Here is a 140566-nt window from a genome sequence, read left to right as displayed (position 1 = left end):
CTTCGATCATGTGACTGGAAGGTTCTACAAACTGCCCACAGCATCTATTGTGCGCCAGCCTGACCCATCACCTCCCACATACATAACTCGGACAGACCACTTCTAAACCCCCATTAACAGCGGACAAAGTCGAGTCAAAGTGCCATGATAATTGCGCTGAAATCGAGCGTTGTCTCGATGGTGTGACTCAGGCAAACATTTCCCACCTATTTGGTCAAAACCCCCGCTGACTCAGCCCTCTAACTGATAAGAAGAAGCGATCTATGGAAAACGATACCGAAAATAAACATCAATCAGAACCTAATGGGTTTTCATTCTCTCGATCGTTTCGTTTCGACTCGATTCGATTTATTCAATGGCATTCCCTTCGGCGCTTATGTACAGAAGCTGGGGCAAACAGAAAAACAGAAACAACTAAAAGTAATCATAAGTTTAGGCTTAACGCTATAACAATAGAACTAAGGTGCTTGGCCAAATAAATAATTACAATTCAATAAAGCAACAACAGAAGCGGGGAAGAGCTAACGCAATCATAATGCTAACTAGGGCTTACGTCTGTACAGGCTGGCTACAAAACATACGATCGTAATATATACACACAAAGCTTCATTAACCAGTTCTTGCGAAGCCACCAAACTGCGCCCGGGTCGATCTGCTCCATCGCCTACAGCTAACGTCTAAATCTCTGGCGAGCGATCGCAGCGATGCGCTCGTCGTCTAATCAGTGTCTCTAAACTAATCTAGGTCCGCCTGCCTGTCCTGCCGCGTCCAGGAGGAGCGCCTTCCTTACAGCTTTAAGTCTAGACTTACGTAGTGACTTAGGTTCAGCTAATAATACTACTACCAGACGCTAGACGCTGAGTTGGTTGCTCACAAGTACAAGATAACAAACTTAATTAGTAGGTGCTACGACACCAGCAGTCGCTGCTTGGCTCCCGTGCAGATCAGCGTGTCCCCCGTGGATCCCCCGGCGGTGGTGGCCACTGCGGGCTCTAACGTGGGTGCGGGCTGGGGCGCCAGTGGGGCGTTGGCAGCATCGGAGGCGGGGTTGTTCAGCTCGTAGGCCACTCCGCCCCAGTGGAGCTTGTAGGTGCGGGCGCGCCAACGGATCGCCGGATTCCAGAGCGCGTGCAGGAACAGATAGGGTCCAGTTAGCTCCCTGAACAGCCAGCCGACGACGAACTCGAACTTGTGGAACGGCATCGAGCCGTGCTGAACGATGGATAGCAGCAGCCAGTCGGACAGAAACCAGCAGAGCACGTGCACCAGATAGAACACCAGCGGGTCCCAGCTGAACAGCACCGAGGCTGACCAGGCGGCTATGGCGCCGAGGATCATGCACTCTGATAGCGGCTCTAGCAGAATGGTGGTGGGCACCATGGCCACGCGCAGCTTGGCCCAGCGGATGAGCCGCGCCTGGAAGCTGCCGATGTCGCAGAGGCCGCTGTTCTGCAGCGCCGGCTGGTTGGAGATACGCATCTTCCAGCCCAGCCGCGTCACGCTGCGGGCAATGAAGAAGTCCTCTGCCAGGTAGCAGCCAAAGGCCCTTAGGCCGCCCAACTGGTCGATGACCGCCTTGCGCAACAGACACGACATGCCCGTGTGGCAGTTGATGCCCAGCACGTCCGCGGACAGGTAGATCCTGCTCTGCACCGTGCCGAAGAAGACCTTCTCGAAGGTGGCCGCAAACCCGTCCCTGTCGCTGGTGAAGGGCATTTGGTGCACCAGAGCGTGCTTCTCCGACATGTTCTGCACCATGTCCAGTAGCGTGTCGTCCTTCATCTTGATGCCGCTGTCCGAGATCATGACAAAGTCGTACTTGGCGGCCATGTAGCCGGGATGGATGTTGTTGATCTTGGGGTTGACGCCCACGTCGGAGCCGCCGACGAAGAGGGTGGCGTCCACCAGCGGGTACTTGGCCAGCAGTCGCTCCACCAGCTGGATGGCCGGGTCCTCCTTGTCCTCGACGCAGAAGAGCAGCTCGTAGAGCGGGTAGTCCATGGCGAAGAAGGTCTCCAGGTTGTGCTGCAGGTTGGGGTCGACGCCCATGAGGGGCTTGAGGATGGAGACGCCCGGCAGGGGCTGGGCCTCCGTGGGCAGCTTGCAGGACTTCTTGTGCAGCTTGTAGCGGCCGTAGCAGATGGCTATCACGTGGACCATCCAGGTGCCGAACCAGAAGACCATGAAGAATGCCGCGAAGCCATAAAGCGGCAGCGGTAGGTGTGCCATCTCTGCGGGTGTGTGTGTGAGAGTAGGGGTGTTTGGGTGGGGTGCTCCCCAGTCCGTTCGTGTGCGTGTGTGTGTGCGGTGACTCCGAATCCGAATCCAAGTCCAAGTCCCCGTTCGTGTGCCTGTGTGTGAGTCGCGCTGGGTGGGTGGGCGTTGCTATTCACGATGGCATTTGCTGCGGTTGCTCTGCGGTTTTGCTTGCCAGACTGCCGGACTGCCAGATCGGATCGAAGGGATCAATCGCGTCGCAATCACTGGTCGGCCGTGGTGCCTCGCGCTTGGAACATTTTTAACATTTCGCGACGCGTTCGTTGGTTTGGACTGATTTGGACTGCTAGTGTGGCCAGCGTAGCGCCTCGAATGCGGAAGTGGAAAGGGGCTAGAAAAGGCCGTGGGGTGGCGCGCTGCGCAACACTGTTCACAGTCAGCTGCTTGCCAATTTAGATCGTTATTGTGTAAAAAACTGTATGATAATTGTAGTTAATTACAATAATAATTGCAACATATATTGTACAAATTAAAATGTACAAATAAATGGAATTAGTATGGAATCAAGACTCCAACGATTGTCGGCTAAATTCCATAATTTGTTTTATCTGGCCTTACTTAACTTCTCGAAGTTCGGTGAACTCGAATTTATGAATATTCATTTTTTAACAGTATTCAAGTCATCGTTTATGTTTATGTATTAATCTTTCCATAAATAATTATTAATTATGATTGACTCAAAAAATGTCCATTCGGGAAACTCATCGTGACTAATATTAATTTTTTTATAGCTTATATTTTATTCAGCAGATATCGAAATGGCATAGCAAGCTTGGAAAGGCTGAAATTATATATTATCCAATTGTCTGATAGAAGCGGGTCAGTCAAATATCAACACTGGTTGACCAAGCCATTATTATTTGGGTATTTTCTAATAAAATGTTTATAATAAAATTATGGCTAATTAATACCATTTGTAAAAAGACAAAATGAAAATAAATATAAAATGAGTAATAAAAAAAACATTAAAATATCTTGTCCTTTAAATAATTCCCTAATACATTACCCCATAAACATCAAAACGCAAATTCACAAACACCCGCGCATAAGCGCAGCATGTCGCACGGTAACCAACACTGCGCACTGGAGCTTTGAAAAATCAGTCAGAAAAGGTAAATTTCCCTATAATGCAGCAGTAAACGCACAAAACTCACACAAAAATAGCAAAACAATGGAATCCTCGTCGAAGGAGCCCTCCTCGGAGGCCGACCAGCCGGAGGAGGAGCATCCAGTCAAGTCAGATTCGAGCTCGCAACCCATCAAAATATCGCGTCTCCTGCGAACGGAGTTCGATGCCAAATACCAAATTGTGAACCTGCAGACGCCTCTGAATGCCTTCATGTCGGGCCACTACAAGCAGAGCTTCGCCTTCCACACCCTTAGGAGTCGCCTGCCCGTGGTCCTGACCAACGTGATAGACACCCTGACGCGGGACAAAACGGAGCTAGTGGCTCAATTCGGTAAGCCAATCCCGACCAGCGTTTCTGGGCACCTCTAATTACCTTTTTGCTTCCAGCCTCCAATGAATTCGCACAGGCTGCCCGCGAGGAGCTAAAGATCATCATTGGGTTGATCTCCCGGCTGAAGTACGAGCTGCAGACGGACAAACCGTTCCACAACTTCACGGGAGAGGGTAGGTTACCAGATTCCATCAATTCCATCATCCTTCACACTATAAATACCTCCCTATCCCCAGAACCCGATCGAGAACTGTGGAACAACTTCATCAGCCACCTGCCCGATGGAGAGCGCTCCTTCTATAGGGCCAGCTCCCTTCACGCCGAGTGCTATCTGCACCGTAAACTCCAATCCTTCCTGGAGAACAGCATCTTCCTCAAGTCCTACGATTTCTTTGCCAAGGTCAAGGAACATGCCTTGACCGACAACATGGATGATGTCCTGGCCCTGACCAAGTACACTCGCCGATCGGAGAACAGCCTGGAGGTTTTCGACGAGCTGCTGCGGATCAACATGTGGAGCAACTGCAACGATGTGGCCAGCGATACGGAGATAGTCAAGCAAACCAACCGCCAGGTGCTGGAGAATGTGGCGGCCCCCGATGAGCATGTTCTCGTTAACCAGGCGGCGGAGATCTGGAGGTGCCTGGACAATCAAAAGCCCAAGAAGCAGAAGCAGGTGGACTTTATCCTGGACAATGCAGGCTATGAGCTGTTCAGCGACTTCATCCTGGCGGAGTTCATGATCGAGAAGGGTCTGGCCACCAAGGTGCGCTTCCACGTGAAGGCCCACCCCTGGTTCGTCACCGATGTCACGGAGCGGGACTTCAAGTGGACGCTGGAGTACCTGAGTCAGCATGCCGACTACATCATAAGTCTGATAGGAAAGAAGTTCCTGCAATTCCTCGACGAGGGAAAGTTCGAGCTGGCGCCAATCTCACATTTTTGGACATCGCCACATGCTTTTTACAGGTGCGAGTTGCAGACATTGTGGGTTTTTCAATATAACTCATGTTTCCCTTTACTTACAGCATGCCTCACACGGATCCAGAATTATATAGTTCCCTGCAGTCGTCCAAGCTGGTGGTTTTCAAGGGTGAGCTCAACTATCGCAAGTTGCTGCAAGACGTTTGCTGGGACACCACCCAAGAGATGAGCACCTGCCTCCGGGGCTTCCTGCCCAGCAATATTTGTGTGCTGCGAAGGGTCAAGAGCGAGGTCATCTCCGGCCTGGCCGAAGGGGTTGGTCAGGCGCTGAGCAGACAGGATCCACGCTGGATGGTGTCGGGCAGCTATGGGGTCATCCAGTTTGTGGACGGATCGCGGGAATTTGGATACTGACTTTGTAAAGGCTGGACAGTTTAAATTATTGGTAATAAATAGTCGTTACATATCTAGAAACCAAAGAGAGAAGTTCTATAAATAAAAACGTAGATATTGAATTTAACTAACCCTAATGTCGGCTAACCTAACTAAAAATTCTACCGCATTAATTATTGTAACATTAATAGATTTTCTACTTTTCCTATAAAATAATAAACCTTATAACTTATTTTGGTACCCTATTATAATTATTATTTTTTAAGTTTGTAAGGGCTGAAAGTTTAAATTTAAACCAACTATCGCCTGGGGAAGTATCGCTAGCATTTCGCATGGCCCCCAAAGCGGCCACACTACGCGCCACAATATTATCACGTTATAAACTTTCCGCTACAGTTCATTTCCATTCCAAAAACATATTCGACTGGAGCAATAACAGAGTCCCAAGAGATGGCTGCCGATCCGGATTTTGACGCCAAGAATGGAATTGTGGATGGACCAACCCCGCCGCACTCGGAACTGGCGGCACTCTATAAGCAGTGAGTAGGGCTAAATATAGCGCCTAGTATAGATGTTGTCTATATGGGCCGAGCATATGTAACAAATGCGCGGACTTATCTTCACCCACACGCCAGAGTCGTGGGATGGACTTGTTATAATTTCAATTTTGACCAATTACAGGAGCTTTGCCTACTACACTTTTCGTGTGCGCCTGCCCTCGACCTTGGCCACCATCGCGGATTCCCTGGTCAAGGACAAGAACGATCTGCTGGCCACATACGGTGATGCAGCCGCCGATATTGAACAAGCTACAAAGGATGTCAGGCAGCTGAGGGAGGACATCCTGAGGAACGGTCCTCTGTTGCCCTTTGAGGGGCAGGGTGAGTATCTACGCTCTTCTTGGAGGGCTCCTCCGTATAAATATATGCAATTTCATAGTTTAACATAAATTAAGTTTTGACTCAACTATATTTCATTGTTTTTCGAAAAATGATATAGGGTTAGTAACAGCTAGATGCGAGTCATTTTAAAAGCACGTAAATCAAGTAAAATTTCATTAGCAAATCTCTTAAAAATGTCCATTAAATATAACTACATACTTATTTCATGACTCAAGTTATATCTCATTTGTTTTAGACTTAAAAAAAATAATTAAAAATAAAAAAGAGGAACTATTTTAAAATGAAAATACCAAATATAACTAAAAACGATATATGTCTAGGCTAGTTGATAATCCTAACTGGATTACAGATGTAGTTCAACCGTAATGTATCTCCAAATGATAATGAAAACGAATCCGTTCCTTTCAGATCCCGACACTCAGCTGTGGAATGCATTCCTGGAGAAACTGCCCGAGGACAAGAGGAGCTACTTCTCCGTCTGCTGGCTCTACGCTGAGTGCTACATGTATCGCAAGATCTCGTCCATTTTCCGGGCCACATCCCATTTGGCTGCCCACGACTACTTCAGCCAGCAGAAGCAGACGGCTGCAAAGCTGAGCGTGGACGCCATGCTGGCGGTGGCCACGGCGACCCGGAACAATGAGCGAAACTCGGACACCTTCCGGCAGCTGATCAAGCTGAACCTGTGGGGCAACCGCTGCGACCTTTCCATCACCTCCGGCAAACAGGTCAAGCCCACTGGCAATGCCTTCGAACAGGTCACGGATCTGGAGGAGAAGCTGCTGATTGACGGCACCGCCGAGGTGTGGAAGGCCCTCGACGGAGCCTCAGGCGATGGCATTGTGGACATCATCTTCGACAACGCCGGATACGAGCTGTACACGGATCTCATCCTGGCCGAATACATCATCGACAAGGGTCTGGCGGCCAAGGTGCGCCTGAATCCCAAGGCCATTCCCTGGTTCATATCGGACGTGATGGAGCACGACTACCACTGGACGCTGAAGTTCCTGGCCGATCATCCGGACCCGGTGCTTAGTGAGGTAGGCAAAAAGTGGCAGCGTTTCACGACGGAGGGAAAGTTCGAGCTCGCACCGCTGGAGCACTTTTGGACGAGTCCCTACGAGTTCTATCGCATGCCGGAAGTGAATCCGTCGCTCTACAACCGCCTGAAGGAGGCGCAGTTGGTGATCTTCAAGGGTGACCTCAACTACCGCAAGTTGCTAGGGGACTTCTCCTGGGACAGCACGGAGTCCTTCGAAACCTGCTTAAGGGGTGGGTCTATCTGGTTTTTAAGTCTTGCAATTATTTGTATATTCCATGTCCTTTTCCAGGCTTTCGTCCTTCTAATCTCTGCACTCTGCGCACAGTTAAAGCTGATCTAATCTGCGGACTGGGCGAAGGTGTGGCGGAGCAACTGTTTGCCAAGGACAAGGAGTGGATGCTGACCGGTGAATACGGCGTCATTCAGTTTGCCAGCAAGTAGAGGAAGAATTATGGACCAGGATACGCAAATAGTTGAATTGTTTTAGTCTTTATTACTACATAGCTTGATTGTTGATACATAGAGTGGGTTATCCAAGAGGCGGAAAGTAATAGGATGCTCTAAAGAGTAACTACAAATGTATAGTGATGTATTATATTTTGAAAATTTAATTATAGGACGCTATAACAAAATTTTTCTTAGTCAAGCATCACCAAGAAAAGTACTTCGTTTTTGTACATACCAATTTTAAAACCATACTATCTCATTCCGTCTCTATGGATTCCCGCTCTATTAAGCCTTTTGCATTGTTATAAAAGCACAGACACTCACACTTATAAACGTCAGTTGCCCAGCGGGCGACTAAAAATTATAAAAATCTCAATTCGGAATTGAAAATTCTTACTGGCACAGGCTTATGAGGTTTCCAAATTCTCAGTTTCATCCAAAATGCCGAGTGAGGCCAGTAGTCACACCGAAGTGACAGATGCCACTATTGCGGACAATGAGGCGACCATCGAGCAGATGAAGGAACTCAAGTTCAACGAAAAGAATCTGATCATTTACACTCCGCCAGGAGTTAATGAAGAGCTATCCGCCAGATTTCTGAGCAGCTTCGCCTTTGTCACCTTCAAGCGAAGATCCCCAGGACTTTTAAAGGATTTGATCACTTTTCTGCAGGAGCGGGAGCCGGAAATTATTAAAGAGTGCGGAGACTATGCCCACTTCGATTTGAAGCGAACCATCTGGAGTCTGGAACTGCTGCGCGGAGAGATGATCAACAACGATGAGTTCCAGGTATTCCGGGTCAAGGCCCCGGACACCGAGAGTTGGAACAAGTTTCTGATGAATCTCAGCGAGGACAGGAGGCAATGGTTCTCCGCCGTTTGGATGCACGCCGAGTGCTACATGTACCGCCGCATCTGGTCGATCTTCCAGCGCTCAGAGACCCTCGTAAACTACGATTACTTCGGTGACCAAAAGATGTCGGCCGCCAGGAGAGTGACGCCCCAGATGAAGGACGTCCTGGAGGCCACCAGGAAGCTGGCCCGGAGCAAAGAGAACTTTCAGCAGCTGCTTAAACTATCCGCCTGGGGCAATCGCTATGACCTGTCCATGACAGACGCGGGTCCGAGTGCCAAGATATTCCGTCAGATTTCTAAATACGACAAGGATCTCCTGGCCGATCAGTCGTCGGATATATGGAAGGATCTCACGGAGGCCTGTGACCCCGTCTACGTGGACATCGTGTGTGATAATGCGGGCTTTGAGCTCTTTGCGGATCTTCTGCTGGCTGAATATATCATAGAATCGGGCTTGGCTCGACGAGTGCGGTTCCATGTGAAGGCCATTCCCTGGTTTATCTCAGACGTCACCCATCAGGACTTCCTCTGGCTGCTTGGCTACTTCCGCAAACATTGTATTCCTGAATTCAGGGCATTTGGCAAGAGGATTCAGGGCTACCTCCGCGATCGTTCGTTCATCCTGTGCGACAAGAGCTACTTCTGGACAAGTGGTCACGACTGCAGCCAGATGAAGCGGGTTCAGCCCTGTCTGTATGTCTACATCAGCGAGGCAGCCCTGGTGATCTTCAAAGGCGACCTCAACTACCGGAAACTTCTCGGCGACATCAACTACATCTCCACTGCCAAGTTTTCCGATTGCCTGCGGGGCTTTCAGCCAACCAGCGTCTGTGCCCTGCGGGTCATTAAATCGGATATCTACTGTGGGCTGCCCGTTTGCACGGTGGACTGGCTTACAGAGGACAATCCGGACTGGATGATCTCAGGCGAGAAGGCCGTCATTCAAGTGGCCATCAAGCACCGACTGTCAAGCGATTTCCTTGTTTGACCTCCAAAAAATATAAAACAGTTTAGTTTTGAATAACGCAATTAACAGCACACATATAGACAACATGTAGCCATTGTCGTTTTATTAATTTATCTCCTAAATGGTAGGCGGTGTAAGTCGTTAAAATAAGTATTGCAATCCGTAGTATAGACTACAACTAAACATTATCAAGTAAGTATGAGTGGTAGAAAAATATGTATGCTCTAAGACCATTTGTATAGCTATTTATATATTTATATGTATGCATGATCGCTGCGATGCTTCGAATAGTTCAAGTCTTATCAATTGCCGTTACAAGAAAATAAGGACAAATTTTAGGGGAAGAAAAAAAACAATTTACAATTTCATGCAATTTCTCATTAGATTTCAGTTTACACATCTTAGTAGCAATCATCTTTCTCCTTGCGTTTAGTATCATTAATTAAACGAAGTCCACTAAACACTAAATGGATATTCTGCGTTTCGTTTGGAGGGATTGCTGGCCGCTGGAGCTCACAACACGCAGTTGGGATTGAGCTGCTGATATGGCGTCAGATCTTTGGTGATCGAGAAGAGCGCTCCGTCGCGCACCATCTTGCACATGAGGGCGCCCAGGTTCTTGGCGTCGTCTATTCCCGAGTGGGCCCTGCCCTCGAAGGCCAGTCCCACGTGGGTCAGCGCATCGGTGAAGTTGCACGGCCGGTACTTGTACCACTCCCTATAGACGGCCCGCACGTCGATCCACTGGTTGAAGTAGGCCGCCTTGCGCATCCGCTTGCGGGAGCACTCCTTCGCCAGGCACATGCCAAAGTCCCAGTCGGTCCAGGTGACGAAGGCGCAGTTGCCCAGCAAGTTTGACTTGTTCATCTTCGGCAAGGTGAGATTGCGGGCGCGCAGCTCCTTGCGCAGCCACTCGTGGAACATCATCAGCGCCGTCTGGAGCGGAACTCCACTGTCCACGGTCTTCTGCTGGATGCCCGTCAGCTCTGTGCAGTAGCTACTCAGGCGCGGCGACTCGATGGGCAGGATATACTTGTGGAACTCGGCCTCGATCTTGCCCGTCTTTAGGTTAACCAGCACGGCTGGGAATTCTGGAAACGATATAAGAATACAATTAGTATTTTGTAACTTATGACGGAAATTGGGCTTATCAATCAAATGTAAATCGAGGAATCCGTCTTATTAGCTCACCAATGATCTCCGCCTCTCGCCATTGTGGTGGAGCCTGTTTCTCCCAGCAGGTTGCCTCAAAATCCACTGCAATTACGTATGTGTAGGGCTGCATGGCCAATTGCTTGGACTTGTTCTTTTTGGTTTTTAAGGGTACTGTGGACTCTGTGATTTCGGCTTCGTTGAACGAATCCTCGGGGTCATTAGCTCGATGATCTGGGCGACCTCCTTCCACGTAGATAGTATCGATCAGGCCCAGTTGTCTGCAAACCAACAGTAATTATGAAATATAAGCGTTAGTTCACGGTTGTTAGACGTATTTTTGTAAGTATTTTTTGTATATAATTTTTGATGGGAATTTTGTAGAAAATAGGTATGTTATTTTCAGAGCTACTTCTCCAGCTGACCTCAGCATATGAACAAACCAGATTGAAGTTATCTACAGCTACGACTACGAAATAGTTTTAGTGAAAAAAAGCGAGAAAAACCTAACCTCCTCCCTGATATATTTTCAGTGACTTGATTTCTATTGCTGTTTGCCGTAGCAAACAATCATGGGCTTGTTGTGCCACAAAAGGCCATTGGTTTCGGCGAGGGCCTGGGCTATGACCTCCGGTTCGTTGGGCCTGAGGAAAGTAACGAACGCCTGCCCCTTCATGCGACCCTGTTGCATGACCTTGATGTCCAAATGCTCAGGGGCAGTGTACTTGGCGTAGAGTTCCCTCAGCTGCTGGTCGGCCACGCTCTTGTCCAGGTTCTTAATATACAACTTGTTGCTTGGCTCGCCCGTTTTATAATTTTTATAGACAGGCAGGGCTTGGAGTTCGCTGCTGGATAGCCGCCCTTCTGGCTTGGAGGTGGCTTGAGCTTTTAGCCTTAGGGATTCTGGCAGTTTCAGTTCGATCTTGGGTGCATCAAAGGTGGGTTTTTGGATGTCCTGCTTGGGATTGGAGGTACTAGCTTGCTGGGCAGCCTGCTGCAGCATTTGACGGGTTCTCTTGAGGATCTTGGCATGGATTTTCTCGCTGGAAGCTGGTGCTGATAGCACTCGCTGCCTCTTGGCCCTCTTTTGCTCCTCATCCTCGCTCTCCAACTCGCTTTCCGATTCACTGGCCATCACCTCCGTTTGAGTGCCCACACTTTGGTGATGGTTCTGGACCATCAAGCCACTCGAACGCTTCTCAAAAGGTGGCTCCAGATTCATGCGGTTCATCAGGTGCAGAACTTGGTTATAGAACCGCGGGTTTGTCTGCAGATGCTCACCGATCCTGGCTAGAATATCCCCGTTGATGGGTGGATAGCTATAGCTGAGATATGGCGGCGGCGGCTGTGTGAAATCGGACTGACTATTGCAGGCATACAGCCTGCGAACGTACTTGTCGATTCCCGGATCCTGGTATCCAGCTCCAGCTGCAGCTCCCTGTGTCTGGGTGCACTTGCTGGCATTGGGGTCATCTGGGTCTGCATTGGGACGGGGTCCAAACTTGCTGACGTAGAGCGGTTTGTCCAGCATATCGCTGAGACCTTGAAGCTGCATCAAGGCTATTTCCGCGTCCCTGGGATCCTTGTACTCGATGAGCACCCTCTTCCGTCCGTAGGTGTTCAGCGACCGCGGCAGGACGAACTTGCACTCCTGCAGCAGCTGCGACAGCTCGTCCAGGGTGCAGGGCATCCGCCTCATGAGCAGCTTGCAGCTTGGCACACTCATTCTTCACAGAATTTCACAACTTTCAGTTTTTCGCAACTTCTAATAGCGCATGCGGGTGTGGGTGGCTTGAAATAGTGATGTACGAAAACATAGGTAGATAGGCGATAACTTTCGATGATTTCCCGCGCTTTTTATCGATGTCAATCGATGAATGTATCGGTTGTTCAAAGTTTAAACAGGTTACATATATACCTTTTGCATATACTGCTTCGAAAGTTTTTAAGACTTTTTTTGTAAAACATTTTTAATTTGTTATTTTGAAATTCAATAAAATACGCTTTTTAAAATTTAAAAATGGGTTTATTTTTGCAAAAATTACAAGGTTCAAGAGTATAGGGAATTAATACCGATCTCTAAGGCGACCGCGTTGCCAATCGGAGTACCGCTTGGCGGGATTTTCAAATGCAGTTACAGTTGCATGAGATTTTTGTTTGGTCGATAAAATCAGGTTGCATAAAGGCAAAAGCCGACGACTTTTACTTTCACTAATTGCACCGGCTAGCTCACTATCAGATTGCCATGTTTCTATTTTTGTCTACAGACAAAAGTTTAACAAAAACATTTTTATTTTAAAACATAATAAGATAACATCTGTACAAAAAACAAATGCTAGCCCAAGGATTTAAGAAACCTTACATTATATTTAAAAAAAAATAACATTTTAGAAGAAAATTAATTTTGAATAATATTATTATTTATTATTATATATATAATTTTTTTAATCTATTAATACAATACAGTACAGTATAACAGTAAAATAAACCGAAGAAAGTTGGAGTTACAGGAGTTCAACTGTGCGTCAAAAAAGATATCAGTCTGCCGTGGGGACTAAGTATTCAAAGACAAATAACCGAATCGCGTGCCATCGCCGGATAATCATACGACCTCTGCACTATACTATACATTTAAATGCATTAACTCCCCGTTGGGCTTTCTCGGCTGATTAGATCACTTTATACGGAGAGACTCTCAATTCGATTAGACTAATTTATCTATTTTCCAAAAGCCAAACGGCAGCCTCCGGAGTCAATGCACTTTTGGCGCACGCTCTGCGCACTTAATCAAATTGAATTACATATGAAAAATGCCTGACATGATCTGCTTTTTGATATATGGCACACACAAAGTGGTTATAAAAAGATCAGCACACACTCTCAAACGGCAGATTGCATAAAATTTGCAATGATTAAATGGGGGGAGGCGAAATGCAGGCGGGCAGAGTCGCACTTTCGCTTTTTACTGGCTTTTTGGGGGCGGCGGTGGACCGACCGGCCATATGCGGAAGTCCACTTTCGCACAAACAATACGAAATTGGATGAATGAACTCTGCGTCTCTCTGGCAGCCTGCACGGCACAAAAAAATAATAAAAAACAAAAAGGAAAAGCACTTTTAAATTCACTTTTACTTGCGCCAATTGAAACGAGTCCGCGCTGTCGGCTTTGCATTCTAAGTGACTTTAATGGGTTAAGCTATATTTAGAAAATTGCAACAAATTGCAAAGTGGGCGGAATGCCAGTGGAGCACAGCAATTTGCATGCGGAAAAGAGGTTAACTGGAGGAAGGATCAATTGCAAATAGAAATCGACCGAAGCAGGATTGGACAACAAGGATGGATTTGGTACTTCATTTTAGAAAAAGTCAAGAGCTAGGAAGTTTATAGGAAAACTGGTAACTCTACGGATAATAAAACAATATGTGCATTAAAGTCTTGGGATAGTACTAAAGGTTTTTAAAAGTTTTAATTGCTGATATTGAAAAAACAATATTTTTTATGTTCGTCATAAATTTAAATATGTCAATATTATAAAGAATGCTTTTTAAAATTTTTAATTTTTTTTTTAAATTGGTTTTTGGATTGTTTTGGCTTTGACTTTTATTACAAAACGTTAAGAGTTTTATTTATGAGAAGCTTAATTTTAATTAATGAGTGGCTTCCAAACTAATTTGCATTTTTACACTTATCAGAATAACAACCTCTTAGGTAACCTAGTTTATAGTTCAGTTTAGTACAGTATAGTCTCCACGCCCACTGGCTGTTTCACTTGAAAGAATCCTGAGTCAGCAACAGGTTTCCCAATTGGTCACCACCTCACCGAATTGTGCGCCAAGTGATGACAAGCCCCTTTTTACACATTCCATTAATTGGCCAACGAAAATGGCAGTAAAGTGCAATGTTCTTTGTCGCCGAACAATGTAGCTGTTATAATGACAAATCACACTACTGAAAGGCACTATTAATTAGCTACATAGTTCCCGAGGCCCGAACGGCAGTTAGCCGATTTGTAGGAACTATAATGAATTGGCCAAATGAGGAGCGTGCCCTGGCACAATGGAACCCACAAAACAATATTACAATTGCCTATAAATAGACCGGGGGCTTATGAATACATTGTACATATTGAGAGGAAATTTAGAAAAATGGGTAAATAAAAAAACAAGTAGCGCAATTTTCAAATGCAATTTAAATCAATTAAATTTCTTTATCCATGCAAACTGCTGCTGACATTTGTAGAAATAAGTACTGAGCCAAAACAAATAAAGCTGATAGATAATTGTACCAATATTTTGCGCTGCAGTTTAGGTTTTAGGGTTTGCATAGATCGGAACCCTTAATTTAAGAGATAAATTAATTTTAAAAATATTAACTAAGTTACAAGTATTGACCTAATCAATTTTGAATTGCCCTTTAACATTTGTTCTTGGTTTTAGGTATGTAGATAATGTTTTAACTTTCTTTTAGATTGGATTACATTTTTACAGATTTTTTAACCATCTAAAATGAAACCTTCTAGGGATTTGTTTATCGCCACAGATGATATATAGCATTTATAAAGAGTAAATATTATGTTTTTAGAGGAAATCGAGGAACACCTCTTGCATTTAAAAAATTGTAGAGGATGGCAATTGACATCCCCTTGAGATTGCTAATTGCCACTTGCCACTTGAATGTAGGGGTATTTATTTACGGATGATTACCGTCAAGGTCCTGAAGATGAGACGATTGACATGACTTGAGGCTGGGCCTATTTCAATTGATAGAAATTAGCCAGTATTTAAGGTTGAGAGGGGAGAATGCAGGGGGTTTTCCGCTGGATCAAATTATATATATTTATTGCGCATACGCCCAGCGTGCCGCGTGCATAAAAATTTATAAAGTCGGAGCCGGGCCAAAAATGTATGACGACCTTCTCCATGGAGGCTAGCCCCCGAACGACCCAATCTCTGGGGCTTCCCTCGGCCCCCCAAGTTCCAGACTGCACTCGTTTTGAGTATAATATTGAATATTGCAGTTGCAGTATACCCTTGATTCGGTTTTCGACCAGAATCACAGTCGTGGTGGTGGCGACGTGGTCGGAATGCAGTCGTATCGGTAGTATCGGTATGGGTACCCTATATAGGTATCCGTGAGTTTCGTGTGCGCCATGCTCTTGACTTTGGATAAGTTTGGTGAAAACTGCTTTCAGCCGGATTTCCCGCACTCTGTAGCCATCAGAAAACCAGACCCAGATTGCCAGCCAATGTCTGGGCATCGAATTGCGCTAAACGTTCATTGGTCAACTCTCCCCCGAGTTTGGAATCTTCTAGAGAAAATACTCTAGGATCGGCTGAGAAGGTCGATCTATCATGTTCTTTATTTCAGAAGAAATCACACGATACTTCGGCTAGAGTATACGCCATTTTCGTTGGGACTTCTCTGCACCCAATTGCTATATTTGATCTTTAATTTGTGCGCAGCAAACTTAGTGGTGTGTGTTTGCGTTTGATTCAATTGTTCGAAATTAGAGTCTATAAACTGACCAACAATAATAAATTTATTTGATTTCTGCTCCGTGCAAACGGGTTTTCACTGTTTCGGCATGCTTCCAATTGAGAAAGTTCCCACAGCTTTATTTACGACTTTTATAAAACTGACTGTAGGAGGCGTATCCGATTTTAGCCATTATGGTGTGGAAACTATAAATAATTTCAGTACTTGATAACAGAGTGTCGTTGTCGACGATTTGGGATCTTGATTTACGGGTATTTAATTGGAGAGGGGTTTTTAAATAAAGTTACAAACAAATTCGGGTATTTAAATGGAGTGGATGTTACATCGAAGCTTATGGTGTGATGTCTAGATATATATAGCATTTTTAAAGCATCCATAATTTTATAATATGGTATAAGTACTAATAACAGTCTATCATTTTCAACGCTCAAGGATCTTGAATTACGATTTTTTAATTGGTGTGAGGTTTTTATAAAATGGAATTTAAGGTATTGAACAACCCATATTTTTATAGATCTTTCAAGGGCGATGCACTTATCGGAGCTTGTACTGTTTTTTAAAGTGTTCACAAACATTACAATGTAATAAACTAAGGAAAAGAGGGTTGGGCGTGTTTGCTTGTTGGTTTTCCAAACAGGTTAGTGTGGGAATGAAAACTAGAATCCGAGCCAAGTGTGACAAGCTACGAAGTTGCGCAACTTTGTAATCGCCTATGGGGATTACTACATTTACTCACGAGTGGATGGCCAAGACCTCCCATTGATCGATCAGGTGCATCTTGGCCAAGACAGAGGAAGATCTATCCTATCTACCGACGATCTTTTGAAGACAACATACGACTTTTCTGCAGGGGAATGACAATTCGAACTGACACCGATACGACTATTTGGATTTATGGTTAGCAAACGTATAAAGCACAGATCTTGATTGGAAGCTTTTATTTCATCGCTGTTATTGCCGGCTTGAACGTTTCCATTTATAGAATACTACGCATTTCAATTAATAAAATAGTCATAATTAAATTAAAGAGTCGCCAGCACGAGTCGTATAACAATAAGGTCTCCCAGCAGCCCGAGATTACCGACATACGTGCATAGGTATGTAGACACGATCCATATGCAGGGTGGTGGTATTTACATAGTAACTCGAGACCATGTCGTCATATAGATTACCCGCTTTATCAATGCAGCCTCCCGTTTTACTTTTATTACATTTTCATTGTGGCCCACAAAAGTTTCCATTGCACATCTCTATAGTATATAGTATACCTATATAGTATAATGTATATATGCTTGTTTTTCATATGTGCGATGTGCAAATTGAACTAGCAGGTCAGGCGAGGACATATTGGGGCCATCGGGTTGAGATACAGTCGCATTCTTTGTGGATGCAATCTGCTGCACTTCTACAGCTTCCACTGGGGACTGTCATCCGTCAACTGACTAGAGAGATCTTGGGAGTGGGGAGTGGGGAGCCCGTGTTCCGTTCCAATTACACTCAATTACTAGAGTCCCTCCTATAGGAACTGCGATCTCAATTGCTCAAAGGCTGTAAAGTTATTTTTGGACCCCTGAGTGGAATTGTCAGGGGATGAGTCAGGCTATGGTAAACTATGGTAAATTCATTAGAAATCAGGTACAAATAATCTCTCAACTGCAGAATGAACCGCCCTGAACCAGCTCCAAACCAATTCGAAACCGAATGACTCGGGGATTTCGCCATTAATCCATGCCGTAATCTAAATTGCATGTGGCACTATATATATGGCATGTAGGATAGTCCCGATTTCTGATGTTTGATTCCTGAACACGCGGCCAATCAGTCAGCGGGTCATCAATCAACTGATCGCACATTTAACGCCTGTACGCCGCTTGATTAATTTAATCATGTGTGATTTGCGATTGTTTACTTTGCAAGCGTAAACAAAGTAAGCAGCATAAAAAAATATACACCCAATCGAACTCAGTGATGAATGGATAAGTACGACGTTGGAAATTCGATTCCCGGATAGATAGTGCTTGTTGTTTTAGTAGTTGTAGGTGTTTGAAAAGGCAACAAACGAAATTGAGAAGGTAAATAAATAGATTGTTAAACAATAGGAGATTATCCTTATATCAGAATTAATTGAATATAATTATTGTATGACATGTTACTGCTAGTAACTTGCTTATTATTATGCAGTTCAACTGCTTCTTAGATAATTATTATCTTTAGCTAGTGATTATATTTGTTTACGAATACGTATTGGTTCTTACCAGTTACAAAACTGGTATTTTTATTGATCTTGCCAAATAAATGTGTAATTCAGAGCAAGGATGTTTATTTTGATATATTTTAATTATTATATAAATTTTGTATGTTGTTAATGATAAATAAAAGAATTTATTTTAAGATCATAAAAAAAATTATTAAGTTAAACAAAGATAAATTATTTATATCTTAGAGGAGTTTGTTGTTGTTTTCGATCCTGTAGCTGTCAATATTATTGCTGATTTATAGAGTTACACGGCATCGTTCTTATCACAATATTGTAAATTGTTTATGATAATAAAATATAGCTTAAGATCATAAAAATAATATATAGGGGAGTTTTCTTTGTTGTCTTCGATCCTAAAGCAATATTATCAATATATTTCTAGAGTTCTTGAGAACTTCTAGCTATATGTTAAGTGCGTTTCAGGGGCGATAAAGTGCATTGACCAACATCAATATCAACATCTCAGCGCTGGGTAAATAAATATTTGCCTTAAAGTTATTACACGGCCTCAAGCGCTTTGCTGTTGACCAAGCGGCAACAAAAAGGCCAGGGCCGGATTTTCCAGAACTCGGCGGAAAACGAAAATGACAAATGGGGTCAGTTCGGGTCAGCCTGTCAGGATGACGACGCAGGCGAAGGAAAATCAATTTTTCGGGGAAGCCCCCTTTTTCAGGTGGCAACTCCGCCCCTGGCTGGCTAAATAGCGGTTTGTTAAGTGGTAAAGCAAAGAGCGAAAAGGGGACCGAGTGTTTTAACGGAAAAGTTTCCTATATTTAGGTGATATTATCAGAGGACTCACCTTGCCAGTCTTATCAAGGCCATTTTTGTTGCTCGATGCGAGTCGATTCCTCCGATTCTTCGTAATTGACTTTTATTTTTGGCAGGACCACTGTTATTATTTATTTCCTCTTGGTTTTTGTTTTTGCTGTTTTGGCAGTGCAAGTAACGGTAACTAGGCGAAGGGGCTCTTTTGTTGTCTGCTCACTCACACACACACGCGACTACGAGACGCACACACACACACGCACACAGGGACAGTTATTTCAGCCGGCACAACAACAAAGCTGCGCTTTTTCGATATTTCCTCAGTGGTTTTTTAGCCGATTTACTATTTATTTAGCTCGTTTGTTTACATTTTCCCACACGCACAGCAGGTATCTTCTCTTGATTCTTTTGTACAACTTTGCAGCCCAGCGCATTTGTGGTAAATAGGTGTTGCAATCGGCAGTTGCAATATAGTCGCAACGTCAACCGGTCAATAAAGTTGCACTTTTGATATCCGCATCGTTTGCGCGCTGGCAGCCTGCTTGTAGAGTAGTTCACTGTGCTCCTCGATCGCGGTCCGCATTTATTATTCGGTTTTAACTCGCTCGAAGCCCGTTCACAAGTGCAGCGGCATTAAATCGGCGAAATATATATGACATATGGGTATTTACATATATATATGAGGCGACCAGCTGTTGCAGCCGAGGCGCAAACCATCAGCTGGCCACCCAAAACGCCAACCATCAAGGTTCCCTTTTTATCCGCAGTAGCGCTTTACGCCATTGAATCATTTGGGGTATTCCTTAAACGGTTGACTTTTGAATTTAGATACCTCACCTTAACAATCAATTAGTAGAACAAAACAGGTGTTTTTACCTCTTATACACACAAACCATTAGTAGATAGCATTATTCATTCAATGTAACCAAAGTTTCTAGATTTAAAGGGCTCTAAGCAATATTGCCGAACAAAATGCTTTCAGTTTTAATATTGTTATTATGCTTAAGCAATTTTTATCTTAAATATAATTGTTAAACTTAAACTTCGAGTATAAAAAGAATCTGTTCTGTCGATCAGAATTATAAAATACAAATTTGAAATTGTAAAATTCTGCAAACCACGCTTGTCACTTAACTGAAAAGAATTGTATTGGTATCCAAATGACAAATTTGTCTCATGAAACATATATAAAAAGATTTAAATTCGACAAGAAAAAAAATCCCTGACACTTGACACGTATTATATTTTATTTTAAATAGAATTTATTTGCCAAAATGTGGGAGCAGCTGGCGCAATATCGCAATCACTTCCTGCAGCACGAGATTAAGGATGTGCTGAAACCGACTTCGATCAACAGCCAGCAGAACAAGGGTAAATAAAAGAGTTTGGTCTGAACATCGGCATTACCGAAATTTATTTTAGAGTGGGCTCTGGACATGGAGAAACGCAATATCTGCAAGTGTGTCCCGTACTGCTGCACTTCCACCTCCACTCACCTGGAGGATCGGGCTCAATTGGCCTACGGATGGTTTGCACTGCCCAAATTGCTGAAGGAACTGGATAGTGACGTTCGCCTGACCCACTGGAAGGCAGTCGTCTCGTTGACCGAGTTTCTTCTTAACCCTCTGAATGCCCAGAGGGCCATTACTGAAATGGACATTGTGAGAAAGTGGGTAAGTAACTCGGGGAACTATCGCCAATCTATTAAGTTTTCCTTTTTAACAGGTTGAAAAATGCCTTTATGCGTATGAGATTAAAGCTTCACAAGGAGGAACATCGGGAGGGGGAGATGTATCTGAAGATTTATAGTAATTTGAGGGTTCTTTAAATGTGTTAGGGCAATATTAAACTTCCTTGGTTTTGAACACAGACATACTCTCCCGGAATTTCGATGGAGCTGAGAATATTGCCAACCGCAAGTGTCTGAGGATCGAGTTTTATAAAATAATTCATAATCAAGAGAACATTAAAGATGATCTAGCTTCAGAGATTCTGCGTAACTTGACAGGAAAACCAAAAGGTAAACCATTTGTTAATAAAATCCTTTTTACCAATCAAATCAGTGCTTGAAATCAAGCAATATGTTTATAGATTTCGAGATCGCAATACTTTTCATAGGGACAACATTTTTTAAAGATTTCAGATTAAGAATTTGATATGCTCATAACTATAATCATCATAATTATCATAATTATAAGCCAATTTATTTTTGCAGTTTCCATTTAATCACTGCCATATATTTTGTACCCTCTTTTCCATGAAGAATTTTGATTTCTTATTATTTTTAAAATATCCCTTTAGTTCTGGGAATTATCCTGGAGGATCCCGAGAACTTTTCAGCCCTGGCTGGTATTTTCAAACAGGATCCCTGCCGCCCGCACTATCCCCAACACTTGTGGCACCATCTGTGTCATCTTCTCGAAGTGGCACCCGAGCAGGGAATCGAACTGGGTTTCTTCGAGCTGCTCCACTCGAGGATCCTGAACCGCCTGTCCAACTTTTGGGACATGGCCACCAAGGCGTTTGCCCTGCTTCTCTGCTGTGTAGAGGGTCAGCGGAGATTCGATGCGGTGGACGGGGTGAAGCTCCTGTACGATGTATTTGCCCAAGCCGACGAAAACCCAAGGAAGTTGCTGCCCCGCCAGAAGGTGGAGAACTGGGAATATACGGTTTTGGCTCTACTAAATGGCCTACACAGCAAACGGGCCTTGTGGCGCAGCAGGGAGTTCACCCAACTGCCGTGCTACGTGGGTCGCCTCATGGAGTCCACGGTGGACAATCCCCGCCTGCAACTCTACTGCCTCAAGGTGTTCCGCGAACTGGGCGTAATGCCCTGCATCAAACGCTATATCATAGGCAACTGGTTGGAGGACATCTGCAAGTTGTTCTGCCTGGATGCGGAGGCGGAATGCGCCAGGGATTCCTTGGTCGACTGGCTGCGTCGGGATATAGCCGATAGCAGCTAACTACCCATAGTATTTACTTTCGTTTCAATCTGATGTTTGCCACCCCGAAACATCGCATTTCCCCGCTTTCGAACCGCTCAGATAAAACCGTTTCAAAAACCACCCCTCAAGTTGTCCCAAAAAGAGAAACCGGTTAAATTTAGGGGTAAACCCGGTTTAAAGAGCACACAATTGAAGAGAGCTTTCTTAACTACCGTCAGCTGTTATCTTCGGTTGCAAAATAATGCAAATTGTGGTAAAAATTTAACACCTCTTAGGTCTATGGTATGTAAATTACTCAAAAATTATGTTTAATGTTGATAAAATCCAAAATTAAAATCGTTTTTCTGCGCACAAAGTCTGGTCACTTGTAAAAACAGAGGGTTTATTGATGTTATTGGCTATTTATGGATGGATGGATAAATGCAGAGTGTGAATTGTCAAGCAGAAGGCAGGAAACTTTTCCAATTTCCGATGGACAATAATGAGCAGTGGCATCGCCAGGATGCCAGGACACAAGGATGCAGTGCTGGCAGGACGACCACCGCAAAAATAACAACAAAAGTGGAAAAGTAACAACCACTGACCAGAGTTGCCACAGTAACCACAGTTTGCGGTTCCTGCCAAGCCTTCAGTGCGCTGTTTTTTTCACATCTACATATTTTAATATCTATCCCTTCATATATATGAAGCCATTTTTTCCGTATTATTTTTCTGCGGTGACAAACTTGGCACCGAGTTGCAGTTCCTTTTTTAATTTATTTGGATTGGCTTGGGCTGGGTTGGAGTCGGGATAGGGATTTTCTTGTCCCAGGCCCACATTTCGCATTCAATCGCCAAGTTTTGTGCCTTGTCATCGGTGGGATTCTTCTTGGTAGCAATTTTCCAAAGTCCCTGCTGCCCGAGACTCTTTTGTGAACTTTTTAATTACCGCTGCGAGTTTGCCTTGTTTTCTTTTCGGACTTTTCTTTTTCCCTTCGTTTTTTTTGCTCTCAGCTTCCCCATTTTTCAAGTTGTTTATGAAATATTTTATGGAAATTATGCAAAACTTGTTTACCAGACTTCATATTCAGCACTCGCCACTCTCCATCAGCCATTTCGCCATTTGGCGCCTTCAAACAAAGTTCCTCACTTTTTGCCACTCAAATTAATTGCATAACAAATTGTGTTGATGAAGTGCAAGAATGCCGGAGTACATACAACTAAAATGTTCTTGGCCATGGGACCATTGAGTAGGGGTTTGTTTCCTGGTTAATATACTTTATTTGATGCCACGGCCCTCAACAAGTTGTACAGTGCAGCACACTTTCGGGAAGAGTTCATAAACAAATAAGGATAAACACGAATTTGAAAAGGGCTTAAATCATTTTGAATGGAGAACGGGCTATCATTAATATTAAATAAATATATGTCTAAAACATATATTTTTCATTTAAGTCATACTTAATTAAAAATACTAAATGAAAATGAATAAATTATGATACTTTATTAAATGAAAAGAATATATTTCTAATAAAGATCTCATATGACACTACATTATTATAGTAAACTATGATGGTATACCATGATATTTGCTTCTGAAATAAAATACTGACTGCGAGACTCCAGAACTGGTTCCCTTTTGCCTTTTCATAAGAGAGCAGCCCTAATTGGTGAACATCAGAAGGCCATTATGGGAGCATTGCCCACCTAACGATGGCCATTACCACGGGGGATACCTTCAGGGGAACCTCCAGTCGAGGGCTCCATTTCATCGATGGCCCTGTTCCGCTCGCTTCGCCTGAGCAACCGTTACATCAGCAGGCACGTTCTCCTCCTGCTGCGTTTTTACCTGGCGCAGTTCTATTACCTGGGATTGATGCGACTGCGCTACGAGGAGTCCCGAAACGAGATGCGTTTGACCTACTGGAGTGTCACCGTGTCCCGGATGATTGGCCTGTGGTGCGCCTTCTTCTTCAGCCTGGCCCTACTGGACCCCTATCCCCTGATGCTCCATATCCAGCTGCTGGGATTCATCTGCTGTCTGTTAATCCAGCCGAGGAGAGTCGTGGAGGAGCGAACAAGGCTGATGAATCAAGTCCTGCGACTTTCACCGCGACTCTATCGATATTGCCGACAAAAGTTGCACTTGTCCTGGGCCTTGGTGCTCCAGTTGCTGATCAAGTTACTTACCTTCCGGATGTTCTACGAGAATCTTCTGGGACCCAGGGACACCAGCTGGAAACTGCTCTTCATTGTTTTCTTCGTGGTGCCCGTTTCTCTGGCCATTTGGGCAATGGATGTCACTTCACATCTGATTGGCATTGTCCTCGCCCTCCTTCTCAATTCCTTTGAGCTGGTTAATGTAGAAATGGCAACCATCGATGAGAGGCTTTGTCTAGAGATCCTGCGATCGAATTTTGGAGCAATACGAAGGCTGCAGAGACGCCAGATCTTCCTGCAGCGATTGCACCGATCCTATGTTCAGGTGACTCAGGAAACGATCGACTGTCTGAGCACCCAGTTGGTTTTGATCCTTCTCTACAACCTGAGCACCATCTACACCTTTTCGAGTGGAGAGTGGCGATGGATCCTCCAGATGGGGGTCATCGTCAACAATCTCAGGTCACTCCTGCACACCCTCGATGATCTGGTGGCCATCACTAAAGCTCCTCAGAACACCTCCTGGATGCACTTGTCTCAGCTGCTTCAGTTCGAGAAGGTCCTGGCCAGCCAGGATGGCTGGAACTTAAGGAATTCAGATGTAGAATCCAGGATACCGATAGTTTTGGTCAGGACATACGGCGCTGTTGCCTCCAACGAAGTCCTCTGGTCCTCGGATTGGTTTCTCCCAACAGACGACTCCTGTTTCGCATCGCCTTTGCCTTCTGCACCCTTTTGCATCTTCACTACATGCTGAAGAAATCGGCCTTAGTAGCCGAGAAGGAAATCTTGATCAGTATCGAAATCAATCTAAAGCCTAAACATTAGATTGCTTATAAAAAAGATGTTAGTAAGGATGGGCAGACTAAAGGGTTAAGGAAGAGTTTCTGTTACAAGTATCCAGTAACTCATTAGGATTAGGATAAGGGTGAAATATTTTCTTTCATGATTAATGAACCCCCAGGGCTCTTGTTTATTAAACCAACGAAAGTTGCTCCTCGCGAGGACACTTAACCCCGTGAACTGCGTAGTTCTCCGCCAAGAAATGCCCATTTCTCACACGCTTTGATTAACTTTGTGCAGGATGTCTTGGGTCGGCTTTAAGACATTTATCATCTATTTATTGCACTCCAAATACTATTTGTTCGATGTAACACGCACTTTACAAGCTCCAGTTTGCTCCACGGGTGCTGGAGGGTCTTCTGCCGAACTGGCGGGTAATTTTAAATAATTTATGCATTCGCCCCTGCCGTAACATGCACAAAAATAACAAGGGATGCTTCCTTATTTCCCGGCCACCCCGCAGTGAGCTGCTCCCTGATATATGTAATTGCATGGCTGGCCGAGCACTTGAGGTGCCGGGTTCGGGTCCCGGGCTCCTCGAGCCCCCTGCGATCCTCACACATGCCCATCCTTCCTTCCTTCCGCTCTGTTTTCGCCTTTCTCCGTCGCCAGGATGTGGGGATGCGATCCATAAATCATTTTTAAAACATTACCTCAGCGAATGCGACTACGTAGAAGTATTTTATGTATACAATTTTGCACCTTCTAAGGCGGCACAAGATTTATAGGAAAGTGGCTCCGGGGACTTGCAAACATTATACTCTCCAGGACTGTCACACGAAGGTTGATTAAATTTTTCAGCCACTTCAATTTATGGCCTCTAATGCTCTTTATTTCTTTTACTTTCTTTTGCCAAATAAACATTGAAAATCAATTAAACTTTTATGCACACAAAGGCAGAGAAGAGCAGTGAAACAAAAAAGGTTGCTGTGGCCATTTTAATTGAATTTAGTGGGGTGATAAAATAAAACATTTTATTGGAGCTTTGACGCTGATTCAAGTTTAAAGTTTTGATTGTTTAGGGAGAACTTCAACTTCTTATCCGATATCTTTTATCTGCTTTGGGTTCCTTGGGGTCCTCATTCACAGCAAAAGACAATAGAGTGTGACAAGTGGCGGAGAAAGGGGAAAAGTTTCCCTTCGCACTTGTTGTTATTCAAGGAATTTACACTCTGCCGAAAAGCCAATAATTTGCCTTAGTCCAGCTTTGAACATAATGTAAGTTATGCCAGCCACGAAATTAGGCCGCTGGCAACGAGGAAAGCGGATAAATATATACGTATACAATATAGGGGGAATTTCTGGAAGGAGCTGAGAATAAGGGAGCTAAGCCATGGGCAAAAGGCCTTTGTATAAATCTCTTTAATTTATTAGATTTCATTAGACATTTTGGCGTTGAGTCTGGCCGCGGGTGGTGCCAGAATTCGGTGGTTCCACCGCCGTTTTTGTATTAACAAGCTCGAAACATGACTTTCCCTTGTGCCGCCATAAAAAGTAATAATGTGGCCGTAAAAGCGTTAGCCAAGGGGCAAGAAAAGGGCGAAGATAAAAGGCCAACGTAATGAAGGTGGCTGGCCAACGAAAGTGTAGCATACTTTTCTGGGCTTGCCTTTGCTTTTTGGTTTCATCAAATCAAAGTTAGTTTTTAAGAGAGAGAATATATGAATTAAAATATATAAGTTTATTTTTATAGAAACTCAATATATTTTACTAAAAATATTATCATTTTTTTACTTTTATAAAAAGTACAGACGATTTAATAGTTCATTTAAATATTCAAAATTATTAATATAAATACAGAAAATTAAAAGAATTCGTCTAGAATAACACATTTATTTTATTTATATGCATGAAAGTATGTGTATAATAATTAAGCTTACATTTGCCTTTATTCATAAAAAAATATTAGAATATTTTATGACAATGATGTCTGTTCATAAAACATAAAAAGCAGTGCCGGACAAAATCGAGCTGTTCCAAAAATTAAACCCCAAATTTAAATACAATTTAACGATATGGGCCAGGGCCCATATCTTTGGCAGTTACGCCACGCACATGCATGTATAATTTAGGATCACTCCAAATAAATTACACACTCAACGATGTCATGCCCACACACACACTTTCTGAGAGTCGGAGAAAGGGCACGGAGAAAGGAGAAAGGCAACAACGTTGTAATCAACAAAATTACACTAAAATACAAAGCAAAAAAAAGGGGGAGAAATAAATTTGACACGAATGCGTCGACGAGGATGACACAAAAGCGGCACCTACCAAAGAACCCCTTCCAATCTGCCCCCAAACCCCAGTTTCCCACCGACTCCTGCCCCCTTTTCACCCGTTTTTTACCTACCCCCTTTTCTCCATGAAAGCCAAAGTAAAAATGGCACAACGCTCGAAGCCAAACAATGTAAAAGTTGCTGCCAGGACATGACGAGGCGAGCAAGTGGCATGCTCCTGTAGGTGTGCAACTGAGCCAGTGCACTGAGAAAAATACTGAAATTGTGCAAGCGCACTGCACAGTAAGAAAAAAAAAATAGTTTATAAATGCCATTAAACTAAAATATTAAAAGATTCTTCAAATGGGAATTATTTGGATTTAGTATCATATTGTTAAAAACAGTTGGAACTATTTGATTTTACAGAATAAGAAAGAACTTATATGTTTAAACGAATAAAAATACTTTTTAAAGGTAGTTCTTTTTAAACGCTTTTAACCAATAAATATTTATTAATGTTATGGTAATGTAAGATATATTTTCGGTTTCATAAAAAGTGTTCATTATTTTTACTAAAAGGGGTGAAATTACTTTCATCCCAAAAGGCAAGATTAGTTTTATTTTAAATAAATTACTTTAAAGAGTAAAGACCCTCTATTTAAACAACAATATAGGTTACATATTTATTAAAACAGACAATTCCGAATAATAAATTTTGTAAGGTCGTATTATATGTTTGCTTAAAATAAATAAATTGCTGATATAATAAAAACCTTTTTTTGTTTTTTTTTTATTCAAGGAAAATAAGGCCCTGTATGTGGACGAGAGTGTTTGCCTGCGTGGGTGTGAGTGAGTGTGTGTCATGTGCGACACTTTGTAACATATTTTTTCTCATTTGTTTTCTCGCGCGTCTGTCTGCGTGTGAGTGTGTGCCTCTTTTTCGGCGTCACTCGTCATGGTCTCCCACCCTCTCCTCTCCTTCCCTCATTTCTTCTCTCTTCCCCTTAATGTCACTTCACCTGTGTGAGTGTGTGCTTGTGTGTTGCGTGACAAAAACAACTTGGTACACACACAGCGAGGCCCACTTACACATACATGTGACCTACCGCCCACCACCCCCGCGTATCAATCAGTTAAAAATATTTTACGCTGCCAAAGGTTGCCAAAAAAAGAAGAAGAACCACCCCCCAAGGGGTGGCCCACCTTTGTTGTTGCTGTAATTTTTATGGCTACATTTATAACATTTATTTTGTATTTTTACGAGCTGAATTGTCTTTTGTTGCTTTATTATTATGTCTCACTTCGGCTTTTTATGAGAGTTTTCCTGCTCCCAAACAACAAAAATAAACAGGACAGAAAGGAAAACCTTTCCCAAGTGTAACCGAAATCCAAATTGCCACGCAGGGTAATGACATTATAAGTGTGCCCCTGAGGGGGGAGGGAAAAGGGGTTTAGAACACCTCTAAAAACCATAATTTGGTAATAACTTTCTTCACCTGCCGCAGGGAGCACTTTAATCGCAAGTTTTTAATGAGAGTTCTTTTAAAGATTTTTTAATTGGATTGCAACTTTTCGGGTTTTAAAAGTATGTAATTTCTTAAATGGCGAATTAGGTTTGTAATATTTTCTGTTACAATAAATTGTATTTAAGATGTAGAACTTATTAAAATAAATCTATTAAAATTAAAACATACAATATTATGTTAATATAATCTTTATAACTGATACATATTTGGAAAATACTTCTCTTTTATATACTATACTTTGGTAAGTTTTAAGAAACAGATTAACTATGCGATCTTAAGTGAATAACTTCCATCCTGCAATCCTGCAGTATCAAAGATTAAAAAAATCTGCATTTCTTGTCACTATAAAGTACTGGATTTTCTATTCCAACGATGCACTTTGCAGTATCTAATTTCTCGCTATAACAGCATTGTTCAAGCTCGCTTAGACAATGGTTGTCCAGCACTTGGAGTTCTTCACTTATCCGGTTTTATTTCTTCACACCCCTCCCCGGGCACTTTAGAAAATGAACCAAGCCCTGAAAAAACCCCCAACAAAGCAAGGCATTTTTAATAACTTTTGAACAATGGAATGCTTTGTTTTCACTTTGATTAAAATATTTTTTCATTGCTCGTATATAGTATGCACAATATGTATGGCATAGATAAAATGGGGAGTGGGCAGCGATGGGGAACCGAATCTAGTTATAAAACAAATTATGCATTATTAAAAACACAAGAGACCAGGGAAGGGAATGGGAATGGGTGGAAGGGAATGGAAGGGACGAGGAACGTAATGCAATGGCAGTCGGAAGAAATGGAGAAGAATCACGAGACCAGAGGAACTGACAATGAAGCCGCAAAAACTTGGCACAACCTACAGGAAAAAAGAATATATAAAATATATAGACAAAAAAACCATGGAACCTAGAGCGGAATGTTAAATTTTATAAATAGAGCATAGAACAACAGAGAGTTGGGGGGAAAAGGAGGCAGCAGAGATTGAAGTGCCAGCAAATTTATGGAATACGAACATTTCCTATTTTTCCCATTTTCCTCTCCACTTTTTTGTTGATTTACTTTTGCTCTGCGCAAATTGAATCAAATGCAATGGAAAAGGGGGCGATAAAAGCAAGGGCGGGGAAGGGGGGCTGGCGAAAGCCTGTCAAGGATTTGGTTGCCGAGCTGAAAGGCAAACGAAGTTTTGTTCCTGCGACAATTTGTCGTCTAGTTCCTGCAGCCAAAGCTAAAGCTGAAAGCTGAATCTGATTCTGATTCTGATTCTCAGTCTGAACCTGACAAGATGCGAATATTTTATTATATATAGGTGGGGCCAGGCCAACTGACAATGAGCACAGCAAACACAAACAGAGCAGGGAATCCGAATCAGAATCAGTGAATGTCAAGCATACTTTAATAAGTTTAGTTAACAGAAAGTCAACTAAAAAAGGACAGCTGAGAAAGGCAGAGAATGGAAACAGGAAGCGGATGAGGGAATCTCCAAAGTGAATAGATGGGTAACTAAGTCAACTGAAAGGCGAATAAAAAATGTTTAACACCGTGCATAAGCAATGAAATGGGTTGAAATGATAAGGGAAAAATTGTGTTAAAAAGATTATTAACATTAAATGTTGAATGTTTGGTTTAATATCTGTGTAATGTTAGCATAGTGAACACTTTAAAATAAATAATTTCTTTCAGATTTGTTTTTTTGCATCAGAACCTTTTTTAAACATATACTTTCTTGTATTTAAAGATATATTACTCTTAGAATTTTGTATTATATATGCAGAAATATAATAAGGGGACTACAATTTACTAACCAGAGATTTCAATTTGTACATTGATTAAAATAAACATTTTTGCGTTTTCAGAATCTCCCAAAATGATTTCATTTTTCTTTTGTGACAGGTGGTGTTCCTAATTTTCCGCAATTGTTTCGTAGTTGTAAGGCCCGTATAAAACCCGTAAATACACATACGAACACGAGCTTTTATAAAACAATTCCCCGTCCATTCAACCGAGCAAACAAAAACCTGTAACGATATGGATGCGGCATTTAAATGTTAATTCCCGTTTAGCGTTGCACGCGTCGTATACGTAATATCGGGCAAACTGATTTTTAGTTGTGTCCTGGTGCAGTTGATGCACCACCCACCCATCCATATACACTCTTACATATATACAAACACTCTGCTGACCGACCACATTTTGAAGCGAGTTGATTTTGCAGTTCATTCAGCATGTTGACCAAAATTGGCGCGGTTTTAATGTCCTTCCCCTCAGTGTTTCCCTCACCCCGCACCCTTTGATATGAAATAAGTTTAGCTGCTATTTTGGCTATTTTCTTTCTTCTTCATTTGGCAATTTTCGCTTTAGTCCAGGGCCCAGAATGCAGAATCCACAGAGCTCGAAACAATGTGCGGACTATTAGCCAAAATGTTAAATGACACGTTGAGCGGTGTGTGGGTGGGTTGGTAACTGGGAACAGGGAACTGGGAACTAGTTTAGTTTTCGGGTTTTGTTAGTACATGATTGGGGTTTTAACTGTTTCGGGGGATTGCTGTGGGCGCTTAGCTGGTAAATAAAACACGGTACAGTTGTGCTCGGCAAAACAGTCAATTAATTTTAAAGGATTTCATGAACAGCACGGAGGAGGGAGAGTCGCAATCTGCTGCACATGCCCCAAATCATTCGCTTTCCCAATCAGATCAGAAATCCGCCAGGAATTCCTTTTCAATCTCTCGCCCAGAAATTAAATAGAATTTATCATGGCTCCGCCGCTGCAGCGTCTCCGAGGAGATGCAGCTGCTGGAGGTCCTGGCTGCAGGACCTCGCCTGCAACCGGGGCCCAAATGGATTATTAAATTTTCATGCTTCAGCTTGGCTGATAATCCGGCGAAACAAACGAAAATTGAAGTGCAACTGGCAGCACCAGGAGCAGGAAAATAGAAATGGAAGGATTCCGGCGAAGAAAAGGGTCGACTCCCCAGCCAATCTCCAGCACATGTCCCCGGGGACAACAGATTTGCTGCTTATAATGATCTGTATCTGTGTCTCACTTTGTAGGTACACTCGGACTCGGGCAGTCTTTGAAAGTGAAAAGGAAATGGTATGAAAAAATATACTTTTATCAAAGACCAAGTACAAATTAGAAGGAAATGGAATTGTATCTTGGTTGAAAAGGGTTGTAACACACAATAAATTGGGAAAAATAAGTAAATACCTGATTTTATTTTTAGGTTTTTTAAAGTATCCAAGAAAAAATGGTTTTTTTTTTGGTTCAAAGAAAGTTATATATCTTAAAAATGATTTTCCTTTGAAAGAATAAATAACAAAAATTCATAAGAACTAACATTTGATTTCAAATGAAAAGGATGAAGATTATTTGTTTTTCTTGGCTTAAAAGGTAAAGTCAATAATTGGTTTAAAATAATACAAAGAACATTATTATTATGAGTGAATTATAAGAAACTAATAACAAGGTTCAGAGGTTCAAGTTTTCATATTTCTGTATGCGTTCTTAATATTATTTTAGCCTTTGAACATATATTTATCAACTATTTACCAAAAAATTTAATAATAGTTATGAAAGGATTTTGATAAAACATCATAGAGCTTAAAATCTTCAGCTGTTTCGGAATATTTTTTCTGAATGCATGTGTATATATTGCCCATTTACTTGTGTGCCGGGCGACAATCCCTGCAAGGATTGCAACTCATTTGAGCCCAGCTCACGGGGCATGTTGCCAAGGCTCTGGTGCTCTGGTGTAAATTTCAATTTGACTGCCATGGCGAGACTCGCCGCATAAATCATACTTAGTGTCCTGGATGCCGTTCTGTTTCTCTGGCTGTTGCTGCTGCTACTGCTGCTGTTTATCCTTTATCCTGACTGCTGGCTGCTAGCTCATTTGTTGGCAACAGTTTTTGGCCTTTTGCATTGTGTGTTCATTGCATTTCTCGTTTAGTCACGCGCCAAAGTCAAAGTTTTCCCATTTCCCCCGATGAATTATGCAGCCCGGGCTGAAGGTGTTGCTCCGCTCATAAGCTTGCCGTTTTATTTTCATCTCCGCCGTTAAACGATGATTGATGACGATGGCAATTGCGATTGCCACTGCTATTGCCCGGCAAAAAGTACACGGCGATAACTTAATTGCTTTATATGGAATGTAACCCAAGAGCCGAAGCTTGGGATACTGTCATTGTCGTATCCATATCGGTGACCCGAGTTAAGAAGGGGTCACAGGTCACAGCATCCCCCACCCCATCATTCGAAGCTGGATTTGAAGTGTCCTCAGTCTTACTTCTGGTCATGGGTGCCAGGGTGTTGACCATGGCCATTAACAGCAGCCAAATGATGTTGCCCGGGGCAATTGGCCATTAGCCGGGCGATTTTTCCTATCTCGGCAGCATGTGGCAATTAAAGAATGAGCACATGAAAAGGGGCGCCATATAGAAGGTTATCCCCAGCTTATGAGATGTAAAGATGGAATTACGTTTGGTAAATACGTGCATATAGAGTAAACTTTGATAAAGAAATACTTCTATGCTGCATCAAACAGTCGATTTTCCCGTAAATTCTTAATAATACTTACTTAATACCAAAGATTACTATAATTATACAATTTTCTTTGAATTGATAATTTATTATATTTTTAGACCAATATTAAGTTACAATTTTATGGAAAGGATTACCTTTATAATATATTTTCGTCAATTACTAATAAAACTTTATTATAGTGAGTAGATAATTTTAGAAAAAGTATTGGAAGCTTAAATATCACACTGTGTACAATGTACAGTGTTCATGTTCTTGAACTGACTCGTTTAGTATATCCTCAAAATAAAAAACAATAAATTTCCCAATGCACCTTCCCATATTTGGTAAAACAATCCTGTTTTCGACTCCACAAGTAGACGGGACTCAAGACCCAGCTGTTCCCCGTTCCTTGAGCTCTTCTCTCTTTTTCGCTGGGAAAATTAAGTAAGTGAGACAATAGAAAAGCAGCTTATATAATATATGTGGACGTGGGGCACAGTGGGTTTTATTCCGCGCCTTGGTTTTTCCCGCGCTGCGACTAGAACAGCTGGTAGCTGTTACTAAGGCCACTTAAACGGTGCCATGTTTTTGCCTGGTGCTCCGTCTCTTTCTCAAGCCCTCTCCCCGTCTCCCTCTAAGCTTTCTTCTCACACTTTTGTCGTCTGGAGTGGTGAATTATACTAGCATTTTTAGCAAACGTTTAGATGCTTTTAATAGCCTCCACACACATTATAGGGCATAAAGAGACCGCCCGTCTCTTTCTCGCCACCTCTCTCTGTCTCTTTCTTAATTTCTTCGTTTGTCTCTTTCCCTCTGACTCTGTTTTTATTGTTCTTTCTCTCTTTCTGCTTTGTGGTCCAGACATTTCTTTAATTATCCAATTACAATGGCACAAACGAGATAGGCCAAAATAAAAGTAAGGATGCTGTCAACTTCTTAGTTTCTCCACTACTCTTAGGTTTTTCCTCCGCTTTTCTTCTCGTTACTATTTTTTTTGTTTAAGTTTCCACTTTGGGTTATCCTCTTGGATTTTTATGAGCTTATTTAGTCTAGCTATTTGCGCCACTTGCACCTCAAGTGTTTTCAATTTCTTGGTCCCGAATTCCTTGGGTTTTTGCTAATTATTATCAGCTAACGGGGAAGCTAAGATACTTTCAATAACTGCTAAGTCAGGGGACTTTCCCATAGAAGAAGGAGAAATTCCAGTGTTTTGAGGCTAATCAAAACCGAATTAGTTTTGTAAAATCATCATCACCAGCGGGCTTAGGGATGGGATGGTATCCCGGGTCTGGGTGTCCCGACAGCTCGTTAAATCCTTACGCCATTCCCTGCTCTCCGGCGCAGAGGAGATCCGGCCAGACGAGAATTTAATGCCGTAAATTGACTGCGTGAAATGAGGTTAATGCTCAATAATGCATGCGAGTAAATGCAGAAAGCCGACTGAGCTCGCTTCTGCAACTCCGGCTGCAGTGGCTCCTCCTGCTCCTCCTGCTCCTCCCGATCCCCCACATCCTGTCGTCCTCTGATCCTTTGACGGCCCTCGCAGTTGTTGTTTTCGTCCTTGTTCTCGGGTTATCGATGCATTGACACAAATGCTTGCCCGCACATACATACTTGAATACATACGAACCAGCACGAATCGGGAAAAAAGTGCTCTGGCGCTCAGGATTTTTGCACCAATAACTTTTGCCTTATGACAAGCCACATGAGCATAGTGGTTCTGGACTTATTGGTAAGCCATTTAATTTATAATAATAGGACTTAAAGATACATATGTATTTTATAAAAAATAAATTAGATTTTAAAATATTAAGAGTAATATTATTATATATTAACATTTTAAATTGAAAAGTCATACTAAAAATTCCATTTGATTCTTGTTCTTGAAGAAATTAGCAACACTTACATTTATAATTTAAATGTTGGGAGAAGTACTATCAAATATATTATTTCCTATTAATAAATACCACAACTGTGGTGCAGTGGTTATCTCCTAGATTGCTTTTATCTATTTTATTCTTATTTTTATTAAATAATTATATTACTTGTAAAATACCCTCATCATATTCCAGCCTATTCAATCCCACAGTCCACAGCAGCAATCGCGTCTGAAAGCTGCAAGGTAAACCAAAGAGAAAATCATTAATAAAGCAGCTTAAAATTGCATTAACACTGCAAATTTATACATATACACATCCGTATAGATTGAGCTCGTTTCAGACCAAAGAGATTTAAAAGTGGAGAAGTTAACCAATTGGTAGGGTCAGGGGGAGACAGACCGAGTGGCAGACGAGCGAATGAGGACACGGACTACTTTTCGAAGGGCAGGCATTAGTGCCCCGGACATAATGTCCTGCAAATTGTAGACATTTTTCAATTTAATGAGGTGCTTTACTCGAAATTTCTCACATGCATAAGGCAAAAAAAAGAAGGGGAGGCTGGGCTAAGTGCATCATTGAAACGGCAGCGTCCGTCTGCCAGGGCCATTAAAATGGTAAATTGTGGCCTGGAAATTGCATCATTCTTTCTGGTCAAAAGGAAGGGATTGGTCCTTTGGCCGAGCAGCGGGGCAATGGCACAGCCAACCCGACTAACTAACTGGGTAACTAACATGGCACATTACTCATACGCCGCGTGCTCAATGGCTGCCGACTGTCTGTGGACTGCAGCTCCAGTACATCATTATCCGCTCGCTTATCGCTCCTCCTCCGCTGGATTTCCCACTCCAATCCTGGCCAGCTATCCTAGCCCAGCCAGGGGCATCTTATCCACAGGCTCGTCAACGTCAAGTGCCTGGCACTCGGTGTCTTTGGTGAATTCTGCCTGCTAAAGAGGATATCACACGAGGACTCACTGTCTGTGGCTGTGTTTGTGTCTGTGGCTGTGTTTGTGTCTGTGTCTGCACTGAATCCTCGCATGTGTCAAGCGACTGCTAAAAGTCAGCCGCACCGAGTGAGGCCGAAAAGTAGGCAAACCTTTTTGAGCGGCAACTACAGTCAAAGGTCCAATTAGTAAAAGTCGAAGGCACATGATTTGAATAGCATTTCAGTTAAAGGTCTAAACGAGATCGTAAAAAGAACTCAGTAATATCTAACAAAAGGTTTGCCTTTATAAAGATTAAAAACCTTTTCAGTAAATGGTCTGAGTTATTTGAGTCAAGATACAAAATTGAAGGAACTCCTTAATATTTTCAGATAACTTTGTCTTTTTATCGATATTTTAAAAACCTATTAACAATATTTTATAAATATATTTCTAAATTCTAAATTTCTAAAACACAATAAATAATATGAATTAAAAAAAGAACAAAAGTTTGTTTTACAAATGATATATTCCTATCTTGATAATATGTGGGATTTATTAATATGTTGTAAGGAACTTGACGATGCTGAACAATAATAAAGTAGTGTGTATCATAAAGCTGATGTAAATGCCCCCTGTTTATATATTTTGTACGTGCACAATTATTAAAGATTATAAAACTCTTCAATTCAACTGTTACTCCAGAAATATGATTTAAAAAATATTTATTTTATTTTTAGTTATTTTTTGACATATAGAAGGTTATTTGTAAATTCCCCTTAATACAAAATGAGCTTTTAATTTTTCTACCATTAAAACTTTTAGTAAGCTTTATTAACAAATTGTATCCTAACTTTAAAATTATACTAGAGCTTAAGTGTAATAACCAAATATTATACTTGAGCACTCATAATATTTCGTAATAATTTGCAATATACTATGTTAAATGCAGAATTCGCATCTAAAATAGTTCCCCTTTCGGAGGTCATACTGTAGCCCCTGGCAGCAGGCGTGAAGTGTTAAAAGTGATGGAGGATCAAGGAGTGGAGGGGCGATAGCTATGTCTATGTCTCACTAAATCTTTGTGGAATTTATTTTGCCAGCTATTTTCAGTGATTTACTGTTTGCACACACACGCGGCCCGGGCTCATCTTTCAGTTCGTAGTCGCATCCGTAGTCGTATTCTGCACTCCAAACAAACTTCAAGCTGGGGCCACACCACTCGACAAAGTGTTAATGAGCGCCCACAGACACCCGCACACACTTCAATATATTTCGCCCTGGTGGCTTTCATTATACGTGTTATTTCGCAGCCGGGCCTCAGTGCGTATGCGTAATTTTTGTCACTTATGTAGTTTGCAGTTTGACAACGAAGCCGAATCCCCCGAAAACACCGAATCCCCCGACTCTGCCCATGTGTCAAGTGTTTGCAGCAGATTTTAATTTCGGCCACTTGATGTCTGGCTGGCCCCTGCAGCGTTTGCCCACCACGTTTGAAATGTGTGCGAAATAAAAAACAAGAACGGAAAATACGGAAGAAATTAAATTAAAATTTTAATTAAAACAAGCTCCTGTCTCCGGAATCTTCTGCCCATCCCGAGCACTCAGCGAAAACAGCTTAAAGCCCCGGGCCAATTTAATGAGTGCCGAGTGTGGCCTGGAGATATTTTCCTGGGGCCTTCAGCGAGCTGCGGGAATGCGGCTCGATTGACAACTTTACGAGCTCTCCTTGGTGTTTACCCAAGTTAAAGGATGGTCATTGTGCCGCAAGTGCAGGTCATCCACTTTATAACAGTTGTTCTGAGATGGGGCAGCTTATTAAAGTGCTTTGAGATTTTAATTCCTTGTCAAGAAATCTAATAAGTGTACTAATTAAAATTTCTTGAAGAGATGATACGGTATTGTACGATGCTATTACACTACTAATATTACTTATGTAACATATATTTTCGGATAAAAATTAATAAATTGATTGCAACAAATCTTGAAGTGTCTTAAAATTATTATGGTTTGGTCCATAAAATTGCTCATCCTTAAGATAGAGCTTTATATTTCCCAGTAAACGATTTTTATCATCGCTTAATAATTTAAACTAACTGGCAAGGAGAGAATTTTCCTTATTAAACAATCTTTATAGTACAAAATGTTTTGCAAAACCAATTTGATTGCGGTCTGGCGCCCTGCTGGAGATGCCACCTCCAAGGTCCTTGCTTTCCCACCCGGCCAAGTTGTCGGCCTCAGCATCATAATCATCACCACCATCACTGCCATCAGCTAATGACCCTGGAAAACGGCCAAAACAAACGATAACCGAGGCGAGCCCAGCAGGGAACTGGGGCTTGGCTGGTAAGTAACGAGGATTAGAGGCGGCTTCCAGCAATTTTCAACGTCGTAAATAATATTTCAATATATTTATATTTGCCCCCCGCCCGTTGAGCGCTTAATTGTGTTAAGATGACAATGGCTGCACTGGTCAGCTTAAAGATTGTGTCTATATTGTGGCTGCGAAGTCATGTTGCACGTTTCATTAGGATTAAGTCGTTCTGACGGCAACTTTCCGATGCACCTTTATAAGTCCGCACAATGCAATCCAAGGAGGTGGAGAGGAAAATCATAATTGAATTGATTTCTTTCATTCAGCGTTCTTTTTGTTTTCACCCCCTTTCGATGCGCTTAGCAGATTTTCTCACTCTGCTCTCCATTTACGTCCTTTGTTTTCGCTTGCCAATTTTTGCTGGCCAGCGAAATGAAAATTGAAAATTGAATATTTCCGGCGACACAATGGGATGGCCACAACAAAAGCGGCGGCAGCAACAGCAGCTGAAAGCAGTTCTGCTGACCAAACCACACAACCTTTGCCCTCCTTTCCAAAATACCCCCTAACTTCATCCCCTTTTCCCAAACTCAAGCTGCGATTTCTGCTTTTTGCGAATCGAAAATTGCATTGCTGAGGTAAAAATGGCGAGCTGCTTTGCAGGAGGGATCAGAAAATATGACAGCCAGCGGAAACGGAAATAAGCCAAGCGCCTTTGGCTGCTTCAGATTTCGAGGGACGGTTGAAAGCTGTTCGACTTGAGTCCCCAGTGAGGCGATTGAGTACGAATCCACGGAATTGGTATTCAGAATAGAAAAGAAGAGGAGTTTTGGGAGGATAACAGGTGAAATATATACTTATAAAAGTTGCGGTCAAATAAAAACCACTTAACTTATGTTTTCAGAAATCAAGTTTTATAGGCTTTTACAGAGAAATTTAATAATAATTATGCAGAAAAAACGGAGGGATAGAATTGGAAAAAAAATCAAATTTTAATTACTTAAGTATCAAAGAAAATATAATTTACATTATTCGAAAAATTATCCTTATGTGAAATTGGTGTTCAGAATAGGACAAGAAGTGAGTTTTGTAGGAATAACAGAGGGCTGTTAAAATTAAAATCACATTCCATTTTTTAGGCAATGATAACGTAATAAAATTTGGAAAAATTTCTTTTATATTAAGTTAAATTATCTGGGAATTGATTCTCAAATTAAGCCCGATTAAAGTTATACGACACTTGAATCTGAAATTAAACGTAATTAAAGTTTGAGTGTGCACAAATTAAATCCAAATTAAATCAGAGTTCAGCGGCCAATAAATTTGATTCCATTTTCATTCTACCCCTTTCCTCTTTATCGAGCATTTTGATTTTTTTATTAAACATATATTAATTTTTATCTTTTTTTTAGTTAAATAATCGTTTTTCAAAAAATAAAACCCACCAGAACTTTCAAGACTAAACTTTTAATTAAACTACCAAATTTGAAAAGAAACCCATCCTAATCCATTATTTTTTAGGGATGCATAATGTAATTTCGCTGGCAAATACTCTTATATGCATATAGATCATACAGAGCAGCGCATCCTAAGTACCCATATCGAGAAGAGCGAAGGGGATTATCCCACTTTGGCCACAATTTAATTACATTTGCCGCACAAGGGAACCCCTCAAAGCTCCCGCAGTGCATTAGAGACCGCTGGGGCATTGAATTAAACTGACATTAAAATAGATTCCGAATGGGAGCGGAGAAAAAATGCAAAAACCTCTGAACCTCTGAAGTGGGTGGCGCTGAGTGGAACGGGTGGTTCCCGGGGTCGTGCATTAAATCCACCGCAGAAAACAATGCACAAATCCTATTTGAGCGCCGCTCGCAATTAAATACATTCTGCATGGGCGGTGCAAAGGGGGTACAAATGGGCTGGTGGGCTTCAAAGTTGCCAGTGGTTTTTAGGTTGCCCGAGTGGCAGAACACACACATGGGTCCCGGGGAGAGCCACTACAGCCGGAAGTACACAAATCGCATAAAACCCAAAGGAGCACAAGGCCCGAACTGAGAGTTGGGTCCCAAAAAAGAGTGACATAAAAAGTAAACAGCGTCGACACTGATTCAAAAATGTATTCAAAATGCGCTCCAAAAACAGGAGCGAAAGTGGGTGGCTGTGGAGGGGGATAAAGGATTTTTTCCAGCGGAACACAAAACCCTAGATGGCCCAAAATGGTACCATAAAACCCTGCTCCCTCTCTTTCACTCACTCTTTTAAGCCGCATTACAAGTGCAGGAAGCTCTCTGAATCGGGATTACGAGTAGCCAAAATGCAGCTGGGTCCACGGTTCGTGGCCAAAAATATAAAACAAAAATAAAAGGAGGTATGGGGTCAGGGGGTGGTCCCCAGTGCGGTTCAGGGGTCAACAGCGAGTAAACAAGCGACTTTGCGGCGCTTTTTCCCTGTTATCGAGAGCTTCCATTTGAATGTTTTTTGTTCTTGTTTTCGGCAAATTTATGCCAAGTGTCTGATAATTGAAACGGTCAAGGGGCAAAAGATAATGCCAAAATGGAAACAAAGGGTGGTAGGGATATACGAACGGGGAAAGAACTGTAGAAGCAAATGGAGTGAAAAGTCTTAGCCAAAGCATTGAAGTGCTGAAGGGAGCATTGAAGTTATGCAAACTGCTTTATCTTAGTAGAGAAATAAAAATTAAAGCTTGACCTATATTAAAAGATAGTTTACAAAACTTATGGATTCGCGTTTAAAACATTTGTCCTGCCCTCATATTTTTGAAACTTTTTAAGAAGAGGAAGATAAATTTGAATAAAGATAATTTTGCTATTAATATTTTATAATTACTTTAAAAAGCATAAACATTTTTATAGGTATATAAGCTTGATTATTATTATTTATAACAAAAAATTACTGAAATTCTCATAGGCATTGCCTTATCCGTTGTATTTCTAAAAGGCTTGAATTTTCTTTTGAGCATTACAGTTGCTAGAAAAACTTTTGTTTGAACGTAGTCGAACATTTTAAAAAATTCCACAATAATAGAGAAATCCCGATGTCCCGCCGTTCAATGAGTGTGTTAAACAGCGGAAAGGAGTCTGCCAAGAGCAGCATGGACAAGGACGAGAAGAACCGACTAGCCCACCTGGACGCCATCATCACCCAGCTGAAGACCCAGACCCTCGGTAACCGGAGGGCGGGTAACTTGACCGAGGCCACCCTAGCCTACATATGCAGCACGTGTCGGGAGCTGTTTCTGACCCAGCCGATGCTCCTGGAACTCAGTGCTCCGGTGAAGATCTGCGGGGATCTGCACGGTCAGTTCAAGGACCTCCTGAGGATCTTTCAGCAATGCGGGATACCGCCGGCTTCCAACTACCTGTTTCTCGGGGATTACGTGGATCGGGGTCTGCACTCGATAGAAACCCTGGCCCTGCTGCTGACGTACAAGCTCCGCTATCCGGAGACCTTCTTTTTGCTGCGCGGAAACCACGAATCGGCGGATGTCAATAGGGTCTATGGGTTTTTCGACGAGTGCAAGCGAAGGTATAGCATTAAGTTGTGGAGGTGCTTTGTGGACTGCTACGACTGCATGCCAGTGGCTGCCATTGTGGCGGATAGGATCTTCTGTGTTCATGGAGGCTTAAGTCCAGATCTCAATAATCTGGACGATATACGGCGTCTCCATCGACCTACTGAAGTGCCTAGTGATGGTTTACTATGCGATCTCCTCTGGTCGGATCCGGATGAGACCACTGGCACCTGGGCGGCCAACGATCGCGGAGTTAGCTATACCTTTGGATCTGGAATAGTGGAGGGCTTCCTGCTGCAGCACAAGTTCAACCTGATCGTCCGCGCCCACCAGGTGGTGGAGGATGGCTACGAGTTCTTCGCAGATCGCCAGTTGGTCACCATCTTCTCGGCCCCCAACTACTGCAACATCTTCGACAACAGCGGAGCCGTCCTCGTGGTGGACAACAACCTGGTCTGCCACTTCGTCATCATCCGGCCGAGACCTGGGATCCGGCCCACGGGATTCGAGTCCGACAGTGGATCCAGTGGTCCCGTCGGACCTCCACCCTCGGCCAAGGAAAAGAAGGTGTAAGATAACAGCTTGCTTGAGAGGTTAAAATAATAAAATGTATATAAAATAATAATAAAATAAATGATCAATATAATGTTGTTCTTTAATTTTTGCATTAAAAAAATAAATCAGTGTTTCATATACACCTCAAAAGTATTTCCGAACTTAATAAATTTTCACCTCTTTCAATTTATTTAAGAGTTCAATGGCTTGGCGTTTCTGTTAATAGGTTCACAAAAGGCTGGTGTGCTATAGACCCATTTTTTATTTAATTTAATTTAAGCAATGTAAATACTAGTAGCGAAGTAATCTTTTAATATGTTTCATCCACGTTTCCCTGTTTCCACAAAATAAATATGAAATATTAAAAAACCTTGGCGTTTAATTAATAGAATCCATTAATTAAAAGCCATATTTCTCTTTTCTTTGTTTGGGTTGGAATCAATAAAGTGGCTCGCAATTGTGGCTTAATCGAAGGACAATTGAAGGTCACCGCAGCCGTGAAGCCGGCAAAGAAATATGTAATAAATCTTCATTTAAATTTAATTAAAATTGCCAATGACCGAGAGGGTGGTGGATACAAAAGCGGGGTGGAAATGGGACACAAATCTGGCGCCGAGACGAGAGGAGGGGGGCTAAGGAGACCCAGGGGGTCAGAGGTTAACTGCTTGGCAGGTGAGTGAGGTGGCGGCGGCGGCTTCTGTTTGACTTTGCAAAATGTCTACCTGGCCACACTTTATGCCAGGGAAAATAATTCCATGCGCAAATATTTGAATGCGGCCGACGGGAGAGTCTTTCTGCCCGGGGCGGAGGTCTCCTTCTGTAAACCCGCAGGCGAAACCCATTTTGTTTACAAAAACCAAGCTTCGTAATTTATACATTCATGTGTGTAAACATAAACAAAGGTTTTCCAAGGCAAGGAAAACCGCCGGCAGGTGAAAGGCGGTTGGGGGGGGTAGGTAAAGAAAATAACTTTAATAATCTGGGCAAACACAAATAATTACACAGCTTGCGTGTGTGTGTGTAGAAAAACAAGCAACTGTCTGCATAAATATTTATTATGTGTTCAATTGCAATGGCCAAAGGCATTGGCAAATGAGGGTGGCGTATACGTGATTTCTGATGCGCAGCCGGCACATAAATCACATAGTTGCGGCCGCCTGCGGCCATTTTGAATTGTAATTAATTTGTAATTTTTTGCGCATATTTATCGAACAGTTGTATCCCATTTAAATCAATTGTGTAACGAATTTGTTAAATATTTTATGGTCGGCGTAAATTATGAATTACAAATGTAGCCCCGAAAAGTATGCAACAGCCGCTGGAATTCCTTTGATATTGATAGGCTTTCCATTCCGATTAAATATTGATCAAAGGGAAGCCGCACCTCTTCACACTTTTCAGATTTCCACACTTCCCCTATATGGCTTAATACGGGACCCGATAAAATATAAATGAAAGCCAAGACACTTGCCTTTATTGGCACCAAAACTTTATGTCGGCATTCGGAGGCGTAACACAAAAAAGGCAGAAATTAAATAAAAATGTAAGCCGAAACGCTGAAATGATATGGGGGCACTTAAAGGTGCCACATGTCGGGGGTAAATAGCCTCCAACAGGACGGCAGATGATGTATAAAAATGTCAACGGCAACAAGAGGCGAACTTGTAAGTGTCAGCAGGAGATGGGGAAAACTTTACCAAACGGTGTCAAAACATAAAACGAAAATTAAGCAAAAGAAAAAGGCACATCTCGGGTTTTTTGTACTTTTTAGTGGCCCTACCTCTGGTCCTGACACCTGCGCACATCCTTGAGGATGGCCAGGAAATGAGAAAATAAAGAGAGCAGCAGGACTGGCAGGACTACCTGCAGCTGAATCTGATGGCTGATAGCCATAAAAAATACCTCCACTTTCCTTCGCGCCATCTTAAAACTCAGCCGTTACCATTATACTTAAAGGTTATAGGGCCCGGTTCCAGTGGCTGGGTTCCGGAATCCTGGGAGCAGTGGACCAGTGGAGCGCAGTGGCCCGTGTTCCAGTTGCTCCGTTTGCCGCGATCCCCAATCTAATTGGCATGCAAAGGTCGTCGCCAGCTGTCCACGCAAAGAGTCGCCCTTGATGATGACCACTTTGGGTGCCCCAAGTCACTCCCAGGAATTCTGGGTAGGAATCATTTTTAAGGCGATTTTCTCCCCATTCTTTTTTGTACTTTGTAATCTCTATTTTGTAATTAAAATAAGGGAAGATAGCAAATATTTCTTCTTCGCCTCCACTTCTTGTGGTAATTACAGTGAAATATTAATCTTTATAATGTCATTCAAAGTTCATTATGGGCTTCTAAAATGTGTACAATGATTTTATAACAAGTCCCAAAAATATTCCTCCGTAATATTTTACTTAGTACTAATATTATATTTGAAAAATACAAACATTTGTTTTATTTATATGGTAAATATAAAAGTAAAGTCATACACTTTTTAAAATTTTAATAGAAAATAACAAGAGATATTTAAAATTTCGATCCATGATCAAACGTTATGTACATCGATTTAAAATTGGGAAGTACATGTTAGAGATAAAACAACTTAAAAGCGAAGACTACATACAAATGCCTCCAACAATTATTTAATAAATCGGGCTATAAATATAGCGTGTCATAATTATTTTGAAGCTAAAAATATAGATTTTTAAATATTACTTACTCTTTAAGATTATGTTATAATGTTCTATAAATCAAGATAAGTAAAGCTAGTAAAAGGACTTAAAATTATAATATTTTATTATGATACAAATTTATATATATAAGATATTTTTTATTCATTAAGTACTCCCACTTTTCCAGTGTATCTTAATAATCCTTAACGCCATTTTCCCGTTAACCGATTCAGTTGCTTACATAATTCGAAATCAAAACACGGGCTTTGTTTTTGTTGTTCTCGACCACGTGCGAGCTGAGCTGCGAACAGCTGATTAGGCGTAAACAAAAGTCAGATGGTTCGGGAGAGAGAGTCGTGGAAAATACTGGAGAGATATTACGCACAAGTAAGAGCTTTCACGCTCCCCGGAAAAAGGGCTTTACCGTTTCGCTCAGTTTGCGTCCGGAAAACCAGCTTCACTTTCATTCGGAGCTTCGGTTTTCGTCGCGATTCGGTTCGTTTTCGCCAGGGAAATCAGAAAAAGTCGGCAGTTTGCCGTGGCAAGTCGAAGCCTGAGGTCGTGTCGGAGGTCGCAGCTTGGTTTTCCGATCCATCTACATATCCATCGGATTTCGCTACAGCAGCTCCATAAATTCGCGCTCAGTTCGTCTGCAGAAGTCAGCAGAAGCGGTTCACAGTCGTCCGTGAATCCATTTTCAACCCGGAAAAGCAGTGTTTTGTGTCTGTGGTGCGTGATTCTGAATTGTGTAATTGTAATGGATGTCCTTCGTTAAGATTAAATATTAAATTTTCAATGCTCCGCGGGGCTGGTTAACCCCCCACCACCCACTGACTCCATGGCGGCTACGTGATTTTTTATAAAGTGCCTCTGCAAATACAAAATAAGAGTAAAGCAAATATAAAAGGAGAAACGCGTGCCACATCCGTCAATGGCCATCAGGATTTTTCCCCTGCCGTTTTTATTTTCGTGTTGGCTTTGTTTTTGTCCTTGTGTTATTCTTTCCCAGCGGTTTTTGTCCCTTTTTTCGCCATATGCCGCAACTGAATTTGGCCCGATTTTGATTTTTATTGCCATTCGCCCTTTTTGTTGCTCCCCTCTGAAGCGTTTGCATAAATAATTGAATGCGCCTAGAGGTGCAATAAAAACCCGTGCGACCCATTGAAATATTGACCCAGCTGAACCCACAAAGGGACCAGCCACGAGTCCTTCGGTTGAGTTGGCCAAGCAGGCATTCATCATTGAAATAACAGCGGATGGTTTTATATTTTTAATGAAATATAAAACTCGATGGTCCGCGAAGGAGGGAGCAATCTATTAAAACATTTAAAAAAACACATATGAAAGTTGAATTGTCAAGTTTTTTATTGTTGTCTATAAACTGGAACGTAAATCACTTAAATTGATAAGAGAAAATAATATCATAAATAATAATGACTAACGATGGCAATCATGGTTATAAAACATATAATACCTGCATTGAAAAAACAAAAAAACCAATCCAAACAATTGAATAATATAAAAACCATTTTAAGCTTTTAAAAAACAGTAAAACTTTAAGGATATATCAGGGAAAAAAAGGTGAAACGCATTTAATATGTACCTGTGTAAGAATATAACAATAACATTGTATGTGCTGGAATCAATCGATTTGTAAAAATCCTGCAGGCTTTTAAAAAACTATTTGCCAACTCACAAAACGGTGACACCGATTTCACACAAGGTCTATTTCAATCTCCCCAAAAAAATCACACTTTAAAGGCATTTCAGGGGGAAAAAAGAGAAACGAACCAAAAGTGTAACCAAAATATTTCAGCCACATATTTCTTGGCTGGCTCACGTCGCCAGGTTGCAGGACTCGGATCCTGGGCTCCTGGCCGTGCTGGTGTGGGTCCGTGTCCTTTTTGGCTCGTTGGTTGGTTGACCTCCAGGCACCACTAATTGCTGCAATTTTTCAAGCTCCACAGAGCGTCGCCGGCCCTTAGTTGGCTGCCAGAAAAAAGTATTTTTGCTTTGCATTTCTTTCTCTTTTTTGGCTTTGCCAATTTCCATGGAAATGCAACTGTGAGTTTTTGATATTTATCAACCTAAAAAATAAAAAAGCACTTGGGATGAGAAGACGGCGGAGGAAACTGCGAAATTTCTGTGGTCGTCCTCGAAAAGTCCTTGACATGTTGGACCCATCTAATGAAGAATGATTGCCAACGGTTCGCCTCCTGGGATTTTACTCATTTTTCAGTTCCCGCTGGATTTTCGCCATGACTAATGATGACCAAACAATGAGCCATTTAAGGATGGCAAACAAATATTGTCCGCGCATAAAAAATCAATTATTGAGCAAATTGCTTTTTAATTAATAGCAAATATGGCCTAATGAATGCGACAATTGTATAAGCGAGATTAACAAAACCGAGAAAAGCTTAAAGAAAATATTTGCAGAGTATTTCACAATGTTTGATTTCTTTTCTTGTTATTTAAATAATGTTTTAATAGGTTGTATAGCATATGAAATGAACGAGTAACATACGAAAAAGTGCAATCAAGAGATATAAACGGGCATTTGTGAAAGTGAAGTGCGAAACCGAAATGCACCAAAGCAAACGCTCCAGCGAATTGTGCAATCAATACCAGTACCAAAACCTAAACCGAAACCGAAACCAAAACCAAAGTCAAGGATCCAGCGGAGTCGCCCGTCGTCCGACGATGGGCCGGAACAAAGGAGCCTCCGCCGGAGCGGGAGCAGTCAGCTGTGGCCTGTTGATGCTCCTGCTGCTCCTCCAGCTGGTGGGTGAGCGCCTGGCGACGCCATCGCCCTCCTCCATGCAGGCGCCACAGAAACGAGGTAAGTGCTGCGATGTGCACGAAAAATAACTAGGGGCGCATTCCTGAAGAATTCGCGTTTTTTCTTTTTTAAATGTTTCTCTGCTTTACAATACACTACAAGATTCATTAATTATTTTTGAAGTCTTTTGTAACATTTACAATTGTTTATATACGATTAAAGGACTGTTCCTGAAGAATTCGCGTTTTTTTTAATATTTCCTAATTTTATTTTAATATTCTGACACATTCTCAGAAATGCCTTATTATTTATATAAGCCTCTCACAACATTATAATTTGTTTCAGTAATCTGAAATCATTCTAGCCATAGATGTATTAATTATTGTATCATTCTTATAATTTATTCAAAGTGAATACAAAGCGCTGCAATGATTTACGTTTCATTATGCAATGTGCTGAACAGCCATTTGTATCCCACTCAGATGACTATTTGTCTATTAAATATATTTAAAGTATGTTTATGTTAGTATGAAAATTGATCTAACGGGATAAGGTTCTAAGGAAGATAAATTATTTTGCATATAAAGTTTAATTATTAAACATCTGGCTTAGTTATTCTCTTAGCAATAACAAAACTTAGTACAACTTAATAGTAGTACTTGTTCTTTTTATTGTTTAATATATTCTTTATCCTCTATATGCTCTATCTCCTACCTACTAACTAAAATATTTATGATTATTAATATTTAAAGTACTTAATACCAACCTAAAATAGGCCCGATTCCTTTAATTTTATGGTATTTTTTTCGGTGCAACCACTGTCGTATATAATGGCAAATAAATGTCAAATAACATAGCTCTAACCCCCTTCCCCTTCCCGTTCTCATATGGCTTGTGTGTTTGCTGTGTTGCGGGTAAATACTCGTAGGCAGGACAAAAGGCGCACCACGTTGCGTATACGCTACGTTGCCATGGCACCGCGCTGCCATTGTTGCTCTAGCCGGAGCACTAGTCCTCATACCGACGACTGAGGCTGTGGCAGTATTTTATTAACATTACATTGCTTTCAACTCGGCCTGACATAATAGAAAATTGAATTGCCACGATGGGCGTGGTGGAACGGAGTTGGATGGCTCTGAAGAGGGGGAGGACATTTGAACCCAGGGCCATCACAACTCAAAAGGAACCAACCCAAGGCTAACCGCCGCCTTCAACCCCCGGCAGCTCTGCAAGTGATGCAATTAAGTGAACAGCTCTGAAGGATGCAAAACATAATTGAAGCCAGAGTGCCATGAGGTCCTGGCATGCGATAATGATGAGAGATGATGGGCCATCGGAATGCTGAGTGGCTGCCGGTGGATAAATCGATTCGGAGCCAGAACAGAGCTTTAGTGTTTTCTATGTAAAGATAGTTTATTGTTTAATATATTTTTAAATATTTAGTTGGACTGATAATCCTTTGAACTAATTCCCTAATTAAATTGTGGAATACTGTCTAAGTTGACAAATGATAAGAAGTTTATTATACATCACAGAAATGAAACACTTCCCAGAATTATCCATTATTTTCTATTATGCAGATGGTTTAGTGGTTAATACATTTTTCAAAGAATTATATTCTGGAACCCATCCAAGCAATCCTTTTAACTACTTCCTTAATTTAATATGGATAATATCTAAAAGTTCAGAAATGATTACAATTTTAATATACTCCCCATCAAACGCCGCCACAAGGGAAGCCGTAGAATGTAAATTCGAAGTAGAATTCTTGGAAAATATCCATCAGGGAGCTGGATTTTCTCTCGGCCAGCAGCCAGCTTTTCCTAGCCTCCATTGCTTTTCCTGTTTTGTCTTGTGAACTTTATTTTCGCGCTGCTCCATTGGCTGCTAGGATACTTGGACCACATTTGCCTCCATCCCGCTCCTGGTTTCCATCCTGCTCCCCGAACTTTTGCTTTCATTTGACGCTGGGGAACAATATTGTACCGAGTCGGGTGTCCTTTATTCATTCTTCTTGCGCTGCCAGATGCCGCGTCTCGAGAGCTCCCACAACATGCTTCATTTTATTATGCAACAACCCACGGAAAAAAAGCGGAAAACTTGCTTCTTTATAGGGCAATGGCAATATATATAGTATATATATCTACCCATAGCACGGGAATAGAAAAAAAACAAGAACAGGAGCGGGAGCGGGAAAAAAACTTGACGCGACATTGTCGTAAATAAGAGGCAAAAACTTTGGCTTTGTTTTCGCCAAGGACCAAGGAGCCAGGATCCAGGGCCAGGGAAGAGAGAATAGAGAAGGCGGCGGGAGAAAGTTGTGAATGAATATGATAAGTTTCCGCCACGACTGGTGTATTGGCCATGTGTGGACAGCCGTCATAAATTTCCAGTGCTAATCCAATGCGGGGCCACACTTTATATAGGTGAAGTGAACTTTATGGATACTTGAACCAGCCCCCGGACAGAGAAAGTTTTATGGTTTGTGAAGCGTGAAATATGCAACAAATTGAGGGGAAGAAAAGCCACAAGGAAAAGCTGAGAAGGAAACAATTCTGCCACTTTCTTAATTTAATGCTTTGATTGCGTACTTTTAATAAAGCAGCTCAGAAGTAGGTTACGACCTCACAAACCAATAAAGAAAAAGAAAATACGGTGAAGTACCTAGAAATACCTACCCTCCTATGATATTCACATGTGAAATAGATTTCGGAATGTATTTTCACAACAAAGAGCTTGCCTTTATTGCTAAATTAACATTGTTGTTTTTGAGAAATATGTAGCAGTACCTATAACCTTAAAATAATAAATTAAAATTTAATAATAAGAAATGGCAATTCTTCGATTAAATGTTTTCGAAAATTGTTTAATATGATCTGTATTATCATAATATCTTATAAGTTTCGTATAAGTTAGTTCTATTTAGGTTCAGGAATACGTTTATTACACAATTATCATACTGAGTAGCGAGAAAGCCGAAAGTTAAACCACTCGCCTGACTTCAAAGAAATGCTTTAGGTAGTACACCTCCAAGATGGTCATGATGATTAGCAACATGGGTCCAAATATAGACCATGCCAAGACCCGGAGCTCCACCATATCGCTTACTTCCAAGTGACCGCGATAGCGAAAGTGCATGTACTCCTGTTCCATCTTGACGGCTCCCAGTTTGGAGGACAATTCGTTGATCATGGTTTGTACCGTGGCCTGCTCGATCACATCGTCCCACCGATTCGAGGTATCCTGGTAGTACTCCAAGGCCCTGGCTATATGGAACTGGAACATCAGGATTTTTGGGGTCAGCGTGGACATCTTGTTGTCGAAGCACAGTTGATAGAGTCCATCTTTCATGGCCGTGAAGGTAAAACTGCCCTGGGTGTCCTGCTCAGAGTGATGGAGGGGATCATCTGCTGGTCCCGAGATCGCCACACCCACATCCCTGAAGCCGCCCTCCATGACCTCGAAGGATATGGTAACCTTATCACTGAAATTGGCGTGATCGTAGAAGCACATCGTCTCGTGGGCATCCACTGTGATGATGAAACAACGAGCTGATTTCAAAAGAACCAGGACAACTAGAATAAGCGACAGCATTTTTGATATATTTCGTTACTGGGTTCCTTAATTGAGTACATTTCTATTGAGGTTAGGGACTGGAAAAGTAAATGAGAAGACATTATTCCCCCGGCCAAGCTGAATAATTGAATGCTGTGCTAATTTAACCAACTTCTCTTCATTACAGAACGACCGTCCACCCCATTTTGATCCCCTCCCTGTACAAACACCCTCCAAATCAAATTAAGATGATAAAAGCAAATTGCAAATTGTCAGATCCCAGTGCCCCGCCCCCAAAGTCGGCCCCTTGGCAATGCATATTTGATGTTATCGATTCCTTGGCCCATCAATTGTCAAAATGTCATGCATTTTTAATGCCATTGGGGCGGGCGGACACACATTTGGATTTTCCGCAAATCATTCTTCTTGCTCTTGCCATTCGCCCATTGAATTTTGAAGCGATTTATGGCCTTTGTGTTCAGTAAATTTTAATGCAAAATTCTGAACATTTTTCAATTGTTCTTTTCCCTCTTTAAAAGCGAACTAAATTTATGTAGTTATAATTATTTTCGGCTGTAATTTCAGTGCTTTGTCCGTGGGCAGAGTGCTGAAGTGAACAAAAATGTATGTATACTAATATTCCCGTACATTGTTTGCATCAGTGAAATCAAAACTTTTGTTAATGTAATTCCGCTAATTGCCATATTCCATTTTTTCCAATAATATTTCCCTAGTCGCAGTAATAACTGCTATTAAAGCTTAAGGTAATATTTTTGCTATTTTATGATGCTGTATTAAATTGCGCGGAAATGCATACGGCTTCCAATTGTGTTTGGTCATGTGAAACCATACGAAATTATCGCCGCTTCAGCGAGACTATAACAAATTGATTCAATTGCTGTAAAAATGTACTCCCTTCAACAATTTGTTTATCGCCAACGATCCGCAGTTTATGTCGCACCTTAAAACAATTTTACGAGTCGTCAACTCGACAGCCAGGAACCCCTTCAACTCCACACGGACCCTCAACTATTTGCAAAATGTTCTCACACCCGGTCCTCCAAAAGTCTGCCCTTCCCTTTCTCCCTGGGTACACCCATCTCACTCTCTATCTCTATAGAAACATTCTACAACTATTTGCTGTGTGCTCTACTTAAACATTTTTTCCCCGTTAGCTTCGCTTGTTCTTCATGGGTTTTTTTTCTCGAGTTCGTTTGAGCCCGCACTTTTGAATATCCTTTATGATATTCAATTTCAAATTCTAATGCTTTAAGCGATTAAGTACACGCTTTACGCCACTTAACTCCATGTCGCCCGCTTTAGACGGTGTCAGCTGCCCTGCTGCCCCTCAAGTCCTCCAATCCCCACTCCCCGACGAATCCCAGCCAGATCCTATCCTGATCCTATCCAGTTTCGTCCCTTCCCTGCGATTCGCGGTATTTGCCGACTTCAGTTACTTTAGGCGCCGGGAACACTTGATGCCTGCCTGCCCCTGCCTATCCTGCACTGAGAAAAACATCTTGGGACTCTTCTACCGAGAAGGGACCTTAAACGAAGATGTTATTCTTATCTATCACTATTATTATTATAATAACTAGAAGTTGAAATTATCGAATCCCGGTTTAAATAAGTGATTATCATCGGTTTGAACTCAACGTATGATAAAACTACGACTATTAGAATTTATAGATATCAGGTATATTGGTTCCGTATTGAAGGTGTTGAAATTGCCTACTCAATGTGATCAAATCTGTGCAAACTAAGGCAAGAAATACTTTGAAGTTAAATACTTTTTATTACATTAAGTTTATTCATGAAAGACTACTTTATATGTTTCTGAACAGGTAACTAAACTTAATTCCTCCTGTTCATTTTAATCTTGAATTTTATATTATCTTGATTTTTTAGAAGTTGGCTTGCAATTTTGTATATGAGGGACGTCCTTTATAAGGCAAAATGAATTGTTTTTGTTCATTCCATAGTGAAAGATAAAAATTTTTTGTTTTTTGGATGAGAAATATTTTCTCTAATATTTTTAATAACTATAGATTATTTCCTTCAGTGTCTCTTCACTCCTGGCCCATCTTTTTTCCCATGCCACCCGCCGTGTCGACATGACATCGACGCTCTTAAGTGCCAGTTCGAGTTGGCCCCGCCACTGAATTTCCCTTTCTTTTATTTTTTCTGTGCCGTGCTCAAGGACTTTTTGCTGGATTTTTCATGTGCGTGCAGCAGCTTAGGAGCAGATGTGCGCGTAGGTGTGGCTGTGGGTGGAGGTTTCCCCAGTCCCCATCACAGACCCAACCCCCCTCCCATGAAAAGAAAAAGATGGGGGGACAGATTTCGCTACGGTTCTCCCGTTGCCAACGATTGGGCCTGGCTTAAAGCGGCTTAAATTACGTATACGCCCAGGCGGTCAGTCAGCCGACAGCCTGTGGATAATAGCCATGCGATTCCACCGTCTACCCCTCTTCTTTTCCCAGTTTCGCCGCCTCTGTCCCCTTATTTTGCATTTTCTGAAACTATTTTTTCTACACCTTGACTAGTTTCGGCATCTACTCAATTATTAGTATGCCGCTTGGGGGAAAAGTTCCCATGGACTCACGTGCCTTTGGCTTTGATCATCTTCCCTGGACTCTTCCCAGTTTTCCTGTTTTTTTGTGTCCCACCCCGCATCCCTCACTTTTCTTCATCAAATCGCTTTTGTGGCCAGGCCATTCGTGCGTGTTCTAATTTGTTTGCAACTCTACGTGTGTGTCTCTTGTTGATTGCCTCTCATGTCCGCTTTTCCCCGCCCCAAAGTCACATATCCGCCCTCGCACCGGGTCCACTTTTAATGCCCTTTTAAAGGTGCAAATGATTTCATTTCGGTGCCTTGCTTTTTATATCTCTCGGAATTAGCCCCATTTTTTACATCGTTAAACGTGACGGAATTGCCCTCGTTTCGAGCCTGCCTTTCGGTAAATATAGAAATTAACACGGACACTGTCTATTAATATGGTTACTGAAATAATAAAGTAAAATTAATAGTAAACAAAAAAATACTTAGCTAAATTGTTTTGATTTCAAGGCTATTTCATACAAATAATGATTTCTTTAGTGTATACATTTAATTTATATTTTATTTTTAAAAACAGAAATTCATTTGAATAATATAGTTCTCTTCTTTTGGTGTGGTCATCAAATACAACATTGTATTATAAACATTTTATGGCATTTGTAATGTTGTGGCTATTAAATCTTTAATTTATTTATTAACATTTTATTGACAAGCAATTCCTTTGAATAAGCCAAATCCATTTATGTGACCCACTATTCGAGAAATATAATGTCGGCCATGCCTTTTCCTGCCTCATTGTAAACGTCTCAAATCCCTATTTGGCAAACAACTCAAAGAAATCCTGGCAAAAGGAAAACAGTTGAACAAGCAAACCAATCGAACTGATAAAAGGGGCGCATCCTTGCCATAAGCTGCCCAGGAATCGTGCTAATCTCCACTTGAAAAACACTTGACGGGGACTGGGGGTCGGAAAATGCGAGGGAAATGGAAAAGCCATGAGAAATGAGCCGAAGGCAGCCTGTGAATGAGCTGTAAAAAGGCTCAAGTATTGACAATGCCTTTGGTCTTCCATGAGATATCTTCCGCCCACTTTCTGATCCCCCGCCCTCTAATGGGCTAATGGGCGTGGCAAAAGTGGGACATGACAACAAATTGGCAAATTTCGTATTTTTTCCAGCTTCTTCTCCCGCATACATGTGTGCGTGAGTTTTGTGCGGATTTATTTCAATTGAAAGTGCCGCCATGAGCTGTCAACATGAATCCCTTAGCCAGACTCTAGCAATAAGTCAGCTAACGAGCTTCAATGAGGCATGCCAAGTATTTCCGGTACACACACATTTGCACAAATCACACACTCACATGTGTTTAGAGTGAAAGAGAGGGGTGGATGTTGCAGAGGGAGATGGAGAGATCACATAGCTTGGCATTGAAGTGCTGCTGCATTTCGTGTCCTCAAATTTTTGTCCTCAATGTGTTGGCTTGAAATTTACATTAGAATTTCCTCTGAATTTCTGGCTACAATTTCCAAGACAGAAAGAGACGGCAGTTCTAAGAATATTTTGCATAATTTTGCGCATTTTCCAGAGCCGTAATTTCTACAACATTTCGCTGGCAAATTAAATTGCCTGCCAAACGATGCTGTTAATGTCTGCGTTGCTATTTGCATTTGACATTTGTTTGTTAATTTAATGCATGTTTTTATGGGGCGATATGCATGCATATTCCTATCTGGCCCAGTCGAAAAGTGGAAATCAACTGGCTTGCTAATTGGCATCGGGTTTCTCCGGCTAAGCCCACTCAATTAGTCCAAGTTTCTGGGCCAAAGAAGTTTCTGACGCTTGCGGCTTTTCCAGGAAAACCAAAACGCTTTTCCCAAAGGCTCCAACTACAATCGTTCGAACACACAATAGCATTGAAAGAAATTACGATTCACTGTCAATATGAAAATGTGTCTTACAAAACTTATAGTTGCTGTGTTTAAGGATGAAAGGGTAAAATATATTGTTATTACGAACTAAATGAATGTATTTATGGGCAAAACAGAAACACCGAAAGTCTTGGAATCATTTATAAAAAGTCCTAAGAGTATGCAACAATATATTATCATGCACCTTTTACTGCATACTTGAAGACAAAGAAAAAATAACTTTTTTTATTAAGTCAAAAGAATGTTTTAACATAAGATTTGATTTTTATTTAATTTACTGAAATATTATCATAAACTAAGATTAAATCGCTAAATAATTTAAAACTTTACTGCATACTTTTAGACACTTTTAAGCATATTTTACTTTTTGGCAATTTTAGTATAAGAGTTCATATAACGCAAAAAAGTTTGATCTTTATTGTTTTTATTTCTTGTAGAATCCTAGTGAACTAGCCACATAAAATATTTAAGACCATTGAAATTATATCCTCAAAAATTCCAGTATGAACGAAGAACTTCTTCCAGTGCACCCACATTCTGGCGTCTATCCGTATCCTTGCGAAGCATTTGACATTTGCAATTTTGCGTCACGCTTGGCGGACAGGCAAAAAGGTTTCTGTGGCTTTTGTGGCTGTCACTTGGCGACCGATTTCGATGGCATTTGGACACGGGACTTTGGCATTCATATTGAACGGCTTTTGGCTTTGATTGAACTTAAATGAAGCTTGATGCGGTTAATGGGGGGGAAATGCCAGGACTTGTGGGGGTGTGTGCGTATATCAATTATGCAGAGTGCAGAGTCAAAGAAATGGGGGAATCGCAAGGATATTGGTTACGCCTCGCCACCGCCCCTCCGTAATCCCCCATAAATATTAAATTTCTTGGCATAATACTTCATTTGAATTGCTCGGCACACACGTACGCTCCACTTAAAGCACCTCACTTGGTGTAGCAATTTTGTGCCCTACAGTCGTCACATAAATCAAACGACAACGACAAACTCAATGATAATCACTTTTCCAACGGCGCATTCAATTAACAAATGTCGCCAGGCAACAATAACAATAACCAGGCAAAATTTAATTAAATATTCCTTAAACAGCAAATAGCAGTGGGATGTTGAAGGAGTGTCGAGCAGTGAAGGGAATATATGCAGATTGAATTAAGTTTTATTCTTCACGCCCTTTTTGGGGGGGTTTTCCGGGCTTATGGGTGGTTAAGGGAAAGGGGTTGAGGGCAATGTTTAGCACAACATCGCAAACGTGGGTGTAATCCGCACAAACACACTTACACACACACACCAACACACGCAGACAGACCGACACTTTTGCGGGAGCCACGAAAAATTTAATTTTCTCACATTACTTGTGCATACTTGGAAAAGCCGGAGGCGAAAAACCGAAACCAAAAACCGAACAGAGAGCACCGACAAACCGAAACGAGCACCTACCCAAAAGCCACCCCCATCCCCACCCCTTTTTCACCACCCCCCACAAACACAGTCACACTTTAACGTATGCGTGATATTGAAACAATGTGAAAATTGCGCATACGCACAGTTGTGTTACTTCGCACGCATTGTTCTCTGGCCGGGCAGGGGCCCTTAACCCCGTAACTCCGTAACCCCGGTGAGCAGCAGGAACCACGGACCAGGGACCCGAAATAAAAAATACTTTATTTGATAAGCAAGTCATTTGCATATGGCAAGTTGACATCCGCGCTACGGGGTTGATTTTGGGGGGAAGAATGCCGAGCTGTCAAGAGGGCGTGAAATTAGAAACTCTGCTCAAATCAGCGTCGCGCGAAATATGTTACCTCACTGCAAAGCTAAAATTAATTAAACAGCACGTACAGTTGGGGACTAATCCAAAATTAACTTAAATTTCATCGAATAATAGAGGGCGCCTAATTGTATGCAACAATTTATTTTAAATCCGTAAGATTTCATATCACTGCATACTTTTTGGAACCTTTATTGATGATTTAGTATCTCTTGTGATTTATGATTGTTTCGAATAATGATAAAAATATCATGAAAATCTAAACTTACAATAGAAAAGATTGTTAGAATGTTTAGAAATTAATCCTTAAAAACAAACAAACAACAAAATTTTAATTTATTGCTCCTTCTTCTTTGGCTTGAACAGTATTTTTAAGGCTCTAGCAGTTAATAAAGATATAACCCTCACTGCAAAGCTATAATGAAGTATTCACAAGTAGAGTAGACTAAATAATCGAAGGTGCCTACTTGTGTGCAACAATTTCATTTATATCTATAAGATCTCATATCACTGCATACTTTTGGCACCTTTTTAAGAGATTTGATATCTCTTTTGATTTATGGTTGTTTGGAATAATGATAGATATATCATACAAATCAAAACGTACAATACAAAAGATGTTTAGGGTGCTTTAGAAACAAACATCCCCAAGAACAAACAATACAATTTCAATTTATTGCTCCTTCTTTGACTTGAACAGTATTTTTAGAGCTCTAGCATTTAACCCTGAGTAAGGAAATATTTATTGAGGACATTCTATAAAGCGTTTGCGCATTTATCAATGTTTTATCGATTATGGCAGCTCTGCCGTTCATCTGAAATTCCATTAATCTACTTCGTTGCAGAACCCATTGAATAGTTGCAGCAAACGCATTTTTTACGACCATTGTTCGATAAAACAAAGCTTCAATAAACTGATACCCTAAAACAACAATTCTTGCTATTTCCTCACCCAAAAAAAACACATCCATATTTTTCCAAACAATTTCTGGGAGATTCACTGTCAACACAGGGTCTAAGCCCAACGAGGACGTACATCATCGGCCATTATATAGTTCCCAGTTAGCCGGGCCAAGCAGGCAGCTTAACCAGATATTCCACATATATATATATATATCCACCCCCTTCCCTTTTTACCTCGATTTGCTCCACTGGCAGTTGAGAATTTTTCGGGGTAGAGGCGACAATATTTTTGCACAATTTCCATTTTATTATTGCACATAACCCAAAATGCCATTTATTTTTACAAGTGCTTGTTGAAGTTTTCTCCATTTCTCTACACTTGCCGGCAGTTACAGTAAGTGGGAGTGAGAGAGAGGGAGACAGAGAGTGCGAGTGAGACGGGGAAAGGGCAAAGGGTAACAGCAACAACAATTGCGATGCCAAACACAGAAATTTATGGTCATTTGGGGAATTTTACGCTTTTTCAGCTTTGGAGCGCCGCATTAAATGCTTACATGTTGATTTAACATCCTGAAGCATGCACAGTTCCCTGGGTCTTGGGAAAGCCTTCCCGTTCCCTTCGCCTTCCGCCTTTTTCGCCTTTTCCGCCTTTTCCGCTTTTCCGGCAACTTAAAATGCTACTTTGCATGCACTCGTCCTGGCCTCATTCCCCATCCACATCCTTTGTACATCCAATTCCTTCTGCTTTGTTTTAGCGCGCTCAGACTTCGTTTTCGGCGCTGCAAATCTTTGTTTATTTGCAGCTAAAATGCAAGGATTTATTGTAATTTTATACACAAGAAGAGCCCGAACCCGTACCAGAACCATGGAAAGCAGCCCTCCGGCCAAGCTCAACAAATTGTTGGAAATTATGGCTCAAAAGCCAAGCGCTTTCATAAACATATGGCGGCAAGGACCAGATTTGTTTAAAGTTTGCCCGTAAAGTAGGTAAACTTATTCGAAACAAAGAATGCAGAGATGGCTTAAAGTTTGTACCCGGCTCACTCCCTTTGTAAATGCTTAAAACGGTGTGCTTGTGCAGATTGCACGGTTCTTAATTAAAAAGGGAGTTTTCCAGGAAAAGCTATAATTTGTAACTTTTAATATGAGCGTTTTCTTTTAATTAATTTGTAAACTCTTTCGAACTTGGGAACTTACAAAATATACAAAGTATTCGCAAGTCAATTACGATTTATTAACAATTTTAGAAACAACTTCTTTCATTTAGTTCATTATATTTTCTGGAAGAATAGTTCGTTTTTATTAAACCCTTATCACTACAAACTTAATTCAGGGTGAATACTTTTTTACACATGATAATGTTTACCTATCCCCAGTTATTTATATACCTAATAGATTGGAATGCCTTTTCTTACAGTTTGTTTAGCTGCATAACTTTGGTACCCAGAGTCAAGTACCATGTGTGCAGTTATCCAACTATCTCCAGCTAAACCCTCACCTAATGAAGCATAGTTACATCGCTGAACCATTTTCGATATGGTTTCCATTAAGCATTCTCCACAAAAACACTCTCAGCCGAAGGCTCCTCTAAGTCCTTTGTTCTGCCGTACGTTTGTTTTCCCGTCCCTGCAATCCATCTTCATTCGAGGGCCACAAATCAAAGTTCTCACTCAAATGGCTTACACTGTATATGGCTAACACGAGGGGGTTGGGCAACAGAAGTGGTATTGAGTAGAGGAAAATAGGAAAAATGGGGAAAATAGGAACAGGGAGCCAGCGGAGATTTCAAGAGGAAATTGCGCTTTTACCACTCGCACTTTTACTTGGCTGCGTATTTGAATGTTGATTTTTTGAAAGGAATTTCTGCTCTCAAAAGAAATGCCAATGCAACGGGCAAGTGTGAGAATGAGCAGGTGCACTGGGAAAAATGGGATATGTGTTGGTTTTAAATTCTCGAATGAAAGTGCAATGAATTGCATTTAAAGTTAAGCCAATAAAATCTTAATAAAAGTTATATATGTATACTGTACAGCAACAAGTTAAAAATATTATCTAATTAATATATCATCATCATATATAGGATAAAATAAAACAATTCTATGAACATCAATCATGGTTCTTGTATACTTTAAGCCTTTGAAAAATGTAGCACCCATGCTAGTCCCAAAGTTCTTGGGACTTAAGAAAATAAATCAGAAACAATAACTAAAAGTTCCTGAGATCTCTTAGCTTTATTTCCGAAACACCTATGTTTTCTATCTTATATACAAATATTATCATCTGTTCTAGATTTTGGCTTTTTTTTGGGTAACCTTCAAGAATTTCTCTAAGTGCACTCGCTGAAAATGGCAAAGTGAGCGTGCAATGAGAACCGCATCTCTCGTGTGTGTGTGGGCCAAAGTTTGTTGTGTGTTTAGTTGCGCGTACTGCAGCCATTTTTTGTGGTTAAAAAGCGAACACACCCCGGAGAGAGTGAGACAAATAGGAATGGAAAGCGTATTGGGGGCGGGAAATCATGGGAAAATGGGGCTGCACAAAAGCAGGCGGCCCATATGCATTTTCGAGTGCCCGACGGCGGTCAAAGTAAAAAGCATCGGGCCCTCGCTTTGCTTTTGTGTTTCACTTTGAATATTCACATGGGTGTGTGCGAGTTGTGATATGTCAAAGTAAAACTTTGCCCGCTCCTTCGGGCGCTAGACTGTAATCTCTGTCCGCTGTTTGCCATTTTCCATTTTCCATTTTCACGGCGCCGCGTCCGTTTTCGGTGGCCCCAAGCCACATTGTTGTTGCGGGGAAGCCCGGAAAAGTCACCACCCACAAGTCCACATGAATACATAAATATTTGCATACATTACTCGTATATTTGTCCCAAAAGTGCGCTTTTTTTTGGTTAACAAAAAATTAAAAGCGGGGAGAATATGGCGGAGCAGCCCCGTATATTTTTGATGAGTCTCGCGGGGAGTCTCCATGCGATATGCAATATGCTTTCTTTGTTTTTTGCCCTCACTATTCAGTTCGGATTTTTTCAAAATTCTTTGTGGCTTTAAAGGAAGTTTAGTATTTGGGGTCCTCATCAAAATTAAAGGCTTTAAATTAAAATTTTAGTTCAGTCTCTAAATCATTTTTAGTTAATAAAAATATGTTGCAGGATTTTCTTAAGCCCTAAAATAGATTAATTTTAATTTAAAAAAAAAATTAAAATTTTGTGTAGTGGTTTGATGCTTTAAGTCCAATCACTTATAAAACTTATCCGCATGGAAATGCCAGTTAAGGCTAAAAATCATTTTCCAAAATAAAGCATATTTAAAGCCATTAAGGAAATTATTTTGTGGTCACAAAAATGTTTGGCAAAATAAGCAATCTTTAAAAAATTCAAAAAGATAAGCTGGACCCATCCTCACACAGGATCTCCATTAATAATCCACAAAATTTCCACCTGCTAAAAACTATCAAGATAATTTGCTAAATTTTGTGGCTGCCACAGGCAGCTGAAAAAACCAGGAAAAACCCATGCACGAACGAAACGAAACGAACTTCTAGTATTCTGGCAGCACCTGGTTATGGGAAAACTTTAAGCACATTATGACGTTTATTAAAATGCTTTAAACGAAGCCGGTTAAGGCACGTTTTGGCCGAACATTTTCGGGCCAGTGAAATGTGAAACTTTAATGGCAAACGCATGCAGACAGACAAAAGTTTTTACCCGGGCCAAGGGGAACTTGAAGTAATTTGCACAGTAATTGGGTATTAACCTGGCTCGCAAGAAGAGTGCTGAATAAATGGGCGTAGTTTGAGGCACGTTCTGCAGCTCGGTTCGTTTAAGAGCCCGGCACTCATATTGCTCAAACGCCATGTGAGCTGCGGCTGCTCTGCGGTCAGTTTGATGGATTTCCTTGGCCTCCAGGGGTTTTCCAGTTTCCGCCGTCAGTTACCTGCTCCTTTTTTGGCAAATTCAAAACTTGGTTATCCATTTTCAGTTCTGTTTCAATTCCACCTCTGGCGGCTGTTTTTGCACCATTCTGGGGCCTTTATTTGATATTAAATATTAACAAAATGGCCTCAATGTACAATGTACAATGTGCAGCAGGGGCGCACCGAAAGGGGATCCCTTCGGCGCTTCCTTTTAATTTTCACCACCTACGCCCCTGTCTGCCTGTATGTCTGTAAACTTTGCGCTTTATCCTTAAACACATACCCACGTGGCTGCATGTGTTTCGTTTATAAATTTATATAGATGTTGGCTGCTGTTTGCTCCGCAAATTTTCCTATCCATTTTTCCCCCAGTTGATGTTGTTTATTTGCCCAACTGACGCATTTCTGTTGTTGGCCCTGTTGGTGTTGCAACTGCTGCACGCGATGTTGTGAGTCTTCTGGCGGCTACTTTGCATGTGCGGTGGCAATTTCCAGGCACCCGTAAAAGGTTTTTCACCTGTTTTCAGCCGCGAGTTGTTTAACTTGATTTTGCTTACGGGGAGCGATACGGGCAGCGGAAAATACATCCATGAACATAGCTATCTTTATGGGTGAATTTATGGTCTTAAAACTTGCTAAGATACAAGATGAACTGTTGTCTTTTAAATACAGATACCTTCAGTGTTTGAAAAATCATTTTATAAAAACATTTAAAAATATAATATTTTTTACATATATCTCTTAATTACTCTGAGCAAACTATATTACAATTCGCATTATTGTAATTAATAATTAATGGTCTAAAGATCCGTTTATAGGAAGGTCACCTAAGTAAATGTATAAGTATTATAAATTATTTTAAAAATATTTTCAGAGCATCTCTTATACCATTTTTAATTTAAAAATTTCTTTCTCTATTTTACTCTTTACTAATTTTGCTTTTAAACAATTATCAGTTTTGTGCATATTTTATAAATTAGACCGTTTGAATTATGAACCTCAAGTTCATACTTAAAAATTTTCTTTTGCCTTTTTTTACATGTTTAAGTTATAATTGAATAAATTTTGCTCAAATTTTGTCAGTGGTACAAATTAAGCGACAAACTGACCAAAATAAAACAAAAATGCAAACAGTTTATATAATTTATATAAACCCCTTGACTGATTCTGTTTCGTTGCTGTTCCTTTGCTTTGTGCACACACATGGCAACCCTGGCGCTGGGAATTCCCCCGAAATTCCATCCCAGTTCCATATAGTCGGCTGTATTAAGCAGCTGTCGGCAGCTGTTGGCCCAGCACTGATAATCACATTTCGCGAAAGCTTTTTGTTTCGGCCCAACTCACTGTCTGCCCCTCTCCTTCTGGCCCACGCTCTGGCCGCTCCTCTCTTTCGCACACATGGAAATTAAGTTAATGTTTGCTTATGAATAAGCAAATAAGCGTCTGCAGTTGGCTGGTTTTTCCGGGGGAGAAGGGAAATGCGGGAAATGGAGGAGCAGCCTGTTCGTGATGGACTCGCTGACGTTTACATTTTTGAAATGGCCAACACGTGTTCCCTCCAGCCACTTTGCAGAGACCAACCACCACCCACAGACCACCCAACCCCCTTTTCGAGTCCTTGAAGCCCCCGCTCATTTCAATTTGCTTGCATTTCAATGCAAAACTTTTTCCATTTTGGCCCAGGCTTTCATTTCTCCGAGTTCTCGCTCACGTTTCATACGATTGTGTGCAAAATACTTTGTGTTTTGCTTTCTCCTTTCCCCTGCGAGGGTGTGTGTGCGTGTGTATCTGTGTGTGCCGGCATAATTAGCATTCTCCGTGCATTAATATTAATTAGTTAGTTATGCTGTGGCGCCTGGATCCGGATCAGTACCGGTTCCGTGGATGGTCAAACAGTGTTGAATATGCATATATATAAGTACGTGTATGATAATAAGGGAGGAGCTCTATCTGAGGCAGCTCTACGAAATGGGAGGGGATAACATCCATAGATTTAAAATGTTAGCCTTAAAGAACGGTTTCGGATGAGTTGCATTCAATAAAAAAGCCAAAGGCTTTTCGGTTTATAAAAACTACCCAATATATCGGATTAATACAACGCTCTTTTGTTAATCTGCTTTTTATAAGTAAAAGCGAGCTTCAAGCAAAAACCAATCAATACTTTAAAAAGGTTTAAAACGACCAGATAGAGTTATTGTTGCATTTCATATTATATCAGAGCTTTTTACAAATTAAATATATTTTCCGGCCATATAATACATAGAGCCTTTTATAATTCGTTAGCTCTTGGTTTAATGAATCTAAATTATTTAAAACCTAAATAATAAATTTAAAATTAAAAAAATAGGGTTATGTATCGGCCTAATTAAAGCTTTCTATTCTCAGTCTGAAACAAAGACAGTTCCACTTTAAGGACAGCCTCCCTAGACCTGGCGAAATATTCATGTGCCGAAACCCTCACAAAAACCGAGCAAATTTACTGCCCATGTGCAAATCCTGTAGTCCAAAGATACCAACTGCAGTCGGCAAAGTGCAGCAGGTCATTAGGCCCCCCTTTTCAGCTCGAAAAGTCTGGCGAGCAGAAACTTGGACCGGCAGAAGACAGAACTTAGAGCATCCAAAGCCGCTTAGGCATGTCCATAGCTTCCGGTGGTCGGGAAAAGTTCGGAGCTCGTTGCTCCTACTGCCTCTCGAAATCCTGCTGATGCCCGGGCCACAATGGCAAACAAATAGAAATGTGAATGTAAATTTTATGGCTCCGCAAATAAAATCATTTGCTGCGACAATTTCCACAAATGAGAGGAAGGGAAAGCATTTAAATAAATAACAAGAAAAAGTATAAATAATAATGGCAAAGTGGCAGGCAAACAGAGCGGACCGGACGGGCCGGGACAGGACAGTTGGCAAACAGGACACACAAATAAATGGACAAACAAACCAAGCCAACAAGGTGCCATGCCAAATGGTCTCCGGCTCACGCTGCGTATGAGTGATATGCCTTGGGGGCGTAAAGCCCGGGGCCTCGGCCTGGTTTTCGGGATCCGAATTGGAATTGGGATTGGAATCGGAAGCGGTGCTTTTAATTTATGCCATTGTTGGCCGAATGGAATCCAGGCCAATCAAGTGCAATTTATATAGACATTGCCAATGAAACGGCTTTACAGTTACAGTTTGCCGATGTCAATTCATTAATTACAGTATGAAATGAGGATATGGATGATAATAGCAGTTCGAGGGTCGCTTTAAAACATATATTCCATCCGCGCTTTCTCTATATACCTTGTGTAAAACTCTTATTTACCCAATATATACCCTTTTCATCTTCAGATATTTATGCTTTTTGTATTTTATATAACCCATTACTAGTTGACCAACTCTCGCTCATAAAGCCCTTCATAAAGTGAACTTTTTCAACTTCATCTCCATTTTAAGAATGTTGCCTAATTGCTTTCTGTTCACATGCCAATTTGCCTTGTTATTAAGTGGAAACCAAAAAATACCTTATCGAGGGAGTAAGAATAACAACCAGGGCTCAAACTCTTTCCTCCGAGTGTCCTCCTATCTGTCTGCTTTTAATGCATTCCGACATGGAGCTGCCAAACAAATATGCAAATTCTGGCAAACATCTGCAATGCCTTTGAATGTTTTTGGAGCTCCTGCTGCTGCTGCTGTCGATGAACATTCAATGGCAATGGCACCGGCATATTGTACCGACAGACGGGCTAATGGCAACTTTGTCCGTTCTTGGCTCCAGTATCTTCTGAAAAGTATTGTGGCACTGCGGAAAAAATGTTAAACAAAGTATTTTAATTTTGGGTGAATTTTATAATATAAAAAAAAATCATTTATAGCCCCCAGTTTGCCTAACAAATAAAATAAATATTCCTAGGGTAGTAAGTACTAAATTTGTTTTTTTTTTTTTGTAAAAGTGTATATTTATTCAGGATTAACAGGTATACTGCTACCTATGTGGCAGCTTGAGCAGGTTGTAAATATAGGGGATAACAAAGTTTTGGTATACAAGATTATACATTAATTCTTTTCATTTGATATTTAGTTAGACTAGGTGTTAAATATATCTTAATGGAAGGTCATGTGGGTGGTTTCTTTTCAGTCTTCTTCTTGTTGGTCTCCAAATTAGCCTCTTCGCCAGGGAGTTAGGATGAGAGCCAAGGCGTCTGAAGTAGTTTTCAGCATGCGTACGACAAACATCGCCTATCTTTGGGATTTTGAGATCTCTTTCAATATCTCTGGTTCGCATGTACCAGGGGGCATTACACATCGATCTTATAATCTTGCTTTGCGCTTTGTTTAGATTCGTCTTAGACGCTATGCCGTAGACTTGTAACGCATACTTCCAGATTGGACTGAGAATCGATTTATAAATTCGAACTTTGTGGGACAAAGAGAGCTTATTTCTTGACGAAAGAAGCCAGGACATACTTGCTGCCTTTGAAAGCACTGACTGCTTGATCATGGTTGTGTGCCTCTGGAATGTGAGTCCTCTATCCAAAATCACACCAAGGTACTTATAGTAGGACTCGTGTCGAAGTACAGATCGCTTCTCGGCCTTATGGCTAAGATCAAAGTGTAGTATCTGTTCTTATCAGCTTAACTAAATTTGTTTGAATGACTTTTGAATTATTATTTTAAAAATATTTATTTTTATATTTTCTTACACTCAGATTTTGTATTTCTAATGTCAGTAGTACCTGCTTTTATTAAATACTTCAAGTTTCATGCAAATAATTAATAAAATATTTTGTTTTGAAGTAATTGCTAGACGTTCTAGAGACTTGAAAAGCATTTATTTTACATTTATGATCATATCATTTTGCGGTCTCAAATACAAATACTTCTGTATCTGGTAGATAATATTTTTCCGTGTAGCAACCACATATGAGAAGTCAGAAACCCAAGCAGCAGACAGCAGCTAGAGCAACAATATCTAATCAAGTTGCCATGTTTGAATGGACAGCGTAGCAGAGGCGCTCCTCGCTTCTCCGAGGGAAGTTCGTTGTGTTTGCATTGACATTTGGTCGTCGGAGGGGCCATTGGCACGTTGCCTTTGCATTCGAATTAACAGTTATTTTTGGCACCGTTGTGCTCCCTCCGTTCCCCCTCACCTGCCCTTTCCCACTCACCTGAGTGGCGGACCAAAGGTAAACCAGGTGATTTCTACTTTACTGCTTTTGGCCCGGGCTAATCTCGGCACATTGCAATTTGGCGAGGAATGCTCAATGCTGATTGCAATTGCCTAGGATTCGGCAGAAAACAGGAAAAATCAGAGCAGATAGCGCCTCATGCAACGATTAAATCGGAATTCTTGGCCAAACATTGAATCTGCAGCCACAAAAACAATATTCAATACTCAAGCAAAGCCTGGCAAATTCCCTCTTCAAATATTCCTACAAACTCTTGCCTTAAAAGAGAGGAATTTCATTTTGGTTATGGATACAAAGTGAACAGAGAAAAAACAGGTTGATAGGATTTTAGAAACATTTAAGCCACTTGAGGCCACATTTTTGGATGCCAGCTGGAGAGAATAAAAGCAGATTTATATATTTTTAAAAATGTATTAAGCTGAAAAACTGGATTTTTTGTTTTAAAAAATAATAGCCTTTAAATATAATTTACCTACATTACGATAATACATTCTTCCGGTGCACAAAAGAGCTGCTTCACAGACACGAGTGAAATAATACTTTCAGAGATCAGAGATAAGCTCGGGGATAACATACATATCGAGCACAAGAATCAAACACAAACACTGGGGGTACGAGATGGGGAAATGATTTCAACAAAATTTTAATTAACAAACCAATTAGTTTTGTGTTATTTCGAATAAAATAAAAAAGGACGGAGAGAGGCGAACTCAACTCGTTGCCAAAGTTATAAAAACAAGACAGCAAAGGAAAACAATGGCAAACAAACAGCATTGACCCAAATCAACTTGAAAAGGAAGCATGTAAAAAGCAAATACGTAACGAAGGCGTAGATAGGGATTCAGATACGGATATGTACGACTATACAGATACGGGATGGGGTCAGGCGGGGTCATGGGAATGGGAAGGGGAACTCGAGAGCTGGGGGAAGTTCAAGCTTAACCGCAGGCCACAAGCTTCGGATCCGTTTTCCACATTGCAGCAGTCTATACGGCAATTTAGATAAACTTGTTCTTGTTCTTGTTCTTGCTCTTGCCATTTTTGTTGGCCATCCTGTTGTTGTTGTTGCTGTTGATATCCTGGCATTGACCAGGCCAAGAGCACCATATGCTCACCGCAAAAAGGCAAAAGTCAAGCCCCGAATGCAGGTCCTTGCGAGTTCATAAAACGACAATCTACTCGCATGGCAAAATAAAAGAAAAACTCGGCAAATTTGAGCAGTAATCGACAGAGGTGGCGGAGAGGGGGAAAGGGGGGGCTGGGCTGGCCAAAGGGAGCTGAATTGCAGGTTAGACCACAGGACTTTGATTAGACCTTTGACCTGTGCTCGGGTTTTTTCTGCTCCTGGCAAAAACTGAAAGTGAAAAGGTTGCCTCGTTGATTTTGGCCAACAAACTATGGTGGAAAAGATTTTGATTTTAATATGAAATCGATTTTCTGTTTTTTCTTACGTTCTTTGATCGGATTTAAATGGCAATAGGGCTTGAAAACATTTATATATTGTTCTGAATTTTTCCTTTTGCTAAAGCCCTGAAAATAATTGAACTCATGAAATATCAGTTGTAAGCCTATAATATTTTAATGAACTTAAAATACTGAATACATACTAATTTGTATTTCTTTTAGCTACAAATTTATAGAAGAGTTATCATCAATTGCTTATATTTAATAAAAACTACTTAATGGTCTTCAATAAAATGGCATTTATTATTAATAAAAATATTTTTCAACATTAAAACGCTATGTTTTTATCTATTATTAATTATTATTATTGTTATTATTCTTAATACTAAAAATATTTATTTTAGTGAACTATATTTTAAGAAGTATAACACAACGACGTATTTTATTTACTTAAACATCTTAAGTATAACCAAAATATTGTTCAAATCCTTAAGATACTTTAATATTTTCTCTAAAAATAGGTACTTCATTATAATAATAAAAACAACCTATTTCTTATCTCTTGCAGGTAACTATATTTCTGGAAACTTAATCAGGTCCGATGAAATTACGAAGGGCTGCCAGCTAATGAGACTCCCTCTACGTGGCCGTCGTCACATCATCAACGGCCGAAATCACGGCTCGTTCCCTTACTTACCCGCCACCTCGAAAGCACCGCAGATTGCACGTGAAATTCGCAAATTATGCAATTAACCCATTTCCAGCGAGATGGCCACATAAAAGGCAACTGCCAAGCAGTTCCCAGCCAAATGAGGTGTGCTCGTGTGTGTGGCCATGGTTGCGGGTATTGTGCGCCTTTTTAACTTTAAATAGCCGCAGGCAGGCAAATCTTTTTCATAAATTCGCACGGCGGCTTTTTGGCCAAGACCCAGGAAAATCCAGCGCAGAAACAATGGAGGCCAAGGAAAACGGAGAGGGAATCTCGGTTAAATTCAAACTGACGCTGCAATTAAGCATAATGTCCTTGCAGGGATAACGTTAAGTGGCGCGTGAAATTACATTAATCATTGAAGGGATTTTTACATGCAACGGCGAAGGAGCCGACCGCAAAGGCTGTTGCACCTGAAGGTCCTTTTCGCTCCTTTTCGCTCCTTTCCCCGCTTTCTCTCTTTTACTTTCTTTTACCCTCTGTTTGAACGGTGGGCGGCGTGGGTGGCTGTGAGTCCTGGTCAAACAGGAGCTTATTTTGTGGGCATTTCGCCGACCTTCTTTTTTCGTGTTTGCTTTTGGCATCGAGCGAAAGGAATGAGTTGGCAGCGGAAAAAAGGTAATTTTTAAGGTCCACAAAGGTCGGAGGTGGTGTGCAAAGCTGGCCAAAACGAATGGGTTCCGAATGTTACTTAAACTAATGAAATTACATGTATATCTTGGCAACCAGAGGAGGTTATTGGCAATTATTCGAGTGATTTGACTTCATTTTAAAGGGAGCACATACGAATAAATAGAATAACAATCTAAAAAATGGAATAATCTTTTCAAATATAAATATTTATATTTTTTTTTTAACTATAACTGCCTCAAATTTAAACCATTTATTATTTGGACATTTAATTGGCCATATTAAAGTTGAAAAGGATAAAGGGAATTTTCTGACTTTGAATCGAATCAGAATGTTCCCCTGCGTTCGAAATGTTTGCTTTACATGTTCACATAGGAGTTATTGATGTTTGCAATTTGGATTTCGTGCATCCAGAAACACATTTCGACAGTTGAGATTCCATTTGTAAACATTTCGGCAATCATTCATTCTTCAATTTCACAAATTGGCTCTCAAATGTAGGCGGAATATGGCATATTCCCCATTTTTCCCATAGACGTATTGCACACTACTCCCGCGGCATAATCAAATTTTGCAGGCAAGCAACAATTTCATTTTTAGGACCACGCCTTCTCACAGCCCTCTATTTCAGCTTTTTCCAGTTGGCTTTGGCCTTACTTCATATTTTTTGCGAGCCTTTTTCAGGCCACGAATCCGGGTAATGGATAGCAGGGGTGGGGGCGGGAAAACGGCAAAAAAGGGGCCCAAACTCAGTTAGGAACGAAGCCCTTGAACTATGCAAATTTCGGAAATGAAACTGGGGAAAAAGGAAAGGGGGATCCCAGAACACAACGCATGATGCAAACTTTAATTGCCGCGAATTCTGCTGCGAGAATGGATTTTTTGGCGGCTGTAACTTGATAATTGATTGCTCAAAGTAAGCGAAGACACAAGGGGCGGTGTGCCCCAAAAAGGGGGTCTGAAAAGGGCTTTTGATCAAAGCAGAGCGAGTGTTCTGCCCGTCAAGCAGAATTCCATTTTGCACTTCGGCCCCAAAGGAAAGGCAAACACATTTCAATTAGCGCTTCCCTTCCCCGGCGAAAGTGCAGCCCCAAAATAAATGCACAGGGGTTGCTCCTTGTTCGCCATCGGATTTGCTGGCATTTGCAGATTTAAATCTGCGGAGAGCTGCATTTATTAAAGGGATTTTGGTTGGGGGTACTGATTCGGATGTGTCCAAAATAAAAATATTATTCCAAAAACGTTAAATAAATAGTTATGTTTCAAAGCTGAAACGTTATTGATATCTCTGGCAGTCAACATGTAAAAGTTTGTAAAATAAACTCTGGACAAAATGAAACGAAATGGATTAAGTTTACAAATTGGTTTTAAGCATTCGAATCATGAAAAATATTTAAGCTGTTATATGAGTGAAGAAGAATTAAAAAAGGGATGCGTGTAATACGCTTTATTAAAACAGTTTTAATTATTCGTTTAGTGGAGAAATTAATACCCTTATTCATTTAAAATATAATTACATTTAAAGTTTCCAATACATTTTTTATTTTTTTCCAAAGCAAATTTAAATGCAAAGGTGCCTATCGCAGGTTGAAGTTCCCTTTTCTGACTGAAGAGGCTTTTAAATCCAGGTGGTCCCCCATTTTTCTGTTCCTATAAGGCCTGTAGCATATATGTAGGCATGTATGTACTTATGCACATCTATGAAGTTCATTTGATGTTGCTTCTGACTTTGGCTTAGTAAAGAAAACATTTGCGGGTCTCCGCTCGATGATGACGTTGATGTCGTTGCTGTTGTTGTTGACAAAGCATAAAGTGCAGCATGCTGCAGAAGGACTACCTGGACCACCTGGTCCACACACATAAAAAAGCATAGGATAGGTAGAGGTTTTTATTATGTCACACAAGTGCTTCCTATGACACACAACTTCCTGGTTAAGGTGCAGTGCATGGCACAGAAACAGAAAGAGTGCAGTAAAAGCAAAGTTGGAACAAGGACAGCTCCTTGTTTGTTTGCCTGTGTGAAAGTGCACTGGGAAAAAACTTAATCGTTTGGTATATCATTAAACCCTAAAATATAAAACGCATAGGAGATATATATTTCTAAAAACGGACTATTTCTCTGGTAAAAATGTTATTTTTTAATATTACCGCAAAACTTTTTATTATTTTTTTTGGGATATATACATACTTAGTCTAAAAATATTTTATCTCATGCTACACAGATCAAAAATGTGTTTATTTCTACTTTAATTTAAACCCATTTCACTTACAATACCTCCTTCAATATTTCTTGTAGTTAAGACAATATTTATCAATTTGTTACCACACCCAAAAAATATCTTTACTAGAATTTTAGAGTTTTGACTTTATAGCAAGTTTTTAAATGTAGAATATTTTTTGGTGAAGGTATAGGTGTTCCACTAAAAATTGGTTAATCAACTTAATTTTAAAAACCGCCATTAAATGTTGTACTTGAAACATCGCGTTAAAATTCCTTAGAAATTTCTGTAGGTGTAGATGCCTGCCTTAGTGAATGCCAAGAAATAAAAGAGTCTATTATGAGTGCTACGCCTTCTGGGCGCAAAGTTTATGCCTCCCCTCGCCTTTCGGGAGCTAGTAGCTGATATGAATTTTGCGGCTGATTCCGGGGGAAAGTTGTGCGAAAACTTTAAATTTCTTGCCAGCGAGTTATCAATTGGCAGCACACGAGCTCTCGAGGCGAACTCGAGTCGTTCCGCATGGCGTATACTTAATGCCCGACTCGAGCGAGTACAAGAAGCTTTGCCACACTCACTTAACCCTTCCCTGCCCTTTCCCTTACCCCTTTCTCCACACCCCCTTCCCACCAATCAACGACCACACGAAATTCGAAACATTCTCAACTGCTACTTACATAATTGCCAACTCCCCGAAATCCTTTCGTCCTTCCTCGGCCCAAACTGTTGCCAAATTCCCGCCGAACTTCATCAAAATTCCAATTAGCGCTTACACTCAATTACAAGGCGCAAGGCAGCTGCCACGCCCACCCGACAAAGGGGCGGGGCGGGGCGAAAGCAAATACAAATAGAAAATACCAAATACGAAATACAAATACAAAACACCGAGCCACAAAACACTGCGCCGAGTACATTAAAAACTTTTCCACGAAAATTGCCAAAGATTTTCGGGTGGAAAGAGTTTTTGGCAAATAGAAATAGGAAATGGGAGTGGAAATGGTTTGGGGGAAAAGCGAATGGGAAACCCTTTTGTTGCGCCTTGTTAAAGACGTTAGAGGCAGCATTTTAAAGTCAAGCCAAATACAGCAAACGTCATTAGGTTTTCGGGGGCGGGGATCCTTCTGGGTAAATATTGACAGCCAGCGAAGGGATGTGGCAAAGGACTCTCGAAGAGGAAAGCCAAGCCGCCGCAGGATATTGAAATTCATGTGTAATTATGAACACAAACCCAGGCCCTCGCACAAGGACCTTCTCCTCCTCGTTATCCTTTTGTAATTATTGAGCGCCAGGCGCACAATGCGAAACAGTTCTAGCAGCAAATGTGACTTTCCCAGCCGCCCTTCGCCACAAAGCCCTTCGCACATAGGTACACCCACATATAGATTCATCAGCCAATGGGGAAATTAAGCGAAACGGCAGTTGCTGGATGCAAGACATCCCCCGCAGCCCCTCCGAGTGATTTCATCAACGTAATACGATAAATTTCATAATGAAACGATGCGTAATTGCCCCAAGCCCGTGGCTTGGTTAAATATATGTGGAGATGGTGTACATACGGCTTTAACCGGGGATTTTGGGGTATTCGGGGATGTTTTTGGAAAGTTTAATTGGCCCTCGAGTTGGTGAAAATATTAAATTAAATCAAAACATGGGAAACAGCTGAAGACTTATGTGCAAGAAGTTCTACAGGGAATTCGATCTATTTCGGTTTTTTTTAATATTAAAAATAAACAAGAAGTAAAAGTTTTCAAACTATTTCAATCTAAAATTGTTTAAATATCTAAAAGCTTTGATAAGATCTATTATTAACTAATTTTTTGTAAAATTAGGAAGGTTTTTGAATAGTATGAAACCATGCCTTGTGGTAAAAATATTTAAATAAAATATATCATAAGAAAGAGAACAATAAGTTCTACAAGAGTTTATTTGATTAAAAATATTCCTACCTAATAATGATTGTAAGTCTTGACACTTTTTAGATCTCGCCAATTTAAAAGAAAGGTTAAAAGATTCATATTCTATGATTGTATGCATATTTTTGAGGGCATTCATATATAATCGGAAAGTGTTTATTAGACATAGAATTTAACTATTAATTAAATTAACACAAGATAGGGGAAAGGAAGCATACTATCTTATCAAACCTTTTTTAAAAAACCCACCTAAAACTATAAAAACCTCCATTACTTTACTTCTCACCTCTTTTAAAAGACTGTCAGTTCGCATTTACAGATTTTAAGATTTATTGTATTTCACTACATTTACCTTCCATTAAAACAATTCAATTTCACTTGCCAGCCATTTTTTGCCACCCAGTTTTTTCCGATTCCTTGCACAAACTTGCAAAAAACTCAAACAAAACCCATGAAAAATATATGAAACACCTTAAGCACATTGAATACATTTGCATGCACGATATGCGGAATGTATTTATAATATTTTTAAAAAATTTCCAGGTGAAAAAATGGCCAGCGGCGTTTTTGCGAAACAAAGCATATTTTGTTTTTATTTTGCTCTTCGGCGTGTTACATTTTTTATGCGTACGCGTGAAATTTGTTTTCATTTCATTTACAATAAAAATATTCTGGATGCCCCCGATTTTGTTGGGGCCTCTGTAACCGTTTTATGTCAGCGACAAATTCAAATGCAATAAATTTTTATTAATTTCTTTGTGCTTTGTGTGTTTTGTGTGTGCAGTGGGTTTGTTTGCTCTGTGATTTTGAGCAATTTGTTAAAGCAAATATTGAAATAAATTTTGTATCCGTGTCAGCTTTGTGCAGCCTCTCTCCCAATGTTTATTTGCTCTTGCGATTATGCAGCCTTTGATTTGATTTATTTATATGCACGAATAGCTTTGATTTATGGAAATTCGTGTCACTCATATTTTCCCCTGAATTTCGGATTATACGGCAAATAATGCTGTTAGTTCTCTCGCTCGATGGCTCCATTTTCAGGCTATATGTTATATGGCATTTAATATAATATCTGAGTTGAGGCATCTGAGGCGGGTATATCATATTAAGCGGGTCGCTTTGGCTGGGGATTTTCGCGGGCTGAGAAAGCCTTGCAAAAACACTCTCAACTTTGCCATACAGTAATTTCCTGTCAAACTTTCTGCATTGTAATTGAGTGTAAAAGCAAAACTTTGCCTACTGCGGGGAAAACGGGAAAAATGTAGGAAAACCATCCTGTCTTGGCTCTTGTATCTTAACTATGTTGCCAAAGCCAAAAGCCGCAATTGAGGAAGCTACTCAAAAAAAATAAACAAAAATAAGGGAAAACTTCCATAAACTGTAGCCAACAATGGAAAAGGGGGCGGAAAATTGGGGGAGGGTCCTCCACATATGCTGCGGCTTGAATTTATGAAGCTTTTGTTTTCTTGTTTACTTGCAGCCAGCAAAAAACGTAAACCAAATTATGGTTAGAGTTTTAACTTGTTTATTACGCGAGGCTCCCTTTTCTTCGCCGCCACTTGAGACAAGTTTTTTAATTTAATTTTCAACAAAATTCATGAATATTTCTTTCGCACGTATCAGAAATCTTTTATTAGTCTCGAAAGTTTTCTTTCGGCAACCAAGTCTGAGTTAAGCTCCTCAGTCAACACATCTGCGGAGAGTCTGTGGAAAATTTGCAATTAAAATGCAGCAAAAGAAGTGGAAACACCGAGTTGAACGAGGGCGGTGAACGTGGCTGTGTGGTGGAGGTCCTTAATTGTCGGTTTGGGTTTTGGTATATATGTAGGCGAAATATTTATTGAGTAATTAATAGCTTGAAACTCGGAAAATCGTTTATATGATTGATGTGATTTGGGGAGTAATTAGTAATATATATCTTGCTGTTATTAAATTGCCGATACTTTAATATCTAACAGCTAAGAAGGTTTTTATATACCTCAAACTTCATGCAATGTTTAAAATAAAATGGAAATATTGAAGTATTTGAAGGTTAGTTAGGCCTGGAACTAAACAGAAATATTAAACTATCCTTGAAATTTCTACTGCTTAAACATTTGTTGTGTACAACTAAATGAAACTACCCCCTTCATAAATTGGTTGAAATATTCTTTTACTTTAATATATGAATGAGTTAGGTTTTTCAGATTAATTAGAAGTAACTTAGAACTTTTTAAATTCCCATTAAATTGAAAATCTAAAATATTTTTCCTGGATTTCTGCTATTTTAATATTGCTTCTTTAAAGTTTCGAAGCAACTTCAGCACTTATAGAGTTTTTAACATAACACGATGTCTTTAATACACGATTTTGGTCGAAACCTAAGCCAATCCACAAGCTAAAGCCAAACTGTACCCAGCTGAAACCATTATCCTTTTGGCAGGCTATTCAGCCCACAGCGCGATAGATGGCGAGCCAAATCAACATTAGCATTGCTCATACGCCCCATTGTCCCGTCCGCAAATTAAACGCCTGGCTCTAATCGGCTGCTTGGCTGTCTGCTTTCGCAGAGAGCCGTATAAATATTAATAACCTTTCGCATGGCAGCTCGGGGCTCCGTCGCCCCGACGAGCTTGTCAAACACATCAAAGATGGCTGAAGGGTTCGGATTTCGGGACGGGGAAATGCTATACAATTGCTACAAATTGCATTCGCCTGGCTTTGCTTTGTCCGCGGAAAGTGGGATACATGTCGAGTGGGCGGGGAGTTGTGGGGCCTCCTGTGCCAAAACATCAGCCTAAACAACATTACAACATGCATCATCAACATAATCAGCAACAAGCGCGGCTACATCGGCGACGGGATGACGATGATGAGGGCTGTTGTTTCGGGGGAGGCCGGCGGGAAATGGAGCTAAGCATCTCTATACGTCGTGTCACTCAACCGATATCGCCTGATCTGCGGGGGCGGTGGGGCTGTCGAGGGGCGGGGTTACCTAGTTCGAGGATAAATTTAGACATGTGCGTGCTGTGCTCGACTTCATCATCTGCCTTGGTTCTTTTCGCTTCCTCTATTCCAGCACTGACAAAAATGCTTATCAATTAATAAAACCCATGTAAAACCATTATAAATCTTCAAATCTTTAAACCCTTTTCCATTGTGTATACAAGTATGCTACAAAATATTCAAGATACCCAAATAAATTACTTAAATGTAATGTAATCATCTACCTCGTTTCCTTAAGCTTCTGTACTCAATCGCTTTAAAAAATGACCCAGAAATCTCTGGAATTTAAAAACTTTTTCAAAGGTGTCTGAAAGTATGAAATGCATATTCCTTTAAGCTTTATTTACTCATTTGCTGCTCAAAATGCCCCAGAAATCCCTGGAATTTAAAAACATTTTCTAAAGTGTCTTAAAGTGTGCTACAAAGTATTTCCATTCAGGAGGTACAAAGAATAAATAGCGAATGTCGATGTGATATTATTCATAGTATACTTTTGTTCAAATTTTATTAAAACTCTTAATAGTAAGTAGTAAATATTAGCAAGACAGTAACAAAAATATTATTTACGTTCTAATAGCTTTTCATTTCATTAGTTATTTTTCCCGGTGAAAGCTGCTCCACTCCCCCACTTGAATGTTTTCTTTGTGTGTGTTTATCTGCGTATTAAATTGCAAGCTCGTGCCTTTCCTTGTATTTGTTCTTCGCATCCATTGTTGTTGCCCTCGCTTTCTCCCTGCCCCTCTCAACTTTCCACTTTCCATCTCTCTCCATTTCTCCACGTGGCTTCTCCCGCTGCCTTTGTCATTTTCCTGCCGTTATTTTTATCTGCACGTGAGTCTTGCGAGTCCATTTCAGTTTACTTAGCCCCCGCTTTCTCCGCTTTCTCCGTTGCCCTCGTTCTTTCTCCTCTTGCTCTGCCTTAAATTGTCTGCTATAAGTTTTATTATCTCAGCATGTTCCTGTGTACCGAATGGATGAGAGATAACACAAATAACCGTAGAAATAGTCTATCTATGCCGGGGCGATTGATGGGCAGAAATAAAGTTGATTTATAAATGATATCAACTTGAAAACAGCGTCCATGTGCGTGGGAATTAGGTGCATCCATCTTTATAAATCATTCCTATCGACGTCAATTAATCGCCGATTTAGCTTAGGGATTAATGCCGGAAAAATGTATTAATACTTATTTGTAAGGGAAAAAGATATGATAGTGCTTACTTTAAGAATATTTTCATTTAGATGTTTAAGAAATAATAAAAAGACTGTGTTGGCTAGTATGAAATGCCAAAGGATATAGCTGTTTTATTATGTTTTTGGAACACAGAAATTACCTAAAACAAATATTTTTGAGCATTAACCTAGTGTTTTTTAAAGCAGACTACTTTATTTACCTGTTCAATTTATGCCTTAGGTGCTTGAGTATTGTCCAACTTAAATGAAGATTCTTAGTATACGGCATTTAAAGAAATATATATTGTTATTAGAATTCAATATTTTTGTAAATACCCAAGAACCTTATTGAGTTCTGGGGACCTTCTTCCGGCTGAAAATCCACTTGGCTTGGCCAAGAAGACAACTCAATCTCGCAACATCTTCACCCGAGTGATCTGAGCCCAGTGTTTTGCTGCCTGAGTTCGTGTGTCGGGGTGAGTCAGGATAGGGCCAACAACAGGATGTGGCCAGGACACACACGCACACAGGAACACGTACACGTACACCTAGAGGAGCAAATGTCGCCTGTGACTGACTGACTTGATTGTCTTCTGTCCTTCGGACGGAGGCCTACAAATTTGTTGCTCCTCCAGTTGCCATTTTACTGGGGAGTCGACTCGACTCGAGTCGTTCATGCCATGCATGACAATTTTCCGGGGGCTTTGGGGGGTTTTCAGGCGGTTTTCCAGGGGGTGGTTCGTATGTATACAGCACAGTACACTCACCCACTCGCTCACACGTAAATTTCATGCAATTTGTTATGTTTTATGTGGAGGGGCTGTGATGTTACGCCTGGGAATCTCAAAATGACAGACTTCAATTTATACAATTTATTTTATTAAGTCAAACGTTTGTCTCTGCCTCTGTCCCACATTTTCCGTCTCTTTCGCTCTTTCTGCCTCATGCTGCCCGTATGTGCGTTTTATTAACAAATTGATGAAACAATTTCCGCAGCGTTTAATATACGAAGCCAATTTTTATCTCTCTTTTTGTGCTATATCCATCAACTTTTTGGATTTCCGTTCTGAAAAATCCACATCGAAAAATGCGTGGGTTGGGAAAAAGAGTAGCCAATTTTATTTTGAAACGTATGGACTTTAAGATTAAAAACGTTGTTAATAATTATTTCGTTAAAAAATAATATATATCTGTGAAAATAATCATTTTATGGCTACCGTTTGCCAGATTATAGAGCAATCCATTTAAGCATTTTAAATATAATGCGAAAATTATTTGCAAATTATTCGGTTTTCGTTTTTAAATTGGTAATGTAGTATTGTTATTATTATTATATGCAATTGATTGCCTAATTAAAATTAAAAAATTATTATATATTTTGTATACTGAATTCAGGGGATCCCCTCATAAAAATAATATTATAAAATATTATTTGATTCATTGAAAAAGGAAAAAGCTCGTTAGTTAAACCCAGTTCCCCAGAAATATGATACCACATCAAAGATAATTGCAGACCATATGTAAATGTATTTCAATTTACAATCTACTATTTACTAAAAATTCATTTCATTTTCAGAAAAACCGAGCCAAGTTCCCCTGAAACATTATACCCTCATCGGAGATAATTACGGAGCACTCCAATAGGCATTACATACCGTCCCTTTATGGGCCCGTTAAATTTTCATTTTTAGTGCATGCACATAAAAATCTACGAAATTGGCCAAATTCAATTGCTCCTGGCCAAGGGCAGTGGCAACAGAAATATCTGAATGAGGGCCAAGACCGAGGAATAGGCCATGATGGCCACCTAAGCGCCCATATAAATCTCAATTTATGTTGGCTATTTAGAAATTTTGGGCACGCAGCAGCCATTTCGACTTAGGGCTCTCCGGATAGCCGGGCTGTGTGGCATTTCCATGCTTTAGGCCTCAAAATTATTGAATCTAATTAACTTAAATGAAATGAATGAAGAGCAAGCGGGCCCAGGACCCGTTTAATTTATGGACGTGTATATAAATTCATTTCAAGCTCTTTAATTGCTGCCAAATGGGAAAACGTTTTCATGCCTGACCAACTTCGGTATGTGAGTGTATGGGTGTTGGCTGGTTTTGTGTCCTATGTGTGTAAGCCATTTCGGGTTGAAGGTCAACAGATTGATTGGGGGGATTAGGCTACGACTTTGGCCCGAGGCAAGATGCGGTTTTTGCTCTCCGTTGCTGCTGCTTATTGAAAATTGTTCGTACTTTCGGGAAAATGGAGGGAAATGGGTTCTTTTCGGGGCAACGTGGCCAAAGTTGCCCGAAATTGATGGGATAACAAAATGGTACTGATACCTTGTAATTAATCATGGCAAATGGGTCTGGCACGAACGAAAAGGGGGCGAGAATGTTTTTAATATTTATAATGCGATTTAGGGCAGATTAGGGAATTGTGTACCGAGTGGGTGGCAGGCAGTTCAACAAGAAAAGAGGTTTTCGCACCCTTTACTCACAGATTTTTGTAGATAGCCAGGGAAAGCGGCTTACGGCTTGTTGCCAAGGCTGTAAATATTTCAAGGGGAAAAGTTGAAAGATGGTTATTAAAAATCAATGGGCGGCTTAAAAGTTGATAAATGGTTTTAAGGCTGGGTGCTTCATGTATAATAAATCTTTACAAATTGTCCCAACTTTTAGATAAAAGTGATTTTACCTTGAGTAAAGATTTATGTCTTTCTTTGCCTTAATCCTCATTTTTAAAGTAAACCTCAAATACCTTTTTATTTCGTGAATTTCATTCCGTTTCCAATTACTTCCTGCATTAGCAACCAGTTCTGATGAACTTGTCAAGGGGAAACTTCCACTTCCTTCCTCACCTTTCACCTTTTCACCCTTATCCCAAGCTGAGTTGTAAAGTTTCCTGCTTTTGACTCTTCTGCAAAAGATTGACGTTCGGTCTGCTCTGCTCTTGACATATTCGATACAATGAATAAATTCGTGAAAATTCGCCTCAGGTACAATTTTTTGTGTGCTCATGCTGATGAGATTTTACCCAACCTTTTCTTTATTTAAATCAATGCTGTGCACTCAAACCGAACCCTTCATTTGGCCAGGAAGTAGAGCAAATAGCCGAAGGCAGTCTGTTGGCCTAGACCAAGGCTATTTAACTAATGAAGGAAAACCCCAAGACTCAATCTCAGATTTCTTTTGCAGTTGTCACCCACCAAAAAGCGCACAAAAATCAAGAAATGTCAAAAATTGTTTGTTGAACGATTCCGCCCGAGGAAAAAACAGGGGAGTTTTGCAAGAATCAGCATAAAAAGTGTAAAAGGTCGCCGCACAAATATGGCCCTCGGGTCTGGCCAAATAAAATCTATAAAAAAAGGGGAGCGAGGGAAACTTTTACGCATCGCAGCACAAAGTGACCCTGGCAAGGAAGTCTTTGCGCAAAGGACACCCAAATAAAAATAAGAAGCAAACGGAAGAGAAACCTTGGAAAGAGGATCTGAAGAGCCGAGTAAGGCGATACACAGACTTTGCCTGTGGAGATATTTCACCAAAACTGCCCGAAAACTGAAATGCCAACGAGAAAACTTTTTAATGGATTTCCATGTTGATAAAATTATCACAAAACAGAAGAAAAGCATGCACCGGGAGTATTAGCAACTTAGGCACTCTGAATCAAAATTAAATATTTTATATTTTTTGTGAAGTTAACTCAAGGAAAAGATAAGATACATGTAAGCAAAACAAATTTAAGACAGTTATTATGAAACCTTTTCAACGAACGCATAATATAGGGAGAAACAAAGGGAACTTGTTTATTTCCAGGCTTTGAAATAGTATCCTAACCCCTTTAAAGCAGGGTATATCGACGTCGAGCTCTGGAAAGTACTTTCGGCTATATTTTATTTTTGTTATCGCTCGAGTTCGAGTTTTGTTTCAGCTGTTATTTGGTTCTGACAGATTTGGCCGGCTTAGGATGCGAGTTTACCTCAAAGTGTTACCCCGACCGCCCCAAAATTCCCCCGCTGCCAACAACCCATCATTGGGCATTCAATCAGTCTGTCAGCGAGTCAGTGAATCATTCAAAGACTGAGTGGTGTAGGGAAATACTCGGCTCTCCACTTGGGTGTGAAATTTGAGTAGGCAATTTTAATAATTTAAGTAAATGATCCATCACCGTTACAGTTAATCTATCAACGACAGTCGGAGCATCCGCAGGGGAACTGGGGGTTTTCTTTCCGTAGCTTTCCTTCTTAACAAATTGTCTTGTTCAAAAGTTTTTTCTTTGCCCACAAAAGAATGCAAAAAAAAGTGAAAAAATAAAAAGAAGAGCATCGAAAGATAAAAAGTGACGGGAAAAATGTTGAGAAATGTTTTTGCTCTGATAAGAGAGAATTTGCTGGCTATTAGTATTTAAAGCGTCAGGTCATTTATATTCATTTGACTGCAGGAATTTAATGGGAAGGGAAGCGGGCATTGAGACCAAGTGTTGATGGATAATCTTAATATCCTTGGAGTGGACAAGCCAACAGAAAGGACCAAAGAGCAGATAAATGCCTCAAAGGAAACTTTCTTTAAGTTGCCTGTGAATGGAAATCGTTTAAAAGCAATAACAGAGGACAGCAAGTGGAACAAAATGGACACTTGAATATTTTCCAATAATTATATTTTAACAAATAATTTTATTTTCTCAATTAAGCCAATATAAAAAATCAATTATTAACTTACTTATATCAAGCAACAAAAATGCTAACATATAAATATATTTTAATATTTATAGAATTTTCTCCGCCAAAGACGTTCTATTTTTTATTAGACTTAAAATAGATAGTCAGAAAAATAAACTAATAGTCTTTGAATCTGTTTAAATACTTAAACAAAAATTAAGCAATAAAAATACTAACAAATGCTAAAAGCTAAGGAAGACATTATGCAAAAGGTCGATCGGTTATTACTTAAATTGATTTTTCCTGACCCTGACAAACATCGTGTATCCGTATTAATTTAATATGTCAATAGATTTTCCCTATGCATTTCATCCAATCAAACTTTGGCAGTTGTTTCCTTGAGAAGACCCACTTCAATTTTTGATGGCCAACCGTAAGTTTTGGAACCATTTTTGAGTGCTGCTGTTCGGCAGTTCCTTTTCCAATTTTATGCAAATTTCTTGTTGTTGCCGTATTTTACGAGTTTTTGGGCTGCTCGTTGTCGTCAAGTGGTAAATCACTTATTTGAATAAGTCAATTCCATTTCATTCCATTCGTCCCTTTTCCTGGGCACGGGACCCCCATTAAACATCAATCTTTATGAGGCGATGGGAGTTCCGGGAACAGCCTCAGCTGCAAAATAGTGAAAGCCGCTTTAGGGACGAAAATTCTATTAAAATATTTATGCAAATGCAAAAAAAGGAGAAAAATCTACGAGGCAGCGACAACTGAAAAGCCCCTTCGATCTGATTCCCGCACTTTCCCCCATTTTCCCATCCGCTTTTCCACTTCTGTTGCTGCGTATCTGCGTGAAAAATGTTGAACAAACGATTTTCATAATCGATTTTCATGTCTGCCACGGCAAGGCCTCAATGGCGGTTGACATGGGCGGGGGGCGTGGCTGGGTTGGGCGGAACGCTTGTCAACCTTTATCAGAAAAGGGACACACAGAAATCAGGGGGCGGGGAAACCCCAAGAACCCAACCCCCAACCCACCCGAAAAGCCAAGGGAAAGCGGAGACAAATGCTATGTGCGTCTGTTGACAATATATCAACATGTGGCCAAGAACAGAAGAATCAGGCAAGGAAGTATCGGGGATATGCAAAAGACCAGCGACTTTCAGCATTTTCCCAGCTTTTCCAGCTTTCCCTTAAGCTGGACCAGGAACTACTGAATCCTAGGCGGGGCGAAAAGGAGATTGAGTCCACTAGTATTTCCTACTTCGCAGGTCGCCCGAGCACATCTAATCGATTCGCCTCAAAGGATAAAAACTGGAAAAGGGAACTGCAGAAAAGCTAAACTCTAGTCTACACGCAGAGAAATAAAGCAGATAATAACCAAGGGTATATTATACAATTTCCATCTGAAATATAATGAATTCCAAAAGTCAGTTTCCATTGCCAATAGATTTGTATCTTAAGTAAGCTCTTCTATTTTCCAAATGAATATATACATAACCATTAATGTTTAATGGTTTAATGTTTCTAACTTTATATTTCATATTTTAGCCCATAAAATATAGGTAGTGCAATTCTATAAATATTATGCTATTTAGGAATTTTTTTTTGTGAGAATTACAAAGGCATTGTAAATCCATATTCTATATACATAAAACAGTTAACTCAAAAAAAATCAATGCACAGTTAAAGTCAGTTAAATAACTCCCTTAAATTTTCGTACCCTTCAATTATAGTACTTCAATACCTTCGGTATTACATCTAATTTTTCCTCAGTGTAGTCCCCCTACTTGATATTGTTTTCTAGTCGCTGTTGCCTGTCCGCCCCCAACTTCAGCTCCTCAATGGGCTTGTAACCCATTGAGTGGGTGTATCGCATGTGACAATAGTTGTGTGAACTTTACAGGACGAAGATTAAGGACCAAAGAACGGGGATCCCAGAACCCAGAACCCAGGGAGCACCAGAGCAGGGTGAAGTCAAGTGGAGAGAGGCTGTGCTGTGAGCCGACTTAAGACTTAGCAAGTGAGTGAGTGCCACCAGTTGGACTTTGCCGTCTGGCACTTGGCGAGTGTTTAAATCATGCCCCAGCCTGCCTTCTCCTCGAACTGCAACTGCTGACGGGGCAAAGGCCTCGGCTGAGTGATGGTCTGCTTTCTTTTCTTTTTTTGAAAGCACCGTAAAAACTTTTAAAGATCTTTCGTCAACGTTTTCATCGGACTTTTGGAAATGCGGAACTGGCGTTATTTATGGGATGGTCTGGTGGAGTACCCTCAGAGGTTCAAGGATAAGTGTATAAGCTTGTGAAGTAGAGTCGCAGCTCATTATAAAGATTTATCTTTATAAAATCATGGTACAAGATACTATTATTGATTCGTTTGCCTGTATACATCATGTTTCTTGAAATCAACTCAGAAATTCTTTAAAAAGCTTCTCAAGTTTCCATTGACCCAATTTAGTATATCCTTCCCATCTCCTCGAACTTTCCCAGTCCACCGCTAATTACCAAAAGCTGAATTTGAAGCCACAATTTTGCCGTTTATCTTTGACAGGCGACCGCAGGAAAGTAAAGCAGGCAGATAGTTGGGATAAATGAGGCGACACGACGGGGGGCCTTCCTTTAGAATGTGTATTACATAATGAAACGCTGATAAATTAAACAGATTTGTTAGACGCCAACTCGCCTGTCGCCTTCGGCGATTTCCATCAGGCGCAACCCTTCAAAGTCCACCCCCCTAAAAGTGTTACCTCCCATCGGGGAGTACCCACCGACCCGACCCCTAATCCTTCTTGATTTCAGCTTAAGGAACCCACAGGACAGGATGGGGATCCTTGTTAAGCCCCAGACCACATGCCGCGCGGAGATGGCGATATTGGCTGGCGGTTTTAGTGGTTCCGGATGGGTGGTTCCGTGGGTTTGCCTGCAGCTAAGCTGATTGCGTTTCGTCAAAATTCTGATGTGCTACACGTTCTCGCGTATCGATTCGCACAAATGGGTCCCTTTGAAGCGATATCCCAACTCCCAACCCCCCTTGTGGTTCCCCCTCTATAATCTAAATGAAAGTGTATGATATTTCATTTAATTAAATCCTGTTTGATGTTATTCCGAGCGGCTTCTGCAAAAAGCTCTTCTCGTATTAATTAAGTGCCCGATTCAATTAGAGGTGACGGCTAAGGATATCCCTCTTTTGACAATAATTATGCAAGGCACTCGATGAAAGACGTGGGGTAAAAGACTTTTTCCAACAAGCTTTTTGTGACCAACTGTACCCAGTATTCCCCTCACATTTGTCATTCATAATTTAACTGAGAGACAGCCGGCAAAAAGTTAAGCAAATAATAAAACAGCAAAACAATCAGGGAATGCAAACTGATAGAAACAAAAAATGTTGGTCACGTAACCTCCTTGTTTGCCAACTCCCGCGAAAACCAACAAGTTCGCTTCTCTGATTAAAAAGTTGAGCACAAGAATATTTTTGCATTATAGGCGAAAAGATCCTCGGCAAGGACCTGCACTCGCCTTTGGGGTAATTTATAAGGCAGGCAGACCCCACAAACACTCGACGCGAAAACCCGACTCTCGACACGATTCTCTTCCCGTTTCTCCGTCTCAGTTCTCAGTTCTCAGTTCTTCCCTCCCTTCTCAGAGTTCTACTCAAAATTTTACGCGCCTTGACTGCTAAAGTGGGCGCTGCGGGGGCGTGGCAGGACCTTCCCTTCTCTTTTTGTATTTTTTGGTCTTTGTCACAGTCAGGGACAACGACGTCTGCGTCTTTTGCATGTGGGGGGCTCAAGACCCCAGCCCCCCTGGAAATAAAGACCGTAAGGGGGTGGCATTGTTAACAGCCAGACTTGAATTACAAATTCAGCACAATGTCCTTTTGTCATTTATGCATTTCGCTGTATAAATTAAGCACAATGAATAGAAACGGCCGCAGGAGCTCTGAGCTGGGTTTTTTCTCGTTTTTTGTTCCTCTAGATAAAAATAGAGGTTAGCGGTGGCCGGGGATTAATAAGCCTAGTCCTGCGGTTAGCATGCCCACATGAAAGTACCTTAAAATCCCTTGGTGGGATAGGCAAAAAGCACAACACATGCTATCTAAGCTGGAATCAAGAGCACGACTCTGGGTTCCCATGGACCTAGAATGGGAGATGAAAGCTCTAGGGGGAAACCCATTGTTAGTTAATGTGTAAGTTCATCAACAAGATTCATATAAACAGATTTCAGTTTAAATGTAATTCCTTTTTTTATGTTAGTTTACTGAAAACTATCAGTAGAATGTTATTGCCTTAAAGAAGGGTTATACTTAAATCTGTCATATGAATTCGAACGAATTTTATAATATTTCTCCCTCATTAAAAATTATAAAATAAATACTAAATGGTAATAAGTGTATTCCCATTATGTTGCCAACCCTCTTTATATAAGAATTAATGAAATGATTAGGTCAGAATTTACATTTGAAATATAAGTATGAACTACAACATTTTAACCTAACTATATCTTGTGTTTCTCATTGTCAATTTACTGTTTTATAAACATATTTAAAATTCAGATATCCTAAAAAGATCGTACAATCCTTCCTATATATGTATAGTATACATTGCAAGGTATATCTTTCATTAAATTATCTTATAAGAAATTATATTTGACTTTAATACTTAAATATTATCTTAAATATCTAAATCTTAGTCATGTCCATTTCCATTCCTTATAAAACAGATTTAAACGAAGGCTAATAAATTGCTATAATAAAGATTTACCTAAACTAACTTATAAAATGTTTCCTCTCCTTTCAGGTGGGAGTGGCAGCGGCGGAGGCGGTGGGGGCGGAGGAGGCGGCGGCGGGGGCGGTGGGAGTGGCAGCTCGTCGGACGTGTCGAGGGACCACTGCAACAAGACGGTGGACATCTTCGAGGACATCAGCTCGCCGGAGGTCAGCAGCCAGAACGTGGGTCGTCCGCTGACCTGCTGGTACCGCTTCCGCACCCTGAAGGGGGCGCCCCGCGACTTTGTGCTGCGCCTGCGGTTCAAGAAGTTCAAAGTGGGTCAGCTGCTCAACGCGACCCACTGCGAGGGCGGCTACTTGCAGGTGGGTGTGGCCGCTGGCCGACTCTTGATTTATCTCCTCCGCATGTCGGGGCTAATTTATATCGCCGCTAAGCGATGACATATGAGTCGCACTAAATCGAGTCGCCCCTTGTTGCAGATTGTTGACGGCAATGCCAAGACGGATGTCTCGAATCGCCGGGAGCCCGGAATGTTCTGCGGGGAGGCGGAGCAGCCGCAGACATTCATCAGCGAGACCAGCTATGTGAAGGTCCTCTTCCACACGGACAACTTTACGGATCAGGTGAGGTGCAACCCGGCGACCCGGCAGCCTGGTAGCCCGGCATCCCGGACACTTTCTTTCCTTTCTTCGTCATCTCATATAAGATCTCGGTGGGACTTTTCATTTTTGCGCTCCAGCCAGGAGAGAATTCCAATTACTGCCGGAGCAACAAAGACGGGCATCCTTGAAGCTCTGCCGTCTGTTGTCCTCTGTCGTCAGAGTCTTGCCACTTACACTAATAAACAAAAGTCCCCTTGTACTGGTTCCTTGCATATTTCTAGGGCTTTAGATATATATCTGCACGGAGAAAAAATCTGTAGTGAGTCTAGAATGGGCTTTAGGAATTTAGAACTTGGGATGGCATCAAAATGTTAGGGGCCAAGAATCATAATAGCTTATGATAGTAACTTCGTTTATAAACTTAGGTTATTTATTATATAAAACATCAATTGATAGTGATCATTATTTAAGCTTATATAGGTAAATCACAGAGAAATATTGTTCTAACATAATAATAAATAAACACAATTGTCTTTAAACAATTTGAATTTTCAACTTTTGGTTTATCTGACTTTTTTCAAATTTGTACAGTTTGACCTTAATTTATTTTTATGAGTAAGTAACGTTGGTGATTTAAACCCTTCCTGATTGAATAAATAGAAACATCACAGTGAAACAATAATTTGACTTTTTTTGATATTCTAATAAACTACCATAAAAATGTTTAAATATTTTTTCATAATTTTGTAATTTTGTAACTAGGTAAATTTATTTTTATGTTTCCGCACTTTCCCTTAAATCTCTTGAATGTCCTTGTTGAAAATTAAAAATGTACTAATTATATACAATATTATATTTAATAGAAAGGACGTGATTTCGCCCAGTGTGCGTATATAAATGTCTGTGTATTTATATTTATCACATAATTTAAGGAAAATATTACAGCACACAAGTCTTGGCAGCCTGTCTTCGCCCTTTTCACTCCTGTCGGCCCCCATTTTCCATTTCCCCATCCGCTTTTCCCGCTTTCCCGGCGCTCCCTGTTGGCCCGACTCGGCTGGGCTGCTGCCATGTCCTGACCCGTGTTGCTCTATCTGCTCGGCTGCATCTATGCAACTCACTTTCGCACTTAGCGAGAGTTATACACACAGATACTCCGCACCGCTGTGAGTGTGCTTTATTTTCCCTATTTTTCCGTTTTTTCTATTTTTCCGTATTTATTTTTCCCCTTTTCTGTATTTTTGCATGCATTATTCAGGAGTGGGGCGAGCGTCTATGGCGTGGGTGGACGGCACTGTAGTCTGGCCCGCGTCTGTCGGCGTGTCCTGCGTCCTGTCTCCTGCATCCTTTTTGGCTGGCTGGCGCCGTCAGTCTCCTCCTGCTGATATACACACAGCACACCAGATTATATATATATGTATGGACGCATATCTATGTGAATTTTCAGTTCACAACTTGAATTCTATTTAGCTCTGCCCCCGTTCGCTTTTCGTTGCCATTTTCCTCTGATTTTCCTCACTATGTTTGTTTTTATTATTTTTGTTTTGCTTTTTGTCAACTGCTTGGCTGCTGCGTTTTTGATGCGGTATTTGCATTTATAAAATGAAAGATAAGTTCTTTATGTCACATAAAGAATTTCAATATTTATAATGGATTTTTTTGGTGAGGGCGGAAGGAAGACTGTTGAAAAATGCATGGCTTGCAAATGGTAACAGATGGAGGGAAATTATACCCGAAAGAATAAGACAATAAAGCTGGTTATTAGACGCGAAAGTGGCGGAAAAAGTAATATCTTTCTCTTTGATAAACGTTTCTGAGGGAAAGTGTGGAGAGGAAATATTGTCTGCAAAGAGCACACCCCATCCGACGAGTTTAGCCGGTAAAATGGCTTTGTAACATTAAAATGTTTTCAATTAAAGTAACTGATAATGTATAATTTACTTTTATTTGAAGCTATTACAATACATAATGCATAATTTTAGTTGTGAATTTGCACATGCCAATCTCCGAACCAATTTCCAATCTCCCCCATTCCATCATAGTGCCATAACCTTCAAAATCACATCCCTCTGAATATCCATAACTCCATTGGAGCCTTGCTGCTCCACTCAATCCCGAAGTCAAATAGTTGCCCCCCTTTTCGCAGTGCGTAGTCAATGCAGGCGATTGGCTTTATGGCCCGGCTTACAACAAGTTGCAGGGATGTGCAAACACAAACAACCGATTTAAGCCATGAATGAGTGCTCCAAGCTCGGAGCTCGGAGCTCCGGAGCGGGCGGGCTGGAGGGGGTGGCGAAAAAGAGGGTCCTCCGGCAGGACTGGCAGGACACCCTCCAGAGTGTGTCTTATGCACACCTTAATGGAGTCATAAATATTTATGAAAACTCTCCAAGCTCGCTGGAAGTTGCAAGTTGAAAGTTGGAGGATGCTGCGCTTTGTATTCCTCCTTTTCGCTTTTCTCGCTTTTTGTTTTTCCGGCAAGCAGACGGGAACTTTTTGCCACTTATTCGGCGCGAGTGCGTCGGATCGGCGGGCCAGGGGCTTTATTCAGTAATAAATAAAAATAAGCGACAGCTCTGGCAATGTAATAACACGATTTAATGAGGGACAGGATAGGACGGCACGGGGACGGCAACTACGACGGCGGAGGACGAAATAATTTCGTATTCGCATTAACATAAATTCCATGCGAAATAAATCAAATATAATTTCACAAAAACGGGACGCCAAAGAGCAGGCGGCAACAAATCAGTTTGAAATTTTAATTTATTCGAGCGCGAATTTGTCAGAACATTAACGGGAGGACGACCGAGGACCTCATCGGCATAATCGCCACCGCCATCATCATTATCGTCCTCATCGAATGCGAGTCGGGATCAGCAGCTCCACTTTTCAAAATATTCAATGCATTCCAAATCTGCACAGGGAGAAGTGGGTTATATAATACTGAATAGTATCTTATTGTTCTTGAGAAACAAAAATTTTAGAAGATTATAAGGATTTCTTATAAATTTAAATGTACCTCTCTATCGACTAAAACCTCAGATAATCTAATTCAGATTCTTTATAACAAGACTCCATAAAATAAGTTAAATATTTAAAGATTGGTCATAAATATTTTTACTGTATTATTTATAGTACTTTGTAAGTTATAAGAAATTTTTGTTTGAAATATTAATATTCAGAAAAGTATTATCTTTAAAGTTTTTTGATGATAACAAATGAAGAAGAATCTGTATGAGAGATTCGACTTTTAATGTAGATCCGAAGGGCCCAATGCTTACTATATTTTCCCTCTGTGTAACCTCCAATATGGGTATCCACGTATATATATACGAGCAGAGGACTGCAGCTTTGGGAGATACTTTTGGGGTGGCCAGGGCGGATAGGTATCCACGTGAGCAGCATCTGGATAAATCGAAACGAGCCTGCGTCTGCCATTGTTCACATCGTTAAGTGGCGCTAACGTCATTGACGCCGGTAACGCATTTAATATTGACATGTGCATTACGCCCCTCCCAGGGCTCCGAAACCCCTCCCAACCAATGGCACTCCCCTGGTGAAATCCCCCGAAAGACCCCCGATGGAGAATGGCCAACGAGGTTTATGCGGCCATCAAGGCCGGTGGAGCGATTTGGGAGCGGGGAGAATTGATAACCATGACGTTGACTTTGCGGCAGGTGGAAATGGTATTGGAAGTGGGAGTGGGCGGCCCGTAAGGAAATCGCTTTTGCGGCTGTCTGTCGATAATTTCGACTTCGATATCCGTAATTGAAATGAATGTTTTTCGGGGATGGCGCGGCATGAATTCGATTAGCAAGCAAAGCGAATCAAAGCTTGCAAATTGGCAATAATCATTGCTTTTGTTTAGCCTATCGAGTTGGTAAACGTTGTGGAACAAATCCTGTTTGCTTGTGTGCACCACTAGTGTTTTATAAAGTTAAATAAGCATTTATTGCAAATTGCTATGTATTATTAGGCTAATTAAAAATGGCAGTTTATTTTGTTACTAATTAGCTTTCCAAAAATGTATCTATTTCAGTTTGTTTCATAATTTAAGAAGCTTTAAATCTTGTTGAAAAATATTGAAGTCTGAGATTATTTTATCCACAAAATTGTCTTAAAGTTTTATATTAAAAAAAAGAGTAAAATATTAATTTGGTGTGGTATTCCAACAACTTATTTAAAGATAAATTATGCGTGTTTTTATATCTTTAAATAATTGTGTTGAAGCCAAGGCGAGAATGATAAAAGAGCTGCCTTCAATTATTTGTTACCATTATTGTTCTGAAATACATATTTTTTCTGGCATCTTGGTTCGTTACCCTTTCGTAACCCCAGCCTTTCTACCCTTCATTCAGTCCCTTCGCTTCTTTTGGCCATTTCCAGCTGTGTGGGCGGTGGGCGTGGCCTGAGGTGAGGGGGCGTGGCAGCTGCCTACGTCACTGCAGCACGTCATTAGCGCTGATGAGGCAACGGCAACCGTTGCAAGGGAACAACAGCCAAACAGGATGGCAGAGGCTCGGGGAAAACTCGCAGTCTTGTGTGGGCGTGGCAGGTGGAGGGGGTGGTGGGTGGCAGGGATGGCAGGGCAAATGACATTGCACATTTCCATGTGGCAGGCCATGGAATGAAAAGCGGGCGGAAAGGGGGCGGGCTCAGGGCGAAACAACACGCAATTGTCTGACGGCGAGCCAAGCTGGAGGGAAATTGACAAAATTCATCAGCACACACACTGCGTATACGTGATTTTCCGCCATTGTCCACTCACCCCGCACTTGTCTCCATATCTCTCCCATTGCAGACCTACTTCACATTCGATTCACGCGCGGAGCAGCAAACGGAAGTCTATCTGCGATATGGCCAACATCCGGAATTATATCCAAATCGCCGCGGCGAAGTTGTCCAAGGGTGAGTAGATGGTCGAAAAACGGGTAATCAAATGGGTTTCCGAAGAGGCTTTTTCGGGGATTTTATAGCCCCGGCGTTAATTTAATTTTATCACAGATTTATTGAGCCAAGTATGGGGGGCATATATATTTTTGAGGGGCCTCTCCAGACAAAGTCCTTGTCTTCGATTCGCTGCCCCATTTCATAATCATACACGAGTCGCAAAACAGCAGAGCAAATCCGGCAACAGAAGGTCGCATTAAATTGAATTACTTGTGCTTTCTGCACTGCGGCAAACATAAAATTCGCGAGCGGGAAAACGAGGGGATTTTCCGTACGCCTGAAGGATGGCTGGAAAAGTCGGCAATTGAAACCGAATTCCGAAGAATTCATTTCGCTCCCACACCCGGAGCCCTGACAAAAATAAAACTTTGCAGACATTAAATTTTATTTGATTCTCTCTTTGGAGTTGCCATTTTTTCTATATTCCTTGGCTCTGCCAGTCCAACTTTTATCTTAATAAAATAAGTTGCAAGTTTTAAGCAAAGATTTGGCAGCAAGTAACGGAGCGGGGAGGAATATGCTAGATTTACTCAAATGATATTTGTGCATATGCAGGCGGATGGTTGGGGAAAGTCTGCGAACATAAAGTTTTCGAGTAGGCATTTTTCTCGAATAACTCGCAGTTGCAGATGGTACTTGAAAACGTAGGCAAAACGAACGAAATTCAACAAGATATGGCCTGCCAAGAGCTGTTATTAATTTCTTTTTGAATACTTTTTGCAAGTAAAATTTATGAAATTTATGTTATGAATTTACTTTTTAAAAGCTTGAAATTAAAATGTAGGCAGAAAAAGTAGATACCTGAAAATAAACATAGTAATTTAGATATCCAGCAAAAACAGAACGTGGAATATGATTTAAATTAAAGTGGGCTCCACTTCAAAAAGTGTTCAAGAAGTAGGGAAATAAATCGTGTTGGTGAATATAAAAATCTATTGAAATAGTAACTGTGAATAGGAAAAGGGAGCAATAATTTATTGAATGGCTTCTCTCAAGAACCCTTGCTCGCATTTAACCAGCATTTTTACACATTAAGTGGCATCAAGAGATGGCTCTTTAAGATCCCATCAAAGGCGACCCCCAGGACCTCCCCCTCTGGGAACGGAGGGATATCCCTCCCCATCGCCCACATGGCCAATATGATTTTTATGCTAATTTTGCGGTCACGCGCTTCGACACCAAAGCCAGAACCCAAACGCAATGGAGGAACCAAACCAAAGCAAATTGCCAAAGACAAAGTTAAGGGGAATGGGAATGGCTATAGGGATAGGGATAAAAAAGGACCAGATTCAGGGTAAGGGGAATAAAAATGGTAATCATATTTACGCTGGCCCCGCCTTTGAATGATTTTCCATTTGTTTTACTTAAACAAATTGAAAATTATACCCACAAAGCCCAGAAACGAATGAAAATTTTACACAATCTTTTGTTGTAATTTAACAACAATTTTACAAGCTCGAAAAAAACGCAGGGCAATGGGTGAGCGAGTGGAGCGGGAATTTCCAAATCAGTGAACACAATTTTCTGGCTTCCTTGACGCAGCTTAAGGACTGGGCAAACGAACCCGAAAAGTTCTCTGGATCATTTAGGACGCCTTCTGGTGAAAACATTTATCGGGGACTCTGGTCTGAGTGATATAACCAATTTGAAACAAATTAAATTAAATATTTCCATGGCTGTAATTCAATGATTTTGTATGCTTATATAACAGGTCCTACTGCGAACGGGAGTACCGGGATTGTCGCCTGCAGACCTGCTATGTTCAGTCGCCCGCGTATCCTGGCCTGTATCCCCGGGCCCTGAACTGTCGCTATAAGCTGCACACCCGCCAGCCGTACATTAAATTGTATCTGCAGAACGAACAGTTCGCTGTGGACGGTCAAAGGTGAGTTGGTAATGGATTGCCCACAACAAAGAATGCATAATAATTTGATTAATGACTATACGTTTATGTTCATTTGCAACCAAAGCAAAAACTATTACAATCGTATTAGCATTAGATAGCAAATTGAAACATGAAATACTATAATTTAAATGGTGTCGGTTTTTTTGACTTTCCATCAAAGCTCGTCTATTATGGCCGCTAAAAAAGGCTTGTTTTATTTATGCAAATTTAGTTCACCTCCATTTATTCTCGCTCGGTTTTGGTCTCTTTTTTCTGCGGAATTAGTGCTAAATGCAACACCCTGTAATTTGTCATTTTGGCACGGCGATTGCACAATCCACAGAATTCGACGACATTGGGGCCAAAAACATGGTTGTTGCCACCGGTCGTGTTGTTGTAATGCATTTGGCATGCTGACAATGACAATTTGACAGAGCGTTCGTCGCAAAAATTGGCACCAATTTGCTGGAAAACGTTGGCGACATGTCCTCGTGGCTTGCAACCCAGCGCATCTGTATGCGTCACTTTCTGGATCCACAGAATCCGTATCTGTATCTCTATCTGTATCTGTGACTCTGTCCCGCATCCCTGTGTTTGTGTCTGCAAAATTGGCTAAAGGATTACGTTTTGAGTGAGGTTGCCCTCGATTGTGGAGAAAAATGGGTGGAATGCCTGCAGTCATGGCTGTCTTGTATTATTAATGCCAAAATGATTGTCTGAGGAGAAAAGCGATTGCACCCACCTTAGGGTTCACCTTTCCTTTTAACTTCTTAGATGTGCAGATCTTTCGGATATTTCATTTTATTTGGTGACTTTTGAGGAGCAAGAATCTTGAATTTCAGGAAGTTATAACTAAAATAGTAAGATATTATATTTGATTTCTAAATATAAGGTTAGATTTTATAAAAATTCTCTGTTGAAGAAACTTAAAACTTCAAACGAATTTCGCCGACCTACAAATTCTCCCTTGGCCGTTTAGGCAAACTCATTTGCTGACGCACCTGCAAATGGCAACCTTTTTGGGCTTAAATCAGAACTTTAATATTTTATTACCGACCGACCCCCGACCAAGAGGGCAATAATCCCCCCTGGAACGACCCCTCTGCCCGCCGCCTCTGCTCAGTCGCGACAAATACAATTTACATTTGCTTAACCGAAATGACCTTTCACAAAATATTTGCTTTATCATGAACTTGAAGCAGTGGGGGTGGGTCAAAGTCCTCGGCCGTTCGGGGACTTTATGGTTGGGTGGGAAAAACCTTCAGCTTTTAACACTTTGCACATTCCCGGCACAAATGGCCGGCAGAAGTGGCCGAGTATCTTTAAGCTTGTTTGATGTGCAAATTCTGGAGTCAGCATATTTCCCCAGGACCATCCACTGCCCATCTATAGATAGTACTTCTCCGTCTCAGATTCCCCGGCCCAGCAGCACGTGCACATCGGGCAACAGCAAGCTGGAATTAGATAAGCAACATTCAATTTATTTTTATAGATTCAATTTGAATATTTACCTTTTGAGAAGTCCAATGGCAAAAGACGACAGACGCATGTCAAAGTTGCCTACTTTGAGTTGGGTTCCGTTGCGCCACTGGCTGAAAAGAAGGGGTAAAAGTGGGGATACTCGAGCTTCAGTCCCCCCAAAGTGTGTATTAATTTGCAAGTCTAAGTTACTTTCGGGGCCTGCAGAAAAGGATTAGACAAACAGCCTTTGCCAAGGAGCTAATCATGGTGGAGTGAAGGGACTCTAAATGATTTTCCTCAGGAGAGAAAGGGATAAGTTACTTAAATACTGTTTACTTGGGCATCGAATTTCGAAAAGGGATTTCAGAATAATATAGATCAAAATGCAGTTAAAATAGGACAAAGTAGGTCCAGAAAGAATTGAGTCAATATCAATAATCAAATATTGAGCTTCTCTCAGCCTTTTTCCCACCATATCTAAACAATCAGTATAATCCGCCCAGGCCTTGTATAAATCCGCCATAAATCCAGTTCATAAAACCCGACCTGTTCGACAGCTCCAGTTATGCAGCTCCTAAATTGAGGCCGAGTCAGCAGAAAGTTCCTCCCGTGCTGCCGCTATTTTATTTTATAAATCACTTCAGTTTATTGCACAGCTCCTTTGGCTGTCAAAAAATACAACCCACAACAACACTCCTAATTTCTGTGCCATATACCAAAAATATTTCTGCCTTCACAGCAGAAAAATTCAGTTCGCAAAACTTCGACGGCCGGATGCCAAACAAATGCAAAAGTCATCGAGTAAAAAAGTTTTTTAATATGCCAAAATTATTACCAGTCAGTAGATGTTTTTTGCTCCTTTCTTTCCTCCGTTTTGATATGTGGTGTGCTGGGTTCTCAGAGGGGAAAAAGGAAAAGTTTTTCCCCCAGACTAAACAGTCATTTTCCCTGTCCCCCTGCTTTGTAATCAACTTTCTGGCCAACAACGCATTTATTATCAATAAGTTGGATTAGCTCTTCGCAGACTCGGAGAAAAACTTGCTGACAAAGTGATTAAATTGACTGAAACGAACCGACTAGCTAATAGAAATCTATCTATCTGCTGGATAGATGGATATAGATACAAAAAAGTTGGTCAAAAGTTTCTTGCCCAAACTTTCCGGCGATTGGTCAAAAAAGCGAAGAGAGTGCAGAAAAGCAGAAAGGCTCAATGGAACTGTCAATTAAATTGCTATTTTTGTTACACTGGCCTTTGGCTCCGACTCAACGACTGGTTCTCTATTTGATTAAAGTTCAGTTGGTAATTGCCAAAGTTGGCTTTCAATTAGAAAGTTCGCACACACAGGTGAGAGGCATTTCATTTGCCTTTTGAACTGCCCACCAATGCCAATCAGTCTGCTCCGCCGGGGAGCTGGAATTGTGAATCCCGTCATCAATGGCCGGGCACAAAGGTCACTTTGTCTGCCCCCAGTCCTTCGACCAGCAGTCAGGGTTATGTGCCATTCGCCAGACGGCCGGCAAAAAATTAAAAGCATCCTCGACCGTCTGACGCAAGAAATTAGAAAAGGTTTCAAAACAGACGCTTCGGATTTTCCGCCGCCTTTTTTCCTGCCTTTTCCATGAGAACTTTCTTTTTTCCCCAGTTCCCGGTTTCCTCGGGCTGGCAAAGTGCAAATGAATGTCATGACCATGGGCGCCGAGCACTCAAGTTATGAAGCTCACAAATCATTTATTCAAGTCCGTTTTAAAAGCATCTGACAGACAAGCCAACTTATCCCTCTCAATGATTACATTTTGTTGAAGTTTGATAGAGGTTTTTAAAACGACAAAAGGCTCAGATAAAAGTTTTAAAAATTATATGAATTACAAACGCAGTTACACCTTTTTTTGTTTAAGTTCCCGAACGCTGCATAGTTCCCATAATTTGTTCAAGCAATAAAAAATCCCAGATTAAATCATACATTTGTTGAGTTTGGATTAAAGGAATAAATCCACCCATGAAACCCCCGTGTGTTAATATACTCCCAGCTTTTCCCAGCTACATATCGCCCCCTTTCAACCACGCCCCTGTTTCCCCAACATTTTTTCACGGATTTCCGCCGGCACTAAAAGCATCAGCACTCAGTCAGTTATTCAATTGCCAGCCTTACTCTTTATTCCGTTTTTTGCCTTTTATTTTCTTCGTTATTTGTGGAACGTGAGTTTTTTAATTGTTCAGTTTTTCACAATTTTTTATTGAATCGTCGGCGCTGGATAAATTAAATCTACCCCTTCGCCGCTTTCATAAATGTAACAAAGAAGTGGGTAATCAAAGAGCGGCTGTTTCTGCTTATTGCAGATGCGAGAACGTGATGACCTGTCCCATCAGACCCATTGGATCTGGAAACGAGCACTGTCCCTTCGACTGGCTGGCCGTCTACGATGGGCGGGACGAGCACTCCCCGCTGATAGGAAAGTTCTGCGGCCTGGGCAAGTTTCCCTTTAGCATCATCGGTGAGTTCAGCGGATGGCGGGAGACCCGTCCAGTCGATCTAAACAATTTGCATATCCGCAGGCACCTCCCAGTACATGTATGTGGAGTTTGTGACGTCGCCGGCGGGTCCGCTGCTCAACACGGGCTTCCATTTCAACGTTGGCAACTGGCCAGGCCATGTGGAGACCGCCGGGATCAAGCACGGGGTCTGCGACTGGCTCCTCAGCTCCGACTCCCTGAAGGACAGCAGCGCCAGCGAGGGCATCTTCCTCAGCATCGCCCACTGGTACCCGCCGAACACCTCCTGCAGCTACCACATCAAAGGACATGTCGGCGAGATTGTGCGCCTCTACTTCCCCAGGTAGGCATTACGAATTCCATGCATTTCATTGGGCATCTCTCACGAATGTGTGCCATACTATCCAGTCTTGCCCATTCGGTCATTCTATAACTAGATGTGTCTAATTTCGGAGCTAGACGTTCCAAAACTTTAAATGAAGCTGGTTTTGGATGTATCTTAATGTTTAGAACCTAATGTTCCTTTTAGCATGTTTTATAAGGGGTTTTCAGCCCATTTTCATCTGTCGGTTGTATTGTTGGTCATATATAGAATCAAAATTACAAATTTTCTAGGAGCTGCCATCCACATTTTAGTAATCTTTTCAGTATTTTACTGAACACTGAATATTTGATCACATGAAATTAAATTAAAATTAATTTTTAGTTCCAACTTCCTCTAAGGAATCTCTATTTCAGTGAAATACTCGACCTTATATACACATCCATCGTGGCCAGATGAAACCACTCTCTTTAAAATTCTTTGACTCATTAAAAAATATACCTTAAAAGCTTAAATTTTTTGTTTAAACATGTTTTTGGAAACTAAACAATTAAACTATTTGTAGCCAAGGCTTCGATTTCAAGTCCCTAGATGGTGGTGAAAGCCAACTTTCAGGAAAAGTTACACTTTTAATCAAAAATCAAATAAGTTTCAAGATTCTTTTTAAATTATCATGTCTGCGAAAACATTTCAAACTCGTACCTCGTGTCTCAAGATCGGGGTCACCACTTGCCACTTTGCAATTGCAAGTTTTTCCATTAAAATTTCCATTTTTGAACCAGTTATCCCGACAAGGACTATCCCAGTTGATCCCCCTTCGCAGTCCGAAATCCTTTGGCCGGCCGTTCACTAGAAGTGCAAAGTTTTGCGGCTGTGTGGGCGGTTGGCACTTGCTCCATCGGATTCCGTCCTATCCCATCTCTTTCTGGGACAATCCTCGGGCCTTCCTCATTGCGTTCTATGCTGTAAGCGTATTTTAATGAAATTTCCCGCAAAGATTTATGTGACATTTTAATTTAACGTGTCGAGTTGGAGTTGTTCTTTGTGTTCTTACCCGTACATAAATCCAAATATATATGTATTTTTACTTTGTCGCCGTTGTCGGCGTTGTTTGTGTCTGGAATGCTGCTGCAGGGAAGAGTCTGAACTTTTGGCCAAGTGTCGCATTGATTGTGCATTTCATTTTGAGTATTTTCCACTGCATTTCCCGCCACCATGCGCTGCAAAATATTTTATTGTGCTGCGGTTTTTGGCTTTGCATGGCGCACTGAGTGGTAAAGACTGTGGCGAAGTTCCCAGCTCCCTGACACTTTGAGGGCACATCAATGGTGGCGAGGAAACAGGAAGAATACTAAAGTTTTTAAGCTGATAATGTAAAATGAGGGGTCATATTGAAATCATCATTCACGGATTTAAGTTTGTTAAAAGCTGAAGCTTGACTTGTTATGTCCTTTGTCTTGAAGAAGTCTATCTTGTGTTTTAAACATAAAAAATCTATCAATGAGCCAAATACTTCGAAATTAAACTTAGAACAAGAAGGAGACAATTTCTGCCTACTCTCCTATTTAAATAAAGATAAGCTAATAGATCAAAACATTTTAAAACATCAGATCTTTCGAGATCTCCAAAGAGTTTAGTCCAATATCCCATGAATTCATTTAAATTAGCTTGAGGCGTTTTTCCTTTGTATCGTGGGATAATGTCTTCTCCAGATCACACCGTTCTGTGTCCTCGTCCGTAATCTCGAGTCCTACCATTTACACAAGTTCGCTTCGAGTAATCCAGCTGCAATCGCAATGATTCTGGAGCACCTCCTCCGCCTGAAGAAGCCAAACAACCGCTTGATGTTGCAGCCCTGTAATTTATGCAGAAATTGTTACCGAACATTGCCAAGTTTTTGCTGGAAACGGCTAAAGAAAACTATGTGTACAGGGCAAACATCACAACAGCACATGGGGAAGACGACAGGATCGGGCGGAAGCAGGGGGTGTTTTAAAATATCAAGCAAGTTTTTGCCAAAAGATAAATATTTATGTCCACCTACAGAGCGAAAGAGGAGTTCCAAGGGAGCTTCCAGTAACCATCGTAAACCCATTGTGCTGCTGGATAACAGGGCAGTGGGCAAAGTGGGTGGAAAATGGGGCTTGAGTAGGGGGTTGAGATTGGGGGTTGGGTTCTGGGGGTGCTGGAAAAGTTGTGCGCACGTTTACACCGATTGCCATTAAGAGTTCAGAAGTGGGCAACATGATTGCGTGATTACAGTGCACAAAATGCAACCGAATAGGGTAAGCAATCGAAAGAGAGAGCTACATTCTGTGCGAAAGAGATGGCCAGAGCTACGTGGATTTGCCATTTTTTCCTTTTTGTTTTCCCTTTTTGGGCAAAAGTTCAAAGTAGACGAAAAATGCAATGGGAAACTGCGTTCGGCACACACCCACAACATTTTTCCTGCTCTTCTGGCCAAGTTTTTGTCCTTGTGGTTGTTGTTATTGCCAATGTTGTTGTGGTTGTGTTGGGTTGTTGCAGCAGTTTGTTGTTTCTGCCAACTTCACTCAAGTTGCAGCCGACAACGCCAAGGCAATGCAACAACTACTGAGGCAATAAGAACGAGGGGCCACTATGGAGATCGAAGCTTAAAATACCCTGCTAAATAGGGTCATCATTCTTATATGAAGGTTACGTTTATCAATGTGATTGGAACATGGGTAGAGGTTCCTGTTAAAAGAGAAATATCTGAAAGTAAGAACCATTATAATGTAGTTCTTTATTAGCTCGATCCCCAGTCTGAATTATTCAAGGAATGTAAACCTTTTTTTAGTCGGGTCTTGAAAAAGACTTTGTATAATTGGATGAAATTTATTTTGCCGGTTGATTAAAAAAAATATATGTTAGGTCTTATCAGTTTCAGATATCCAAGTTGTTTTTGAATTAGATATCGTAACGTGACTGATCAATAATAGAGATATACTTTATAGAGTAAGTCACATCTCCTTTAGTATATTTCAACATCGAGGCAAATTATCATATCCCCTGCAAGGGTATTGCCCACAAAGGCAGGCCATTAGGAAGGTTTTCTCGCAGTCCTCTTCGCAACTGTCAGTTTACATTTACCTCGTACACCTACCTACCCAGTTTCTCCGCCCACATAAGCCCCTGAAAGTACGCCACCCACCTAAGTGTGTAGGAGCTGTTGTCCTGCTGCCTGTCGCAGGAGTCCCGAGCCCCAAGTCCCGAGTCCCGATTCCCGGGTCCCAAGTTCCGAGTCTAGACGCTGTCGACATTGTTTCCAACAAAGTTGCTCATTTAAGTAACATGTCATGGCTTTGCTTTCGGCTGCTCCTGCCTTCCTCGTTTTTTGTTTGCTCGGTCTTTGTCTTCCACCTATCTACTGCGATTTTTCCAAGTGAGCTGACCAGATGTTGAACTACTCCTTGAGTATATTGCACTTAAGTTTGCTCCTTAGTAGTGCGGGGATGGGGACGGATAAGCAATCCATTTGCTTGTGCAGAGCACACACTTTTCCCAATAATGTTGCGAATGTTCTCTCGGGGGAGTTGCCTTGTACTAGTTTTACTAGCTACTAACAACTCATCAGCGTCTGGTTTAGTGCGCCATTATCCGATAGATTGTGTTACTATTGTGCATTAATGTCCACTATCATTTGCGAGTTCCTATTACATTGCGTTGTCGTTTTGCGACTGGAAGAAACAAGGATGCAGCCATTATTTGCTGAGATACATTTTTGATGACCTCTTCAAGTTTAAATTATTACCATTACCCAGTAGATTCCACTTGTTATTACAGCTTTGTTTGCCGGATTCAAGTTCTTCTGATCCTTGTATCTTTTATTACACACAAATGACTAATAAAATCCCTGGCTCCCCAGTAGTCACCCTCTGGCAATCTTGCAAATATCCAAAAATAAAATCAATTGTAGCTATCTGGTACGTTTTTTACCCCACTATCACAGGGCCATTGGATCCCTCAAAAACGTAGCAAAAATCCGCTTGAAATGCACAAGACATGTCGCATACTTGGGCTATTTATAAGCCTTATGGCCACATAAACTGACGCTCTGGGCTTTGGCCACGGCACCAATCGACTCCCATATGCACATAACCAGGCTAACCAGTTGACAACAGGCCCCGCGACCCCTGCCCCATCCCCACCCCCAAAATAAACCCGCCCACTGAGTCAGCATAACGGGAAACTCGGACTGGGAGTTCGAGCTCGGGGTTACACTAAGGGAAAGTCACACCAAAGTTCTAGGACCCATGTGAGAAATATTTACTACAGGAAATACCTACAGTGTAGGGATAAAAGTTCACTATTTCATGTCCACAGTCTATTTTTAAAACGTAAAGTAGTTAGGTAGAGGTTGTTTTTAAATTAGTAATATAAAGTCGAAAGAATAAAGTTGTATTATATAGTTGGGGATTAGTCACAAAGCACTTATTAGATGATTTAAAACCGAATTCTTAGAGATTAATTCTGAATTCTTATAGATCGATTAAGAAGAAAGTGATAAAAACAAAGTTCATGCATTCGTTTACTGGTTATTTTCTTACGATATTGATATAACGCATTGTACTGATTTGGAAGATATGGAAGTTAAGATCCAAACACTCCATCACTTTTTCACAGTGTAAAAACTGGAACTGGGCTAGGCTGCAAACGGATTACGAGGACATGCCGCAGGGTGTCGGGGCTTACTTTTCGACGACGCGTACGTGAATAACGGTATGGGCACGTCGAAAAGCGCCGAGAAGGAGCCGGGGGATATGGGGATATAGTTGGGTAAAAAAATAGTAACTCTGCTCCATTATGAATAGTGGGGGCGAGACTCACGGGCATAAAAAACAAGAGGGAAACCAAATGAAATTTGTGCCACACTGCTGCCTGCCGGCGACGTAGATTAGGGGGCGTGGCACCGCCCCGCTCCCGTTGCCAACCCCCCTTCAAACTGCTGATGATGGTGATTTTTCTCCGAGCCCAACCCCCTCCCCGAAACCCTTGGTCCTGCTTTTTTAGCCAACTTTGTGTGAGTTAATAAAATGTTGTATTATGTCATATTTTTGGATAGAGCCAAATGTAATTGCATAGAATGTATTCACCGCACTCTGAATGGTAGTTATATAAAAGGATATTCGCAAAACCTACACAGGGGTCGAGTTATATAACCATTTGTGGATTTTGCGGGATAAGTAACCGAGAACGATGGATGGAATTTTTAGGGGCTTTGCAGTTGTGTGTACTCGGCTTTTGTAGAATGCGAAAAAATGTTTTAAAAGTTACGAAACCATTGTATATGGTTCGTTAAACTATATTTTTACAATATGTCTTCAATTATAATCCTTTGAAATCCTTTAAAATCTATAGAACTAGATGTCAATAATTTTTTTTATCACTTGTGATTTTATCGAACCTTAAATAAATAATGTTGGGTTGATCTTTTCATTTCCGCTGACCTAACTTGAATTTCCCGCCCCTAAAAAGACTGCAGTCACATCAACTAGCAACGTAATGCAGGAAAACTGCAGAAAATTGGCCTTCCACATCAACTCCCTTCAAATATCCTTGGCGCTCTCCCATCGTTTTCGCCAGCCTGCCACAAATAGTTTTGGAATGCAATTTGATGGAGGCAGAAATGCAACTCACATCGCGACCCCAAAACCCGAACGACGCTACGTGTGTGCGATAGAGAGGGTTCCAATGGGCGAAAGAGAGACAGTACTACTTTACCTGTTGGCAGGTGGAATTTATATTAAATTGTAGGACGTAAGGACACGGCCAGAATTGCGGCCTGGCAAAGAGCCAGTACTCGAGTGAGGTGTTTACCAGACGCGACTTATGATTATGGCAGGCACTGTACCACAAAAAGATATATCAGGGAACTGCATCCGATTTACTTCACAAATTAAGCGTGGTTTTACTTGGTCTTATATCATGTTTTATTAAAATCTGTGATTGTGATAATAATGGTAGCATTTCTATACTATCATAGTTTTTTTGATACAGTATTAGGAATCCCACTAATCTTTTAACTTATGACTTTACCTTTCGATTATTTCCAGTTTTCGTATCAATCGCATCGAATCACCGATTCTGAAGTACGAAGGTGACTGTGGTGAGTCCCTGACCATCTACGATTCGGATCACGCCGATCCCGCGCGGATCATCAAGACCTTCTGCGACACCTTCTCCAGGCCAATGGAGAAGGTGGACTTCGTGAGCACTAGTCCCTCGCTGTACGTTCAGTTCGACTCGAAGACAGGCAGCTATAGCGGCAGCTCACTGTACTACTGGGCGCACTACGATTTCTTCAACAACACCCGCTTCGGGGATCCTGTGCCGAACACCCTTTGCGACGAGGTGATGTACGCTTGGAAGCATCCAGGTGGTCGCCTTCGATCCCCTCTGAACTCCCTGATTTTCAAGCGAACCGGAGGCAGTGATGTCCGCTGTCAATATAAGTTTGTCACGGATCGAAGGTTATATGCCAGGGCCATAATCGAAGTGAATGCGGTGTCCTTCAAGGAACTTCCCTATAACAGCAATGCCTGCACTAGGTGCCACGAAGAGCGAGTGGATAAGCTGGTGATTTGGGAGGAACGGGATAAGTACCAGAATAACCTGGCCTGCTTCTGCGACAATATCCCCAGGGCGGTGAGAGTTATATCGTCGGCGGATCAGATGAACCTGGAGATGATTGTGCAGGGGCAGCACGCCATTACGTCCTACTTCAAGAATCCGAACCCCCTCTTCGAGGCAACCTATGAGTTCGCCCATGGTCCCTTGTGTGGACCCATTACCCTGGGACCCTCGCCAGATGGTGAGCTGGTGTTCCCGTATAAGAAAGCCCTGGCAATGGTCTCGGGACCCATGGCCCCGCCAGAGCATCATTATCGCCGGGAGAAGTGCATCTGGGAACTGAAAGTGGCCGCCCAGCGGGATTTGTGGCTTAACTTGGAGAAGGCTCGCTTTGCGGATCGCAGCTGCGAAAGTGCCAAGATCGAAGTCTATTTGGCGGGACGTCTGGAGCCGCGCTTTGTGGTCTGCCCGGAGAACATATCCCTGGCCAGGGATTTGCCCATACTGACCACGGCGGAATTGGGGGCCACGGGTGCCGACCAGGAACCCCTGCCCGTGCTCATCCAATACACCGGAGATGGTCAGCCGGGACGCAACATCTTTCGGCTGGTTTGGACGGAACTCTTCCACCTGCCCCGCAACCCCGATGGCAGTTTGGCCGCCTCACTCCTCCAGGATGGCGGTTGTGATTTCCGATGTCCTGGCGACACTGAAGTCTGCATTCCGAAGCATTTAATCTGCAATGGAATAGCCAACTGTCCAAATGTGACGCACACCTCGACGTTGTCGCAACTCACCCGACATATCGAGTGGAACCTGGAGCAACTGGGACTACTCCATCACGCTGGCGAGTACCAGCAGTTGGTCCTACACGATGAATCACCCGAGATCTGCCTGAGACGCGATCTCAGCGAACTACCATATGGAAAGTTGGCACTCATAACAGTGGGACTGTGTCTCATGTTCGCCCTGCTCTTCGCAATTTTAAGACGAATGTGTAGAAGTTCGGCCAAGCAGCAAGGAAGACACCATCTGGAAGAGGATTATTAAGAAATGATTTTAGAGTGGTTTATTTTAAACATTTTATACTTCAAGAACGAGAATTTTAACTCTTTTACATATTATTTAACCAATATTGTTAGCTATCTCTATATTTCCCATATTAATTTGGACGTATCCTACAAGTTCAAGTAAATAAAGCTGGACACTTTTTAATACATTTTAGTTAATTAGTAATGTTAAGAAACCTCAACCAATGTTGTATTAGTTTTTAAAAAACATTTAAAAACTATCTTTGGGATTCCTGCAAGGGACTTTAATTTTTCCAACTGAATTACAAATTGAATAGGAACCCCTCATAACTATGTAAGTAGCTCTGCCCAGTCGAGTCTATAACTTTCGCTCTACGTGACATCTAATGAATATTAATTGAAAATAATTGTACGATAAAAACTATAAAGCCCTCAAACATATAAATGTTTAAAAAACACACTCACACAAAGGAAAGAACTTAAACTGCCCTGAATAAATTAATTAAAACATGAAAAATTGTCACGTGATAATTGTTGAAATAAAAAACGGAATACTTTAAAAGGCATAAAGAAACTAGATTTTAATTAAGGTAGACAGGTAAAATGACAAAACCAAAATGAAGCCAAAACGAAAACAAGCGTTTAATTCAAAGTCATAAGAATAATTAAAATAAACAATTGTTGGTGGTTTTATTAGTTATTATATCGGTAAAATACAATACGAATACATTGTACTATTGTTGGCAAATTGTCAAGCAAAACCAGGCGTATATACATACATATATACATGCATATGTATATAATGTACGATATACAATATATAGGGTATATTTTTTGCACATAGATTTACCTAGTCCATAATTGAATAAAGAACTTCCCCCGTGAATTCCACAAATTGTGGCAGGAATTTTAGAAAGGAGAAACCAGAATCGATAGTCCCCAAAGAAATTGTAAATTGAAACCTAACAAGGGTTTTAGAACTTAAGTCTATACAGTAATGGATTCGAAAGAATATGTGTGGAATTATGGGTTACAAAAAACGATCCCTTGTTCCACTTACTCCCCCGCAAAAATTGTTGACAGTAAACTCCTCACTGAAAATGAAAAACTTCTTAAAAATAGATTCTGCACCTCAAAGGTACAGTTGACCCCCACAATAAGTATGTAAAAACCCCAAAGAAAGATTTAAACAGGAAGGCCCCGGAAAAGAATGGAAGTTAATACCAACAAAGAAAAGAAAAAAAAATGAAATTAGGACACATATTTTAGTGTACGTCAGAATTAAATGTATAAATAAAAGTACGAAAATAAATAAATGAGAAATTGAAAAACCGTTGAGAACGATTGATGGGTTTCTCGCTTATAGAGCAAGTTGGCAGTCCCGGAGCGCGACGAAATGCAGCTCTGCGTTGAGGGGTTCTCTGCAGAAAGAAAGGAGAAAGCAGCAAATGGGCAGCAAATGTCATCGCAAGGGAAAGACGAAGAGGCCTGTGGGAACGCGAAGAAAAACCACCTCATCGCCGCTTTAAATGTCAGCTGACCCAAACGCAAAAGGCCCGGGGACCTCTCAACTCCTGTCAATCAAATCGTCGTGTCGAGCTGAACAGAACGTCTGGAATAGGGCAACGCGAGTGAAATTGTGTAAATCTCTAGACCCAAAAACCAGTTGAAAGTTCTTCGCTGCCTTTCTTCTTGCATCTTCGCTTGGTTAGGATACAGGACTTTCGATTTTCGACTTCGCCGTATAATGGAAAGATTTGGAGTGCCGCGTGGTAAGCGTCCCCGTGTGCAGGTTTCCTTGGACGACAAGGAGCGAGCCATAGCCCGGATTCGAGGTGGTGAGACCAAGGCCGGTATTTCCCGAGAGCTGGGTGTTCCGGAGTCCACGGTTCGCGGTTGGGTGAAACGGGCAGAACAGCGAATGGCCCGCGAGGTAGTTGGCCAGCCAGGTGAGTGTAGAATGAGGGGCTTTTACAGTATTGCCCTATGGTACATATATCATCCCTACCGAACAGATACTGCCAACTTTCCCTCAATCCTGGCCATGACCTTGACAAAACCGCAAGTCACCATCAGCACAAAATCATCGGCCTCGTCAGTCAATTCGAAATCGTCATCCTCATCGCCTCCGCTGGCCTTCCAGTCCCTGAAGCTGCCACAAAAGCGGAACATCAATGGTCATCCGGTGGCACGTCCACCCCAGGATTACCAGTCAAATACGGCAGCTGCTCCCATTCACATCCCCGTGCCGATTCCCATGCCCTTCCCCATGCCACCAGTGGTTTCCTCCGACACTCAGCAACAGATTAACGCCTGGTTGCATGTCTTCAATGCCGGAATCCTGAACTTCACCCTGATTGCCACCGCTGCAGTGCTTCAGGCTCGTTCTCGTGGCCTGGATCGCCTGCCGTTATGGCAAATTATCACGGATTTTGTTGAAGAGGCCGGACGCAATGTATCAGCCAATGGGGGTCAGTATGTCGAGGCAGTGCCATCCGTTTTGGACGCAACGAGTCCCAGGCAACGAATGGTCCAGGTGCCAGTGCATCCGTATCGCGGCAACGTGAAGGCTCCACCAGTTCACATCACTGCCGAGGATGACGAGGATTGCTCTACGGATGCTGAGATGGAACACTGACCATAACAAGAAAATTGGATAGGGGATTATTAAACATATTCACAAAGATTTTTAGAAGTTTTTTCTGCTTAGAAAGGGTGACATACTGAATGGGTCAGATATTTTATTCATCTACACAAATTGTATTATACTGACTTGAGAATAAAGAAAAGCATATCAATGGGTTTCATTGATTTAACAATATATTTTTTATTTTATTTTTAGAACTTTAGAAAAGGTATATATATATATATAAATTAATATATATAAATTATCTAATATTCTGCATACATTTTCAGTCGTCTTATATTCCTGTTTTTTGTTACAATTGTATACATATTGTAGAGAAGGTCATTTGAAAAATCATGTATCAATCAGATTAATGTCTGTGTCAAAAGAATCGGCTTTCTAAATCCCTCGAGCGGTTGCCAACTCCATAAAAAACACCCACTGCAGGCCGCAACGATTGTCCACCCAAAAGTTTACCTCAATAGCCTCAATATATGCAAATAAAATGAAATGCCAGTCCCTGTCAATGGGATTATGTTGTTTAAAGCAAATAATTGCATTTTAATTAGCAGCGAAATAAGTGCGATAATTGGCCTCGAGCCGGAGAGTCTGGAATCGGAATCCCGGCCAGGAATCGTCGGATTCGGGTGGGCTGGTGGATTCGAGCGATGTGGGCGAACATCTGGGCCTGGATGTGGCAGCGTAGTGAATGAATCAGATGCGGCTGGCTTTATTAACCATATTATTATTTCATTTCGATGCGTGTCATGCAAATTTCTGCATTTCAGCCGCTTTGCCTTTGTTGCTGTCTGGCTCGCCTGCCTTTTGGCCGTGTCACGTAATTAAGCGGTTTTATTTGCGGCTTTGCCGCACATTAATTGGTCATGTTAAATGTAAAATTTCATTTTCGCAAAAAACGCGAAACGTTTCCATAAATGAAATATATTTAATTTTTTCCCAGTCTGGTTACCCATATTTCAGCATTTATGAAAATGATTTTGCAGTGGATTATAGATGAACTCGACTGTGAACTGTTAGTTGTGTTTTGTCACTTGGCTGTCTGGTTGTGCGGCTTGTATTGCTGTTTTGGATTTTTTAAAAATTTGTTTTTGCATTTATCCTTGAGCGGACCAATTAGTGTATTGTGACAAAACCAATTGCAAAAGTTGTCTGCGCGCAGAACTGTTTTCAGTTAGACAGGGATTTTTATATTTTTTGTTGGCTATGATTGCTCTTTATTAAATGTTTTGAAGCCATTAGTCTGTATCTTTTAATTATCGTAACATACTTAATTGTGAATATAAATATACCTGCATTATTAAATAAGCAATAAATGCTTTCAATTTCAAAGAAATTCTATTGGTAATTTTGCCATATTTTAATAATTTAGGTTAAGAGCTGTCCATATGTTAAGGGTAACATTACTTCAACTAGTAGATGGTGTGATGATAAATATGTGGATTAATGTGGTTATGTGGTTTCGATACAAATCTATTGAACTGCATTCTACAATAAATCGATTTCCCTTTTATATGACTCTGTATTACCTGTCCTAAATTTTATATGAACTTAACTAATGCGGTGATTTTTATTTTACTCAAACCTAGAAAGATCTCCTAATCAGTTATAATTTAATTAAATGCATTTTCCATGTTCACTCTAATTGCACCCCAATCGTGCGGCTGGCAGGCATTTCCATTTACCTTTCACCCAGCTCCATTAACTTGGCCAACGTCTTGGCCCTGCCACCAAGTACCACCCACAAACACGACCGCAGCAAACGGGCCAAACTAAGCCAGTGGAAATGGCCAGGAAAAGGCCTTGCGATTATCCACACAGTTCATCGACGAGGGCGAGAGTGGCTTTAACATAAACTTTTTCCATTTACCTCCCTGGCCATAAAAAATATGGATAAGGGACTTTCGCCTTGGCCCCAAATGTTAGACGAGGAGATTTGGGCGCCCGTGCTTTTTCCGGATTTCTTTTGCGATTTTCCCAATCATTTTCGGCATTTTAATGCCAAGGCAAGGGCGGAAAAGCCTACAAGGCAGAGTCGAGACCGAGACCGTGTGGCCTTTGGAAACGTGTATCAAAGTTGATTATCGTGGAATATTTTTCAGCCTGGATTGAGCCAGAGATTTGTGCCTGTGGCCTGGCCTGATTTGCGGCACACAAAAAATCCTAATCCCTGGGATTTGCGCCTAGGCACCTGCTGCTCTGCTTCGCCATAACTTCCAACTTCTAACTGGGATGATGAACTTGTTGAGAAAAGTTGGCGAGTTTTCGGGGCAGAAATGCAACTTTAATGGCCACGAAAACAATAAACGCTTAATGGAACATGGGACCGAGCAGAGATGCGGCGTTGGCAAGGTGCTAGGAATTGTGTGTTGGAACGGAAGCGGAAACGGAAATCATATGGCACCGAACACTCGAACACCCGCACACAGCTGCAGCTGCCATAAAGGTGCTTGGCTTTTATGTCCAGCGTGGGAAAGCGTGGAAAAGAGCGGTAAGGTGGGGAAAACTCTAGTGGAGCAGGGAACTTTCGACCCAAAATAAACGCATTAGGTTTTCCGAATTGGAATTGCGGTTGCAGCTGCCGTCAGAAGCCGAATGCCCAACAAGTCATAAATCAAACACGTTTAATTAAACTTTACGCAACGGGGTTTCCCTCCCCGGAAAATTCTTCGTCCTGTTTGCTTTCCTCCTCCCCCTCAAAGCCCTCGAAAAGGAGAAGAAACTTTCCGACTCTGCACTAAGTAAAAATGCAATTAGAATTGCCAGACGAAAGGGACTCAGAATGGAAAGCACCGATCTGCGGAAATGGCCACGCCCCCACCGCCTCTTCCGCCCCTTGGACTTCCGGTCACGTGGCGGTACGTGCATAACCGTTACTTGCATTGGCGGAATTGTAAACTAGCCTCAAGTGCCCTTAAAGTTTAAGCACATTCGAAATTCGAAGGAGGTGCTATCACCTAAACGACTGCAACTGCAACCAGCTGCTGCTCGGTTTATTTAAAGCTAAAAAAACGAACTATTTTTATTACTTTAATTAAAGACCTTAACATAAGGTGTACCCGCAGTGGTTACTTCATTCTTGAAAAAAATTCTTGTAGTAAAATGTGGGTACCAAATAAAAGAAAAGTAAATAGAACGGTTTTCCTGAAAACGTTCTCAAGATATCAAGTTACCTTGCTTTTTAAAGGTATCTATCTATACGTATATAGGTATAATACTTATTGATGTTCTACTGGTTTATTTAATAGTTTATAGAACATAGCTTCTCTGATAAAGATCTGAAAATGCCATCGTTGTACTACTTAAAAAACTCTGTCAATGAAAAGTAAATAAATCAGTATCTCTGGCGCTGGATAAATAAAACTCGATTAAACGATAAGATTACATGACCTTTTTTTGTATGTGACATATGCTTCGAACTTTTTTAATATTTTATACATTTGTAGATCGGCTTTTGATAGTTATATTTGTAGTACGTTCAATTCTTTATTTCACCTATTTAAGGAACAAATGTAATCCCACTCCAAGTTCGTAATACCGTAGTTTCCTCTCAAAACAATAAAGGTTTGTACTTAATTTTTATAAATCCTCTTATATAATGAGTGCTCCTTAAATTCCTGCAGTTTTGCGCTTCCATTTCATTTGGTATTTTCCCAAAAGAAAGCCACAACTTGTTAAAAGCCGCACAAATGCACTGGCAGAAACTGTGAATTATGTGGCAAAATGTTTTCTCGCCACCTTCGCCTTGCAGTTATCACTCGCCACTCAGACCGCACCACCACCCACCAAATGGAACCACCCAAACCACCCAACCACCCAGCCACCCACCGCCTGTCATTGCGAAGGAAATCACGCAATAAACTAGCGGCGAAAACAAAACTTTAACTACTTTTTCCGCTGGCCGCAGAAACTCAGTGGGAAAACTTTTTTGAAACAATACAATTTATATTTATGCGCAGAGGCGACGGCGATGACAAAGAGGGCTTGGGTTGGGAAATGGTCGGAAAATGGGTGGAGGGGTGGTTGACTGACCCAGAAAATGGGCGGCTAAGGAAAATGCTGGCCAGCATTTTGGCAAAGAGCAAGCAGCAGCCAAGGCAGGAGAGTTTATTTTAAGTGTTGAAAATAACTTGACCCACATTTGTGTGGTTCCCCTTCCCGGGACTTCCCCCGGTTTTTCCCCGGTGTTGATAACTGTTTTGCCGACCCCCAAATTCCCCGCAAAACTCGTTGAAAAACTTGTCCATGTCCATTCAGAGGGCTCAATGTTGAACGAAGCTTAGTCCGAAACTATTGCCAAAACTTTATAACAAATTAATTGCATTTTAAGGGCATGCAAAAACCAGGGATGCACGAAATATTCAAATTTTCATTCGACTCACTGGTCTGTAATAGAGTTTTCCAGTTTCAATTGGGGGTCCACCGTCTGACCTCTGTGAATTATCGCTTTAAAAAACATTTAATTACATTTGTGAAATTCTATACAAAATCTTAGAACATAACTTTCTTTCCAGTTGGATTTCAAAACTGTTAAAAAATTGGGAGCACGAAAAAACCGAACTTTAAAATGGGTTACAAGTTTGAAAGAAATTGTCTAATGAAGATGAAGAGTATAACATTTTTCAAAGTCTTAGTATTCAATCCTCTTAGTTTTTGCGGTATCGGTTTTTATTTGCAATTTGTAAATACAAACTTCTCATTTTAAGCTTTACTGTAGAGTTATTATTTTCGAAAAATAATTTATCGGCCAAAGTTGCAAGTAAATTGCTAATTAATCTGCCCTATTTTTCCCATTTTCATAATTCTCATTTCTGTTTATTACTGTCAAAGGGTTAATTAAAGCAGACCAAAGGAGGGGGAAAAGTGGCTTGTTTGCCAAATAAACTTACCCAGTTTGCTAATTAGTTACCAAAAGAAATCGTGTTTGCTCTCGTTTTGTGGTTTCGGCCATGTCACAATCACAATCCCCAGCACAGTTTGCAATCGATACACAAAACCTTGGCCAATTAACCCCATCCCGCCCCATCTTCGGCTAGTTCGGACCCAAAAACAATACGATCGAAGGACGAGGAAGTGGCAGGAGCGGGGCGAAGGAAGAATGATGAAGTAGGAGCTCATAATGACCCGAAATCCTTTCAGTCCAAATGGAAATTCCCCAGTCGTGCGTATAATTGGAATTAATACAAAAAGCAGCCGAGGAATATCGAACCACAAGAGGCGGTAAGGGGCAAAAGGAGTGGCTTAGGCTATCGGATAGTTTTGTGCCCCGCAGGCCAGATTTAATGGCTAAATCCTGCTTGGGGGCCTGACTTCCTGAGAGCTTGATTAAATTTGATTTGTTAGCAGACAAAGAGGTTTCGCTACATGGTATTAACTGCACAGCAAGAAAACAACCCATATCGTTCTGGAAATTTTCCATTCTGTACTGGGTTATAAATCAAAAATATTCATTGATACTTTTAGTTTTAAACCTTCAGGATTTTTGTATACACGTTTATTTTCCCAAACTGAAGAGTAACAAATGTTTTCATATTTTACGAATTAATATATCTATAATTCCTATCGACATAAAACAAACCAGATTATACATGTATTATCTTCACACAATTGTGAAATCTCCATTTGCTAACCACAGTTGCTCGATTTTTCTCTCAGTGCCCACATATGGTGTTACTTTGTAGGGAGTGTATGGACTTATTGAAATTTTCTTGGTTGCGGATTTTGTCCTTGCTTCAGGGCGAATTATAATACATATAATTTTTGGCAATCTATGTACATATTTATTTTTGTATGTATATTTGATGACCCACCTTGATTACATACATATGTACATACATTAGTTCTTAGGAAGTCTCAAGCTTCTTCTTCTCACTCCATGTGATACGCATTCGGTGTTTTTGTTGTAGCTCAAAAGCGGTCGAAAGCACATTTGATTAATTGATTTTAATAATTAATTACTATTTTGGTTTGTAACTAGCTCTTAAACACGCGTATACATATATGTACATTCCCAAACTAAATAATACAACTTTCCGTATTCTGCGTTTTTATTTTTAATACTAAACCGATCGAATTTACCATTAGTTTGTACAGTTCCTTGCAGATCGGGCCCTTAACCTATTTTCAGGTATTTAGGAACGGTTGGAAAAGAACACATTTTAAATATTTCACTTTTTTCCCATTAATATGTTTTCCAAAAACATGTTTTAATTTTTCTTATGCCTTTCATCGACTTTATTCTTCAAATCAAATTGTACAAGCACCAAAACTTGAACCAGGACGTAGAAAAAATAAACCAAACTCGTTTGCTTATTGAAAACAAATAGTCCGCAGACCTTATAAGTCGCCGGATGACAACGCAGGTGATCGGAGAATAGTTCCAGCTATAAGAAATATTATTAATTTAATATATATTTTAGCTCAAGTTTACTACCTCCAATTGAAAGTCCCTTTTTACCAGCTCCAGGTGACTGAATTCCCGCAAGCGGTTTCCCATTTTGAGGTCACTTCTACGGGTCACATCATCCACAACATTCATCACCAGAACCGCACTCCAGTAATGAGAAATTAGCACCCACTGCCCCAGGATTCTGGTAAAAAATGATGTTTCTATAGATTCGTTACCAAACTGCACTCCATGATAAACCAGATTTACATTTGTTACAAACATTTTCAACAGCAAAAGAGCGATAGGGATGTCAAAGGTTTCAAAAACTAAAATAATGAGTCGCTGATTTTGCGCAAAAAGCTGGAAGAGATAACGCAGGTTGTCCAGGGTCTTTTTTGCCTTATTTTCCGATAAAACTAGGGAGTTACGCTCTTCATGATTCAGGAACAGACTCAGATTCTCCAGAGCTATTTGCACCCGCTCACTTTGCCAGTGGAGGATTACCAGGATCACACATATACCCGCCATCATAATGACTATATATGTATATTGGATGACGTGCGTCATAATCATGGATACTTTGCCGAACCCATGATCTGTATCGATTTCCATCAGGATTAGAGCGCCCCCCAAAAGGCTGAAGTTCGCGACGAGAAACATCTGGCCAAGTACTCCTCGAATTCTCTTTCGCAACTTGGTATACTTTTTGGAATGATCCTCCAGTTTTCTGCACTTCAGGCAGTGACTTAGTAATCTTTCACCCAATTCCAGGAGTCTCTTTCTTTTGAACCACATCATAAGACCACCCGAAAACATGGCCATTATACGGGTGATATTGGTTAAATTGAAGACCCACTGAAGCACTAGATTGCTGCTCATGTAGCTTTCATCGTACATGTACTGGGGAAATGTGAAGGGCAGGAGGATGAGGAGAGCTCCATGCAGACAGGCCGTATAGAGGAGGTACCACCTCAGCGCGCGACCCGTAAGGAACTTTCTCTTTCGCAAGGGAGCCGGCACCAGACCACAACAAACTGTGTATATGTAGAAGGATTTCAGCAGCATGATGGACAACCACAGCCGGCAAAGGACGACTGTCAACTGTCCTGCCATCGATGGGAGCTCCACTATCCAGCCGGAAATCGGTTAAGCGTGCAACCCATCGCCTTCCCCTCAAACCGCAATGGACTTTCACCTAATTAGTTTGTTTTTTCGAGTTCAGAACTTGGCCAGTTACCTGGACACCTCCATTTTGACATGTTGCATTCGAAACTAGGTCGCGTGATGAACTTGGTGTACCACCATTCCGTGTTCTTTGCCCTAATGGGCACTACTTTAAGGATACGCTCCTTCAAGGACACCATTCGCTTGGATAAACTTTCGCGGACTTACCTTCTATACAGTTTATTTACTAGCACATTTATGTTTTTGAACATATACTTCATGGTTCCTCGGGTGCTACTAGAGGGCTATATAAAGTACAACATAGTCCTGCAAGTAAACTTTTTTGTGATGATTTTTCGACGCTTGATGTCTGTCTTGTGCTGCTACTTAACCATTTGGCTAAAGCGCCGGAAGATCATTCAGCTCTACAAGAACACGCTGATTTATTGGAAACGATTCAGAAACATAATGGATGCCATAGTGAACAAGCAAGATCTTAAAGACCTCCAAATATCACTGGCCAGCACAATGATCCAAGAAATATTGGTGCTCTATGCGACTTTTCTGTTCTCCGCTCTGGTACAATATCAATTACTGAGTGTGGTTAACAAATGGAGTTTATTGGCTTTAAGTATAAGGCTCATACACTTTCTGCATTTCCTCGCAGTAAAAATGGGGTTTTATGGGCTACTCATACTGCTAAATCATCAGTTCATGGTAATTCACCTATCATTAAACAGCCTTCATAGGAAAAACCTCGCTAAGAAACGGAAAGCCTTGCGATCCATAGCCACTATGCACTTGGAAACCCTTCAGTTGGCCAGATCTACATTTGGAATCTATAATGTAATTAATACCGCGGTGTTTATCGACATGTTCCTGGCCACAATAAATATCCTTTATCATGCTGTCCAGATCAGCAACGAAACCATCAAATCCGATGGTTGGGGGGTAGTATGTGGAAATGGATTAATTTTATTTAACATCCTAGGAACCCTAATGTTCATGGAAATGCTGGACAAAGTGGTGACATCCTGCAACAGCACTGGCCAAACACTTAGGCAATTCAGCGATCAGCCGAGCGTGAATAAAAGGCTTCAACGGGAGGTGATTCCTTCGATTATATAACATTTAATGCAAATATTTTGAATTCTATTATTTTTAGTTGGACATTTTTACCATGCAGCTGAAGCGAAACCATTTGGTCATCAAAATCTGCGGGCTTGTGGAGCTGGACAAACCGTTTTGCCTTACTTTTATAGCTTCGATTCTGAGCAACGTCATTATCCTTATGCAATTCGACTTGAAGGGGCAACAATAGCCAAGATCAGCAACCAATCTCACGTTTAGAGGGGGCTTATATCCAGGAAAAATATATATCAATAATTTAACTTTTTAAGTAAAATCTAATTAAATTCAAAAAGTTGGCGATGAACCGCTTGTTGGTCTTTTTAGGTACGGGTTTCTAGAGCACAATTCGAAATTATGTTATCTGCCTTAACGGCCAAGATCGTCTCGTCCAACCTAAATTGAACCTTTTTTCTTTTTCTTAAAATGTTAGAAAGGAAAATGGGCAAGGTGCTTGAACTAGATGATATAGATGAAGAACTTATTTGCGTATCGATTAATTAGGCATATTTTACGATTTCAAATTGCCTATGCCGGAGCCCCATTTTGTAGATGCAAATTTTCCGTTCCCTTTAAAATTGGTTGCGACCTTGGTTTCAAATATACAAAGCTTTCAGGACTTTATTTTATGGCTTTCGAAAGCTTTCAGGAGTTGAAGTTTGGGGTGTGGTTATAAAGTGAAACTCGAAGGACATTTTTTTCGGTTTCTTGCGGATAAATTCTTCGATTTATGGAAAATACATAATTGCCCATTTTCGTTACAAAATCTTTTTACTATAAAAAAGTCTTTATTTATATTTTGTGTTTTGTTACATTAATTTTCAACTATAAAAGAGTTAAAATAAAGGCTCATTAAAAATAAATCTCAAACATGTTTTTTTAGTTACAAGATAGAAAATGAAACTTTGTTAACTTTGAATTTAAGGTCTTTTGATTTTAAGGCCCGTATAAAATTATAGATTAAATGTAACATTGATGTAAGATGTATATAAACGTGATGTAAAATTAATGTACATTTATGTATAATTGATTACAATTGATGTAAAATTAATGTAAAATTGATGTACAAATGTTGTATAATGCATGTATGGTTGATAAACTATTGATGAAAGTTGATGTAGGCTTCACGTATAAATCATGTAGAATTCATGTAGATACTTTATCATCAATGCATCAATGATTGATATATATGTATTGTATATTTTTCAACCATATATTTTGTAGGCAATCTGACAAAGAACCAAAACATTGGTGATTATGTTTCTGGACATTTGATGAACCGATGAGTTACTTAGGTCGAAAAATCCTACGATGTGAAGGCGTCTCACACGTTTTGGATTCAGTTGAAGTTTCCGGTTGAGATACAACACTGAGAACTCTAACTAAATTTAAAATATGTACCGAGCCTTTCAAATTAATTGCGAATATTTACCTGTCTTGAGAGAATCAATCCCTGACTGTTTTTATATTGGATGCCCGAAAAATTGTCATCCCATAGTTTTACCAAAAGATCACGGAGCTCCAACCACTTCCAGCGATTGATCTCAAAAATGGAAAACTGCATTATGATCTCGGCGTGATGAGTGAGAAACAGAACAACATTCAAGATGCCTTTCCATATATGAAAAGTTGTATCGAACTCAAGGTAAATCCACAGTCGAAACAAAATGGCTATATGGAAAATATAGGTGCTTAGCAGATTGAAGAGTAGCTGCCACTGGAAGATATCAACAATATGCTTCAGAACCTCGTCCAAATGGATGCAGTGCTTCCAAAGCTTGCGCCAGGCGGGAAGGACTTGCCTCAACCCCATCTCTCGGGGAACACCCATTCGTTCGGGCAAGACCTCCAGATCCTGGATCATTTCCTGGACTCTCTGGGCCATGTTTACCAGCAGCCAGTTCCCGGCCACCTGGATGATGTACACCGTCAAGTCCACATAGCTCATTAGTAGAATCAAGATTAAAGCGTACACCACAGAAGCCAGATGGTACGGAACCATAGCTCTCCTTAAACTGGAGTCATTGTCGCAATGGACCAAGGAGTCTCGGGTCAGGAGCTGCTGCGCGAGGATCACAAATCGGGAACTGGTCAGCAATACCTTGCACAGACATCTCTTCCTGCAATCGCTTTTAATAGCAAACCGGAATTTGTGCAGCATTTTCATCAGATCATTTCCCAACTGCTGAAGCCGACGCCTCTTCATCCAAACACTGAACATTAGGAAAAGCATGGTCAGGAGTTTGGTCAGAGCCACCACATTATAGACCACTCCGAACATTCCCATAGTTTTGCAATCGTAAACATTGCCAGTTAGAAGGGCCAAGGCAAATGGCAGGATCAGAAGATAGGCCACATTCAGAAGGAGGCAGTAAATCACAGTGGGCACATGGTTGAGGATAAATCGATTATTCCGGGAGTCGTAGTGTAGATTGCAGAGTCCTATCAAGCGACTCACTTCGAAATAAATCCGCAGGAGGGAGAATCGAACCATTTTGTTGGGGGATTGAACAGGAACTAAGGCCAGCTATATAGATATTTGCGTGAAGGGTAAAACCAAAAAGGCTCCAGGGATTATAGAACTAGGATAGGACATGCAACCCATTCTACACACTACGTGATAAAACTTCGCCGAAGCTCTACAGTAGCAGAAAACAAATCAAAGTCGCCTCTTGAAGTACTTATCTAAAAATGATTCATTTATTTCGCTATCTTTCTTTTAGCATTTCAAGTGGTTTTCTATAGACGATGGCTCGTGTGTTTGGTTTGTTCTTATCAAAATACCGCTTGGTTGTTTGGGAATCTATGCTTATCTTAGTAGGTAGTCGGTAGTTCGTTAAAATGTAAGCTTATGCGATAACTACCGCAACGAAATGATGATGCTGAAGCGTATTGTATCGAATCGTTCTCCTATGCGTTAACTAGAAACTAATTATAAATTCAAGCATATTACATAAAATCACACAACAATCTCTGATGCATATTTTGCACTCGCTCTGACTTCGTTGTAAGTGGTACACACTATATGGAATATACACGCAGATAAGTTTATAACTAGGTTATGGTGGGCCGACTTTTAGACATTCGAAAACGGAAGAGGCGAAAAGTAGTATCTGGTTTGCTTTCACTTTTAGGAAACATATTTAGATACAGAAATATATGAGTAACTACTTAATATCATTCATTGGATGGTCATGTTTACATTACTTTAATTCAGATTTAACTTATGTTTTGTTGGTTACCAGAAAATTAACAGGAGTAGACTTCTATTATTTCAATATATAATAAAACTTCCTTTTTCACAACCAAAGTCCTAAGATTTTAACTAGCAAACGTTAGTTTCTACTTCTAAAATACCTTGTCGAAAAAATCAACCCACTTTAATCTAGTTATATGTATGATTAATTAGGATGATTAACATTCCGTGTTTCATTTAGCACAATTGACTTCTACAGCTAGTAATTAACCCGTTGCGTCTACGCCACAATATGGCTGTTTTTGTTAAGATCGGTGAGCAGCTCGGCGTCGAGATCTTCCGCCTCCAGAAGATCATTGCAGGCATCGCCGTTCAGCGAATGTGGAATGCTTGTGGACAGCACCATCCCCCGACCTCCGCCGCTCCCCGTTCCAATGGAAATATCATCGGGCGGGGAATTGCGACGCCTCTCACGCTCTCTGACAATGTGGGGCGCTTCGTTGAACTCGTCCAACTCGTCCATGCCTTTAAAAATGCACATCGTGAAATCTCGTAACTCCACAATGAATCAGGGAAACTTACCCGCATACTTGGTGCCCGCCAGGAGCAGATATTGGCCCGCTCGATGTGGCCACAACAGTCCTGTCATCACACAATAGGCCATGCAATCGGCCGAGTTAGTGATGCCCTGCAGCAGCTTGTAGCGCCACATGGGGCTGACCTGCAGCGCCACAATGGCAACGATGGGCAGGTAGATGAACCACACCAAACTGGAGGCGCCCAGATGCAGCAGGAAGTCAAGTTTCTTCGTGGAGTGCTCGTACTTCATTGTGTTGCGCAGCTCGTAAAGGAACCACATCATGAAGGAGGTGCTGTGAATTGATAGTGTGAATTAGGAATATGTTTCTTTTAACTGAGCTTAAATTACCCACCGTAGTATTAGGACTATCCAGCCGGGCCAGGTCTGGTATTCGTCGATGTCGGAAACCACATCGACTTCCGTCTGCAAACAAGTAAATGATGATGTACATTTAATTTAATAAATATTTTAGTTATTTCGAACTACTCACCCTATCCCAGATGTAAAGGAACACGTGAAACGCGCAGTATGGCACCCAGATGGACATTAGGATGATCCAACCAGTTCTGCTTATTTGTTGCCTAGTTACAGCCCAACCTTTGGCCAATAGCAACAGGATCAGCATGAAGGTGGTGCGGCTCAGAATGTCCAAAACATCTCCCGCCGCTTGCAATCTCGGCTCTCCCACTCCATTGGCCGCATAGTGAATCAAATGGGCGGTGATCAGTGCCAAACTAACGAACTCGCTCAACAGACTAAGGGTGAACAACTTGGTCACTGGATGCTTCTGCCGCCGCACCGCGTAAATTTGCATGGGCAGCAGCACAATATAGACGAGCATGAACACGAGGTACATCTCCAGAAGGTTCTGCTGATCGTACGAGTACTGGTAGGTCAGTGGATGAGCGGCCGAATTGTTTGGGTGTAAGTTGACCAGGTGGATGTCGTAGTGCAGGGTGTTCAGAAGGTTGCTGCTGAGTTTACTCAATCTGGGCAGGCTCTCGTGGGCGTGCCACTGGCAGGTGCTCTGGTTCTGATAGCAGGCCACCAGGGAGAGGTACCAGAATCTGTCGGGGAAATGTTGGGAATTAGTTAGGAGAGGGTAAAATAAATATCAAGCTCTATTTTCAAAACCACATTTACTGATAGAACACAGTGCACCCACCTTGGTTCCGCCTCCAGATTGATAACATATGTGAACTGCGATCCCGGGACGACGTTTCCGGGTGCATCCTCATCGCTGCATAGCTGATTGACAGGACAGGGGACGTGTCGCAGGAAGTCTCTTTTGGCACGGGGATTGCACGTGGAGTCGTAGGCGATTCTCTGGAGGCGGGAGAACATGCCCGTGCAGGCGGCCTCCCTGCTCCGCTGACTGCGATTCCCGTAGAACTCGAGGAAGGTGCTCCTGTCCAGGACGACGAGGGTGAGGGGAACCCCATACTTATCCGGCGACGTGATGTTGCCGTAGATATATCCAAAGGCATTTCGTCTCGTGGGATCCGCCTTGTTGAACCCGAATTTCACCAGGAACTGGAAGAAGTCCTCCGTCTGGAACTGCCCGCTGATGTGGGTGGCATTGCTCGAGGGCAGGGTATTCGCGGTGAGGAGCAGGATCAGGAATTCCAGGAAGATTATCCTGCGACTGCAAGACCACCACCTTTCACTTCTTATCAGTGGTTGTAGTTGTTTCGTGGACGCAGCCTCTTCTTCTTCTGCTCCCTCTGCGGGAGTCTCGGCCAGATGGCCGTCCTGCATTCCGGCTGCCTCGTTGGCACCGCCCACTTGCCAAGGTGGCGCCCCTTTGTGCATCGCTTGCTAGTTGGCAGAGCAATTTCTATTTTTATTTTTATTTTGCGGAAATTTCCACAAATCCGCTAGAGATGGCAAAATATCGATGACACAATATCGATTACGTATACCAAATACATCGATAAATAATGTTCAAAGCGGCCACACTAAAATACCAGGAGCGAGTCCCCGCTAACTTAGCCTTGTCACCCTCCCAACATTTTGGTAAGACCGTATGTGAATCTCTGTCGGTATATTTTAGCGTATACCAAATTTTTACTATAAATATACCACATGGCTGGTGTCCTCGCTAACTTAGCCGTGACACCCTCCCGCCATATAAAATAGGCTGCTTGCGACATAGCGGATACATGAACCTATCCTTTGATTTTTTGGCCATCTCTAATTGCTAATTGGATTTTGTTTTGGCAATAACGGCAATTCAAATTCAAAAATAGTAACTTTGTTATTTTTAATTTTTGACCAACCACTGGATAAAAATATGAACAAAATATAGGTTGATAGGGCAATCGATCAGAATAATTTGTACCTTCAAAAACGTGGGGACGAAAAATTTCAAAAAGTAACCTTTGAAGTCATTGGTATTATCCCAAATAATATAAAAAGGTTGTATTTATCAATACGAGTTCCAATCGTCTTCAGAAATTACACACAATTTAAATGTAAATCGCTTTGTTTTTTGAAACCACTATAAACATCCCAGAGATTATTTCTACATATTTAAAATAATATGTTTTTTTTTAAACTAGCAAAAATGAAATGGTTCAAATTATAAGAATAATTTGATTTGATTAATTGTGTAATACTTTTTTTGATTAAAATGTATTTTTCACAAAAAAATGTTCGCAAACAAAATGTATGTACGTAGGTAATTTATCAATTCTCAAGGGAAGTTTACAACAACTGCAATTTTTGGGATAAACGGACAATGGAAGTCTTTACCAGGTTACCAAATGGGTATCTTATCTATTTTATTTTAAGATCTTCTTATACCTTGAGCTCTCCCACTCCTCATTTTGTTCACGCCAATGGCAATTTTGAACAATAAATTTCAATAATTCCCAAATTTATGTGACCACCCTTTCAGCCCCCAAAACTTCAAAGTGCAAAGTTGGGTAGTACGAAATACGCAGCTCCCGGATCTCGCACCCAAACCTCAATAAGCGTCCCTTTCGCTTACTCATTTAAAATGCAGCCGGCGGTGGCGAGAAAAATCTCATGTGGATTGTGGTTTTCCACGCCCCCTTTTTTCCAATTCCACCAGCAAAGGTGCAAAAAATCCACACTCTTTGACAATTCCTTTGAGATTCGGTTGCGGGAGGGAGACAGCTAGAGGGTGTGCGAAAGGGAGAGTGCGGTTTTGCATAAAAAGTATGAAGCCATTGAAATGTAGATTTTCCCATTGTTATGTGTGGCAGATGAAAACTTTGAATCTTGGAGCAGATCAACCGAAGCTTACAGCAAGTAATATTTCCCCCCCTTTCGATGACCCATTTTCATTCGACCATTTCTCACTCATTTATTGATGACGTCGCAAAAACGAAAAGGGAGTTGCAGAAGAAGCAGCATAAATTCATGAGCTTTCTTAGCCATAGTTTTTGGCATTTGTTGACGGTCACAGTTCACTCAGTTGTGCAAAAGTCAAGACAAATACAATAAATGAGACTTCCAGGGGTGTATATAAAAATACAGTCAAGCTTCTATAGTTGGATTTGTAGTAATTGATCAACGAAATTTGATGGGGAGTAATATTCATAATTAGTTTTTATAAATTTTATCAAATGTGAAATATATTTGTATTAGGTTAAAAAAGCCAATATAATTTGTCTGTACACTCTGAAAATTTTATTGACAGACCAAAATTATATATAAAACTGTCCACCTTGACTCAAAATTTGTTTATAATTTAAATTCTTCTTATGTAATATCTTGCTTTGTACTAATTTAAAAAATTAAATATTTATTTTTTTGTGCCCTGTTACTTATATGTGTATTGAAGCCAGACTGTACGACTTTCCGAACAAATAATAGCTGGCGCAAAACAACTTACTTCAAATAATTCGGCAAATATTAAGCACACATAACATGTGGACGGACGAAAAGTTCATTTCAATGTCTGCCGTCGACCCCAATAATAAAATCCGACAAGGTTGGCAAAAATACAAAGGGAGCGCAATTTGTCGTCCTTTTCTGACAGGTCCCACCCTCTCTTTCTCTTTCTATTCGACTGAAGGAGCAAACAGTTCATTGAAATGCCGGCGACGGAACATGGACAATGAAGGTTCGATGATGATGAGGTGGAAATATCGGGAGATTCGGTATGATTTTCGCCAACTTTGCACAAATTGTATTTTATTTTTGATTAGGCCGGCGCGACTGTTTATGTTTGGCCAATAAAAAGATGGTGGGGCAGTTGGCGTGATTAGGCAGACTCAAGTGTGGGATATCTCCGTGGGATCGTTCAGATTGGCTTTGCGAAAATAGAATTGATAATACTGGCTTACACGCAAAATAACACAATAAGTTGGACCCCTGGATCTGGAAAATGGCGTTAAAAAGCCGTCACCACACTATAGTACTTTTTCAAACAAATTGGTAGGCTATACATGTTAATGACATTTTCAATAAAATTCAGAAGGCTTTGGTTTTCACTTCTCCGCAGTAAGTTGTGAAAATTTTAAACAACGTTGAATTAATATCAATTCTTATCGGTTTGTTTTATCTTATTTTATGGATCTATTACATAGTATACTTTCTGTGACCCACAGATATGGAATCGCCCGACAACAGGCTGTACATGTGCAGCGTTTGCTTCCAACGATACCTGTGGAAGGATCTCTCGGATAAGGAACACCGGTGCTTCCGCTGTCGCTTGCCACCCAAAGTATGTTTAATCTGCAGTACGAATTTCGAGCCCCGAGATAAGATCACTAACTACTGCAAACGCTGTGATTTCTTCATACACAAACATGTGGCCGTCAAGCCACCTCCGATTCCCGAAGGACGAGAGGACTTCGAGTCAAACAGAGAGGGAACCTCGTTCACAGAACGCTGGGAGGAGATTAAGGCGGCCTCTGGCATAACCGACGACTACTTGAGTGACTAAGTTCGAGAATCACACAGTGCTGTTGCACTTTAAAAAATAAAAATATTCTATTAAAGAAAATAACTAAGTAAACATGACGAAACATCAAATGTTAGTTTGATAATATCTTTGTAACTGCATAAGGGTTAACAAGTATAAGAACTATTCACTAGGAATGGCACACTAAGCTCGATATTGTTTGATAATATAAATATCAGTTAAATTGATAAAATAAACCAAGTCCAAATTCAAAATTATTCTAAAAACATCGTTAAAAAAGTTACAATATTGTATTTATATTGTATCCTTGGGGATTCTAAAAAGTGTACACTTTTATATTAATATTGTTAAGATCTTCTAAAACGGAGTAACGTATTCCCTTAAATTTAAAGAAAAGTTAATATGACTATAATTGACTTAGTTTAAGAGGTTGTGATACAGATGTTTATATTTCATCATAGGTTTCTTAAAAGGAGATATATTTAGTGATCTAATAAGCAACGTAATTCTTTTTCATTTTCCTTTAATTAAGACGTTAAAAAGATTATTTTAACATAGTTTACAAACTGCTCTGAATTAACTGAGAAACATGCGGCGCACAAATCGTGCTGTAAAATAGTAGAGGATTTCCGTAAAGCTCAGGGCGCTGCAACCCAGGAAAAATCCAACAAGGCCGCCGATGTAAACTGCGAAAGTGGAAAGTGAAATCGAGTGACCCAAGTGAATCCTAAAGTTTAGATAAGAGGGAAAAACTTACCCAAAACATCTGCGAAGGAGAAGAGGACGTCGCGGCGCAGTTGCATCTTGGGATATTCCACAATACCCCATTGTAAATTAGCGCCCAGAAACCAGACACGCGAACGCTGAAGATAAGCCGGAAAATACAGAGAAAATTCCGAAATATATACAGATAAGCAGATAAGTGAAAGAAAAGCTAAATGGGAACAACAACATCATCATCAGTATTCTGGTAACAAGGCAAGTAAGCAAAAATTATTATTAAATGTAAAAACTTTCGCCGCACACAGCGCGAAAAAAAGTTAAACAAAACTTTTGGTTTTCCCGCCCCTTTTCGTACACCTCATCCCCAAAATAATTGCATATTTCAAGGCGCCCAGTTCCTGCAACTTCTGCGCTTATTATTTTTTACGGCCCGGACTACAATTTTGATGTTTGTTTAAGGCAAAATGCCCCTCCGCCTGGCTCCGCTTTTCTCCGACGGATTTTCCCCAGTTTTCCGGGCATTTTTCCACTTGAAATGCGCGACGCAGCGGCGTCTGCAGTTGCCACTTAACGAGCACTAGATGGCGCTTCTGTTCGCCATAAACATTTTTACAGTTAAAGTTTACTTTATATTTTTTAATAGGGCGTTCGCCATTTTTTCATTTATTTTTATTATTATGTGCGATGTACTTACGTAGGACTGCACAAAGAAGTTGGAGTCATCACAGTTGGCCAAACAATTGCAATTGATTTTGTATTTGTCCGATTTTAAGGAGATTATCTCGCCTGTGTGGTTAAAGAATTGAATCTATTACAAACAAGTTTAAACTAAAGTTTCTAAAGTATGCTGTATAAAAAATGATAGACACAAAATTGATAGAGCTTTTTTATAAGGTTGTTCTTAGGACTTTTTTTCGGTAATCAATATATAATTTAACCTCAGAAAAGGTATAAAACTATGAACTATAAACCACGCTCATAAAATTTCAACAAAATATAAATTTCTCCAAAAATATTAGATTTAAAAATCTGTCGTCCATCAAACTAATATTCTTTTTTCATAGTCTCCAAATTTAATATTCCCCTCTCTAATAAAAAACAAGCTTTTCCGGTCAAAACATTTATCCAGCTTATCAATGTCAACCTGTCCGATAATCTCTTCTCCCCTAGCAAATTACTTCCATCATTTCAATTACGCAACAGGTTGTCTATTTCCAACCTTGACTTTTGACCACCCCCTGAAAAATTAAATTATGGTCACGTTCTGGGAAAATGCTGTCCATTTTTTCTGACCGAAAAAATGTAAATCGAATTTCCGGCCCAGGTTAAATATTTGCATGTTCTTGGTGCGGTGGAAATTACTCACGTTTAATTTTGACCAGGCATCCGATGCCCTCCAGCCCGCAAACAGGCAACCTTCGACCGTTTCGCACTAGAAGCACATAAAAGAAAGAGACGGATGTGGTGCATTGGAGCGGGACAGATAATCGTGCTAAAGTTGCCACTTAAACTACGAGTATTTAAACATTTTACGACCGAATTCGCCCCATAAAACTGGGCAGCTTTTGATGCATCCCCGTCCGGCGCATAAAAGTTAACTTTAATGGGGGCCAATTAAGTGCAACTCTGTGTCCCGAAAATATGATTATACCCACAGCGGTTCCGGTAGAAGTGCGGAATGCAGCCGCAGACCCGAAGAGCGAAAAACATTCTGCACTCGGAGAGACAGAGGCCAAAGCTGTAGATGGGCACAGTCAGCATTTCCTCGGCCTCGTAGTTGAAGCGACAGCTCCTTTGCTTGGTGCTGAAACTGCCGCAAAATTTTAAGATATGTTACAAAATATTCATTAGCTAAATAACCTCGAGAGGGATTTAAGTAAGCCCAATAAAATAACAATATCTGTGGCTATTCAAAAAACCGCGAATTCTTCAGAGAAGATAGGTTAATAAAAAAAATTTAGTTTTACTATCTTCAAAGCTCCTTAAAATGTTTCTCTGCCGATAAAAGCATTTTAAAAGTAATATTAATATATAAAAAAATATGAAATCGGAAGAATTCGCCTATGTCTATTTCTTTGTGGTGGTCCTTGGCAAGATTTAAAAAAATGCGAATTCTTTAGAAGAATTAATAAAGAGCAACATATATATACTCTTGAATAGTCTTTGCGGTATTTTTTAAAATTTCTATTACGTTTAGAAGATGCTGATTTAGACTCACGCTCTGGCCTCCTCATTTGTATAGATTTCCAGGGCAATGAGTTCCACGGTGGTATAGTCACTCTCTGGGAAGGTATATCTCTGTTTCGATATGCTCGGCACATCTCCGGCCCCGTGAAAATAAACATCGTACGCAGTCGAAAGGTTTATAATCTGGGCGTAAATCTCGCCATCCAGCGGATGAACTGTTACCCTGTCGCCGTGGTCCAAAAGGCTCCAATCTCCGGAGCGCCAGTAGCTGCCAATAAGCCAAGTGGCCGGGAAAGAGCCATCAAATCAGAGCCACTTCCTGGCCAACAATTACTCACTCGAAGGAATTGTAGCGAGCCACCAGAGAGTTGACTGAATGGCAAATGCCAAACTCCGTTTGCGTCTCGTAGATGAACATTTTGACGGCGGCGCCACTGCTGATTTCCGGCTCGAAGGCCCATTTCAGTTCGTAGAGCAGGTCCAAGTACTTGTAACTGGGAATCCCATACGACTTGTTCAGCGGCAGCGTCTCCAAGTTGTCGTAAGTGAGGCTGGCAAGTTTAACAATAAAATCGCGGAAATCCTCTTGATCCTCCTCGGACAAGAATTGGTCGGGATGGGCCCTGCAAGAGTGCATCGGAGGAAATACACTTCAACTATGATTTTTACATACTTTAAATTTAACGCTCTTTGTAGCGCATTTCTAATATATAATTATAAAATATATATTATGGGTTTCACTTAGCAAATATTATATTTTTTATAACGAGTTCTTGTTGTATAACTATAAATACATATGGTTTGGCTTTCATTTTTGTTCCATCGGGTGAACCGCCAAATTCATTTGTATTGGGGTGTCAATAAGCATAATTTAATTCAGAAATCCGACTTAATAGATTATTGGCATCATGAATGGGACTGCTTTTCTACTCACAGTATGTACTCCTCTACTTTCAGCTCGTCGATCCGCTTGTGCGGACAGACTGTCAGCGATGGAAAGCTAGTGTTCCAGACCAGCTTATTTCGATCCATGGATATAACCATTGGCGAGGTCTGGAATCGGTGCCAGGTCCGCTTGCTCAACGAGATGATGCTGAATAAAGCCACGCAGATGAATGCAAACCAGAGCATGCTAAAAAAGAACGTATAAAAAGCTGAATGAAATACCCAAAAATGCGGCAGAGTCAAAAATGATATATGGGTTCGGGGAATAATTCGCACTGCTGTTGAGTGTGCATTCTGGCGGAGGACATAAAAATCTATTGCGTGTAAATTTTTTTCTTGTAAGCATTATGCGAAATATTCGCGACGAAAGAATTATGGCCAAGTCGAAGGAGGAGTCAACGAACGCATCAACGCTTTCCAACCCTTTGCCGGCTTTTCCTAGACTTTTCTCCGTTTTCTTTGAACCGCCACGAGGAAACTGGCCGAGACACAGACAGAAGTCGCCAAAAATCCTTTGCACATTTTCCCCATTTCGAGCGAATGTCTTCTACAATGACATTTTGATGCCAGCAATGGCTCATAAAGCTTTCAGCGCTCTCACACACAGAAAAACACTCTGCTACTTGGCTTTTAATTTTCCCTAACATTTTCCAGCTCTTTATTATTTCTGTGAGAAGCTCCATACCATTTTTTTTGGAATTTTCTTCTCCGACAACTGAGTGCTGTACTTTGTCTAACACCACAAAATTCCTTTTGGACATCGCATATGACAGACTCATTGTGATTTCCACTGCCATTCCCACTCCCATTTCCACATTTTCCCCTTGCTTACCACTGCCATTTTCCATTTCCCAACTCTTGTCAGTCTGGCCTGCAATTTATGTATTTGCTTTGTTTCATCATCTCGCCACTCATATGCATAAAATTTGTGCGTGAATGAGGCTCAGTGATGCATGTTTGATGCCACAACATTCTCGTTTGTAAATCGTGCAGCAAGGGTTGTTTTTCGACTTTTTTGGGGATCAGTGGATGCTTAAATTTCCACATAGTTCCTAGCTGAGGTATGCCATTGAAATGTGCGTGATATGGGATTAATATTGTCAAAAAGCTGCTATCCAAATTCCTCCATTACTTAAGATGCTTCTTGAAGAAAGAATTTTATATTATTCTTTTTTGTTTGTTAAGAAAATGACATATGAATAGATAAGATATAAATGAAAGAGTTTATAAATGAACATTTTTATGATGGACTGATAATGATTGAAAATTCAGATATTTATTTTTACCATTCCTTTTGACTATCATTATTAAAACATTTTAAAAAAAGAATGTTCAATTTAAATCTAAACATAATAATTTATATTTATGTTTTGTTCAGTGTAGCTCAAAACAAATAAAGAAGACCTAGTCCAATTTGTTGTTTGTTAAATCTTTTAATTTCTTTATGTAGTTTTTTATTTTTGGTGAGCTATAAGTAATTTAAAAATTTGTAGTCCCAAAAAATGCATTGAAATTCAAAGCCCTCTGATACCGTAATTGCTTAACCAATTTCAAACCCTTTTTTCGCACAGTTTGTAGAATTTCAACTCCCCCAATGCAAGGGTTTAAGTTGTGACAGAGTTCAGGGCACTCGAAAGCCCGATGCCCTGCCATAGATTTCGGATCCGTACCCCCCTCGAAAACCCCCCTAATCCTGTGCGTCCTACGCCGCTGCGTGTTTTGCATTTGCATTTGCAGTTTTCGGTTGTGGATTATGCAATCGTGCACCTGTCGCCGCCACCCAAAAAGGGGGGAAAATCCCTCATAGTTACCATATCAACGCTTGTGAAATTGAGGTTATCACATGTCAGCGACACAGACTCTTTCTCTCAGGTTTATGCATTTCACTTCCCTTGCCCCAGCTTGTTTTGTATGCAAGTGGGTTCCTTTATATATACCTATTTTTTCCACAAATTCTTTAGTTTTTGAGGGAGGGCGGGAAGAAGAGCTTAAGTTGGGCTTGTGATGGAGTTGTGCATAATCCAGAAATTTGTGCGTCACAAGCTCATTTTTTGCCATGGCAAAGCATATTTTCCCCTTGTATTTTCTACTTTTTGGTTTGCAGGGCCAAATAAATCCAAATTGTGCCAAGTGGAATTGGTCAAAGAAATAAATTTTCCGAGAAAAATGCTCAACAAATCATTTTCATGAAGGGCCTGGGGGAAGTGTATTAATTAAAGCTAAGCTTTGCGTGACCTCCTTCCTTTCATCTACATTTCACCTTTGGTACCCATGGCCTTTCCCCCAAACAACACCTGTCAGTTGGGATTCGGTTCTGGCGGAAAACTAACAATAATTGTAATTGAGCTTCATGATTTTGGGGAGAGCTCATGGGGTGCACTCCGAAAAAATGTAGTCGGCTATTGATTAATTAACAAAAAGAATTTATAATTATTGGTTACCTATTATAAAATTAGGTTTTAAAATCAATTATTTATAGGTTTCTTCTGGGGAGCAAATTGAATTCATTGTTCTTATGTCTCAATATCATGTTAATCTCTTCATTGAGTTAAAGTGGTTTCCCGAAAAATGTAGAAATTCCCAATATTGTTTAGCTTTTATTTGATTTAAAGCTCTTAACTGAGGTAATGTTCTGGTTAAAATGTGTCGTTTGAACAAGTTCCAATCCATCTTAACTTAGATCCTTAACATAACATTGTAAAATCGGACATCAAACTATACTTAGTCCTACGAAGCTCCTAATTTTTGTTATAATAATTTTTTATTTATAAAACTTTGATATCTTTCCCGTCTTTCCTGGCAGTGTCTGCTTGGCCCTGTCCTTGGCCCGACTGTTATCCACTAATTAACCCTCAGCCGGCAGCCCTGACAGATTTCCCACCAACCACCGCATCCGCATCTGCACCCCCGCCCCTTCCTTTTGGCCACTTTGGTGGAGTGTTGCCAATTTAAGCCTTGCCGCGGCCAAAACGGAAAGAGAAAGGTAGCGAAAGCATCGGAGAATTTCCCTGCTTTCCCCCTTTCAGAGTGTGTGTGTGTAATCCTGTTTGTCATGTCATGTCAGTTTTAAGGATTTATTGCACCGCACGAAAATACAAATTCCAGCAACAAAATATTACTTCAGACCACAAGATCTACCTTCCCCCATCGACCACATAAAACGGAAGATATGTGGAAAAATGTATTTCGCTTCGAGAAGTTTTATGTGGGGGCTCTCGGCACGCACTTCCCCTTCAGGACCGCTCTGCTATGAAGCCGAATCCGAATCGGAATCTCTGCACGTGGCCTTGGTCGGTGGATAGTCCTTTTTTAAGCCCGACTTATAGTTTTGTATCGTTTTAGTTTCAACTTTATGGTTTCTAGGGGGTGAACTGTGGTAATCCTATGTATAAGTTAAACTAGCGGTTTCTGGTCCTTTATGGTCGTATTGAGGTTTGACATTAATTTCCTTGTAAATTAATGGAGTGGAAATGTTGCCTGAGTTCTTACAACCGCCTAACCACATATTGTCTAATGAGATCTAGGTTAGGAGGATACAGTATTTTAGAAAGAGGCCTTTTGGGGTTTTTCCGAACATTCGATTTTGGTAGGGTTTTATTCTGAATCGAGATTAAGTGTTCTTGTTTTGCAAGACGGTTTGCGACTCGAAAAATTAAGAGTACTTTCATCTCTATTTAAGAATCGCATCGTCTTAAAAAACAAACTCAATAGCACATTTGTCTCGATTTCAAGAAATCTTCTTCTCGAATAAGTGAGAAGACGAATTCTTAAATGAAGATAATTTACATAATATCGGCTGTTTATGTTTCCCTGGAAAACTTTTTTTAAAGGGTTGAAACAAAGCCTGTCTTTATGATTTTTTAAAAATTATTTTGGTGCGTAACCCAGAAGGCTCTCCAAATTTTTGGTTGGCTTTGTTTTCTCCTAAAAACCTGATATTTTCCTAATTTCGTTGCTTTCCGTTTTCCCACCTCGAGTCCAATTTCATTACCCATTATCCAATTGTGTGGCCAAATCCAACAGTCTATTCTAGTCACTACTCACCGTTCGACAAAGTTCAGGCCGAGCTTGGCCAAATAAATGAAGCCGTGTATGGAGGAGCCCTGCAGGAACTCGATTATGAAAGCCTGCACTTTGGCCAGGCAGGCACCGCGGCTATCCCTCGGATTTTGCCGGTCCAGGACCTCTTCATCCTCTTTCCCCTGCTCCGCCTTGCCTCGATCCTGTGGCGGTTGCCATAGTGGCGGACGGCGAAAGGAGCGAATGCTCCTGCTGGTGGGTCCTTGCTGATTAATGGCCACGTTCTCGTCATTAGCTTTCGCAATTGTTTTGCTGCCATTTGGATTATGCTGATGTCTTTGCGCGGTGCCAGGAAAAATCAGCAGTCCAGGACCAGGACCAGAGCCAGGACCCCACCTCCTGGCATTGTCCTGCGGCGGCAGCAGCGAAGCTGTCGACGAAGTCAGCAGTGAGTCTCTGCCGGATGCGGATCCCTCGATTTCATTTTCATCCCAGCTGCTCCTCCTCGAAGTCAGTGTCGTCCTTGTCGTCCTCGCAGCCGCTGACGGCGAGCTGTCGACAATTTTCGGTTGCATATCCTTGGGCGCTGCTGCAAGACAGGATTTATTGATGCAGTTTTAGAAGGTTGAAAGCTAAAATTGGGAAAATACACATTTAAGAAAATATGCAATAAAGAGCTTTTTATATTCTAAAGATATTCTTAAACGAGTAGTTTTTATTTATTTAACTAATTGCAACACTAGAAATTGTGCCAGTTTAAAAATATTGAAGAACTTATAATATTATAATTACATTTAATGTCGTAGCTCGTCGGTTTTAATGCAATGGGTTAATGTTTCAGTCTTTTTTTGCTATTGCGAATCCTCTGTCTGATATAAGCTTTATATTATAAACCTTTAGTACCCCAATCGCACTTGTCCACATGCTACCACCGAAATCCCTCTTCAGGGAGAACACTACAGTAATCGCTTGTCGATAACACTTGCGGAATACAACACTGCGCCTGCATTACAGTACTGAACATGTGCATCGAACCACCCACCCACGCTGATTACGGTACAAACTTCATAATTTGCCCGACCCACGAGCATTGTAACATGGTTAAGCTCTGATTTTTTATCACCACTCCCGATTCCCGGTTCATTAAAATATAAATACGTCGCTTTAAATATGTTTTTGCGGTACGGCAGCAGGTCGCAGGACATGGCCAACAAGGACAATAATAAATCATCATCGGAGGTTTTAATGCGCAGTAAATTATGCCTGATGTTGAACGCAGTTCTGCGAGAGTAAATCCGTTGGATGACACGAAATGCAATCAATGCACGACAGTGTGGCCAAGTTGGATGGGGATCGAATGTATCCCTTGGCTGCAGTCCCATCATCATTATCGTCATGAAATTGTGACTGGGCATTAACTTAGTTAAGGATTTGCATTCACGAGTGGCTGACGTTGAAGAGATTGCGATTAAATGGTAATTGGATGGTCCAGATATTAAGGAGCTTTTCGCTGCGATCAGAACAGCTTTTGTCCTGATAATTTTCAAAGAGAGTGGTAAGTATTTAAAAATGTATTTAAAAACTGGTCACATTATTAAATGGCGTTGCTTCTTCTGATGAGAGTATATTTTCCCTACTAAGTAAAAGTACTTAACATTATAGTTATACCCTTGTAATGGGCATTCTACGTTTTGTTTACCTTAAAATCCCCTTTAAAACATATTTTTCGGTGTAAGCAGATATGAATTACTTCGATCTGATGGCCTATAGTTGCTATTTATATAGTTGCTATTTATATAATAACCATAACAGATTGAAAATATATTTAATCTTCACGAAAAAGGATCTAAACTTTTTGGGGTATATTTAAATAATATTTATTTTCTTTCGACAATTTCTTTAGGATGGACAATTTGTGAGTATTGAGAAACAAGATCAGTAGGCCTGCAATCTTGGTCCCGGATCGAACTGGCAACCAATAAGGTCCCCGAAGGTAATCAGCAAGACGAGCTGGAACATCAAAGGCTCCCCCGGAGTGTCCAACTGCGTCCTTAAAACTGGATTAAAATTTCATTTAAATTTGCATTTAAATGAGCGTCGAACACTCAAAGTAAATGACCCCATTCAGGCCCAGTCCTTTCGGTTGGCAACTGGAATCCACTCCACAATTCTGCCGGGGACAAAGGTCCAGACGCGAACTTGTGTTTTCCAGACCCAGACATGGGCGGCGTCCCACCCCCTTTCGACCCCCCTGCACATGGGCAACATTAAAAGGGTTTTTTCCTCATTTTTTGCACTTTTCAACATTTTATTGCGAATGCGAATGCGAATGCGACTTCTCCCAGCAGTTGATTACCTTTGGCAGTTGATATCGTGGGTTCGTCCGAGGGGCTTTATTTGTATATATGCACTGCAGCTTAAGCAGGCAGTCTGCCACTGCCACTTTTAATGGATATTGTTTAAAAATGTAATATTTTCCAATTAAATAAAGTCGTTTGCTGACCCTTGGCATCACCCGTGGCGACCTCGATTTGAGTCGATTGCCAAACATTGACCAGGCCTTTTATTTTTTTTAAGAATACATGTGCGTTTTACTTGCTGCCTTTTTCATGTTAATTAATATTGCAGAAACGCTTAAAGGACATTTTAATTGGCCTTCACTTTGTGGGCCAAACGAATTGTTATTGAGAAAGGGGTGAAAAGGGATTGGGAAAAAATAAAATCTGCAGGCTATGAAAACGCATTTAACTGGGCTTTCAGCCTTCTCTGGAGAATGTGAAGGAAATTGAGAGGCAAGGTAAAAGGAAAAATCGAAAAATATGCCAAGGGAATTCATTTTAAGAATGCTGCGTAGTACAAATTGTTCTTGGGAAAATAGCTGGCATAAATATAAAAAAAATGTTAAGGAATTACAAAACCTATTTTAAGCGATAATTTATCCATAATGCGACTAGTAACCTCAGTACCTCTTCTCCCCCAATTCAGGTCTATTTATTTAGAAGCAAATCGATTCCTCTTAGCATCGTCTCAACAAAAGTTGGCTACATACATTTGGCTCGAAACTACCGACGTTGTTCACTCGTTGAAATAACAAATTTTCCAATTTATTTCTTGATTTATTTTCACGCCAATTTCTTGGCTTTTGTGTCCGCCCTCAGCAACATGGCTTGACATTTGTTTATTTATTTGGCTTCATGTTTTGTCTTGTGCCATTCCTCTTCATTGTTTTCCGCAGCTTCTTCGCATTTGCCCCTTTTGCGTGAAATCACGAATGAATGAATGACTGCCCCGGCAAACGCCATGAATATTCATGGGCCATGCCACCAGACCCACACGAATAACAACGGGAACGGAAACAGGACCAGGACCAGGACCAGGACCAGGACCCAGTCGAAGGCAACAACATCACCGGGACAGAAACAGAAACAGAAACAAGAACAACCACAGGAACAGGAGATCGTCTATAAGGACTCCAGCTACAACTACAACACACAGCTAACTCAGCTTGCATTTCCGCTGAATGCGGCAACAATTCGCAGCGCCATTTCGCTGTCCACGAGCAGCAGTTTCTCAGAATACCCTTCCAATCGACAGGATATTCGAAGGATACCAACTTGATTGGGTGTTCATTCGGAAGTCTCTTTGATGTGCATCTGCTTTAATTGGATTGGATGGGACTTTAAAATTTAAACCCACTATATGAACAGCCTAACATGCATCAAAATATCCCGCTATATTAACAAATTTCTAGGCAGCAGATACTATATCAACATCTCGATAAAATAATTTCTAGATCCATATGTCTAAAATGAATAGTAGAAGAAAAGGGTAAGCCTTGTTAAAGATTATTATAAAGATCAATTTACAAATCTATAAAAACATATAGATTTACAGAAATGATATATTATATTAAATGCATAGGGAACAAAAAAAATCATTGAGAGAGCTTTACATTTGTTTTTCAAATTGTTGGTTTTTTAAGAACTTTTTGGACTGGATTCGAAATATTTTTGTTTTGAAAATAATTTTTTCGTGAGTTTAGTCACTACCTCCAAGTACAAGGCTAAGCAAAATGTGTGTTGATTCAACTTATTAGATGCATCCGTTAATTTATACTGATTGTGCCCAAACCTAATGCCCAAATAATAGTTCGATTAGAGTCTCTCCCATTCGGTGGATTTCTAAAATACAGCTCTTACTCCTTTGTAGACGGTGCTATTTGTCTGCAATGTGTTTGTGTGTTCGCAGATGTTTCTCGGCAAGATGCTGCAAATTGTTTGGGTTAGTTGTTGTTCTGCAGCCAGTGTTATTGTTATTTTCGCTATTTGTGCAACAGTGGCTCCGAGTGGCCCGGTGGTGCTCTGTAGGTGGTTGATGGTTGTTGGTTGTTGCACGTTGCCTGTTGGTTGTTGCTTGTTGGTGGTGTCAGGAGCAGCCAACATTTTGCGGCTGCATGTGCAACAGTTTCTTGCCCCGCCCGCAAAAGTAGGCAACGCTTTTTGCACTCGCATCGAACAACAGGAAATTTAATTAAATGCACTTTCTCGCTGGCACTGCGAAAATGTTGCGAAAACTTTTTGGACGTACCGCAGATTTACCTTTACCTCTACTCTTTCCTGGTCACTGCTCCCAGTCGACTGTTCACTGTTGGCCAACGAAGCGCTTTGGCTTAAATGCAATCAGTCGACCGCCTACACTTGACTTTTGTAAAGGGCTTACACGGGAAAGAAATCAGATGGGATTCCATAATTACTATACACTCCAAAATTTATTTTTTGGTGTTTTAAAATTACTCAAATCAGAAATTATTAAGAAGATCTAGTCCTAAAGCCATATACTAAAATCAATTTCTAAAATGTTGCGTTTTTTTTTTTAGTTAAATGTTTAAGTTTAAAAATGTAAAACCGGTTTCCACCAATATTACATATAAAACTACTAAAACTATTTTTAGTATTACTTAAATTGCATAGTTCATTAAAAAACACGCATAATTGGGAAGCAACTTTAGAAAGCGCAACTTTAATGTATGTATCTAGAAAAATCTGATCAGCTTATAATAAGGGCTTTTTCGACTTAATGGATAAATGATATGTAAACCCTAATGAATATTAAGCTGTTTTTCTCAGTGCACTCCTCATGAGAAACTTGGCAGCTGCTGGGCGATTTCAGATTTGGTCACTCAGTCTCGCTTTGATTACCCTTTGGACAATTTGGCATTTGTGGCCCGAAACACGTAACTCTGGTTCCGATTTTGATTTGGTTCTGCCGGCGATTGCTGATTGTGTTGTTCTCGCTCAGATTGTATTGATTTTCCCGGCACCCTAATTACTGGCACTGAGTAAGGGGAGAAAAATGGGAAAAGTCGCTCGAAGGTGGC

At 40.9% G+C, this 140566-nt stretch overlaps 17 protein-coding genes and 1 non-coding gene across 22 annotated transcripts; 11 read left to right on the top strand and 7 right to left on the bottom strand.

The window, feature by feature from the left end:
• Positions 1-304: 304 nt before the first annotated feature.
• GlcT (ceramide glucosyltransferase) lies at positions 305-2572 on the bottom strand. The gene has a single exon (XM_017074960.4). The coding sequence runs from the start codon at positions 2227-2229 to the stop codon at positions 907-909; it is 1323 nt and encodes a 440-aa protein (XP_016930449.2). The 5' UTR covers positions 2230-2572; the 3' UTR covers positions 305-906.
• Positions 2573-3356: 784 nt separating this feature from the next.
• On the top strand, positions 3357-5181 carry LOC108008438 (damage-control phosphatase ARMT1). Its single transcript, XM_017072287.4, has 4 exons — positions 3357-3737; positions 3794-3910; positions 3974-4706; positions 4766-5181. The coding sequence occupies exons 1-4, from the start codon at positions 3449-3451 to the stop codon at positions 5073-5075; spliced, it is 1449 nt and encodes a 482-aa protein (XP_016927776.2). The 5' UTR covers positions 3357-3448; the 3' UTR covers positions 5076-5181.
• Positions 5182-5383: 202 nt separating this feature from the next.
• Positions 5384-7824, top strand: LOC108009559 (damage-control phosphatase ARMT1). Its single transcript, XM_017074019.4, has 4 exons — positions 5384-5593; positions 5736-5935; positions 6365-7231; positions 7291-7824. Exons 1-4 carry the CDS (start codon positions 5505-5507, stop codon positions 7440-7442), a joined length of 1308 nt encoding a protein of 435 aa, XP_016929508.2. The 5' UTR covers positions 5384-5504; the 3' UTR covers positions 7443-7824.
• A 65-nt stretch (positions 7825-7889) lies between these two features.
• On the top strand, positions 7890-9359 carry LOC108009557 (damage-control phosphatase ARMT1). The gene has a single exon (XM_017074018.3). The coding sequence runs from the start codon at positions 7890-7892 to the stop codon at positions 9288-9290; it is 1401 nt and encodes a 466-aa protein (XP_016929507.2). The 3' UTR covers positions 9291-9359.
• Positions 9312-19551, bottom strand: LOC108009560 (3'-5' exonuclease Snipper). Of its 3 annotated transcripts, none has more exons than XM_017074022.4 (3): positions 18974-19551; positions 10461-10702; positions 9312-10360 (listed from the first exon to the last, which is right to left on the bottom strand). In XM_017074022.4, the coding sequence occupies exons 1-3, from the start codon at positions 18994-18996 to the stop codon at positions 9783-9785; spliced, it is 843 nt and encodes a 280-aa protein (XP_016929511.1). In that variant the 5' UTR covers positions 18997-19551; the 3' UTR covers positions 9312-9782. The 3 variants fall into 3 exon arrangements, with proteins under 3 accessions (XP_016929511.1, XP_016929510.1, XP_016929509.2); XM_017074021.4 differs by lacking the exon at positions 18974-19551 and adding an exon at positions 11816-12214; XM_017074020.4 differs by lacking the exons at positions 9312-10360; positions 18974-19551 and adding an exon at positions 10933-12244 and having other exon boundaries at positions 10606-10702.
• On the top strand, positions 19481-22236 carry LOC108008740 (uncharacterized). Its single transcript, XM_017072638.4, has 6 exons — positions 19481-19602; positions 20199-20310; positions 20362-20608; positions 20665-20747; positions 20810-20959; positions 21241-22236. Exons 2-6 carry the CDS (start codon positions 20214-20216, stop codon positions 21903-21905), a joined length of 1242 nt encoding a protein of 413 aa, XP_016928127.2. The 5' UTR covers positions 19481-19602; positions 20199-20213; the 3' UTR covers positions 21906-22236.
• A 1404-nt stretch (positions 22237-23640) lies between these two features.
• Grl58a (Gustatory receptor-like 58a) lies at positions 23641-24854 on the top strand. The gene is given in 2 exon segments (XM_017072065.3): positions 23641-24595; positions 24598-24854. Coding segments are annotated over 2 exon segments (1212 nt in total).
• A 16365-nt stretch (positions 24855-41219) lies between these two features.
• On the top strand, positions 41220-42401 carry PpD5 (Protein phosphatase D5). The gene has a single exon (XM_017074577.4). It carries the CDS (start codon positions 41308-41310, stop codon positions 42355-42357), a length of 1050 nt encoding a protein of 349 aa, XP_016930066.2. The 5' UTR covers positions 41220-41307; the 3' UTR covers positions 42358-42401.
• A 3122-nt stretch (positions 42402-45523) lies between these two features.
• On the top strand, positions 45524-108665 carry LOC108009873 (uncharacterized). Of its 2 annotated transcripts, none has more exons than XM_017074576.4 (9): positions 45524-45721; positions 47486-47834; positions 88051-88343; positions 88461-88604; positions 93388-93494; positions 95248-95421; positions 99221-99375; positions 99437-99716; positions 105770-108665. In XM_017074576.4, the coding sequence occupies exons 2-9, from the start codon at positions 47579-47581 to the stop codon at positions 107334-107336; spliced, it is 2976 nt and encodes a 991-aa protein (XP_016930065.3). In that variant the 5' UTR covers positions 45524-45721; positions 47486-47578; the 3' UTR covers positions 107337-108665. The 2 variants fall into 2 exon arrangements, with proteins under 2 accessions (XP_016930065.3, XP_070850781.1); XM_070994680.1 differs by having other exon boundaries at positions 45524-45740.
• LOC108009875 (transmembrane emp24 domain-containing protein 2) lies at positions 50673-51475 on the bottom strand. The gene has a single exon (XM_017074579.4). It carries the CDS (start codon positions 51366-51368, stop codon positions 50757-50759), a length of 612 nt encoding a protein of 203 aa, XP_016930068.2. The 5' UTR covers positions 51369-51475; the 3' UTR covers positions 50673-50756.
• On the top strand, positions 66970-67073 carry LOC139352656 (U2 spliceosomal RNA). Its single transcript, XR_011603877.1, has one exon. It is a non-coding gene; the product is annotated as a U2 spliceosomal RNA (small nuclear RNA).
• A 333-nt stretch (positions 108666-108998) lies between the features above and the next one.
• Positions 108999-110105, top strand: dany (distal antenna-young). The gene is made up of 2 exons (XM_017072750.4): positions 108999-109266; positions 109333-110105. Exons 1-2 carry the CDS (start codon positions 109065-109067, stop codon positions 109953-109955), a joined length of 825 nt encoding a protein of 274 aa, XP_016928239.2. The 5' UTR covers positions 108999-109064; the 3' UTR covers positions 109956-110105.
• Positions 110106-116167: 6062 nt separating this feature from the next.
• Gr58a (Gustatory receptor 58a) lies at positions 116168-117428 on the bottom strand. The gene is made up of 2 exons (XM_017072064.4): positions 116395-117428; positions 116168-116344 (listed from the first exon to the last, which is right to left on the bottom strand). The coding sequence occupies exons 1-2, from the start codon at positions 117412-117414 to the stop codon at positions 116168-116170; spliced, it is 1197 nt and encodes a 398-aa protein (XP_016927553.2). The 5' UTR covers positions 117415-117428.
• A 171-nt stretch (positions 117429-117599) lies between these two features.
• Positions 117600-118834, top strand: Gr58b (Gustatory receptor 58b). Its single transcript, XM_017072062.4, has 2 exons — positions 117600-118620; positions 118679-118834. The coding sequence occupies exons 1-2, from the start codon at positions 117607-117609 to the stop codon at positions 118832-118834; spliced, it is 1170 nt and encodes a 389-aa protein (XP_016927551.2). The 5' UTR covers positions 117600-117606.
• A 667-nt stretch (positions 118835-119501) lies between these two features.
• On the bottom strand, positions 119502-121180 carry Gr58c (Gustatory receptor 58c). The gene is made up of 2 exons (XM_017072864.4): positions 120074-121180; positions 119502-120023 (listed from the first exon to the last, which is right to left on the bottom strand). The coding sequence occupies exons 1-2, from the start codon at positions 121133-121135 to the stop codon at positions 119847-119849; spliced, it is 1239 nt and encodes a 412-aa protein (XP_016928353.2). The 5' UTR covers positions 121136-121180; the 3' UTR covers positions 119502-119846.
• A 133-nt stretch (positions 121181-121313) lies between these two features.
• On the bottom strand, positions 121314-124313 carry LOC108008296 (uncharacterized). Its single transcript, XM_017072108.4, has 5 exons — positions 123583-124313; positions 122908-123484; positions 122770-122840; positions 122420-122709; positions 121314-122362 (listed from the first exon to the last, which is right to left on the bottom strand). Exons 1-5 carry the CDS (start codon positions 124227-124229, stop codon positions 122118-122120), a joined length of 1830 nt encoding a protein of 609 aa, XP_016927597.2. The 5' UTR covers positions 124230-124313; the 3' UTR covers positions 121314-122117.
• Positions 124314-126805: 2492 nt separating this feature from the next.
• On the top strand, positions 126806-127466 carry LOC108008929 (protein FAM76B). Of its 2 annotated transcripts, none has more exons than XM_017072840.3 (2): positions 126806-126890; positions 126998-127466. In XM_017072840.3, the coding sequence occupies exons 1-2, from the start codon at positions 126836-126838 to the stop codon at positions 127333-127335; spliced, it is 393 nt and encodes a 130-aa protein (XP_016928329.2). In that variant the 5' UTR covers positions 126806-126835; the 3' UTR covers positions 127336-127466. The 2 variants fall into 2 exon arrangements, with proteins under 2 accessions (XP_016928329.2, XP_016928330.1); XM_017072841.4 differs by having other exon boundaries at positions 126823-126940; positions 126998-127459.
• A 351-nt stretch (positions 127467-127817) lies between these two features.
• ppk9 (pickpocket 9) lies at positions 127818-135789 on the bottom strand. The gene is made up of 9 exons (XM_065863679.2): positions 135214-135789; positions 131159-131356; positions 130563-130847; positions 130256-130492; positions 129663-129841; positions 129404-129469; positions 128732-128823; positions 128072-128177; positions 127818-128000 (listed from the first exon to the last, which is right to left on the bottom strand). The coding sequence occupies exons 1-9, from the start codon at positions 135762-135764 to the stop codon at positions 127891-127893; spliced, it is 1824 nt and encodes a 607-aa protein (XP_065719751.2). The 5' UTR covers positions 135765-135789; the 3' UTR covers positions 127818-127890.
• Positions 135790-140566: the final 4777 nt, after the last annotated feature.

The sequence above is a fragment of the Drosophila suzukii genome, chromosome 2R (genome assembly GCF_043229965.1).
Source record: "Drosophila suzukii chromosome 2R, CBGP_Dsuzu_IsoJpt1.0, whole genome shotgun sequence".
In the NCBI taxonomy this organism is placed as follows: domain Eukaryota; kingdom Metazoa; phylum Arthropoda; class Insecta; order Diptera; family Drosophilidae; genus Drosophila; species Drosophila suzukii.
The sequence above is the reverse complement of the archived record's forward strand: the minus strand, read 5'-3'. Positions and strand labels throughout refer to the sequence as shown.

Bases quoted from the DNA above. Each gene is read 5' to 3' on its own strand.
- LOC108008438 (XM_017072287.4), top strand. From the start codon at position 3,449: ATGGAATCCTCGTCGAAGGAGCCCTCCTCGGAGGCCGACCAGCCGGAG. The intron at 3,911-3,973 runs GTAGGTTACCAG...CCCTATCCCCAG, and splicing joins CCACAACTTCACGGGAGAGG to AACCCGATCGAGAACTGTGG. The intron at 4,707-4,765 runs GTGCGAGTTGCA...CTTTACTTACAG, and splicing joins TCGCCACATGCTTTTTACAG to CATGCCTCACACGGATCCAG.
- LOC108009559 (XM_017074019.4), top strand. From the start codon at position 5,505: ATGGCTGCCGATCCGGATTTTGACGCCAAGAATGGAATTGTGGATGGA. The intron at 5,594-5,735 runs GTGAGTAGGGCT...GACCAATTACAG, and splicing joins CTGGCGGCACTCTATAAGCA to GAGCTTTGCCTACTACACTT. The intron at 5,936-6,364 runs GTGAGTATCTAC...CGTTCCTTTCAG, and splicing joins GTTGCCCTTTGAGGGGCAGG to ATCCCGACACTCAGCTGTGG.
- PpD5 (XM_017074577.4), top strand. From the start codon at position 41,308: ATGTCCCGCCGTTCAATGAGTGTGTTAAACAGCGGAAAGGAGTCTGCC.
- Gr58c (XM_017072864.4), bottom strand. From the start codon at position 121,135: ATGGTTCGATTCTCCCTCCTGCGGATTTATTTCGAAGTGAGTCGCTTG. The intron at 120,024-120,073 runs GTAAATATTCGC...TTTTAAATTTAG, and splicing joins GATTGATTCTCTCAAGACAG to TTAGAGTTCTCAGTGTTGTA.
- GlcT (XM_017074960.4), bottom strand. From the start codon at position 2,229: ATGGCACACCTACCGCTGCCGCTTTATGGCTTCGCGGCATTCTTCATG.
- LOC108009873 (XM_017074576.4), top strand. From the start codon at position 47,579: ATGCACCAAAGCAAACGCTCCAGCGAATTGTGCAATCAATACCAGTAC. The intron at 93,495-95,247 runs GTGAGTAGATGG...CTTATATAACAG, and splicing joins CGCGGCGAAGTTGTCCAAGG to GTCCTACTGCGAACGGGAGT. The intron at 99,717-105,769 runs GTAGGCATTACG...GATTATTTCCAG, and splicing joins GTGCGCCTCTACTTCCCCAG to TTTTCGTATCAATCGCATCG.
- LOC108009875 (XM_017074579.4), bottom strand. From the start codon at position 51,368: ATGCTGTCGCTTATTCTAGTTGTCCTGGTTCTTTTGAAATCAGCTCGT.
- LOC108009557 (XM_017074018.3), top strand. From the start codon at position 7,890: ATGCCGAGTGAGGCCAGTAGTCACACCGAAGTGACAGATGCCACTATT.
- LOC108008740 (XM_017072638.4), top strand. From the start codon at position 20,214: ATGTGGGAGCAGCTGGCGCAATATCGCAATCACTTCCTGCAGCACGAG. The intron at 20,609-20,664 runs GTGGGTAAGTAA...CCTTTTTAACAG, and splicing joins GAAATGGACATTGTGAGAAA to GTTGAAAAATGCCTTTATGC. The intron at 20,748-20,809 runs GTAATTTGAGGG...TTTTGAACACAG, and splicing joins GATGTATCTGAAGATTTATA to ACATACTCTCCCGGAATTTC.
- Gr58a (XM_017072064.4), bottom strand. From the start codon at position 117,414: ATGCTGCTGAAATCCTTCTACATATACACAGTTTGTTGTGGTCTGGTG. The intron at 116,345-116,394 runs GTAGTAAACTTG...TATTTCTTATAG, and splicing joins AAAGGGACTTTCAATTGGAG to CTGGAACTATTCTCCGATCA.
- ppk9 (XM_065863679.2), bottom strand. From the start codon at position 135,764: ATGCAACCGAAAATTGTCGACAGCTCGCCGTCAGCGGCTGCGAGGACG. The intron at 130,848-131,158 runs GTGAGTAGAAAA...GCACTCTTGCAG, and splicing joins AAAGTAGAGGAGTACATACT to GGCCCATCCCGACCAATTCT. The intron at 128,001-128,071 runs GTAAGTTTTTCC...CCACTTTCGCAG, and splicing joins CTCCTTCGCAGATGTTTTGG to TTTACATCGGCGGCCTTGTT.
- Gr58b (XM_017072062.4), top strand. From the start codon at position 117,607: ATGTTGCATTCGAAACTAGGTCGCGTGATGAACTTGGTGTACCACCAT. The intron at 118,621-118,678 runs GTGATTCCTTCG...TATTATTTTTAG, and splicing joins ATAAAAGGCTTCAACGGGAG to TTGGACATTTTTACCATGCA.
- LOC108008929 (XM_017072840.3), top strand. From the start codon at position 126,836: ATGTTAATGACATTTTCAATAAAATTCAGAAGGCTTTGGTTTTCACTT. The intron at 126,891-126,997 runs GTAAGTTGTGAA...TGTGACCCACAG, and splicing joins TTGGTTTTCACTTCTCCGCA to ATATGGAATCGCCCGACAAC.
- dany (XM_017072750.4), top strand. From the start codon at position 109,065: ATGGAAAGATTTGGAGTGCCGCGTGGTAAGCGTCCCCGTGTGCAGGTT. The intron at 109,267-109,332 runs GTGAGTGTAGAA...CCTACCGAACAG, and splicing joins CGAGGTAGTTGGCCAGCCAG to ATACTGCCAACTTTCCCTCA.
- LOC108008296 (XM_017072108.4), bottom strand. From the start codon at position 124,229: ATGCACAAAGGGGCGCCACCTTGGCAAGTGGGCGGTGCCAACGAGGCA. The intron at 123,485-123,582 runs GTGGGTGCACTG...TTTCCCCGACAG, and splicing joins AATCTGGAGGCGGAACCAAG to ATTCTGGTACCTCTCCCTGG. The intron at 122,363-122,419 runs GTAAGTTTCCCT...GCATTTTTAAAG, and splicing joins GGCGGGCACCAAGTATGCGG to GCATGGACGAGTTGGACGAG.
- LOC108009560 (XM_017074020.4), bottom strand. From the start codon at position 12,147: ATGAGTGTGCCAAGCTGCAAGCTGCTCATGAGGCGGATGCCCTGCACC.